General features: G+C 53.5%; 5 protein-coding genes and 1 long non-coding RNA gene across 21 annotated transcripts; 3 read left to right on the top strand and 3 right to left on the bottom strand.

The window, feature by feature from the left end:
• Nucleotides 1–13,984: 13,984 nt before the first annotated feature.
• Nucleotides 13,985–49,464, top strand: PAK6 (p21 (RAC1) activated kinase 6). 3 transcript variants are annotated; one of them, XM_042942436.1, is made up of 10 exons: nt 13,985–14,069; nt 25,148–25,265; nt 37,253–37,461; nt 38,351–39,004; nt 44,516–45,013; nt 45,122–45,255; nt 45,614–45,740; nt 45,854–45,979; nt 46,448–46,582; nt 47,957–49,464. In XM_042942436.1, exons 3-10 carry the CDS (start codon nt 37,258–37,260, stop codon nt 48,122–48,124), a joined length of 2,046 nt encoding a protein of 681 aa, XP_042798370.1. In that variant the 5' UTR covers nt 13,985–14,069; nt 25,148–25,265; nt 37,253–37,257; the 3' UTR covers nt 48,125–49,464. The 3 variants fall into 3 exon arrangements, with proteins under 3 accessions (XP_042798370.1, XP_042798369.1, XP_042798368.1); XM_042942435.1 differs by lacking the exon at nt 13,985–14,069 and adding an exon at nt 24,542–24,577; XM_042942434.1 differs by lacking the exons at nt 13,985–14,069; nt 25,148–25,265 and having other exon boundaries at nt 37,237–37,461.
• A 3,672-nt stretch (nt 49,465–53,136) lies between these two features.
• Nucleotides 53,137–55,078, bottom strand: ANKRD63 (ankyrin repeat domain 63). Its single transcript, XM_042940528.1, has one exon. It carries the CDS (start codon nt 54,755–54,757, stop codon nt 53,609–53,611), a length of 1,149 nt encoding a protein of 382 aa, XP_042796462.1. The 5' UTR covers nt 54,758–55,078; the 3' UTR covers nt 53,137–53,608.
• Nucleotides 55,079–56,048: 970 nt separating this feature from the next.
• PLCB2 (phospholipase C beta 2) lies at nt 56,049–80,761 on the bottom strand. 11 transcript variants are annotated; one of them, XM_042942423.1, is made up of 33 exons: nt 79,022–80,214; nt 75,880–75,957; nt 75,154–75,222; nt 74,393–74,533; nt 74,175–74,254; nt 74,036–74,089; nt 73,854–73,929; nt 71,262–71,362; nt 70,951–71,117; nt 70,715–70,861; nt 70,378–70,535; nt 70,028–70,110; nt 69,679–69,763; nt 68,933–69,095; nt 68,704–68,810; nt 68,478–68,574; nt 67,328–67,412; nt 67,075–67,199; nt 66,375–66,529; nt 65,683–65,847; nt 65,021–65,120; nt 64,391–64,495; nt 64,129–64,223; nt 63,930–64,005; nt 63,643–63,708; nt 63,306–63,528; nt 63,059–63,233; nt 62,847–62,923; nt 62,661–62,756; nt 62,063–62,120; nt 61,298–61,384; nt 60,724–60,952; nt 56,049–56,792 (listed from the first exon to the last, which is right to left on the bottom strand). In XM_042942423.1, exons 1-32 carry the CDS (start codon nt 79,103–79,105, stop codon nt 60,749–60,751), a joined length of 3,582 nt encoding a protein of 1,193 aa, XP_042798357.1. In that variant the 5' UTR covers nt 79,106–80,214; the 3' UTR covers nt 56,049–56,792; nt 60,724–60,748. The 11 variants fall into 11 exon arrangements, with proteins under 11 accessions (XP_042798357.1, XP_042798356.1, XP_042798360.1 ...); XM_042942422.1 differs by lacking the exon at nt 56,049–56,792 and having other exon boundaries at nt 59,238–60,952; XM_042942426.1 differs by lacking the exon at nt 56,049–56,792 and having other exon boundaries at nt 59,238–60,952; nt 63,643–63,684; nt 79,022–80,212.
• Nucleotides 68,742–70,705, top strand: LOC122222195. The gene is made up of 3 exons (XR_006203647.1): nt 68,742–68,827; nt 69,147–69,459; nt 70,627–70,705. It is a non-coding gene; the product is annotated as an uncharacterized LOC122222195 (long non-coding RNA).
• Nucleotides 80,762–92,655: 11,894 nt separating the features above from the next.
• Nucleotides 92,656–95,706, top strand: INAFM2 (InaF motif containing 2). Of its 3 annotated transcripts, none has more exons than XM_042942421.1 (2): nt 92,656–93,789; nt 95,223–95,706. In XM_042942421.1, the coding sequence occupies exon 1, from the start codon at nt 92,881–92,883 to the stop codon at nt 93,337–93,339; it is 459 nt and encodes a 152-aa protein (XP_042798355.1). In that variant the 5' UTR covers nt 92,656–92,880; the 3' UTR covers nt 93,340–93,789; nt 95,223–95,706. The 3 variants fall into 3 exon arrangements, with proteins under 3 accessions (XP_042798355.1, XP_042798354.1, XP_042798353.1); XM_042942420.1 differs by having other exon boundaries at nt 92,656–94,312; XM_042942419.1 differs by having other exon boundaries at nt 94,172–95,704.
• A 5,692-nt stretch (nt 95,707–101,398) lies between these two features.
• Nucleotides 101,399–109,565, bottom strand: CCDC9B (coiled-coil domain containing 9B). 2 transcript variants are annotated; one of them, XM_042942417.1, is made up of 11 exons: nt 109,465–109,565; nt 108,520–108,633; nt 108,141–108,248; nt 107,314–107,466; nt 107,097–107,222; nt 106,253–106,452; nt 105,917–105,975; nt 105,271–105,324; nt 105,071–105,170; nt 104,447–104,489; nt 101,399–104,363 (listed from the first exon to the last, which is right to left on the bottom strand). In XM_042942417.1, the coding sequence occupies exons 1-11, from the start codon at nt 109,474–109,476 to the stop codon at nt 103,824–103,826; spliced, it is 1,509 nt and encodes a 502-aa protein (XP_042798351.1). In that variant the 5' UTR covers nt 109,477–109,565; the 3' UTR covers nt 101,399–103,823. The 2 variants fall into 2 exon arrangements, with proteins under 2 accessions (XP_042798351.1, XP_042798352.1); XM_042942418.1 differs by lacking the exon at nt 109,465–109,565 and having other exon boundaries at nt 108,141–108,306; nt 108,520–108,541.
• Nucleotides 109,566–109,806: the final 241 nt, after the last annotated feature.

The raw sequence follows: 109,806 nt of genomic DNA, 5'->3' as shown, positions 1-109,806 counted from the left end.
GCTTGTTTTCGTCTTTGGAGAAGGAAGCCTGTGTTTTGGCAGAAGCTTCAAATGGTTCTTATTTCTTGTCTTACTAAGGCAGAAGTAGCCTAACAATGGACCTGGTAGGGGAAATAGCTGAAAAGATAGGGTTTTTACTTTTGAAAGAGACCATGGAATGTATAGTGCCTCACCATTCACAAAGGGTGCATCCACTCATCTTCTACCACTGTTAGAGCCCTCATCTTCCAGTGCCAGTTGAGTAAGAAACTTTCCACCCAAGTCAAAGTGCTCTAACTGATGCCAAACCTGAATCTGGAAATAAAAAGGTTTCCTATAGCAGTAGGACTTTAGACTGTTGGTTGAGCTGTTACCTCAAGGTAGATAAGAAAGCCTTCCAGATGGTTCGCGCAAGCCTCTTTGAAATGACTATTGTTGATGTGTTTAAAGGTTTTAAGCAGACACCAAAGAAAGGCTTCTTTTCCATTGCATTGGAAAGGTGGAGTTCTTCCTCCCAACTGCACCAGCTCTTTTTTTTTTTTAGATGACTTTATTAACTTAAGTAGCGATGATCCCATTAAGGAGATTACAATTTTTTTTTAGTTTATATACTCATTTTGAGAAAGAGAGAGAGAGAGAGAGCAAACATGCACATGTGGGAAAGGGGCAGAGAGAGGCGGGGAAAATCTCCAGCAAGCTCCCTGCTGCCAGCACTGAGCTGGACACAGGGCTTGATCTAAGGAACCGTGAAATCATGACCTGAACCAAAATCAAGAGTCAGAGGCTCAACTGACTGAGCCTCCCAGGCACCCCTGTACCAGCCCTTTCTAACATGCCAAAATTTGCTTCCAGTCTGGCTCCTAAAATAGACTTCCCTAGTGAGGAGGATGTATTTTAAAAAATTGTTTTTAAGTTTATTTATTTTGAGAGAGAGCAGGGAAAGGGCAGAGAGAGAGGAAGAGAGAGAATCCCAAGCAGGTTCTGTGCCATCAGCACAGAGACCAAGGTGGGGCTCAATCCCACAAACTCATGAGATCATAACCTGAGCCGAAATCAAGAGTCAGACACTTAACTGACTGAGCCACCCAGGTGCCCCTAAATTTTTTTCTCTTAATATGGTCAACTTTGACCTTAATGAGGTCCTTCATTCCACCAAATTTAATAGGATAAAGGTGACATTTCAAATCAGTATGGGAAAAGGTGGGGTATTCAATAACTAGTGTTGAAACAATGGATTAGAGTTTGAACTCTAATCCTCTCGTGGATTCTGTACCTCCCAGTGCACTGTAGCTTTCCCAGATTTCAGTCTGCACTTACCCTGTCAGCCGTGTGCCCTTGTGCAGTGAAAAAGTTGCACAGCCACGTGCAGTGGTCCTGCCTGTTTCACTGCTTAGCTGCAGAACAATTTTAGATAGATCAAAATGTCAATGTAAGAAAATGAAAATATGAAATACTAGATGGCTTTGTAACCTTTGTCTTTGTGGCATAAAGCTAAGATAAAAGCAAGAAGATTCCTATTTATTACTATAGTGGATAAAAACCTAAATCTAATATGACTACCTATCTCTCGCCTCAAAAAAAAAAAAAAAAAACCCATAAACTGAAACTAGGAAAAATTACTTGCAACATGTATTTGCATCATCTTTCACTTGCATTACCTCAAGGTCTCATAACTGATCTCTATGCTTCCCCACCCACCTCCATTTATAACAGAACACGTATCACAGCCTATGAGACCCTACCAGTTTGAGCCCACTATTCCCTGACCTCTTCCCTGACTCTGCTTTTCCTCACTCACTCCTCTCTAGCCTGTCCACCTCCTTGCTTCTCCCTAAACACTCCAGCTAGTTTATCTCTTTATGGCCTTTTTGCTTACCATTTCTTCTGCCTGTATCTTCACATGGATTATTTCCTTACTTCCCTTTAGGTGTCCTCTCAAATCTCCACCTTACCACAAAGGTCTTCCCTGGCCATTCTATACACACACATCCTTCCACACACACTGCTGCTACTTTCTGTCCCTCTTTGCCCTGCTTTGCTTTCTCCAAAGCATGTATCACAACTCTGCACGCGCGCGTGTGTGTGTGTGTGTGTGTGTGTGTAAATTTTTTTTCTATATCCCGCTACTAGAATTTAACTTTCTTAAGGGCAAGGATTTACTTGTTTCCTGTTTTAACCCCAATGCCTGAATGAATAAAATATGACAAAGCACTACTTAACCCTAATGTACAAAGAAACTCTTTAAAAATTTTTGAAAACCAGTAGAAATAGACAAAGGACATGAACAGTCCACTAAGAAACATTTTAATGGCCAACTTACCTGACATGTTCACCCTTCATTCTGAATTAAGTAAAATGCAAAATAAACCTGAAATTTTTATCATTCACATAGAAAATAGTTGAAAATTGTATTTGTTAGTGTGAGGGGAAGCAGATACTCATTTATATTGTTAGTTGGTACAAATTGTATGTTATTAGAAGGTGATTTGGCAATATTTATTAAATTTAAATACTCCCTCCAGCTGAGAAAATTTTCTAAGAATTTATCTTAAAGAAACATTGGCACAGGTGCTCAAAGATAAAGCACTGTTTATATTGTTGTCTTCCTTGCTTCCAAGGCTCATTAGTCTCGAAAGGATGATCAATATGACAGACCCCAGGAAAATGTGAATCCTGGAACCAATGCAGAGGTGACGTCAGACCATTTTTGTAGACTGTAGGGGTGCCTTGGCTTTGGTGCTGAAAGCCAGTCTTCCAATTTGGCATGAGTCCACAGAGATGGCAGAAACCTGCATTAGGCTTTGAGAGATTAATTCCAGACATTTTCAGCTTAGGTTAAAAAAAAAAAAAGGAAGGGAAAAAGTGATTACCTTTGGGGAGAGTGTACAGGAGTGGAGAGAAGACAGAATGAAGGCTTTTACTTTTCAATTTGTGTGTTTCTAAACATTTTGAATTTTCTGACCATGTACATGTATTAATTACTTTTTTATTTTTGTCTGTTGTCTAAGAAATTATGGGCCATGGTTTTGTCTTTTCCTTCTTCTATTAAAAAATAAAAAACCTGGGGCGCCTGGGTGGCTTGGTCGGTTAAGCATCTGACTTCGGCTCAGGTCATGATCTCACAGACCGTGAGTTCGAGCCCCGCGTCGGGCTCTGTGCTGACAGCTCAGAGCCTGGAGCCTGTTTCAGATTCTGTGTCTCCCTCTCTCTCTGCTCCTCTCCTGTTCATGCTCTGTCTCTCTCTGTCTCAAAAATAAATAAACGTTAAAAAAAAATTTTTTTTAATAAAAAATAAAAATAAAAAACCTAATAAGTGTTAGTTTTTTTTTTTTAATGGGAAATTTGGGAAGTTTATCATCCAAATATCAAAGTGGGATTAATTTGAAATTAAAATGCAAGAGTAAAAATAATTATATATATATATATATATGTATATTTTATTATTATTATTTGAGAGAGCGTACACACACAAGCAGAGGAGAGAGGCAGAGGAAGAGAGAATCTTAAGCACGCTCCATGCTCAGCACAGAGCCTGACGCAGAGCTTGATCTCATGACCCTGGGATCACGACCTGAGCTGAAATCTAGAGTCAGGTGCTCAACCAAAAGAGCCACCCAGGCACCCCTAGAGTGAAAATAATTTTAAATCATTGAAGAGAATCTATCTAAACTTCTATTTTTAGTGTGCTAAAAATTAATATATATTCAAATGTTTTGTAATTTTTCATTAGATATATGATTTCCATGATTACCATCTTCCTTATAATTTCCTATGTCTGTGAACAAGGAATTGCATAAAACTTGACTTTTTTCAAAACAAAATTTATTTTATGATTTTCATATAAACACTTGAGTTTCCACAAACTTGACATTATATGATTAAGAAAGGAACAGTCAGACCATGATGAACTTAGGCTAAACTTCTATAAACATATACCTCTTTTTTTTAATCAAAGAATACCACTACCAATAATCTTGTTCTTTAGATGCTCCTGTGGCAGACTTTCAGCTGCCCAAGATATTGTCACAGAAGTTCAAATTGGCCTCTTCACGGGAAAGGAGTGGTTGCCCAGATTGCTAGTTTTCAAACTCCTTGTGAACAAACAACTATGTGTCTATTAATTTTATATACTCCCAGATATTAGCACATGGTTGCCAACAGTAAGCCGTGAATTAAAATGTTGGAAAAGAGCGGCTATGAATTCAAAAACTAGTTAAACCGGAGCGTTGGTGAAAGGGAATAAAATCTATCATAGGCTCTAGATATGCATGAAATCATAATCTCACTTTCTAGTGTGGCACCTTATGTATGTTTCTATAACCTTCTGTTGTAATTGACAGCTGACCTTACATTGTGATACGCTTCATTGTCCTGTTTACTCCTTTCACAATTAAATGTTATTTTCACAGGTGTATTCATTCCATTGGAATGTGTACTTTATTTCCCACGTGTGTTTAATGCAGCCTCACGTTCATTTGAAACAGTTCTGTGAATCAGCGTATGCTGCAGTTTCAAAGTAGTTTAATCTTACTGGCCTGGTCATGTGTTGCATTTTTATTTAATTGCTTCAGTCCTGCAATTAGCAAAGCGAGGATGACATTTCATAAAAACCAAATACCCATTAAAATCTGTGAACAAAAAGAGGAACATACATTTATTTGTTTGCTTTTGCATTTTTCAAATAAAATTGAAAAAGCTGGTAATGCTAGAATAAAATAATAAAACATTGAAAAGGTGACACATGAAGTTTCAATGAGATTGGCTCATTCAAGGAAATGAGCTAAGGATGAGCGCGTGTGCTCAGTGAGCCGAGGAGTCCCAGCAAATCAAGGGGGTCAGGCGGGCAGAAATAAGAGCTGGGCAGAGTAGATGAAAGTTGACTAGCGGTGCTGGGAGAGACCTTCCACATATCAACTGTACCCCATCACTGAACAGTTAAGGAAGCCACTCCACGTGCTCAGGACTCCCCCAGAAAGTCACATCCAGTATCTTAGCATGTGGGCCAATGGTTGAGGTTCCACCACTAGGTATAGGCCACTAGGGGCCGCCCGGTAGCTCCTACCCGAACGTTCCCCTACCGCATTATATTATTAGCCGCCTTGAACAGGCACATGTGCATGCCTTGCCTTCCTCACTCAGATAAGGTCTTTGGGACAAGATATGTGTCTTTTTTTTTTTTTTTACACTTAGAACCCCCATGCAGTGCTCACGTTATAAGGGGTCAATCGCACAGGCCCGGGGTCTGCTAGTACTTTCTCAGGATCGAGGTGGCTCCCTGCCTATGGTGCCAAATCAAACATTAGCACGGGGATGCTTGGGTGGCTCAGTTGGTTGAGCGTCCAACTTCGGCTCAGGTCATGGTCTCATGGTTCGTGGGTTCAAGCCCCGCATCGGGCTCTGTGCTGACAGCTCAGAGCCTAGAGCCTACTTAGGATTCTGTGTTCCCTTCTCTCTCTGCCCCTCCCCCACTCGTGCTCTGTGTCTCTCTCTCAAAAGTGAATAAAGATTAAAAAAACAAAACAAAAAACACTAGCATGGTGGTTAGAAATGCTGCCTCTAGGGCCGGAATGCCTGTGCTTGAATCCTGGCTGTGTGGCATTGAACAAGTTACTTACCGTTTCTGAGTTAGTATTCTCTGTAAAATGAGGACAGCCTGAGTGTCTACCGAGTATTGCAAATTAAAGTTTCTAGTACCCGTAACTTGTAGATACTTGTATTGATTTAGTTCTTATGTTGCTTGAGCAATCTAAAGTTCTCTGGCATCCTCTCAAGTAGATTGGGATCCCAGCCAGTTGGTTGGAGCTTTACTGTCTTAAAAGTCAATTTATAGTATAGCATATAGCCAAATCTGTAGTAAGATAAAGGTAGGTGAAAGAAGCATGGTGTCTGTAATCTAAAGATAAGGGGAAAGGAGTTGTTCCTGTTGGAGGTGACCTTCCGGGAACCAAATCTTTGTCCTTAAGACAGTCTCAAGATCAGCCAAGTACCAAGCTATCAGGAAGGTCCGCCTGGTCCCCGGTCTTCAGTCCACAAGGTCACTTCAGTCTGCAGGGTCTCCCCCAGCTTATAGCTCTCTGCTGCTTCCGTGCTGTGTTCAAAGCACAGAATCCTTAAAAGGCTACCTCCAGTCAGTTTGCTCTGAGGCATCAGGCAGTGTTGGTGCCCTCGGTGGTGGGAAGCAGGATGCAGATTTCTTTCCCTTAAGCTGCTGACAGATGCCACTCACTCTTCTCTCTGACCAGGGGAAAGAACACCCGGCTTAGGGAGCAGGGCCTACTCATCCCACTTAAGGCCAAGATATTCAGTCTCTTTCTGACGCTCCTCCTGCTACAGTTTAGGCTTTTAGAACGATTTCTATTTTACACTCTGCTACCAGCTTCTGTGCCGATGAGCACCAGATGACCACTTGCTTAATACGAAAAAGAAAAGGGGGAACATAGGGAGCCCTATAAACTCAGTGCAGAAACTAGAAAACCTGGGCTCAAACCCTAGGTCTGCTTGCCAGCTACTTGATCCGGCCAGGTCAACGTGCCATCCAGAAACAGGTGCTGACGGCTCCTACCCAAAGGGCCATTGTGAGAATTAAAACCCAAGATGTGGTTGCTAAAGATGAAAGTTGCTTGGCTCATAGCAAGCAGCAGATTCCTCTGCACCTCCCCAGCAGGAGCCCAGAGCTGCGTGCACAGGAAGCAGCTGGAGCTGCTGTGATCCATTGTGGAGTCTAAGCCACGTTGGAGACTGGAGACTCCTGACATTCTTATTCACTCAGGCCTCCAGCTGCAACCTGCTGACGCCTGTTTTACTCTTTGTTGAAACGTGTTCATTTACTCCTCTAGGGCAGCAAATAATCTCTTGGAATGTGTCAAAGAAGATTAGCCAAGAAATATTTATTAAGCTCTGCCAGTGTTCTGTATTAATGACAGGTACACGAAGGGCATAAAGGGACGGAAGGACGCTTACTACTCCCTTCAGGGAGTTTATAAGTTAGTTACAGAAACGGGATATTACAGGTTAAAAGCCAAGAGATACACGGATAAGTCAAAGGACATCTCCAAGTAAACAACCAAGAGTCAAAGGAGTGGAGAATATGTGTTTTAAGACATTCAGAGGAAGTGAGGGCCAGCCTAGGCTGGGGGGTCCTGGCATGGCAGGGATTGGAGCCAGTTTATATCTGGTAGTTTTCGGCTACAAGTCAGAAAGAAACAATCCAAAATTTCGTAAGGGGTGAGAGTATCTGTTATCTCCCATAACAACAAGCGCTGGAGCTCAGCAATTCATAGAGGACCCAAGTTGCTTTTCCGCCATCTTCAACATGTCGGTTTTTGTCCCCAGGCTGGTCATCTTATGGAACCAGTTAGCTACCACAGTTCCAGGATCAACAACTTGGAGCAGCACAGGGAAACTTTGCCCAAGAACCCTCCCAGCAAACCTCCCTTCTTGTTTCTTAATAAGATTGTCATCTATACGGGGCGTACCTGGGGCCTAAACTAATCCCTAGCAAAAGGAGGGAATTAGGAAGATTGGTTCAAACTAATCAAGATTCACTCCTGGGGCTGGGCCTGGGAAGGGGCCCTTCCCTGAGCCCACAAGTGTAAAAGTGTGCATCCGTATAAATTCAGTTTCTTCCAGCAAGTAAAAAGGGGGATGGATTCAGAGAGGCAAACGATAGTGTCTGCCACGTGGGTGGTGTTGGGAAGAAAAAAGGAAGCATTTGGTAGCAAAATAGCATCCTAGACTCTGGATCAGATTGCCTGAGTTCAAAGCCCTGCCCTGTCACTTAGTGACCTGAGCAAGTAAGTTAAATTCAGGAGGCCTGAGTTTTCTCATCTCTGAAATGGGATGATAGTTCCTACCTAGAGTGTAAACGTTGTGAGGACGGCTACTTGTCTTGTTCCCTGCGTTACCCTCAGTACCTAGCACAGAGCTTTGCACCTAGCAGGTACTCAATAGATCTTGGTTGAAAGGGTTCATGAATTAGAATGTTGTGAGGGTGGAATGAGCTGATACATGGCTAGGAAGGGTTTAGCACGGGGCACAGACAACAGATTGTGCCCAAGAAAATGAGCTTTTGGCCACGTTATAGAGACAATGGGAACCCTCCTCCACACATGTCCTTTTGCTGCTTTGTGTCACCTGGGTGCCAGATTTATCACTAAGCTCTTGCTCATGCAGAAGCTGTGGTGCATCACAAAGGCTCTGCTCCTAGCGGAAGGGGCTAGGATGACAAAGGCCAGTCACATCTTCTGCTGGAGACAGGATAACACGAGTCCCATACTTGGGGCTCTGCAGTTCGTAGCTCTGACCGGTTTCTGAGCTGGCCTTCACATTGTGGTTAACTCCTCCGGGTCAATCCCCTGACCCCGCCCTGGCCGCTGGAACCAGCTCAACTCACTTCTAAGGCCCTGTGGCCAGAGGGGAGGGGGGCCTATTTCACTCCGACAAAGCTTTTCTTTTGGCCTGTGTCTCAAGAGAGGTCCCAGCTGGTTTCTGACAGAGGTGGGCCAGCCCCTCTCATAGAGGCTGCTCCCAGGAAAGGCTCATCCTGTTTCTCCTGAGGGAAACTCCTGCAGGACAACAGCAGAGTCCCTAGCCAGGGTCATTCCTAATCCTTTTGAGATCCTGATCTGTCCTTCCCTCTCTCGTGTCTCCTAGTGGGTTGTGACAGGGCATAATGGCAAGAAGGGAAGACCATACAAAACGGTATCTGCCTTCTGCCCTCTCAGGCCATCTGCTGACCCAGGCCTCTTCTCTGGGTCTGTCTCCCTCTCTTCTTGACTCCCCCGGTTGACCCAGAGACAGGGGCACTGTAGGGACGGAGGTGTGGGGAATGCTAACCCAGTTTCTCAGGGAATCCTCCTAGTCTTCCTTCAGACTGCATTATGGTCCCTTGGCCTCCTCCCTACTCCCCTGCCCATTGGTATCCGGGTAGGTTCTGCAGTCCAGACCGGGCTATTGGAAGGCCTCATCATTCCCTCTTCTCTTTTAGGCAGCATTGGGCCAAGGGTCAGGGTCAGGCAAGGCTGTTAGCCAGCAGCAACAGTAACTCCACCTGGGCTTCTCCCCTTTGCTTTTGTTGAGGAAGAGTTCCTAGAGAAATTCCCTAATCTGCAGGCCAGCAGGCATTCCCACTCCCAGGAGCATGGAGAAAATTCCCCTGCCAGCGATCCGTTACATACCTTGCCCAGCCCCCAGGGCACCTCCTTATCCTGGGTTTCCCCTACGCCCCCGCTCCCACCCACACAGGATGACAGAGGAGCAGGGCCAGAGAAGTGGGCACAAAAGGGACCCAGAGCATTCCTATCTGACAAAGCCCTGAGGCTTCCTTCCCACCGAGGACCCCCAGGATTTGACCTGGTCATCCTCCCCTTTGCTACCAACACCCTGGAGGACGGGCAGGTATCTTGGAAACCTCTGCTTCCCAGGCACCCCACCTGCCATGCAGGACCATTTGGGAAAATCTCTTGCAGGTGGGCCTCTGCCTCTGGTCTGGTTCTCTTGGAGGCCCGAGGCTTAGGGGCCCCTCTAAGGTAGTGCCAGTCCTGGAGTGCAGGATACATACACAGGCCTCCAGTGACAACACTTGCTCATTAACGCAAGCCCTTCCTTTCCGGGTAGGGGCTGGAAGTGGGAAGAATTTGTCCCTCCCTTCCTGGCCCTACAGTAGAGGTGTTGACAAGTATAGGCAGGTGGAGACAGGCCTGCACAGCCATTAGGAAGGTCTTGGTAAACCACCCTGTGTACACACAGCACGAAGGGGAGGCAGGAAGTGTGAGGGAGAACCTAAGTTTCTAGAAAAATTTGCCTGTCAAAAGGAATATTTACCACACACTAGAGCCCTAGGCTTGGTTTCTGAAATGTTTTATCCTTCGGGAAAACCCAGGACGCATTGGTTCATAAAAACGTTAGGACTTCACTGTCACGTGGCCTTTCCGAGCCGCGGTGATTTGCTGAAACCATGCGGTCAGTGGGACACTGTCGATGTAAGCAGTCATCCCAGCTGAAGCTGACGGAACCAGAATAGCGCAGTTGAGGCAAGTTACTTTTGAGGCTGTGAGCATATCTCCACCTTCGAGAACAAAAGAATAAAGTGAAAAACTTTTCTTGAGAAATTATAAGGCTATCGTCTTGGCAGATCCATATCGGCCACAGCTCTCAGGGAGCGGAGATTCAACGGCAGGAACGCCCATGGTGACAGCACCGCCACTGCCTTTGAACCACAGATACGTCACACACTCAGGGCTTGAGCTAGAACAGGCCTGTGTGGGCGGCAAAGGGAACAATCCAGGCCTGTGAGGAGGGAAAGCGGAGTTCCAGTCCTGACTGCCTCTCGTCTCCCCTGCGGCTGTGCTGAGTCACTCAGCCTCTCTGGGCTGCAAGTCTTCGCACCTGTAGAAGTGGGGGCAGGGCTGGTGATTCTAGAGTCCCTTTCAGCTCCACCATTCACCGCGTTCTAAGTAAGGATGGCTGGAGCACAGAGCCTCTTCAGATGTTCGTTCATTCAACAAAGTTAACAGAAGCATTTACCATGTGCCAAGCACCACGCTGGGTTTCCTGCCCCGGAGCAGCTCACGGCCCACTGGGACTAACAGAGAGGTGGCCCTGCCGGGATAAAGAAGGGCACAGGGTGGACCCACTGGCCCAGGAACAACTGGGCATCCGCCCACCTGTGCCCTGCAACAGGCAGTCCAGCTTTGCAGGGTTTCTTCCAATGGCTGGCACGTCCCTCCTTCCCCTTCTACAACCTACGAAAGGAACAGATCTAAGTTTGCAGATAGTCTCGCCAAATTAAGGAGTCATGCAACATGACAGAGTAGAGGAACAGGTCTCAGTTGGTGCAGACCATCAGTTTTCAGAAGCCTATGGACAGGAAGAGTAAAAGAGTCAACGCTCCCTGATTATCACGCTCAGGAATTGGAGATGAATAGAAAAAAACAGCAAAGATGCTGCCTCGAACATCAGCTGGTTTTTGGCCTCTGGCACCCATTCCCCTTTCCTTCAGTAATAGCATCCTAGTTTTCTTCCCCACATCACGTGTGGTAACAGAAGCACCATCCAAGCCCAGCCTCCCTCCCCTCTGCCCGTGACCTAGCCTGCCAACTAGGTACAGAGGTGCTCTAGGTGGAGCGTGCAGTCGGGGCACCCTGTGCCCAGGTTCAGGGGAGTATGGAGACTACAGAGTCAATCCTGATGCCTCAAGCGCTGGCTTCTGCCCTGGACTTGATTCTCCAGGCTTCTCATCAGTGCTGGGTGTTAATTACCTGACAGCCATCAAAGAGTTCCTTTCCCGCTCAGGATGGAGCTGGGGTGGGTTCCGTAGCTGGTAGTTCGAGGACCTGACTAATCGAAATTTTTATGCTTCATGCCATGAGGTCCAATACAGTGTAGTTCAATCAACATGTCTATGTGTTCAGCTTCAGACCTTAGCCCAGGAGGTGACTGGGGGTCATGGTTTTGGAAGCTTAACCCGCCACCATTTGGTGGGTGGATAAGGGTGAACAGCAAAAACACAGTCACGAAGGTGGAGGAAAAGATTTAATGTTTATGAGCAGTCCCTATGCCAGGAGCTCTGTTCATTTAATTCCCACACCCTGTGAGGCAGGTGAAATCATCCCCATTCTATGGATGAGAAAATTGAGTTCAGCTGATTAAATAACACGCCAAAGGTCACTCGGCTGATAAACAGCAGAGCTGGGAGGTGACCTCAGGACTGTGAAAACCCAGAACCTGGGCTTTTAACCAGACACCACATTGCTTCACTATGGAAGATTTATGAAAGAGTTCTCAAAAATAATGTAGGCAGCTTAGTGTCACCTTGGCTGTAAGGGGCCAGCAGTGAGAAGAGCCAAGGAGAGCATCTCCTTCTGACTGTCAGCAACTGGGTGCTCAGAGCAGGAGGTGGCTATGGGAGGGGGGGGGGGGTGGCACCTGCAGCAGGGCAGCCAGACGTGGGGTCTGGGGAAGCGTGTCCAGGTTGATGGCCAAAGCCACGGAGAGGATGGTGTTTCAGCGAGTGTGGTAAGAGAGGAGCAGGGGGCCAAGCCAGGAGGGCTGGGCTCCACCTGGTGTACTCAGAGGTGCTGGCCTGCAGGCACCCAGAGGAGCTCAGGCTGCCTACATGCACACGACCCTGTTCCTCAAGGGTCCAGCTGAGTGGCTGGCTTCGGCCCCTGCCAACCCAGGAGCTGGCGCCCACCCTGCCCATCACCCACCCATTATATGCCACTCTCCCCGCCCTTCACAGCAAAACCAGCTGAGACCCCGAAAGGGGAGTTCGGCCCAGTTGTGGCCAGGTTGGCCAGTTCTGTGGCGTGGGGAGCCTGGGTGGGAGGGTCTGGCTTCTGCGGGGCTGGGGGAGGCTTCCACTGAGGCTGGCAGGCAGCCCTTCCCTTCCCTCCCCCTCAGTAAAGGAAGGCAGGAAAAAACGTGTTTTTATAAATAGCTCCAGCCCCAGCTGATTTGTAAATTCAGTGGGTTTTTTGTGTCAATGACATCACCCTCCTCCCCATAGCAACCCCCGACGATATCAAAATTGCCAAGCAACGTTGGAGCAGCTCAGCGCCCCAAACGAGCAGGTCGCTGCCTGAGGATTTAATGGAGAAATCCCAAAGTGAGCCTGGGTGCGTGGTGGAGGAGGGGCGTGCTGCGGCTGGGAAGGAGGCCGGAGCTCGCCGCCCGTGCAGCCTGCCAGGCAGCCTCAGGCCAGCTGGCGCTCCTCGGCCAAGGCCACGCTCCCTTTGACAGCCCTGTTGTCGACAGCAGATGGGGGAGGGCACTGCTCCCTGGCTGATGTGCCAGGAGCTGGGAGCAGCCATCCAGGTGACTAAGCCGGCCCACTGGCACTGAGTCACCTGCTGGCCCGGAGATTTCTTCCTTCCCTTTTGCATCTGATTATTTTGGGAGCTGGAAACTTGGAGCTGCACCTGAGTCCCGCCCCTTCTAGTTCTCCCCTCTCTACCTTGGGCTGTGAGGAAGATGGGACCTATCAGGAATCTGCTGCCACCCCCCAAGGATATGGAAGATGCTGTGGGGGCCCGAGGTTCCGAGAGAGAGATGCTGGCCGGCAAAGTGCAATAACAGATATGGTGATCAGGCTGCTGTGTCCTCTGGAGGTGTCGGGAGAGAAGGGGAGACTGGTCCGTGCTAACTGGAGTCCTCCTGGGCCGGCTTTGAACTCACCTCTCACAGGATATTGCTGTTCATGAGTGGCTTCTAGGGTCAGAGTGGCATTTGGAGAGCAAGGCTGGATTGGCTTAGGCTGGCCGGGGCAGGTAGGTGGCTCTGTGCTGGGTGTGGCCCCACGTGTGTGTGAGAGCATGTGTGTCATCCCCCTGCTGGGGACAGAGAGCAGGACTTGGCAGCAGTTCATCCTGATGCTGGGCCCACCCAGGCCCCGAGACAGGTGCTGCGGAAAAGGGACACCAAGCGCCTGGCTGTACCCAGGATGAGGAGCACCTCCAGCTCAGACACACCCAGGCCCTATCTGAGTCCGCAGGACAGAGACACGGGAGGACTTCAAGGTAGGGAATGGTCCAGAGGGGTAGCCCAAGGATGGAAGCCAACCTGCCAGGGGGTCAGACAGCACACTGGCTGCCCCCTCTTGGGACAGCCCCGGGTCCTAAGGAGACAGCCTCCTATCAAGGAATTCTGTCACTCGACCACACGGCGCCAGTTAGCACCGATGGGTGTGCTCTGCTGAGCCCATAGGGACCGGCCAGGACATGGCTTCCCTGCGCTCAGGACCCAGCTGGGGGCCACCCGTGGCCCAGGCCAGACCCCCACAGAGCATGCTCCGGTGTGTCAGGCAGAGGGGCGTGGGCCACCTCCCCCCGCCTCCCCCATACAGCTGGCAGCCTCACGGGCACACCGGTGAGTAAGCTGCCAGAGGGAGGAGGCTGTGTGCCCACAGAGGCAGGACGACACCATCCAGGAGCCTTCAGGAGAAGCGGCTAGGCAAGAAAAGCGCTGAGGTTTTCTTCTTCTTTTCCTTTTTCTCTTTTTTTGCCTGAAGGGAGTGCCGCTTCCCGGGCTCCAGACAAGCACCAGCCTGCAGTGAGGAGCTTGAGGCCCAGCGGCCCCGAAGAGCGGCCACGGTAAGGTCCCTGCTGCCGCTGTGGGTTCGGGCTTCCCGGGCGGGGCTGGGGAGCCCAAGTGTCGGGCTGCCCACCACCTGGGACAGGGGCGGCAGCTGCCGGCTGCTAGGATCGGTAGCCCCGCGCCCCAGCGGACCTGCCGCTCCCTTTCCAGACTGATTTTGAAACAGCCCGGCGCAAGCTGATTTCCTATGGCTTCCTGGCCATAGGAAGAGACGCTTGTTTCTGCTGTTTCTGCCTTTACCTCCCCCTCTTGCTGGGCCGAGCTAGTGTGGTGCCACCAGGATGGCCCTCGGGAAGGCCCCTCTCACCCCACCACACCTGGGACACTCTGCTCACCTGTTCGGCCCACAAGTATTTATGGAGTGTCGCTGGGACCCAGCTCCCAGTCACGCCCTTCTGCAGAGCTTGACCTGGCAGAGATGCTGACTCTGAAACTTTGGGGTCAGGTCAGGTTCAGGGGGCTGCCTGGCTGAGCACCATCGCTTCTCACAGGCCTCAGGCTCCCTGCCTCTGCTGCAGGGTTAATGACCTGGTTGGCTCCCGGGGGTCAGGCCCAGTGCGCTTGGGGTTTAAAGTGCTAGGGCCCCACCAAGAAGCAAGGCTAATACCGCATATGCAGCTTCTTCTTTCCCTGGTGTCACGCACCGAGGTTGGAGGGACCTGCTTGCGGTCTTCCCCTAAGCCGGTTCTGGTGGGAACTGATTAGCGCTGCCGGACTCGGCCCCCACAGAAGTGCATCTGGCTCAGAATAAGGCCTTTGGGCCAAGCAAGGGGTCCCCTCTGCAGCCTAGGAGTGGCAAGCCCGGGAACCGTGCTGGCAAGGGTGTCTAGTCAGCAAGGCATTGGAACTTAGGGGCAAAGCTTCTGGAAGCACCTGATTGGGGTGGAAAACTCCGTGCACCCTGATAATGGCCGCAAGGTGGGAGCGTGGGGGCTCCATAGACCTTCCAGTCCCCCAAAGACGGACTGATTCTTGGTGAGCTGACCTCTCTGGGATGTGCCAGGTACAGGGAAGGTGCAGGCAGGTCTGAGGTCTCTAGCCACAGCAAAGCCCACTCAGCACAATTCCCAAGGATGACCAAGAATGCCCTCTGTCCTAGAGGAGCACATGGGACTAGAGTTGGGATGAACCCAGAAGAGTCTCCCATTCCATTAATCCCCATACCTGGCTCCAGTAGGAAGAAAACGGCCCAGCTGAGGGGGTATTGCCTCCTTACAAAAGGTGACTCCAAGCCTAGGGGTCTCGAATGTATGCAGAGCTGAGCAGCAGCCAGTACCCAGAGGCTGTGGAGTGCCAAACAGCAGGCTGGCAGAGTGGCAGCTGGCTGGGCTAGGAGGGAGCAGAGGATAAAGGCAAGGGCGTAGGAAGCAGAAGAGGAAACGGCAGCCTGGGTTTTAGGCTCAGGAAGGGCTCTGGGGGGCTGGCTTTCTTAAACCTGCCCACCTGTATGGGAGGGCGGGGCAGGGAGAAGGTGGAGACTCTGAAGGACTGTGTTCTGTATGCAAACAGTCCCAGAGATGCCTGTAACGCACTGTTTCCTGGGTGCAGAAGGTAGGGGGGACTTGTGGGAAACTGTCTTGTGGCCCGAAGCAGAGCCCTCCCCATAGGATTTTCTCCACACTGTAAGTGGGAAGGCCCAGGATTCGGGAGCAGTTCCCGACGTGGGCAGTACTGCAAACCTCCTAAACAGGCATTCTGCCGCCTGCCCCTCAAAGAGGTAGGCTAGCCAACAGGTTGGAAGGGAGCATGGAAAATGGAAGCTTTAGAAGCAGAAAGAGCTCTCAACTTCCTGACGCCCAGCTGGCCCTGCTGCCCGAGGTGAGCAGACTGACTGGAAGCTGTCTGTCCCCTTCTGAGCTCTGCCTCAGGGCTCTCTCGGGGCTAAGGTGAGATGTGGGGGATGTAAGATAAAGGGGAATTTGTCTTTTCTTGGCCAGATGCGGGCTCCAGGCAACACTTGGTGATGGCGCTTGGCACCTGGTTCTGGCTCACTGGCTTGCAGGCAGGGAACAGGACTGCCTGACTACAAAACGCCACGGGTGGTGGGGACAGGGTGCAGGGAAAAGTGCTGACAAATGAAGGACCAGGCCTTTGCCTTGGGGAGCTTATAGCTCTTCCCCGTGAGTGGAAAGGGCAGCTGAGTCTGGGGGCCACCCCACCAGAAAGCAGCTGAGCTACAGATCAGCCATGATCAGCAACAGGTGGCAGCATCCTCTTGCCCACCCTGGGCCCCAGACTCATTGCTGAAGCTGTCGGCCGTGACCCATCCAGTCCAGAACATTTATAAACTTAGACCGATGCTGGGAGATGGTTCTCAACATAGAGCTTACAAAGATGGACAAAGACAGATTAGCTGAGAAAGTGGAGCAAAAGAAGAAGCCGCTTGAACAGTAACGGGCAGAGGACGCACGCTCAAGGAGAAACACAAGTGCAAGAAGAGGGAGAAGGCTGGAAAGAAATGCGGTGCCACTCCAGTTTTTCCCAAATAGCAAATTGTCTGCCACTGAGTTTCTCTAAGGAATGACTGGAGTCTGTTGTTCAAGGAAACCTGAGTTTCCTTCTCCATCTGAGATCTAGTTTCAGGCCTCGAGGACTTAAAACAGGCTCTAGACAGTGAAGGAACCAAGAGGCCTGGTCCCACTTCTCTCTGCGCCTGAAATTTTGTCACGTGTTGGCCCCGATTCCTTGAAGGACTGTATACTCATGAGCCCCATCTGAAAGCACAAACTCAGAGGGGCTTCATGCAGGGGGCCAGACCAGAGACCCCAGGGGACTTCTTGATCACTCTGGCAAATGACTTAGAAATGCCCAGGCACCATAAGGTTCAGACTCAGAGACTTTTTGCTTTTTCTGCCAAAGTTCTATGGATTTAGGAAAGTTAATCCGGGTTCTTTCACCTGAAAGAAAAAGGTAAAACCAAAGCACAGCATACTTTCATATGCTGGGGGGAAATCAGCATGCAAAAAAGGGTTCCCCCATAACTGCATGGAGCCACATTAGCCCCAGCAAAGGGACACTCATGCTGGCCAGCATTTTCTATAAAACCTCATTGTAACACATCAGTCAGTGCAGAGACCCATGTCTTTACAGAGGGAGGACGATGACCTTTTTTGTACATCTGTGGGTTTTCTGTGGTGACCATCCCTCCTCAGAAGTGCTCCCTCAGTCAGCAAACATTAGCATCTTTCTGCTTGGCTCTGGTTTGCCCGTGTCAAAGCACTCAGGCCCCTGCGCCTCTGGCTAACAGGATGGCGGCTGATGTGTGTTCTCTTGCACACTCAGGCTGCTCAGGATGTGGAGAGGGGGGCCTCTGGGTGCTCAGAGAAGCAGGTCCAGAAAGGTCTGGTCAGCTAGTGAGTTGTTCTGATCTCTGGTACCAGTGCAGCAGGGACCTAGCCCGCTTCACCTCAGGGCAAATAGCTACGAGCCGGTCACCTTTACTCAAGGCCTCCTGCTGTCTGCGTGCATGTCCTAGCTCCTGAAGGCTGCAGCAGCAGCAGCAGCAGCAGCAGCAGCAGCAGCAGCAGAGTTAGAACTGGGAGGACTGGTTCTCTGGTTCAGCTTCCTGGCCTGGAGCCTTCGGCCTCCATTTTCTTTCTTTTAGCTTCAAATGAGGAATTGCACAAGAAGGCACAGAGGGTGGAGGGAGCCAGGGGGCCATTTATTCCACAGCCTCATGTGCTTCCAGAGTGCAGTCTGGGGTCAGGGGGCTGGGGTGCAGAGGAGGAAAGGACTGCTCCCAAAAGGAGATGGCCATCTTAGATTGCTAGAGCACATTCAAGCCAAAAGGAGTCCCTAAGAATGTCTGATCAAGCCCCATAATATTATAGAGGAAGGCAGAGACCCAGAGAAGGAAAGTGGGTCCCGAGATTACATAGCTAACTGATGGCAGAGCCTTGGTTTCAGGCTTTGAGGGTCCCCACTTCCCAGCCCAGGACTCTCTCACTGCCCAGACTGCCTTTCTATCTGCAGTAACATCAAAGGTGACCCTGCAGGCAAGGGCAGACAAAAGCTGCAGAGGCTTGAGGAGACAGCCTGGCCCAAAACACTAGGAGGCCAGAGGGGGCCTGATGCTCCTGTGTGCCTCCTGCCCTAACAGGGGACTGGCCCTGCCACACACACACACACACACACACACACACACACACACACCACCTGGGCTGCCCTGCTCCTGCAGCTTATTCAACAGGCAGCCCCAGCTCAGCCATGCTCACTCATCAGCACCCCCCAAGGAGAGGCTTTGCCCCTCCCCCGCAGCCTCCCCTCCTGGACACTCTACGATAAACAGATCCAGCTAATTCATAAATGGATTGACTCAAGTTCTCCTTGTCCCAGGAAGCATTTTACATTTGAACCATAAGGCTGGCAGTGTCTTAAGCCAAGGAAGAAAGGAATGATGAATGTGTCTAGGAATGAGAGATTCTGGGGCAGAAGTCAGGAAAACACAGGAGACCCTTTACTTCCGGTACTTACTTACTTTTCACCAGCATATCCTATGACCACCATCACAGGTCAGATCCCAGAAGCAAGAGGCCTGTTGCCTGTCATCTGTCACCCTGTTACCAGGCCACAGCTGGACTTCTCTTTTCCACTATAGTGGGTCTTGCTGGAAGGTGGTGTGTCTGGGATCCAGAAAGGTGGAGAAAGTTGGGGTCTCATACCCTGGAGAGGGACAAAGCCAGGACTGGGGGGCAAGAATGCAAGGCCAGGAGCGGGCATGCGTGCAGAGCTCCTGTGGAGGAAAGGATGGGCAGACAGGAGGAGCTGCCCCCACATAGTCCATCATCCCGGCAAAGGCGGTTATGGCAGCCACTAGTGAGGACATGCCAGTGCACACCAGGACCCCGCCATGTAAGTGTTCACATAAAGTTCCCATGGGCCACCATCCCTGTGGTAATCAAGGTGTGGGCCAGAGATTAAGGAAGGAAAGACCCTGAGAAGGGATGGCAGTAGCCGCCTGGGCCCCTCCAGGCCCCTCTAAACACAGTCCAGCCCAGTCAAGCGGCAGTTAGATAGGCCACGCCTTCTAACCCTGACCCAGGGCGGATGCAGAAGGCAGCGTTCTAAGAGCACTGCAGCTGGATGGCCAGTGCTGCCAAGAGGTCACACAGCCCAGAATGTGCGGCCTTTGTGCACTTAGAGTGAAGGTGTTGCACCCAGAGGGTTGTGGATGGGGCTTGAGCAACCAACATCATGTTTCCTCAGACTCTTCCCTTCCTGGGGCTCTGGCCTGTGCTCTTACCCAGTCAGGCACAAGCCTTCTCCTCCCTACCCCCCCCCCCCCCCCCGCCCCTGACTTTCCTGAAAGTCAGGCCCTGGGATCTAGGACATGGGTGCCGGTCATGGCCATGCCCCAGCCTCAGACCAGGGATGACTGCTACAGGTTGAGCGGAGAGAGGAAAGACAATGAAGGGTTTCCATTCAAGCAGCTTCCAGCTGTTAGTTCTGGCAGCAAAAATGCCAGCCGGAGAGCTGAACTGCCAGCAACAGACATTTGGATGGAACTTTGGAGCCCATTAGGAGCAAGGGCTGCAAAGTGATCATAGTGAGAAGATATTAAATGAATTCATCATGTCTCTAAAGTGAGTCCTTGGCATCTAGGTGGCTCTTTCTGTTTCCAGCCCTGCCCAGAGTAGCTCATGCCCCCATGTAACTGGCAAGGCAGCCACAGCCTGCTGTGTCCCTGCTTGAGCCCCTTGAGGTGGGTGGACAGTGGCCTCTGCATCTGGTGGCTTGCTCACATGACCAGGCCCCTTGGGCACTGCCAGGCAAGTTCAGCCTCCAGTGTCAGTTTGCGTTTGGGGTGGACAGGCCTATGTACTCCCATTGGCATAGGAAACCTAGTACAGATGCAGAATCTGAGAGAAAGGCAGGCAGAGAGAGGCTGGAGGCTTCTAGCTGTGGTGGTTTCCCTCTGCTAAGGTTCAGGATGGCACAAGGACACATCTGCCCAGCAGCTGGGCAAACACCTAATTGGGCCCAGACAGTGCTGCCACCTAGGGCTAGGGTTTTCTCTCTTGGATATATAGTAGATAGACCTATTAGGTTGATGTAGTAGCAAGTTCTCCTGGAGGATCCCTGGGATTCAGCCCCTTTGGCACCAAAACTGGGCTCTCGTGCTCCCTGTGGCAGCTGGGTACATACATGGAACGGGGAGGGAAGTGTCCACCTTGCTCCCTTTAGCAGCTACGAGGGCTGTGGGTCAACAACCTTTCGCCCTGACCGGGGATGCAGGTCCTCGGGACTCTGGTTCCCCAATGCTCTGGACCTCATCATTCCATCACCTTCCCAAGACAGACGGACACTGTCTCCCCTGTTCTACACATCAAGAAACCGAGACTGAGGCATGCTGGAAGCCTAGAGAGGCAGAGGACTCCAATCCTGCAAGAATCCATGGTCCCTTCGGAGGGGCCATCTCCCTCTCCAGCCTAGCAGCCCCAAGGGCTCGGCAATGTCAGCTCCCTCCATTCACGCTCCCAGACCCCCCCTAGGGCATTTGCACCTGCCTCCTGGCCCCATCAGCAGAAACACGTGGGCAGTCCCATCAGGTGAGGGGCACTGGCCCAGGCCATCCCACAAGCAGGAAGGGACAGGGGTTGAGCACCCTGGAAGAGACGGAGAGGAAGGGGTCTTTTCCCAAGTGTGCCTCTCTCCTAGGGCTGAGGACTGCAGGGCGAGTGCGCAGCCACCCCTCCTGGAGCCCAGGCTCCAGGAGCTCCTCCAGCCAAGTAGCAAGCAGGCACGCCGGCACCTGCTGCCCCAGCGGTGCTGCACGTGAGCCTAATAGCACCAGGCCTCGTCCAGGTCTGCGAAGGACAGATGGCTTGATGTAAGGACTTCAGGCAGTGTGCTGGTTCATGACTGGAGAAACCTAGCACCTTGCTCCTAGCAGGGGACTCAGTGATAGGGTGAGTGAGGTGAGTGAGGGAAACTGAAGCCCCCTCCGCCCCACACGCCCAGTGCCATGTGGGGGTCCTCATGCTCTGATCAGAAATGGTGCAGGGATATTCCCCACATACGCTCTGTGTCACATGACTGGCCCTTGCTGGGTGGTGGTCAGGGTTGGCACAAGGAGGCAAACGTTCCCCCACCAACTGTTCACTGACACTTGACCCCACATAGTCAAGTCACATCAGACAGTCCTTGGAACTAGGGACCTCTGGGCAGTGCAGATAAGAGAATGGGCTAGGGGCAGATGCAATTGGATTGAAATTTTGGTTCTACGCTCAGTCACTACAAGACCTTGAGCAAGTTCCTTCACCACTCTGAGCCTGTTTCCTTGTGTGTAAAGTGAGAATATAATAGTATAGTACTTCTGTGCTGGGCGGTTGTAAAGACTTGAGTGAGATAGTATGTGGGAATGGCTTAGCATGGGGCTAGCCCAATGGAAGCATTCACTAATTGGCAGGCATTTTATTTCTATTATTAGAGGAGGGCAGATTCACCTAGAGAAACGAGCCCTGGAAGGAATAAGTGAGCTTGTCAGCAATTCTTGATCCCCAGGAAGCTTCTCGAGTCACAGAGCAGAAAGGTGCAGGGGAAGGATAATGTGTTTTTGTTTCTAAACCACAAGTAGATCCGTATCTTTCCTTTCTGGCCCTAACCTGGGCTCTCAGCCCTGGCAGTAGGTGCTCGGATGTTACAACAGGCCCCACAGGCTGAGAGCTAGCTAGCTGGGAAGCACTCGCCCAGCCCAGTGTGCCCACCCCGATGCCCTCTCAGACAGTACTGCTTGGCCAATGCCCCAGAGCTGGCGAGGCTCCAGCAGCATCGCCCAGGGTGAAATGTCAGCTTTCAGTGTCCCTGGCCAGAGCTCCTGCCCCATTTGTAGAATGGCAGCACATGGACAAGCAGAAGGCCTATGTCAGCCACCAGGGCTCTTCAAATAAGGGTGTGCCTGGTCCCTTTCTCTGTGCTCAGCACTGCAACCTGGGAACAGGGCCAGAGGGAGGCACATGGACGCTGGAGGAGACACTGTCCCCCAGAGTGTTCCTGCCACTGCCTGGGCGAGGCTGAGTCAGGCGTGGATCAGAAGAGGATGGGGTGGGGATGGGGGTACTCACATACCAGAATTGACCACTCAGGATCCATTCTGCACATACCAGTTGTCCCAATTTGCAGATGGTCATTGAACCCAGTGCAGCAGACCCACCTGTAGATGTGACTCGAAGTGCAGAAACTTGGGGTTGGGATGGGTCCAAGAGGTCTTGTCCAGTATCCAGGATAGGAACCTTTTCTCTAGCATATCTGACGGATAGTTATCTTGGTTCTTGCATACCTACAGTGATGGGGCATGCATTGCCTCCTATGTCAGTTATATTTGGGAGTCTCCACCCTCCTCCAGCTCCAAACCCCATCTCTGCTCCCAAAGGGCGCCAGGGTTCCCTAGACTCACTCCTAAAGGGTGAGGATGGACTTGACTAGTAGCCTTTCTGCGACACCCACGCTTGGATTCAAACCAAATCAAATACCAGTTCAATTCTGATAATATTCTAATGCCCACACTTTATTGTAGCTCAACAGTTCAAACTGCTTGGGGCTCTGGTTTGGGTATAGAAGTTATTTGTATTAAAAGAAAATTCACGCGCGCATTTGTGAGTCAGGAAAAAATCTTTTAGGGTGTTGATTCTAGGTTCAACAACGCAGCACAGTTCATTCTAGCTTGGTTCACCGTTCATTTCAAATCCCCCACAACCACTTCCCCGAACCCTCCCACCCAGCACACCCTGCTTCCAGTAGCCAGCAGTCAGCCAGTGCTCCTACATTGCTAGGTACTTAATCTGTGGGGAAAGCCATACGTGTGTATCAGCTGCCCCTGCCCTGCCACATGGCCCCATCAGCCTAGGCTCAGCAGGCAGCTTCCTGGAGGGGGCGGGCCGCAGGAGATCAGGGGTTGGCTCATGAGGTCAGGCCTCAGTGTTACCCTGTCAGAGGAAGGAGAAAGAATCCACTTGGGAAAGACACAGAGAGGAGGAGGGAAGACAGAAGGTAAGGAGAGGAGCAGAGTGCATGGAGGAGGGCAGCGGGGGTACCAGCCATTAGCTGCCCAGTTTCTGCACCACTAACCCAGGGCTCACAGGGACAGCATCTCCGCAGGCACCACCATTATGCTTCCTCCCCCCCACCCCCCGGGATGGGGGGCTGTAGTGTAGCCAGACAGAGTGCAGGTGTTTGGGGCTGGCAAATTCCCACTAGCCACCTTAGCTCGATTTGGCAGGAGGCTATAGTAAACCATGCATAAACAATAGAGCCTACGTGTAAATGCTTTATCTATAAATTGCACTGATATATCTAAAGAAATCAGTGAACAAAAATGATTCATGGCAATAGGACCTCGATTAATAACAAAAGTTTGAGGCACCCAACAATGACAATAATCCCAGCACTGTCCTCAGTCCCACTCTGTGACACTGGTAGTCACCCAGCCACTGCTTGGGGGCAGCCATTTAGGGTCTAGATATACCGAATTTCCAAGCCAGAATGCCCTCAGCATTCAGTCAGATACAGCCCTCTCTGGGGGCCCAAGTCTAGAACAGCAAGTCCCTTGTGTAGGGAAGTGACAGGCACACGGCCCCTGCCCCTCACCCACAACAAACATACCCTCTAATTCAAAAGAAGCAGGGTGAAGGGCAAGCAGGAGTGAGCCATTCCCAATGGCCATCATGCTCCTAGGCCAGGGAACTGCTGGGGACTGCTGCTGACAGCCAGGGGAGGCCGGCTCTGTAACCAGGCCCATTCTCTGGGAGGGCAGGGCTCCTGGAAGCTCTCTTTTTCCCAGAGGTCCCCTACCGGGGAATCCTGAGGCCACAGGTTCTCAGAACTGAGCAGGTTCTGACAAGGGAATTGGAATCTATTTAAATCCTGGCTTTCCTGCCTGCTCAAGAGAACTACCCCAAAATAGTCTCAGGGCCTTGTCCAGATGGGACTGACAGGCCAAAATGCCAGATTTTAGGCCTCCAGCTGAGGCTCCCCAGGGTGTGTAGGTGGGTGCACTCAGCCCCCTGCACCTCTGAATATCCGGGAGGAGTCGGCAAGGCGGCCTCCAGATGTGCATCTGCAATGCAAAATAATGAGCTAATTGCACAGCGAGACGCTCAGCGGATAATCCAGGTCAGGCCTCTGCGCGGCCGTCCAGGGGGCCATGGGGCCACCGGCAGGTCGCAGCGGGCGCGACCGAGATCAGGACCCCGAGGCGAAGTACCGGCCGGAGCCGGGGCAGAGCAATTAGAGGAAAAAGCTAGAGAAGGGGGACGCCCCGCGGGCAGACAGGGGCTCCCGGCCGCGGCCCCGGCACCCTTCGCCGACTTTTCCCGGGCTTTGTGTTCGCCTTGTCCTACCTGAGGCCACACCCTGAAATCAAACTCGCGGCCAGGTGAAGCCGGCGCTGCACAAACAAGTAAGTGCGGCCTGTCTTCGTCGTTCTAGGCGCCGAGGTCCCTCCCGCGGAGGGCGGGCCCGGCTCCCGCGGCCGCTTCGAGCTCTCCAGGGACTTCCCGCTCCGCAGGTGGGTGCCCCGGCCACCCCGAGAGGCTGGCGACCCCTCCCCGGGCTGGGGCCGGGACGCGCGGACAGGTCTCCCCGCCCGCACGGCCCCCTTTCCCCGCGCTTTCATTCCCCAAAGTTCAGGGCTGGCCGGCGCCCTGTGCGCGCAGGAGCGGCCGTGGGGAGGGCGCCGCGCGGAGGGGCCCTGAGCGCCAGGACCGAGAGCTGGCGCAGCTGGGAGCGCGACCGACCTCCGCGTGTGCGCCGGCGCTTCCGGCCTGGCTGCCGCGGCTGCTGAGGCGCGGGGCTGGGGGATTCGCGTCCCGGAGGGCACCCCACTCCCGCCCAGGAGGTGGAGCCGGTGACCGCGCCGGCTCGGAGCGCGGTGGGAACAGGGGCCTGACGCGGTGCTGCAACCACTGCCCCTCCTCCCCGTGCTCTGCGTGGGGAGCCCGCCACCTCCCCTTGTACCTGAGATGGTGGCTCGGTCGGGAGGCAGGCCTGGGGCGGTTCCGAATTCTGGCCAGTCGCAACATCCGTGGAGACATGTACTACATATTTCACGATGAATTTCTGATCTGTTTCCACCCAGGCCTCGGACTGCGGGCCAGGGAGGGTCCTCAGTCTTCCCTCTCCTCGGTGCCTGAGAGCTCTGCCCACTGAAGGGTGAGGAGTCAGGAGGAAGAGCAGGGGAGGAAGGCAGCCAGGAGGTGAGTGAGGAACCTTCAGCCCTGGTAGGGTGTCCGGCAGCCTTCTCAAGACCTCCTTGAGAGACAGGCTGGAAGGGTCAGTGGGCAGGCAGGTGTCCCCCCTGGGATGGCCCATTCTTGGTACTGTCAGGCAGGGGCAGTGGCCCTTTCTAGGTGCCATTTCTCAGTCCTTAATGAATGTGCATTGCTACTTACACCAGCCCAGCCCACATGCCCCACCTGCCCCTGACCCAGCCTCTGCTGTCACCTGGTGTGATGCCTGTCTGGGGCAAGTCAGTGTCACCACTGTGAGCTTGGGAAAGAGGCTCCCAAACAGGAAGGGCAGTAGCAGGCCCCATGTCTGTGCTGAGCAGGCCAGGAGGCAGCTCCAGGCAGAGGTCCTGTTTGGCCAATCCCAGCCGCTAGCTCATTCCCCAGATCTCCAACCTGCTAAAATCCATCCAGCTTCTCTCACAATGCGTGAGTGGCACCCTATCTGGGATGTAGACGCTGCTAGGAACACCAAGGGCTAAGACATAAAGAGCTTCCGGGGTGTGGGCTGTGTTTTCTGTGTCTTGCCCTATTCTGGTGTGTTTTTTGGCTCCCCTGACTTGTTTTTCTAGGTAGGGGAAGAGAGGGAGGTCAGGTCTATGTCTGCCCTCGGGTCTTTTGGAACTGAGCAGCATATACTATCATACTGCAAGTTCTCCTCAGGCCATACATAGGACAGTAGCTGAGAACACATTTGGAACCAGAAAGAGCTGGGTTCGAATTCTGGCTTGGCCTTTTATTCCCTAAGCAAGTTGTTTTACTTCTCTCTAAACTTTATATGAAACAGAGCAGTCGTGCCTTCCTCATAAGAAGTTGTGAGAAGCCACAGTGATAAAGAATAAATGTAGACCACCCCCAGCAGTGAGCCACCTCCCAGCCTCCAGTATTACTTTGGAAATGTTAAACTACCTGAACCCTCCCCTCCTGGAGAATTTGGAGAACGGTCTGGTTCTGTGTCAGGAGCTTGTGAAGGGCTTAGAGCAAGCCATGAGAGTAAAGTAAAAGTAGATGGTCCATACAGGGCAGGTAGTGAGGTGGCCTAGGGAAGGGGCCATTTCTGGAAGAGGGTCCAGCTTTGGAGACAGAGATAGCAGTATGTTCTGTACATGTCACAGGTACTCACATGTCCATGGGTGCCCCTGGACACACTGTTGACACAGGGCTGCCTAGGACAGACGGGGCCTCTGCCCTCAGCGGCTGTGTGATCTGGGGCAGGTCATTTGACTTTTCTGGGCACCAAGCATGTTAGAAGAGCTTGGAGTCAGAGACATGGGGTTTGAATACCAGCTCTGCCACTTACCATCTCGGACAGTCTTACTCTCTGAGCCTCAGTTTCTTCACCTGTAAAACAAAGCTCATAATATCTACCCTGTAGGTCATGACCATTAAATGCACTAATAAAAAGCACCTAGAACAGGGTCTGACACGTGCTAGGCACTTTACACCTGCACGTGTGTAGTATATTCCAGAAAGCTTTCTGCCTTCCTCTCCCAGCCACCTTCCATCTTTAAGATGCACCCAGTAAAGCAGGTGTGAGCCATCTCACAGTAATGTGAGTGTAAAATGAAGAGAACAAGACAGAGACATAGAAAGTTAAGGGCTGTAAAACATAAGTCTTTTTGTGTGATTAGGGGCCTTAATCCTGTGACTAGGGGACTCTAGAGGTTCTTCTGGCTAGGCCCCAAGGACTCTGTGATGAGGGCTCAGGCCCCTGCATGTGGAGGCTGCTGAGAAGCTGGAATACTGATAGAGATGCCTGGCCTGCAGCCCTCCCCGGAAGGCCATTCTTCACTCTTCCCTTGGAGATAACCCCATGCCCAGGAAAGCCCAGTGCTGTGGATTCTAAGTACACTGAACATAGGTCAGAGGGCTGCTCTGGCTTGAGCCGCTGCTGGACTGCAACAGAGATGCTGGCCCCCGAGGCGGGCCTGAGTCAATATTGACCTTCCTGGCTGGCCAGCCTGGCTCTTCGGCCTCTCATTCAGTTGGAGTATTGACACAAGAGGTTGAATGAGATTTATTATCATATTCTTTTCAAGAACAGCTCCTGTATCTCTCCCCTGGGGATTCACTGGGACCTGTAGTGTGGGAATGGTGACAAGAGCAGGGAGTCCAGACATTTTGGCTTGTGTGCATAGTGCCCTCTGCCCTGCATTCTCAGCTTCTCTCTGGGTCTGTCCAGTGGGACAGCAAAACCTCAGGGGACTGCTCAGCATCCTGGGGACACTGTGCTTCGAGCAGTGGTGGTTAGGGGCACAGCCTGGGTCTAGGGCCCACCCATCCTGCAGGTGACAGCTGGGCAGAAGTACAAATGGAATTCTTTCCAGCCCCTTCCCCCTAGTGAAACTTCGGGGGGCCAGGAAATGGTGCTGGGATGCCACCTCTCCTGACTCACATTATGTGACGAGGGGCAGATGGCAGGCCCAGACCCCTTCTAGAGGCTGAGGGAGGATAGAGATCAGCTTCATAGAAAGGATGAGCAGCAAGGGGACAGAAGGACAGAGGGCAGGGGCCTCGGGAAGGAGGAAGAGCCCCCATCACCGAATGTATTCAAACAGGGCACAAGAGCAGGTACAGACACCTCCCTGTCAGGAATGCCGAGTGACTGAAAGTTGGCCAGGGATGGAGGGGAGGCCAGACTCCTCGAGAAAGTCCCACAGCACGTGCATCACCATCTCTTCTGTTGCGCAGTGAAGATCAGGGTGGGTAGCCTGATGTGTAGCCACATCTCTTCGGAAAAGCAAGCCACACTGCATGAGACTGAGCATCTTGTTTTATTCACCATGGTCCCTAGAACCCGGAGCAGAGTCAATGCACAGTAAATGAATTTATTGAATCAATGAATGAATAACATAATTTTATATCTAAATGAACTCCAGAAGGTAAGTTTTGAGAAAAATATTCCTGGCCAGTAAGAATCCTTCAGTGAAAGGCTGGCTTCTGTCCATGGTCTTCTCAATCAGGGGGCCAGTGAGGCCTGTCATTCTTCACAGAAAGACGTGTGGGATGACAGTTCCCAAAGAGTGTTATAAAGAGGGCGGACAACCCATTGACAAATCTCTGGGTGGAAGGGCCCAGCCCTGGGGGTGACACGGTCCTTTGAAGGGCAGTCTGTGACTGGATGGTGACAGTAGTGGGGGTACCTTTCTAAGTGCTGTAGAATGCAGGGGGCTTACCTCTATGTCGGCACCATGATTCTACAATAGTTCCTTTCCCAAGGCCTCATGAATGGGCCTGAGAATGACACAGGGTGTTGTGCTCCTGCCTGCAGCAGTGTTCACATCAGGTCGGATAGACACAAGTCTCCCCTTCTTTGCTGCTCTCCTTGGGCAAATGACTTAATCTCCGTAACATGGGTTTCCTCATCTGCATAATGGGTACAGTAATAGTCCTGCCTTATATAAAGGCTTGTGGTAAGGAGATCCTGTCTGTGACATGATCAGCCCTGAGCCTGGTGCTTACAGTCCGCACTCCCTGAGTGATGACTGACTGAGTGGGTATTTACTAAAAATACCTAAAATTGCTCCTTGAGTTGCAGCAGGTACTGTTTCTCTCCTCACCGTACCTGGAGTAGTGAGCTGGCAGAGGTGAATGAGTCCACTCCCTGGTCACCACCAGAAATGCTACAGCCTAAGAAGGAGGAGAGCAGGCCAAGGTCACATGAAGGAACTTAGGAACCCCACGCTCTGGGGCCACGCCCAGCCGGCACTCAGCTCTGATAAGCAGACACTGAGCCTCCCTCAGCGGAAGCCCACGTGTCTCTCCACTCTGGCTCACTAGCACTTGGAGTGGGGCCCAGAGTGCAGCTGCCTTCTCATTTCCCCGTTGCCCATGAAGGGGAATCCCACCAGCCTCATTCCTTTTAAAAAAAAATTTTAATGTTTATTATTTTTGAGGGAGACAGAGAGAGAGAGAGACAGAGCGTGAGCGGGGGAGGGGGAGAAAGAGAGGAGGCACAGAATCCGAGGCAGGCTCCAGGCTCTGAGCTGTCAGCCCAATGCAGGGCTCGAACCCACAAGCCGTGAGATCATGATCTGAGCTGAAGTCGGACACTTAACCGACTAAGCCACCCAGGCGCCTCTCCACCCGCCTTATTCCTAAGAATTTACCAATATCTCAGGACTGACAACACCCAGCCAAATCCTGCCCCCTTCAGAGTCACTGCAAACTCCTTTGGACTCACTTTCTGGAAGCCACCTTCCAAGTCTGCTGCCCATTTTTGTGGATTCCTTCAGTAGGCTACAAGTCCTTCCCTTGAGAGGGATTTGATGTGTGGAAACAGCCAAAACCCACTCAAAGCTGGCTGCAGAAGGTGACTGTGTTGGACACACCCTCACCACTAGCGAAACAGCTCGGTGGGCCTGGCCCTCCCCGCTGGCAGATGGATGTCTTAGAGAAGCAGTTTGTGAGGGTCACCCACCCACTGCAGCTGTCCTGCTTGTCCCCACTGTGGACTCTAGACCAGCCTAGCCACAGTGCCTGGCTCTGGGGGTCCACCACCCAAACCCCTTCTAGTCATGGAACAGTAGCATCAGCCACAAAGCTCTGCCCAGCACTCCTTGAGCCGAGCCTGCAGGTTGCCTAGCTTTAGGCTGAGACCCTGTGCTGGAAAGAATACACTCCTGCTGCTTCTGTAGCTCTTCTCATGTATGCCAGGCCCTGATATACCAGCCATCACCATGAGCTCTTTGGAGCGTTTTACCCACCCCTTGTAGGGCAAAACCAAAACTTGGTTCCAAATGAAGTAAGGGTCAGCCTGCAAGTCAGGACGGCCCTAATCCCCTCTGGCTTCTGACTCACAGATCAGCCCAGGATAAAAAAACCTAGCAATCTTGATGGAGGGAGCTGGCCCTGGCTGCCCCACTTCTCCATACTCCCATGAGTTTACTCGGGCTGCTCGACCCCATGCCTATTCATAGACACCCCCAGGAAAGAGACTAAAACAGCCCAACTCCCTTAGGTCAGGCATGGTGGACAGAGCAGGGGCTTTGGAACCAAATGTAGGTTCAGACCCCAACTCAGTTATTTCCTGATTTTATCCCGTTGGGCAAGTTATGTAGCCTCTCTAGAGTTATGTAGCCTCATCTAGAGTTGTGGGTAATAATGATAATTCCTACCTCCCTCCGGTTGTAGTGAGAATTAAGTGAATTGATCCTTGGAAAGAGCCTAGCACATTTCCTTTCTGGCTCCTGCTCCTCTGACAGAACAGTCATACCATACCTGTCAGTGACGCTGGGCCTGTGGCTCCCTGAACTCTCCCACCAGCTCCACCCTCGGGTTTACTGGGTGTGGCAGCATTTCCTCCAGAAAGCCTCTGCCAGGAACTGACAGGCTTCCCATCTGCCAGAGTCTGGCTGGAGGAAACAGCCTCAGCAGGAGCTGTGCCTGGAGAGCTTCCTTCTCAAACTGGTTTGGGCAGGGTTCTTTGCTCCTGGTGCTGGGCATCCCCCTCTGGTCCAGTCAGGGGCCAGCCAGCCAGCAGGTGATGTCTGCAGACATTCAGAAAAGGAGAGTTCCAGGGGTGCCTGGGTAGCTCAGTTAGTTAAGCATCCAACTCTTAATTTTGGCTCAGGTCATGATCTCACCGTTCATGGGTTTGAGCCCCTCATCAGACTCTGCGCTGACAGTGGGGAACCTGCTTGGGATTCTCTGTCTCCTTTTCTCTCTGCCCCTCCCCAGCTCATGCACGCATGCACTCGCTTGCGTGCTCGCTCTCTCTCTCTCTCTCTCTCTCTCTCTCTTAAAAATAAATAAATAAACGTTTAAAAAAGAAGGAGAAGAAGAGGAAAGTTCAAAGCATTCCTCAATCACAAGGATGGATCCCAGCCTAGAAAAGAACCCTCAGCCTCTCCCTCCCCTGTATGGGGATGAGGTGTCAGACAGGAGGCGCTGGGTCAGCGAAGGCCACCCTGAGCCTGAGCTGGTGCTCTGCTTCTGCCCAGTTGCCCTTCAGAGTGTCAGGTCCAGGGGGTTTCCATTGGGTTAGGCAGGAGGAAAGGCAGGGGCTGGCTCTCAGAGGAAGAATCCTCCTCCTCCCTTGTTCCCCCTCCCTCCTCAGGAGTATCTTCTTTGAGGAAAGCCCCTCTGCTGGGTGAATGGAGTGTGGATGCACAGAGGTGGAGATACTGGGATGGCAACTTTAAAGGCTGGCATGGGCTGATTTACCACTGCGGCCTCATGGTTGAGGCAGCAACCACCTTCCTTCAGCCCCTGGGCCCTTGGTCTTGGGTCAGAAGGTAGGAAACTGGGGTAGTAAATGGAGATCTAGAAATGGCCAGTCGAGGCCCCTGTCTGGGCAGGTGATGTGCTCCAATGACACAGGCCCTGCGGAGAGATGCAGGATGTCTTTGTCTCAGGTGTTTCCACACCCAGTGACCTGGCAACATTGGACACTTGAGTGGATGAGTACGTCTCTTAGAAACTCAGTTCTCATGATCACTCTTTAAACATGTTTTGTTTTCTTTAGAAGGAGATCTCGGAAAGGATCCCCTACTCCTAACCTTTGCCATCAAGAATTAGGCTTTGGACAAAGGAAACCTTGGTAGTTCCGTTTGTCTCTGGGACCCATGGGTGTGAAGGTTTTGGCCCCAGCAGACCAGCGGCTTCAGGAGAGCCCACCAAACTTGGGACCCATGCAGTCACCCACACTGGACCTGGGGCAGGCAATGGCCTGTCTGTGGGTTTCCCCTTCTCCCATCCCCCCATCACCGCCTCCAGCTTATTATTTTACCTTTCACATCTAGATCTGATTCATTTCAGGATATGACATGAATTAATTTTTTTTTCCATATGGATATCTAATTGCTACAGCTACGTTTATTGAAAAGATCATCTGTTCTCTACCATATTGCAATGTCACCTTTGTCATAAATTAAGTGACCTTATATGACTGGATCTATTTCTGGATTCTCTCTTCTGTTCCATTGGGCTATTTGTCAATCCTTGTGCCAGTTCCACACTATATCAATTTTTGTACTATTATAATAAATCCTTGATATATAGTAGGGTAATCCTTCAACCTTGTTCTTCAAGATTATCTTTAGTATTCCTGATTCTTTGTTTCTCTGTACATTGTTGTTGTTTTTTTTAATTGGCTTTTTTTTAGAGTTTATTTCTTTTGAGAGAGAGAGAGCATGAGAAGGAGAGGGGCAGAGAAAGGAGAGAGAATCCCAAGCAGGCTCCACACTGTCAGCACAGAGCCTGACGGCTCGAACTCACAAACCGTGAGATCATGACCTGAGCTGAAATCAAGAGTCGGACTCCCAAATGACTGAGCCACCCAGGTGCCCCAAAGCCTGTTTTTCTCCTTGTGTTTGTTTGTTTGTTTGTTTGTTTGTTTGTTTGTTTTTAGAGAGAGAGAGAGACTGTGTGAGTTGGGGAGGGGGAAAGTGGTAGGGGGAGAGAGAGAGAGACTGTGAGAGAGAGAGAGAGAAAGAGAGAATCTTAAGCAGGCTCCATGCTCAGTACAGAGCTGGACACAGGGCTCAATCCCAGGATGCTGGATCATGACCTGAGTCAAAATCAAGAGTTGGACGCTCAACTGACTAAGCCACCCAGATGCCCCCTTATGTTTCCTTGTACATTTTGTAATCAGTTTGTCAATTTCGACCAAAAGAAATATGTTGGGATGTTGACTGTGATTGAAACAAATTTGTAAGTTAATTCAGAAATAATTGGTATCTTTGTATCAATGAGTCTTCCAATCTGTGAACATTCTTTAATATCTTTAATAATGTTTTATACTTCTCAATGTAGGGACCTTGCACATATTTGATTAGACTTATTCCTAGGTATTTGACATTTTTAATGTAAAATGGTAAATGGTATCTGAGGGATTGTTTCCATGGTAACGCTTCTGATAGCAAATGACAAGGCTTTTTTTTCCCCTCCTGAGGCCATTTCTCCAACTTTTGGACACCAACTGGGTATTCAACAATTCAATTCAATTCTGACACTACCTGGAATCCGCACAGACCCCACAGGCTCAGTCCCACAAACCCCCCCGCCCCTCCCCCCACACACACTGCAGATGCCAGTTGTGAGTCTTGGGCCACAGGTCAGGCTTGACCAACTGGCTATAGTTGAGTGTTCCCATGAGCCCCTTCTCAGGTTCTATAATTTACTAAAATGGCTCATGGAACTCAGGGAGGCACTTTACTTACTATTACTCATTCTTATAAAAGATAAAACCCTTGGGCGCCTGGGTGGCTCAGTCAGTTAGGTATCTGACTTCACCTCAGATCATGATCTCCCTGTCACGTGTTCGAGCCCCATGTCGGGGTCTCTGCTGACAGCTCAGAGCCTGGAGCCTGCTTTGGATTCTGTGTTTCCCCTCTGCCCCTCCCCTGCTTGCACTCTCTCTCTCTCTTAAAAACAAATAAACATTAAAAAAAATTTTTTTTAACTTAAAAAAGATACAACCCAGGCACAGCCAAAGGAAAGAGATACATGGGGCCAGGTATGGGGCAGGACCGAGCTTCTTCCACGCCATCTTGGTGCTTCACCCTCCCAGAACCTTGACAGGTGCGCCAACACGGAAGCTCCCTGCTTCCTGTCATTTAAGGGTTTTTATGGAGGCCTCACTGCACAGGTATGCTTGATCAAATCATTGGCCATTGATGAGTAACTCAATCTCCAGCCCCTCTCCTTCCCCAGAGGTGAGGCAGGGCTGAAAGATTCTTTCCATTTGGGATTCCAAGGGTTTGGGGAGTTGTGTGCCAGGAACAGGAAACTAAAATCAAATATCTATTTCCCATTGTACCCCAGAATCTTTAAAATTTTATTTCCAGGGCACCTGGATAGCTCAGTCAGTTAAGCATCTGACTTGGGCTCACTGTTGGCTCTGCTGTCAGTGCCGAGCCCGCTTCAGATGCTCTGTCCCCCTCTCTCTGTGCCCCTCCCCTGCTTGCACTATCTCTCAAAAATAAACATTAAAAAAAAATTTTTTTTATATGTACATGGAGCTGACCCCATGTACACATTTAAAATTTTATTTTCTATTTGTTTGTTGTTGGTATGAAGAAATACAACTGATTTTTTTATATTGACCTTAAATTCACCTAATTCCAACAGTTTGTATGTAGTCCTTTCTCGATTTTCTATGTAAACAAATCATGTTGTCCCAGATAGTGTTAGTCTCACCACACTTGGGATGAGTCTTAACAGCCTCTCTTTAGGTGGGGGTTTCCCACTAGCTCAGTGATTGGCTTTGATTATTTTATTTTATTTGGACATGATGGCCTGATTACAACAGCCATTTTCTTTCTTTCTTTTTTTAACTGTTTATTTTATTTTTGAGACAAAGAGAGGGGAGGGGCAAACAGAGGTGGGGTGGGGGGACAGAGGATCTGAAGAGGGCTCTGTGCTGACAGCAGTGAGCCTGATGTAGGGCTCAAACTCATGAACTGTGAGATCATGACCTGAGCTGAAGTTGGATGTGTAACCGACTGAGCCACCCAGGTGCCCCTGGCTCTGATTTCTGACTCTCTTCCCCCCTCCTCTAAATCCCGAGTTCAGTTCATTGCTTCCAGCTGCTCCCCACACCCACCACCACAACTCTGGGTCCTAGGACTCTGTGGTGTCCTTTTTCCTCCAGCCTTTCCTGCTGCCCCTGGGAAAAATTTGTTCCCAGGAGGGGACCCAGGAGGGGATACTAGAGCCATTTACTATTTGCTAAAGATGCTGTCCTTGTGCATTCCTACAGAATGCACTCAGGTGGGGCTGCGGAACTGGGGAGAGGGATGTTCTGGGGATAAAAGTATTAGCTGGCTCTTCTTCAGTCCTAGGGTGCATCCCTACATCTGCATTTAAGTTCACATAGTGAGACAGGAAGGTGGAACCATCAGTGAAGCTAATCTAGGGACAAAGGGTCTGTCTGTGAGGCTGTAAGGACAGAACTGTTGAATAAAGACTCTGGGGGCCAAAGGCTGAGGGGCAAGAGGATGTTTTACCAAACCTCAAAGTGTCTATATAATGGAGAGGTGATGAGGTGCCCAGACCCTCAAAATTAGGTGTGGTCCTTTGACCAATGAATCTGTGAAGAAAGATATTGGACATCTTTTCCAGATTTGTATCTGCTCATATCCCAGTATCTGCAGGGCCCTGAGTTCAGAGACAGAGATTCACAGAGAGGTAACATGGCAAAAGAAGTAGCCCCTGTTCACTGGGATGTCTGGTCACTTAAGCCTCCCGAAGCCCCCCCCCCCCCCCCCCCCCCCCCCCCCCGTGAGGCAGCCTTTATTAACCCTGTTTTGTAAACGAAGAGCCCTGGGACACAAATCATTTGGATAGCTTGCTCAAAGCCTCCTCAAATTAGTGGGAGACTCCCTACAATTCACCTGCAACTCAACAGGTCTATTTCATTCCAAAGGCCTTGGTCCTTGGGGGTCCTGCACATGTGGCTTTGTCTAGAGGGAGTATTAGGTAAGCTCCCAACATTAAGATCCCATAAGTTGCTGACACTCCAAGAGGTGTGACATAGATTAACTCACATGTGGTGAGTTCCTCGTGGGAAAGCTGTGGCTATTCAAGCCTCCTTGCCTTTCTGAGTGGGTGCCAGCTGCCTCCCAGATCCGTGACCTCCTCCAGAGCCTGCTAAAGTGACTAGGAAAGTGCTATTTCCGGAACAGGAGCCGAAAGAGAATGCCACGGCTCTGTATCCCAAATCTTTGGGGGGAGGGGTTGTTTGTTTTATATACAAGAACTTATGTTTACTGCTAACAAAAACAAAACCAAACAATACCAAAAAAGAGAGCTAGGGGAAGAGAGAAAATGGTCAGAAGCACAACACCAAATCTCTGGATAGATGAGTGATCCAAGCATTCATTTCAAGAAACAAACATGTCTGTTTCTTGAAACTTAGAAGTGGACTTTCCAGGTGACATTAGAGCCCATTCAGTGTACTTGGCCCCAATAAAGAAAAAATTAAAACAAAAACAACCCCAAAACCCCACATTGAGCTGTTTTGAGCCACTTCAGGTACAAAAGTATTCAAATGAGCCATCCTTCCCAGTCTCCCTGAAGGCAGGCTGGGGTCATCACTATACCCTGGGTTTCCAGGCTCCCCATCTCAAGTCTGAGTGCCCATGTCCCTGGTAGCTGTTGACATTGCTCACAGGGCCTTAGGCAAAGCCCAGATTAGCAAGGAGAAGAATGGAGGTTTGGCTACAAGTGATGTTTTGCACAGAGTCCTGAGACTCAAGGGGAAAGGTCCCCTCAGGACCTTTCTGGAATGAGGGCCAAGCACTTGGTGACCAAGAGGGCCCTTTTGGGGTCCCTGATCCTATGATACGTGGTCCCAGACTGGATAACACGTTGGCTTTTTTATGAATGTTATTTATCACATAAACAGGGATTCTGTGGTTGAACCATCCTGGGACAAACAGGAGTTGAATGTGATCTGAAAGAAAAAACAAAAAACTTTAACGTGCTGTCAGATTCAACTTACTAGTTTTGTTTAGGATTTTCCTTTTTATTCACAGGTGAGATTGGTTCAGCTTTTCTTTTTCTTGTACTATTCTTACCTGGTTTAAGAGTCAAGGTTGTACGTACATGTTTCATAAAATGCATTTACCTGCTTTCTTCCCTCTTTCCCCTCTTTAAATTATTTGACAGTGGAATGATATTTGTAATGGGCTTTGGATCTTAGAAAAACACACCCCCAGAGTCTGCCTGCTCGGCAGGAGACTTGGCACAGACAGGCAGAGAGACAGACACCTCTTTCCCTTGTTTGTAGTCTGTGTTGGCTTATTTCTGGCACTTTTGTTGTTTCTGGGACTGCTTTGCTGGGAGCTGGCCATTTCCCTGAGGAAGTAGGGCTGAGAGGTGAGGGAAGCCCTGGGCTGGGGGAGGGAGCACTGAGAGAGGGGTGGGGGTGGGGGTAGCACCCACTTATGCTTCCCTGGACCAGGCTCCCATGAAGCCCCTCGCTGGAGCTCAGCCTGACCCTACCCACACAGGCACCATGTTCCGAAAGAAAAAGAAGAAACGCCCTGAGATCTCAGCCCCACAGAACTTCCAGCACCGTGTCCACACCTCCTTTGATCCCAAAGAAGGCAAGTTTGTGGGCCTCCCACCACAATGGCAGAACATCCTGGACACACTTCGGCGACCCAAGCCTGTGGTGGACCCTTCTCGAATTACTCGGGTGCAGCTCCAGCCCATGAAGGTAAGGGAGGCGGCGGCAGGGATGGTCCTGCAGAGTCTGGCCTCTCCCAGTCCACAGAAGCCCGTGCCTGGCAAAACCACAAAGGCACCTGGAGGAACCACCTAATTACCAGCTATCGATTAGCTAGCTGTTTGCGTTCTCTGCTAATCAGCCTCACCCTGGGTGAGGATTGAATTTCCAGGGAGGGGGAGCCTGGGGCGTCCCTCTCTGCATGCAGGTTGGTAGGGTTGCCCGATTTAGCAAAGAAAAATACAGGATGCCCAGCAAAATTTGAATTTCAGATAACAAAGAATAATCTTTCAGTATTAAGTGTATCCCAGGCAATATTTGGACCCGCAGCCCCTCTGGGCTGGGGCTCCCAGACCAGGGGGATTTAGTTGTGTGGGTCAAGAAGGGCAAGAGCTTGGTAGGGGCTGGGGTCAGGGGCCCTGCCAGGGTTTGGAGGCCACAAAGCCAGTTAATGTGGAGGAGAGCCCTAGACTGGCCACTGCCTCCTCAAGAAGCTCTGTGTGTCTCCCACAAGGCCACAGATAGAGCTAGAGAATGACAGCAGACCCCAGGCAGGGTCTGGACCCTACCTCTGTGCCCCCTCGGCTCCTGAAGCTCAGATGCCCACACCACTTGGCGTGCTGACTCCCTGTCTGCCCTGCTGGACTGTGAGCCCCATGACAATAGGCCTTCTCCCTGTATTTCTGCCCCCACACAGGCCCAACCTGCTGTGGACCCTGGTGAGTGACTGAAAAATTAAGTAACAGCTAGACGACACAGCAAGCGAGATCCTCAGGTGTTTCTCCCGAAGGCCCCTGGGAAGGCTGTCTGATCTGGTCCAGAACCACCCCTCTCTGCCATGAACTGGCTGCTCACCCACACTCTTTTCCCTCCCCTACAGACAGTGGTGCGGGGCAGCTCGGTGCCCATGGACGGCTACATATCAGGGCTGCTCAACGACATCCAGAAGTTGTCGGTCATCAGCTCCAACACCCTGCGTGGCCGCAGCCCCACCAGCCGGCGGCGGGCACAGTCCCTAGGGCTGCTGGGGGATGAACACTGGGCCGCTGACCCGGACATGTACCTACAGAGCCCCCAGTCTGAGCGCACTGACCCCCATGGCCTCTACCTCAGCTGCAACGGGGGCACACCAGCAGGCCGCAGGCAGATGCCGTGGCCGGAGCCACAGAGCCCAAGAGTCCTACCCAACGGGCTGGCCACCAAGGCACAGTCGCTAGGCCCCACCGAGTTCCAGGGTGCCACACAGCGCTGCCTGCAGTTGGGTGCCTGCCTACAGAGCTCCCCACCCGGCGCCTCACCCCCCGCAGCCACTGGTAGGCGTGGGACCAAGGTTGCCAGACATGGTTCTGAGGAGGCCCGGCCACAGTCCTGCCTGGTGGGCTCGGCGACTGGCAGGCCAGGCGGGGAGGGCAGCCCCAGCCCTAAGACCCAGGAGAGCAGCCTTAAGCGCAGGCTGTTCCGAAGCATGTTCCTGTCTACTCCTGCCACAGCCCCTGCGAGCAGCAGCAAGCCAGGCCCTCCCTCTCAGAGCAAGGTAGGTTGGGATGGGCCCCGTCAGCAGAGCCCAGGAGCCTGGCCTTCCCCACTTACGGGGTCAGGCTAGGGAGGGCACAAGGGAACACAGTGATCAAGAAGCCAGCTCAGCCTCAGCTGAGGATTCTACCCTGAACCAAGTAAGCCCTGGTCGTCCAAACCTTAGCACAGGTGAGTCCGGTTCAGGCTGGCTCATTTTCTGGGGTGGGGTGGGGGCCTCAGAAGGGCCTTTGGTACATCCCAGTTTACATTCTTGCCCTCTGCGGTGTGTCTAGATGGGCCACACTGGCAGGCAAACATCTCTAACCATAAACCCAGACCTTTCCCCGCCCCCAGCACCCAGAGCCAGGTGCTCTGGTGCTGGACAGGGGCAGGGTCTCTGCCTCCCTCTTGTCAGCTTCTTTCCGCCTCCGCCCCCTGCTTGCCCCAGTGCTCTCCTCAGGTCCTGCTGAGGTTCCCTGTCCAGACTGCTTCTCCCTAAGACATCAGGAATGTTCAGGTTTAACCCCTTCTCCAGTGAGAATGCTTTCCTTCCTCCCCTTTTCCTTTAGTGGCCGTTTGAACATTCTCTAATGATTTATTTGGAGTCCATGTGCCCTGTGAAAAGCTAGAGCAATGAGCGTGCATGGGCCGGGGAGCAGCAGGAGAGCTGACTTTTGGCATGTGTGACAGCCTTAAATGCACATGTTTTTCCTGTGAAATAGGAAACAGTGAAGGGAACCCTAATGGTGACATTTCTTGACAGGCAGAGGAGACTGTTCTTGCCCTTAGATGTCCTGTCCGTAGTGACAGCACCAGCCTTTCTCATTAGGCAGAATGACAAGATGTACTCAGAGAGGGTAGGACGAGTCCCAGGTGTCTCGAATGAGTCAGGGAAGGAAACGGTGAGAGGGCCCTCGGGGTTCAGGCCTCTTGCTCCTAAAGGTTTCTGGCATCTCTACCTCCTTCTTGAGGGGCCGGTGGAAATGAGCTCACATTGCAGCACCGAGGGTGGGGAGTCAGACCTAAAAAAGTCAGACCTCCCCTCCCTGGAGGGCTTTCAGAGCAAGCCTGGCTCCTCCCATGTTGGTGGTACATGAGTGTGGTTCCAGCTTGGGGAGTGGCCTGGACCCTTAACCTTTGCAAGTCACTGCCAGCCCAAGGCATCCAGGGAAGGTTCTGGGCTTTGTGTGCTCACTGGAACGAAGGACGTGGGCTGGGCTTCCACATGGGGTGCGGGTTTAGGGGTAGAACAAATGAGATGTGGCTTGATGTATCCATATGAGGAACATGTCTGTGAGCTGAGAGGTCTCTGGAAGGCCATCCCCTGGGAAGACACTTCCTTGAAAACCAAGGTGGGAGCAGGACAGTTCACGCTGCCCAAGAGGTGAGAACTGGTACTTGATCGCTCTCTGGCCTCTCGGGAGTCCTGTGGCAGGGCTTCGGGGGTTTGGGAAAAGGGGGTGTCAGCCCTGGGCTGGGCACTGACATGCATGTTTCTGAGCTCCTGCCAGCACCCCACAGCAGGGATCAGGCTGTCCACCCAGCCTCTGTCGGCCCATCCATCCTACATACTTTACCAAGGATCTCCCATAGGCCACCACTGCTGCATGTGTGGGGCTGTCCCCTGCACCAGAGGCAGGTGGTAGTCATCTGCGGCTTGGAGATGCCACAGTTCCAGATCCAGGGGAGTAGTTTCCTTCCAGGCACCTGGGGCATGTATTTCTAAATAAATATTTTCAAGCCAGGCCTCTAAAAGGCAAGGCTGAGACTTCCTCTGAGCTGCTCTGGGCCATAGCTTCTCAACCCCTTCACTATTGACATTTGGAGCAGATGATCCTTTGCTGTAGGGGCTTTCCTGTGCATCATAGGATATTTAACAGCATCTCTGGCTTCTACCCACTAGATGCTGGTAGCACCTCTCAGACGGGATAACCAAAAATCCCCCCAGACATTGCCAAATGTCCCTTGGGGGATAAAATCAGCCCCAGTTGAGAACCACTGCATCCAGCTTCCTACTCCACCCCTACAGCCCCAGGAACCACCAGACCAAACCAGCAGCCAGCCTTCCGCACCTCAGCACATCCCAGGGGCTGGCTCAGGAAGCTCACAGCAGCTGTCCATGCACTGGTGCCCTAGGAGGTCAAGCCACCAATTGTCACCTCCAGCCGGAAGAGGCTCCAGGAGGGTCTGTGGCTCTAGGGCTTTTGTACCCAGCCCCAGGGAGCTTGGCCTGCAGTCACTCACTTTGGCTAAACAGCAAAAGACCTCAACCCTGAGTGGGGGCTGGAGGCCAAAGAGTTAAGACAGGAACTTGGGGGATTTAGGAGTGGTTCCACTTAGAGGCAGAAAGGCCAAATCAGAAGACCTCGAGAATCAGCAAGCCTTGGTTAAACACCTACTGTGTACCCTGTACTCTGTTAAATTCCAGGTACCTCCCGTAGGACCACAGCATGGGGGTAGGGAGTTATGCTGACCAGCGCTGACATTGGCCTTGCTCCTTACTACCTAGTGACGCTGGGCAAGTTACTTAACCTTTCTGAGCCTGTTTCTTATCTACAAATACAGATAATAATAGTACCCATAGGATAATAAAACAAGCCCCAAGGTTGTGAGAATTAAATTAGAAATGCATTTAAGGGCCTTGTCAGAGTGGTATACCCCCAATAAATGGCTTTATTATTTTTTAAATATTATGACATGGCCTTTGCCTCTGAGGCACTTACAGTACAGCCCCTAAGCCCACGGCTGGAGAGCCTGGCCCTGTCATCATAGCCAGGGAAGGGAAAATGAGGCATCATTGTAACTCTACGCACGACTCTTCTGGTGGCTTCCTGCCCAAGGAGACGTCTCTATCACACCAGGAACTCTAGAGCCCACAACAGTGAATTCCATCTTTTGTCCCCCTTTCTCTTTCTTGGTGTGGCTTAATAGGTTTCCTCTGATTTTTTCTTGTGGTGACATTAAGTAGAAACTCCCTTCTTGTGGAGACAGGCAGCGAGGCCAACAAAGGGACCAGATGCTGCTGAGGTGAAGACTGAGTCCAGGTGGTGGGTCCCCACCAACCCCTATCCCATGTTCCAGGCCACACTGGTGCTGGGCTCTCAGCTGGATCCCTACTGTATCATCCACCCACCTACCCCTGCACCGTTGGTGCCTGAGTTCAGCCAGCACCTGCAGCAGTGTCTCCACAGGGGCCTTAAGAGCGGCGGGGGAGCAAATCCCCTCCTAGGCCCCTCCACAGGGCTTGTCCTTACCACGCCCACTCCCCTCCCACCCCCTCACCCCACCCTCCCACCCCGCCCCGGCCGACTGACAGCACCCACTCAACCACAGAGCAGAGATAGCCTGTGTGGGAGGCCAAGAGGCCAGAAGGTGAAGGGAATCATTTTACAGCCTTCCTTAGAAATCCAGGTAGAGAGAGCAGCTGTAGGTGTTTGTAGGCCCTCCAAACTCTGTCCAGCCCCACCCAGATGCTCAGAGAGCATGTTTTCTGTGAACCATACCTCACAGGCCAGCAGACAGCCTTTCTGCAGGGCCTCAGGGGCTACCTCGTGATTGGTGATCCTGTGATGTAGTGAGCCGTGCAGGCTGAAGTCTTGTGAACCATCTGCTCCTGGGACATGGCCTCACAGACTCAGCAGTGGCCCTGCCCCCTCCACTCCCATCCCAGTCCTCCCACAGTCTCCCTGAGTCCATGGAATCACAGACCCCATTTGTCCAAAGCTGCCCCAAGTGTGTCCCACAGTCCTCCTACATCAGAGCCCAGGGGCCTCATTAAAATGCAGGGTACTGCTCTAGGGAACCTACCGAGGCAGAAATCTGCATTTTATCCAGCTCCCCAGATCACTGTGCATTTATAGAGGAGACCGGGGCTCAGAGAGGGTGAGGTGCCTAAGACTCATCGCTGGTCAGAGCAGTGTAGTAATGAAACCTAGGTCGTGACCCCCCCAGTCCAGAGGTCTCACTGCTCCAACCACACAGAGTGGGGAAAGGTGGGTGCGAGCCAGGTGCTGGCAAAGACGTGGGAAGATCTATTTACTACCCAGATGTGCTCAGTGGGCAGGATGGAGTAGTCACAATGGGTGCTGGGAGGTTCTCCTGGCTCCTTCACCGTGTAGGCTGAACCCAAGCACACTCTGCCACAACTTGGCTCTCTGCCAGCAGGGGCCCTCGCACACATGCTCACCCCTAGGCAAGACCAGGGGCTGAGTGGGGTGGTGTGAGCGCTCCGAAGCCTGGGGAGAGGGTGCTGAAGAGGTTGACAAGGCTCTGCTGAACGTGGTAGGACCGAAGGCCCAGACTCGGGGTCCCTCAGCCCAAGCTGAGGGCCTGAGGAGATTTCCTGGAGGTCAATGGAGCTCTGGGGACCTGGACCAGGACCCACTGGGCACCTAGGCAGCTGCTACATGATGGGTTCTGAGACGTTCCAAGAAGTTCTCTGCAGCTCCTGAAGTGTCCCTCGTTAGGTAACTTTGGCCCTTTCTGGGGTGCCCCTTTTAAAATCATGTAATGCCTGGGAAGAGTCATATTGCACATCACCATCTCCTTGGAGAGAACCCAAGAATGGGACCCTTTCCTGCTGGGCTGCCAGGAGGGCTTAGGACCTGAAAGGCAAGGAACCTCAGAGGCTTCCAGGGCTGGGGCTTGGGCTCACTGAGGCTCAGTCTGCCACTCAATTCCACTTCCCCTCCTGTCCCACCAGAGGCCATAGAGATAGGCCCCTGCCTTCCCTTCCTTGTGGGGGTTATCAGCCAGGAGTTTCATGCTTGGGAGCAGGTAGAGAGGCTGCTCTGTGGAGCCCCTAGGAAACCTCCCCACCCCTGGCCCCAGGGCTTGGGTTTGGCTAGACCTGCCCTCCTGATTCCAGATCTCTAGCCCAGGAAGCATACCTGAGAACACTCAGATGGTAACACGGCTCTATGGTCCTCTGTTAGGGACACACTCTCACAGCATAGACACGCAGACTCCCTGCTGTCTGGCACAAGTGGGGTTATCAGAGCCCGTGCTGTGGCTTCCCTGCCCTGTGCTGGGAGCCAGTCACAGCTGCCCTCCTGTCCACACACCCACCCCACCACCCAGGGCCTCTTCCACCCACATAGCCCCTTGGGTGGCAGCGCCCTGGGAATGAAGAATGCCTCTGACCCAGATTCCCCGCAACAGCCCAGCAGCACAGAAGGAAGTCAGCCTCTGGATGGCCTCCCAGGGGTCTGGCTGTCAATTACCCAGGAAGAAATACCCGGCAGAGGACACCCCAGGGACTCTGCTTTCTTCAGCTTCCCAGGAGTGGCAGAATGGATGTAAAGAGCTGCTGTTGGACTGCTCACCTGGGAATGCTGGGGGCTGGGTTGCCAGGCAGGACCAAGCTTTGGCTTCTGCTCCATTTGAAAATCCTTGCCTGTAGCACCTACCCTATTTGGTCTGACACCCTCTAGACCTGCCCCTGTCCAGAGGTCAACCCCTGCTTCTGGAAAGGTCACAGCAAACGCTCCCACAGTCAAACCCCTTTCTGTTTCTTTTTCCCTCCCTGCAGCCCACCTCCTCTTTTCGACCGCTGCAGAAAGAACCCACCCAAAGCCTGGTGGCCAAGGCCCAGTCCTTGCCCTCAGACCAGCCCATGGGGACCTTCAGCCCTCTGACCACCTCGGATACCAGCAGCCCCCAGAAGTCCCTCCGCATAGCCCAAGCTGCCGGCCCACCCCCAGGCCGGTCTTCCCCCGCGGGCTCCCCACGCACCAGGCAAGCCCAGATCAGCACCAGCAACTTGTACCTGCCCCAGGACCCCACGGTGGCCAAGGGTGCCCTGGCTGGCGAGGACACGGGTGTTGTGACACACGAGCAGTTCAAGGCTGCGCTCAGGATGGTGGTGGACCAGGGTGACCCCCGGATGCTGCTGGACAGCTACGTGAAGATCGGCGAGGGCTCCACGGGCATCGTCTGCCTGGCCCGGGAGAAGCATTCAGGCCGCCAGGTGGCCGTCAAGATGATGGACCTCAGGAAGCAGCAGCGCAGGGAGCTGCTCTTTAATGAGGTGGGAGGAGAGGGCAGGACGTGGCGGGGCGCTCGGGATGGACATCTGGGAGCGGGGGCAGTGGGGACTGTGCCTGGCACTCAGGCACCCCCACCTGTCCCCCCCCAGGTGGTGATCATGCGAGACTACCAGCACCTCAACGTGGTGGAGATGTACAAGAGCTACCTGGTGGGCGAGGAGCTGTGGGTGCTTATGGAGTTCCTGCAGGGCGGCGCCCTCACGGACATCGTCTCCCAAGTCAGGTGGGCAGCTGCAAGGGCTGGGCAGTGGGAGGGCCGGCTGCCCCCCCACTGTCTTGGAAGGAGTATTGTGCAGCCTCAGGCCAAGGACACTGGGGTGCCTGTCACATCATTGTGAGCACCTCCCGTCTGTTGGGGTTAACAGACTCATGGCGTTCAGGAGAGTGGGTTGGGGAACACCAGAATGTCTCCAGCCTAAGTCCAGGCCCATTTCCATCAGGGACCTGGCCTGACTGGACCCCCACACATATTGCCTAGGAGCTGTGGGGCCCGGTACCAGGGGCACCTAATCTGGCAGCCAGCTGCCCTGCAGCCCCGCCAAAGCTAACATTCTCTTCTGCTTGTGGCCTTCCCTGTCCAGGCTGAACGAGGAGCAGATCGCCACTGTGTGTGAGGCCGTGCTGCAGGCCCTGGCTTACCTGCATGCCCAAGGTGTCATCCACCGGGACATCAAGAGTGACTCCATCCTCCTGACCCTGGATGGCAGGGTAGGCCCCTCCCCTCCCTGGTACACCCGCGTCCCACCCCCTGCTTCCATATTCCCAGCTAGGCTCCTGCTCCACCACTCACTCCCGTTTTTTCCCTCTCACCTCAACCGCAGGTGAAACTCTCTGACTTCGGATTCTGTGCTCAGATCAGCAAAGACGTCCCTAAGAGGAAGTCCCTGGTAGGCACCCCTTACTGGATGGCTCCTGAAGTGATCTCCAGGTCTCTGTACGCGACTGAGGTAACTGGTCCTTCCATCCCCCAGTCCTCCCAGAAGCAGCTTGGGAACAAATAGCTCTTGTGGCCCTTGCAAAGACCCGCCCCCACTCCCCAAAATAGCCCTAGTTTTCAGATTCCTACTTAGTCAGTACCCTACCCCACTGCCCATCACACCCTGCCCGCTCTTAGATGGGTCTGCTCTCACTTGTGACTTTGCTTCTCGAAAATGCTCCTACGGCAGCTCAAGGGCAAGGTGGGGTATGGCCGGGCTTCCTCATGTGTGATGGCCATTCTCAGAGAATGGCTGACAGCTATGTCCCTGCAGTCAGTGGGCACTCATGCAGAAAAGAACCGACCACGAGGCAGGTGGCCAGGAAGGAGGCCAGCTCACCGAAGAAAGCTGGGGCCAGCTGCTCCCATCCCCCCGCAGTACACTGCTACTGAAGGGTCAGCTCTGGTCAGTGGAATCAGGGACATTCTCTTCCTGCAGGTGGATATCTGGTCTCTGGGCATCATGGTGATTGAGATGGTGGACGGGGAGCCACCCTACTTCAGCGACTCCCCAGTGCAAGCCATGAAGAGGCTCCGGGACAGCCCCCCACCCAGGCTGAAAAACTCTCACAAGGTCAGTCAGTGCACAGGGTGTGCCCTTGCTGACCCCATTCTTCCTGAGGCTTGGAGGAGCAGAGCCTGGGCTCCCAGGCCCAGCTTCTCCCTTCCACAGAAGCCAGAGGCTCCCAGAAAATGCTCTTCTTTCTCCGCACAAAACCTGCACCTGGGTGTGGAGCCACATCTGTACACAAGCCTCTGTGGTCACTCAGACAAGTTTCTGCCTGCAGGCAAATGACAAGAGCCTGAGAAAATGGAAAGCAAGCCTTCCAGGAATCTAGAGAAGCTAGTTGAGCAGGAACCCCTCTACCCCACCTGGCAGGGGAGCCATACCAAGGCACAGTGTTCCGAGTCTGTCATAGCAAATTGCCTTGTCCTTCATTGGTGCACATCCTGACCACATCTGAACCACAGGTTTTCCCTTAAAGGTGGTGCGTGTGTGTTTAACCCTTTTCTGTCAAATCCACCCAAACTCACAGGCCTTTACCAGTGGACACTCCTTGCTGGTGGGCAGGTCAGTACAGGGCGGCAAAATGGCACTGCCATCTCGTGGCCAGAGCGAGAAATGTCCCAGAGGGGTGAAGCCCAGTCCCTGAATAATAGTTCTGTGGCCCCACCACAGCTGGATGGGAGAACAGACAGGAAGACACCTTCTGAGACAACTGGTCCTTGGAGCCTGCACCACCAGCCCCAAGATTAACATATAGGGGAGATTTCCAATTGACTAATTCCCCAGAGGAGGTAGCCTTCTGTAACAGCCCAAGATTTAGCTTAATCCCAAGATATTGGCACAGAATGAACTAAGATAAGCCCCTGACTTAGACTCTAAGGCTTAGAGCAATAAAGAAATCTTCCTTTTCAGGTCCCACTTTGTTTTTTTCTTTTCTTCCAAACACTTCATCCCTGACCTCTTTCTTATCTTCGCTAAAGACATGGCAAGCACATTTTATCATTAGCCCATTGGGCAGATGAGAAAACTGAGGTCTAGAGAAAATTGCAACTTGCCCAAGATCAGGGATAGACCCAGGACTGGATCACTAATATGAATCCCATGCTTCTCCCGCAGAGCCACAGAACCTGAAGGCTGAGAGCCCTGAGAAGCAGGGTGAGGAATGGGCTATATTTGGAGCCCAGCTTCCCAGGACACCAGGCTTCTTAATTCCACTGCTCAGTAGCACCCCCTAGAGGTGATCTAGCTACTTTTCCTGGACCGATGCCAATTTTCTTTACCTATCCCATGATCCAGAAAGTACTGAGCCTGGGAGCTACTACCAGGAAGTAAGAAACGAGAGAATTCAAGACTTTCAAATGATGGTGAGGCCAGGCAGACAAGTAACCCCGAAGCCACCCCATGCTGTGGCTTCCTCTCACCGATGCCCTGTCTCCACAGGTCTCCCCAGTGCTTCGAGACTTCCTGGAACGGATGCTGGTGCGGGACCCCCAGGAGAGAGCCACGGCTCAGGAGCTCCTGGACCACCCTTTCCTGCTGCAGACAGGGCTGCCCGAGTGCCTGGTGCCCCTGATCCAGCTCTACCGCAAGCAGACCTCCACCTGCTGAGCCCAGGGACACTGGGCAGCCAGCCTGCCGGCGGGGCCTGCCTGCCTCATTCTCTCAGTATTCTCTCCAAAGATCGAATGTGAAACCCCACCCACACCCTTCTGCCCCTCAGCCCACTGGGCCAGGCCGGACCTGCCCCTCGGTCTCTCTCCCTCCCAAGAGAGTCCCCAGTTGCCTTTGGGATGGTGGAGACCCCCTTCTACAGAATGACCCTCTGTTATTTGCACAGGGATATTTCTAAGAAACGTGGAGACCCACACTCCTGGCCACGTGGCCAACACAGCAGAAAAAGCTGCTGCGGTTTTTTAAAGGTAGTTGTACATTAGCATCCCAGGCCACCGAGAGGGCAGACTGCCTGTCTTCGCCAGGATACTTGCTGTTCTCAGCTCCAGCTCTAAACCCTGGGGTCTCAAGAGGGCCACAGGGAAGGTTTCTATTGCCTGAAGCCGTCTTCCTCCTTTACGTCTGACTTCCTGAAGGTACGGTCCAACCTGCACCTGTTTCCCGACCCACCTGCACTGACACCACTCTCCCTGCACAGCCTGCTCCAAACTGTGAACAGCCTGCTCTCTGGCCAGGGGTGGAGGAAGGGCATTTGTCTGGGTAAAAGAGAAAGAATGCGGTTGGTGGTAAACATAATCTCACTTTACAGGATGGAGAGAACATTGTGTGTGTGTGTGTGTGTGTGTGTGTGTGTGTGTGTGTGTGTGTGTGAAGTGGAGGACAGTCACCCTGACAGCCTGGCTCCCTTCAGGTCACTCACAGGTCACCAACTTCAGTAAGGCTTCCCATCCTTTCTGCCACTAAATTCTACCAGAAAGGGACCTGCTTTCTTGGCCTGGCTTCTCACCTCCTAAGTCCCATGTTTCTACCTGAACAGTGAAGAGAGCTGACGCATCCCAGGGGCTTCGCAGATTTCCAGGTTTCTCCTGTACTGTGGAGTCTGAGAGCCAGAGATGGGAATGGTAAAGGAACAAACTTTGTTTTGCCTGTGAGCTTTGTCTCAATAACCAGGTCATCAAGGACCCATTATTTTCAAAAATCTTGGTCTGAGAGAGATGAACCACCCCCTGGGGCTCCATCCTGTCAAGAAAATGGACACCCCCTTTGTGCAAACCATCTGCCCTAGCTGCCTCTTCAGACACCTGTCTCTTTGTCCCCCTTCCCTCCCCACCTTCAGGGATGTTGTGAGTCAGGGAATCCAGGGAAGAACTCCAGGTGTCAGGACCCTATCTAGATAATATTTTTAGATTCCTCTGCTCCCTAGTGGCCTGCTTTGGGCCCCCCCCCCAAAAAAAAAAAAACTTGCAAGGACTTTTTTAAGGGTCAGAGTTTTAAAAACAAAAGCATCTTCCCTAGAAACTTTTGTGAATTGTTTGCACTTGTGCCTGTTTTAAATTAAACTGAGTGTTCAAAACCTCTGGGCTGTTGTCTCTGACAATGGAGCCAGGCTATCTTCAAGCTGGACACTTCAAGCAGCTGTCTGGTGTGCCCCCCTCCCATATGAGCTCCCCAGCGGTCACTCAGTCCACAGAAAACCCAACTCCCTGGTGGCATGTGGGCCCATGAGGGCGGATAAGAAGGGAAACGGGAAGCGAAAGGCCCTTGGGACTGAAAGAACTGAGAAAGGGACAGAGCTGTCCTTCCCACGGGAGAAGAACCCAGCCAGGAAAACCAGGGCCATGCGCTCTGCTTGCTGGTACCACAGGGGCTCTGCGGGCAGCCACTGGAGCTGATGGCCACTTTCTGCACTGGCGTCTCCCTGCTCCCTTTTGCTTCCCACTCCAAGGAAAATCAGAGGCTGCTTTCCTCCAGCTGTCCATAGAAAGTGTCCTGGAACTGCTTCCAGGGAGAAAGCAGTCTGTGTTTCTGTTCTCAGAACTGAGGGGTTGTGGAGCAGCAGTGCAGTGACTGGAAATCAATACACCTTGGTCCTAGTCCTGCAGGTAGGGGAGGTAGATGGCATGATCTTTAAGCTTCTAGCTTTGACACTGATTCCAGCACTTCCTTCCTGAGAGTTCATCCTACCCCCACCCCCAGGGTTCACTGAAACCTCTTACCCAGCATCCAGGAGTCACACAGACTCCTGCTCCTGCTCCCCTCTCCTGCTCCCCACACCAGCCCCACCTGGAGAACTGCCCTGGTCTCAGGGTCCTGGTCCCACCAGCTCAGTTGGAAGCAGTACCTGAGTCCTTCCTTCAGGAGGTGGCCACAGTGCACGGTGGAACAGGCAGGGATGGAGGCTGACAGAAGGCAGAACCTTCACAGGAAGCAAGCACACCCTCTTGTCACTCCATAGGGAGCCCAGAATCAGGAGCAGTTGGCGAGGCAAAGAGAGGCCAGTTCTTGCAACTGAATAATACTGGATTTATTAACTATTCTTCTGAGTTGTAATAGTCCTTCCACCACCCAGTGTCATTCCAAAAGCGTGTGCGGACGTCATTTGGCCTCCCATGCAGCCTAGTTCTGAGTTTGATGTTAGGGTACTGAGCTCCAGTGGCCTGTGTGACTCTTCACAACGATGAAAGCAACAAGGATTGGAAAAGAAAACTGTTTAGAAAGGTCTCTTCTAAAGTGAGCGAGCTAGAGAGGACCCCAGCCTCAATGCCTGGGGGCTGACAATGAGAAGGAAGTGCAGGAGAGCAAAATGTGCTGAGATGTAGAAGTTTTGCACAGAGCTGGGACTAGTAAGTAATCTGCAAGAACAGAAGGTCAGTCACACACAGTTCATTGCAGACAGGAAAGATCTGCTGTGGTCTTTTAGAAACAATGCTTTCAACCACCAAGCCCTTGGCACCTCCGTGGAGAGGAGCCCTCATGATTGTTTACTCAATAAGGAAGGCCCAGGGTGACATTCAACCAGAAAGCCACAGGTCAGCAACATTTGAAAGATGACAGCACCATCAACCTAATGTTCACCCCAGACCTTACAGTGTTTTGAAGAAGTCAAAATACTTGTATTCTTACACCATTAAAAACACCGTGGAAATTAAACACAGTCAGAAAGGGAATAAGTGAACAAGCAGGGATCGGCCGGAGTGGGGGGCGGGGGGGCAAGAGTTTGTGCTTGGGATGTCCAGTTATCCCCCATCCCACCCCAGATCCTCTCCACCTGGCTTTTCAGGTGCTTCTGTATCCTTCACCCACCACCCAGACAGTGGGACTAAGGAGAGGCAGATGTCTGGGGAGAAAGGAATGAGAGGAGGGCAATACACCCCCAAAACGAAAGCAAATCTCATCAGAAGAAAACAATGCAGGTCCCAAGGTTCAGAAATTATAAAGAAGGGGTTGGAAGCCCCTGTTTTTCAGAAGAGAGCAGGAACTCTCTGGACTTGGGAGCCTTAATTTGGAAGATCTTGGGGTCCTTAGTGAAGAAGGGTCTGGGCTTCTGCTACTCCAAATCCGGGTTTTTTGTTTACTGTCCCTCACTCCACTGCTGGGAAATGGCTTCAAGTATCCGGATTTAATATACTACAAGAGTAAGGGGAGTCCATGGATAAATGCACAAGGAGGGAGAAGTACATTGCCGTGATCCCAAGTGAAACCAGAAAAAGTCTGAACCCCGAGCCAGGGCGCCGCGAGGTAGGCGCAGCGCTGCCACCAGGGGGCACCAGAGATCACGTCCAGTGCGGGGTGGGGTGGGGTGGCTGACTTTTGAGGGGCAGAAGGATTGGGAAGGTGTCTGACATCTATACAACGCCCACTCACTACCCCCCCCCCCCCGACCCAACTTCTCAGCAGAGATCATTCTCTCTGGGCAGTCCCCTTAGAGTTATGGTGAGAAACCTTTCGTTCTGCAAAAGGCGTTTTAGATCGACGCCTTGAAAAGCCCCCACCTCAGACGGGTGAGGCGCTGCACGCTCAACCTTCGGGGTTCACAAAAAAAGCCCCCAAGCGCAGCCATCCCGCGGGCTGGGCGCACAGGTACCTGTGCTAGGGTTTCCGCAGGGTCCTAGGGCACGCGTTCACCCGACCTCCTAGAATCCCCCTCTTAGGCCAGCACAAAGAGGAGGCAGGGGAGGGGAGGAGAGGAAGGACCACGCCGGAAAAGGGCTTTTAACCACCTCTCCACGGTTGCCTCTGACTCACTAATCTGCCCAGTAATGAAGCTTTGCCCGGCCTGCGTCCCACGCGCTGGGGCAGAGGCAGGGGTCCTTGGTCTCGACCTCCAGCATCTACCATCCGCCCTGCCCTCCATTAACAGCCCAGCGAGAAGTAGGAGCCCTTTAACAGCCCCCTTCCAGCTCTCGCCAGAGTTTGATGTAATTTAAACCCGGACCTGCGGCTCGTGTGGGCTTCCCGACTCCCTCGCGCCGCCGTTCAACGTGGCAAACACTTCAGTCAATTATCCCCCTCGCAGAGCTTCTATTTAAAGAGACATTGTCAGGTTCTTAAGCCTCGGATCAGACCCGCTGCTTTCTGCTTCATATACAAAGACTCAAAACACGAGTTCTTTGAGGATTGGAAGAAATACAATTAAGCCAAGCCTTCGCAACCGTTCCACCCTGCGGGAGCACCCACATGGCACCCACATGCGGGACGGGGGGAGCTGGGAGGTGGTGGGGGCGGGGAAGTGCCAAGTCCTTTCATTTCAGGCCTCTAACAGTTAGCAGAAGTAAGGCTGGGTCACGAGAGACACGACCTCAAAGATAAAACTCAAATGCCCCCGAGCTGAAGTACAGGCTGGCTCAGGTGCTGGGAGCTGGGCTGGGTAGGGGTTAGTGTGGGGCAATGACCCCCCATCATCAATGAAGTTGAATCCTGGGTCGGCCAGAGGCACAGGGAGCTGGAATCACCCAGGAGCTGTTTCAGAAGACAACCAGCATTCAATACCAAGGCCTCTGCCACCCCCAAATATGCTCTCATTGTCTGGAGGCAGAAGTTTCTCCCCAGAAAAACGTAACCTTCAGACTCCTTCACAATCAGCCCTCCTGTCCAGAAGGGCTCAGAGGCCAGTCTCCTTGCTCTCCTTCTCCAACACTTAAGAGGAAGGGAGACTTAGGTCACGCGAATTACTGTCTTATCACTATGCAGAGGGGGGAGGCTAGGCCTTTGTTCTACAAGTCAACTCTTCTGCTGCCTGGCTACTAGGGTGTGGGAGACTGGCCAGGAGGAAGTGTCCGGGCTGGAGTCCCACAAGACTCAGAACTGAGCCTTAGGGCTCAGAGTAGGGGGTCCATCTTCCTGGCTGGAAGGCTGTAGCATGTGGAACCAGTCTTCTACTCTTCCTCTTCCAGGACAGGAAAGGTAGGCTGTAGGGAAGGCGAGAGACCTAGGCAGGGAATACCAACAAGCACAAAAAAGAAATAAAATAGGGGCTCTTTTCAGAGAGAGGGTTGGTAAAGGTCTTGCCTTGGCAGTGGGGGACAGGTTCTGGATCACAGGCCGGGAAACTGCCAGTTAAATGAAGGACCTGGAAGAGAGAAATCCCAGTGGAGGCGAGACATTAAGAGCAGGGGGTGCAGGGCTCAACCTCGACGCTGTTTACCGCTGAGAGTGCAGCACCATGGCCTCTGTGCCTGCCTGCCAAGGCTGAGGCCCAGGCCCCGAATGGGGCAGAGCGTTGGCCTCTAACTCTGCGCCGCTCTCGGGCCCTGGTGCCTCCCCGACCAGGCTGGGGATGTCTGGAGCTGTGGAGCGTCGGCGCAAACCCAAACGGCCAGAGCCGGGGCCGCCCTCCGGGTGGGGGCTAAGGCCAATGGGGGCTTGCACTAAGGTCGGAGGCACTCCCTCCAGCACCTCCTGCGAACGCCACCTCCCGGTCCCCGAAGACTGGGGCGACTGTGGTCGGGCCATCAGGGCTCCTGCCCGCAGACGAGCCGCCTCCTCCTCGGTTACAGCACCCAGCGCCAGGCTCATGCTCCGGCCCAGCTCGGGCCTGTCGCTGCCCTGTGCTCGGTGCCGGCCAGAGCCCTTGCCCCCTGACCCTGCCTCGCCACCGTGACCGTGGCCGCCGGCCGCTCGCGCAAAGCGCGCCAGGAGAGGCCGAGGTAAGCGGCGAGGACTGGGTCGTCGACGCTCGGGGCTGGGCGCGGGAGCCGGACGGCCAGGGGGGCTGTCGGAGTTGGAGCCCCGGGCCGCGGCGGCGGCGGCTGCGCGGCCCCAGGGCCCGGTGAGGGCTTGCACGCAGGTCCCGTGGCCGCGGGCGGCGGCCAGTTGCAGCGCGGTGAGACCCGCTCGGTTGGTGCGGTCGAGGCGCAGGCCGAGGCGGCGGAAAGAGCGCACCAAGAACTCGAGCACCGCCCCATGGCCGCACGCCGCCGCCCACATCACTGGGCTATTGCCCGCCGAGTCGGCCGCCTCCGGGTCGCCGCTGAACTGCACCAACAGCTGCACGGCGTCCAGGTGGCCGCGCTCGCAAGCCAGGCTGAGTGCCGTGCGGCCGCGCTCGTCCCGCAGGTTCACTGCTGCACCCTGCTCCAGCAGTAGCCGCACGAAGCGCGCGCGCAGCGCGGGGTCCGGCAGGCCCACCGCCACCATGAGCGGCGTGCGGCCCTGCTCTGCGCGGCAGTCGATGATGCTGCGGTCCAGCGCATCCAGCACAAAGCGGGCCAGGTGCACTTTGCCCGCCTGCATGGCCTCCAGGAAGGTGCGCGTACCCGCTCGGGGGCACAGGTCCTTGGGCTTGAGCATGACCCCGGCCGCCGCTCCCAGGCGGCCCAGCAGCTCCGCACGGGGGCGCCCCTGTTCCCGCGCCCCGCCGGGCTCTGGGCCCCGCTGGTGCTCTGGTTTGGCTCCCTCCGCGCGTGGGCGGCTGCAGCCGAGGGTCCTGATGTTCCCAGTCTTTTGCTCCCGCGGCTTCCGCTGCCCCGCCGCTCCTGAGCCGCACGCCTGGCGTCTCGCTGCTCCTTCCCTGAGCTTCCCGCCTGGAAGTGTAGGTTGCTCGCTACTCTGAGCTCCGCTCCTGGCCCGCTACAAGACTACGAGAGCGAAAGCTCGGCCCCTTTCTGTCTGTCCCGCTGTTTTCCGCGTGTCCGGTGCCCCTCCGTCCCTCGTGGCTTGGAGCCGCGCCACTCACCCGCACCCGAGGCAGCCCCCGCTCCCCTGCTGAGACGGTGGCGCCCGCCGAGCGCGCCTGCCTCCAGCCCTGGCGGGGCGCGCCGCTCCTCAAGCTGCTGGCGCCGCTCCTCCGCCTCCTCCCCGCTCGCGGGGGCCGGGCCGCGCCGGGGCGCTTGCTCCTTACTTGGGGGGCTCAGCGGCGCGGGAGCCGCCGCAAGCCTGCACACCTGGCTTTATAGCCTCGGGGGTCTCCATGGCAATGGCTGCCCTGGAAGCGGGCTGAGCCTTCAGGGCAGGAACGCACGCGGCGGGGGAGACCGCCCCTGACCCCCACCCCTTTGTGGGCCACGAAGTCGGGGAGCGGCTCCTCCTCCGCGCTCCCCTGGGGCTGCGGCGGCAGTTGTGGGGCGGGGGTGGCGGCTGCTGCTGGGGGCCACATGCAGCAGGCCAGGCCAATCCCAAAGTCACAGTCGTCTTTCCTCGTCTCCCCGCCCTCCGCCCCCCCCCCCCCCAGAGTCGGTGCTCCTGGCTCCTTAGAAACTTGGGACCTCGGACCCGTCGGGGAAGACGGAGGGCTTCTCGCTGCCCCCAGCGGTCCGGGTGGAAGGAAATGGGACCCCAAGAGGGCAGAACTGGACCATAAGCGAGCTGGGAGTTGGCGGCGAAAGACGAACTGGAAGTAATTGCGGGGCGGGGGAGGGGGTATCTGCGCTGCGCACGGGGTGGGGGGGCGCTCATTCTGGCTGAGAACTGCCACTCGAAGTGTAGCGAATCACGCACTCACACACAATTGTTCTTCCCGCACACGCTCACTCTGAGCGGGGGTGGAGGGGAGAGTGTGCTCTCCAATCTCCGACGTCTCCAACCCCGACCACGCGCCCGATTGCCAGCTCCCGGCGCCTGACAGGCACAGGAGGGAGGAGCCGAGACGCGCGGCCCGAGCCGGAGCCTGGAGTGCTGCAGCCTCGTGAAGAGTTCCCTGGCGCCGCCACCCCGGAAAATGCGAGGGACAAACACGCAAGGCTCCCCTACGGTCCTTGCCTCCCTCCTGAGCACAAAACCACCCCCAGACCACAGGGCTCTGGTTTTGACTACTAGCTGACCCGTTTGAAAGGGAAGAAGAGAGCTCGAGTCAGGGAGGTGTGGAAAAACCACGGCAACCCCACTCGCTCCTGAGATGAAGGGCCGAGGTGCTGAGGCCTTGGTTGAGGGGAGTCTGGGCTCCTCAGAGACGCTGTGGGGTGGGAGTGGGGGGTTTGGCTGAGAGGGTAGGTGTGTGTGTAGGGGGGATGAATAGGGGGAAGAGAATCAGGTACCAGCTTCAGAATTTACTGAGACTTTTCATGAGCCAAGTATTGTGTTCGCAGTTGCGGGGAAACACAGAAGTTCAGTTCTGGGTAGAAGAGACCTTCCCTCCCAAGCAGGGAAGACAAGACCGGGACAAAAAAGTAGAGGCTATCACCAAGGGCTCAATACATAGGTTAAATACAAAACTGAGACAGTGCTCAGAGGAAAAGGTGGAGTTGTGGGGAGGAGAAGGCTCTGGAGGAAGTCTGAAGACAGGACTTCTGAGGTGGTCTTCAAGCCTGTGGGGGATCTGGCTGCTAGGAAATGAGGAAGACATTCCAGACAGGGTTACTGAGGCCAGGCCAGGAAGCAAGAAAAACACCTGTAGGGGACAGTATTGAGGGCTGCTTTACTGAGAACCTTCCTATAGAAGACAGGAAATTAAGGGAATCATAAAGGTGTCCTGAGCCTGGGCAGAGCATTGATAGTATGCTTTGCAGCAGGAGCCGCCTGTGGAAAGGTTCTGGGCAAGGAGAGGATTTGCCCTTCCAGAAAGAAGACAGTGGGCTCAGATGGGTGAGTGGCAAAGTGCACATTGGGCCCTGCACTCCAGGCTTCTTGCCTTTCTCCAGCTCCCAGGCTTCAGGGATGCCCACTGGCATCCTGAGCCCAGCTATGGGGCTGGGACTCCCACACCCCTCTGTTCTGGGCGGTGGCGGTGGTGGTGTGTGTGCATGTGATATATACCTGTACACACTGTCAAGCTCCCACTCCCTTTATCTTCTCTCATTTTTTAATCCCTCTGCTCTGCCCATTTTCTCTCCTGGTGTCACAAAAAGGGCACAGCATTTGACATTGGAGTTAAGTCACAGCTTGAAGGCATTTATTAGCAGTGTGGCTCCAGGCCTGCATTGTCTCATCTGCAAAATGAAGCCGACAATACTAGCCCTGCCTACTTCTGGCAAGATCAAACTAGAGAGTGTCAGGGAAAGAGCTACATGGTTATTCAGAGTGTAGAAAATCCAAACTCGCCCACCCCAGACATGGGGGCCCCTCCTGGGGTGTCGCCTCAGGGTGAGTATAGACTCTCCAACCCCAGTGGGGGTGCAGGAAAGCTCTCCCCCTCCTCAGCAGAAGAAAGGCTTTCCTTCCCTTCATGACTCAATTCCCCTTTTTGCAGCATGAGGGAAATTGCTTTCTTCCCTCCTGTTTCCAGATTCGGGGAAGGAGGTAACCCTGGAATCTGCATGTGGCAGGCCCGCCTGACAAGCCAGGCAGCGACACACCCCAGGTAGAGGAGAGAAGCAGTGGGAACATGGAATGGGTCACTGCTCTGTCCTAAAGAACCATGGACTCCCTCCTCATTGGGGCTTCCGCCTCTGTTCCTGGGATGGATGGAGACAGTTCCAGGGAAGCACAGGAGTCAGAGGTTCCTGTCAGGGCCTCCACCCTGGCTTGGCAGACAGCGCCATGCTGGCCACTCTTTAGAAGGAGCAGCCAGTGCATTTGCCCCATCTGTCATCACCAAGCCAGCCAGGCCTGTGGCGGGTCTCAGGCCCTGGAGCCCTAGCTCTGACTTTTCCGTAGGCTCAGTAGGTTCTGAGCAGAAAAGAAATAGCAAAACTGGCGGGGGGGAAAAAGAGCTGAGACGGTGCTGCAGAGCAGAGGCCCCAACAGCCAGAATTAGAAGCTGTCGCTTAGGGAGCTGAAGGCTGACAAGAGATGGAGCTGAGGCAGGGAGCAGGCAGGCACTCCACACTCTCCTCCCCTCCACCTGCTGAGCCTCTTCCCCCAGGCAGGCCCCAGGCTGGCAAAAGAGCTTCCTCCCAGAGGCGCTAGGCTCAGGTCTGCAGTCTGTCATTCTGTCTGCAGCCAGCGCCCCTCCCAGACCCCTTTCTTTCCCCCTCAAGTGTCACCAGCCCCCTCACCCTGTCATGTTGCACCAGCTCAGCAGGGTTGGGCCAGGTGGCACACGCCTGGGAGATCCAGAGAGCCGGGGAGGGGGTGGGGGGTGTAGGGGGTGGGGTGAGTCAGCAGGGGACTCTAGTATCTGAGTCAGCAATGGGACTGGGAAGGGGCGGGGACCCTTCTCTTCATGTAAAAGGTGAAACTGAGGCATGATGAATGGACGGGGAACCTTGCCCCAGCCCCACAGATACACAGCAGGAATTCACCAGCTCAGGGCCCTGAGGGAAGGCATCAACCTCTCCTCTGCACATCCCCTACAGCCAGAGATTAACTCATCTCCAGGGCCCAAAGACTATGACATTTTCCCAGGGGGGCACCTTGCCCTTTTTCCAGAGGACAGAAAGCAGGGAGGTGGTATCTGGGGCTGGCCCCCAACCTGCTATGCAGAGGCCTCTCCAAGAGGCAGGATTGCATTTCCTTCCCTATTCCTGGGCTTCCCAGCTCCACACTGGGGCCGGGAAACTGCCTGGTCTGGCTGAGAGGCTCGGGGAAGGCAGCTTCTCCTTCCCTTCAGCAGTCTCAGGCAAAAACAGGGGACTGTCCAGTTGACTCTATTTGGCACTGGCTCTGGCTTATGCCCACGTGCCTGGGTCAGTGAGCTCGTCTAGCCTGGATCCTCATCCCTACACGGTTCTACCCCTGGGCTAGCAGGGAGATGGGGCAGTGGAGTGCCCAGCAGGAGAACTAAAGACAGCACACTGCTCTAGGGTACAAGTGTCCCACCCTTGGCTGTATCCAGTGTGTATGCAGGCTGGACGTGTCAATGACAGGCCTTACTGCTGTGAATGAGCAGGACCCCTAGTCTCAACCTGCAACCCGGGAAGGCTGAGATCCCAGAGGTCCAGCACCCAGAGGTATGTAGGGTGGTGGCGGTGGTTCTGTTTATTTTTCGAAGGCACAGGTGCTCAGAGCTAATGGCATTTGTTATAACTCTCTGATAAGAAAACAACCTCTTCCCAGAATCAATCCCCACCTGGCTTCTCCCAGGCCAGTGCCTATTCCCATTTGGGATTTGGGACCATGCCACAGATGCGGCGAACAGCTGCCCACAAGCCCCTGTCGAGAAAGTGTTGGGTTCAACCATAACTACCACGGGGGCCTAAGAATGTGATCACTCTAAGTCTGCCTAAAGGGGCCCAGGTGGCCCGGAGGTTCACAGCTCCCCAAGAGGGTGGGGGGCACCTTTGCAGTAGGCTCTTCTGCTGCAAGCCCTGAGGGTGGAGACAAGGAAAGCCCACATCTGGGGGCGGGTGGAGAAAAGGAGTGACCTCATTTTCCAGTGGTTGTGGCATCAGACCTGCCAGAAGGGGAAGTGAATCCCCTTCGTGCCCAGAGGCAGGGCCATTCCTTTCCACTGGGCTCTGGAAGGGACTTCATCCTGGGGTTCAGCTCCCAAAGGGTTTTTTTATTTTATTCCCCAGGCTGTTTCATTTCAGGAGCATACTACCCCTGCCTCCCATTTCTTAGCTGTAGAGCAGAGACCAGGCTTAGGCAGGAAATATTGGGACAGGGTTCTTTTCAGTAGCAGTAAGAAGGGGAAAAAATAAATAAATTTCATAAAGGCAGGAGAGAAAATGATACTGACCTTGTCAGGCAGCCTGCGTGGGGGTGCATACTAGGAAGTAACCACCCCCCGCCCCCAGGCCTAGAAGAGTGTTCCAAAGGCCTTCCTTGGCCCCTCCCTGCAAGCCAGAGGCCCAGTGTCTCAGAGACCAGACATCTGAGGCAGCTTTTCCATGTCAGCCTCCCGTCCCCCACAGGCAGGAGGCCAGGGAAGGGACCTCAGCCTGGGATCCCGGAAGCAGCTGTCCCCAGGGAGCTTGGAGGTAGTGCCAGGCTCCACATCAGGGAGCTGACAAGGAGGCCAACTCAGGACAGGTCTGAGATGGGGCCTCACAACAGCAGGGTTTGGAGTTTGGTCCTGCTTGAACTAGAGGTGCTAGAGTGGAGGTTCCAGGTGGCCAGACCTAACCCTCCAGGTGAGAACAGTGAGTCCGGAGTGGGGCACCAATGGTTGCTCACTAGGAAAGGTGGAGTGCGGCCAGGACCCCATTTCCTGCCTCCCAGTCCATATTCTTGTGTCCTCAACGAATCTGTGACACTCATTCAGAGGAAGAAGTGAGGGATGAAGAGCAGGAAGTCCGACTGGAGAGGGCCTCTAAACCCAGACAGGCCCCTGCCCTGATGGTACCAGGTTCCTGCCTCCTCCTCCTCCTCCTCCAGCTTAGCTGGAGGAGGGGGTTCCAGAGTCCAAGGGAGCCCCAGCTTCCAACAGCCTTAGAATGCGGGGGCCTTTCCTCCCAGGGGGATGGAGCCACATCCCAGAAAAGAACGAATGTCCTTACAGAATGTCCCAGTGGGATGGGGGCATCAGAGGCGACTCTCCTGGGCATCTGCCTTTGCTGTGAGTGGGTCCTGCTCACACAGCTCCTTGAAGGCCCCAAAGGATCTCTCAGGCTTGTCCTTGGCCTCAGAGGGGAAGCAGTCCCTGAGGCAGGTCCTCACTGACTCCTTCACCTCGGCCTCCAAGCCCTTCATCCTGGCCTCGTACTCTGCCAGTGCCTCCTGCTGGAACTGTGGGGACAGCAAAGACCACCACCTGTCTCAGAAGGGGCCAACCGCCCACTCTCTGGACAGTCAGACAAGGAGATGCCCAGTCTGTTCAGAGCTCCCAGGAGACTGGGGTGGGAGGTGGAGGGTAGTGGAGACCATCAGGGAACCTCTCAGGGAAGGGGGTACCAACCAGGCAAAGAGATGTATAGAACTACCTCCTCTTAAAGGGCCCCAGGACCCCGTGGGAATCGGGGCCTGTGGTCCACCAGTGAAGGCTGAGTTCCCTTCCCCTCACCCCATCCCCTGACTGGCAGCTCCCCGGGGCAGGCCAACTCTGCTGGTGGCCAGTGTAGTGGTCCCTGTCACCTGCTTTTCCATCTCCCGGATCTGCTCCAGGCAAGCTGCCTGCTTCTCTTCCAGCTTCTCCTGGTGCTTCTCCAGGTTCTCTGTCATCTGGGTGGGAGTGAGAGGCAGGGAATCAGGATAGCACAGACAGGCAACCTGGCTTGGAATCCAGCTACAGTCCCAGTTAACCAGCTGTAAGACTGGGGACAAATTTGTTACCCTTCAAACAGTTCTTTCGAATTTGTAAAATGAATAGTGTGTCTTGCTGGATTGTGCAGGAGTGTATGAGACGGTTCAAGTCAAGTACCTGGTTGAGAGCCTGGTATGAGGTCAGGTCTCAGTAAAAGCGAGCTGTGTTAGTGTTGTTAATGGTCCTGGGGGGGGGGGGGGGCGGTTAGGTCCATTCTCAGCAGGGTTTTCCTTCCTTTTCTGACTTCTCGGAGCCTCAGGAAGCCCCCCTCACATCCCATCCTCCCCTGGCCATCTAGCCCCTTAACATTTCCATCCAGGGTGATTGGCCACAGACAGATCCCCTTAGGCTGGTACCCCACCCTCCCACAAAGGCCAGAACCACATAGCCTGGGGACTCCTCTTCCTCTTCATTGCCTCCTCCCATCCCTAGCTGCAGGGCCTGCTCTGGACTGTGCATCTCTTAAAGGCAAAGTAAAGGCCTGGGACCACCCCTTCCCTCCTATGTAGTGTGTATGTGTGTGTGTGTGTGTGTGTGTGTGTGTGTGCGCGCGCGTGCGCATGTGTGTGTGTATGAAGGACACAGCTCTTACACACCTGCTTGATGGTTTGCACCACCTCCTGAATGTGAGAGTTGTTAATCTCTCTCTTCAGCCTGTTGGGGTGATCAGAGTTTCAGAGAGGGCAGGGGGCCCCTAGGAAGAGTTGAATGAGACCAAGTCTCCTCAGGGTGTAGACAAAATGAGAACTCCACCCTAAGAGCAGAACCAGCCAGAGGGGGTAATCATGGGGACCTAAGGAGGACTTGAGGGGCCACTGGGAGCTCCAGGGACTGTCTGAGGAAAGGGCTTCCTCACTGAAGTGCACTGTCCTACAAGGTGTGTGTGGGGGGGGGGGGGGGGGGGGGGAGCTACTGTCCCAAGGTTGCACCTCCCTCTTTGTATGATTGGTTTTCCCTTAAATTCTCCTTTCTGAGAATTTTGATTCTCCTTTCTGATGGCTTCTGTGTTTTGCCTAAGGAGGACACTCTGATCAGAGGTGACAGAAATGGGATTAACTTTCGAAACCCAGGGGACAGGCACATCTCTGGAAAGTAAGTCAGGATCCACTTGTAGACAGGCCCCCTCCCACCTGGAGTGGTCCCTTCTCAGACCGGCCCTGGAGTCTGAGGCCTGGGCCTCCCTCCAGGGCTCACCTTTCTTGAGCCATCTTGTCCGAGGTGACTTTGACCATGGCCTGGATCCGCTCTATCCTCTTGGCCTCCAGCTTTTTCTTCATCTCTTTGGTATCACTGCAGAAAGACAAGCATCAGGAAGATGTTCTGAGGGGCCTGAGCCCTCCTGGGAGATAAGAGTCAGGCATGGGCGGGAGGCAATCATACGTCTCCAAGGTCTCCTTGAGGGTCTTCAATTCCGCAGCCTGCTTCTCTCTGGCCAGCTCCATCATCTTGGCGATTTGCTGCGGGAGGTGCGGGGGGGGGGGGGGGCGGTTGTGCAAGGATGAGCTTGGCTAGAGGAGCCCTTTGCTGTGAGGCGGTGGGGACGGGGTGGTGTTGGTTGGGTTGTGGCTCCCTCCCCTCCCCCGCCCGGGCACCTCGGCCACGTGCTGCTCCTTGCGCTTCAGGATGCACTCGTACCGCTCCTCGCCCTGCTGCAGCAGCTCCAGCTCCAGTCGGTCCTTCAGCTCCTGCGCGCGCGCGTCCGCGCCCTCGGGGCCCTCGCGGCCCTCGCTCGGCGCGGCCCCGGCGGCCTCCTCGCAGAGCGGGGTCCTGTGGAGGCCACGTGTGGGGACAGGCCCTGAGCCCGCCTCGGAGGACAGGGCCCGCCGCCGCCGCCCTTACCTCTTCTTGCGGGAGCCCTTGCTCGCGCCGAGCCTGCGGCCCCCGCAGCCCCCCGGGCCCGGTGGCCCCAGCTCGGCCAGCTGCGCCGCGCCCCTCTGCAGCAGCTCCTCCCAGCGCCGCGCGCCGCGCCGCTCCAGGTCCCGCAGCTCCTTCTCGTGCCGCCGCTGCAGCTTCACGACGCCCTTCAGCTCCCGCAGCTCCTCCGGGCTGGCGGTCCGTGGCTCTGCGGGGGCCGGGGTGAGGTGCGCCGCCTCCCAGATCCCCCCACCCACCCCCCAGGAGTCTAGGACCCTTCCCAGACTCGTTCCCAAGATCACTCGGACTCAGCAGGCCTTACCCGCAGCTTCTTTCACGGCCTCCTCCCTGGCCCTGGCCCCGGCTGCTGCAAGAGCCACAGCGTGGGCTGAGAGGTGCGGGGACGGGGATTAGTTCTGTAGCCTACTCTCCCTGGGGGGTGGGGGGTGGGGTGGCATTATGGGCCCCCTGTAGCGCACTTTCCTGGCGCTGCGACTTCTCACACAGTTGTTCCCATCCCAGGTGAAAGTCTATTTTTGGGGGATGCTGTGGGTACCGCTGGAGAGGTCGAGGCCCTTCGAGTCTGTGGGAGGACCCTGCAGTGCTTACCTGCAGACCCGTTGCTCAGTGGGGCCAGTGCCCCATTGACGTGGCCGGCGACTGGACTCCCGGGTGGGAAGGGTTTCTGTGTAGGGAGAGCAGATTCGGAACATAGCACCAACATCTCTTGGTCTTTCAACCTAGGACTCTGCCTCCTCCCTCATCTTCCCTCCCAGAGGGCAAAGCTCCTGAACCAGGCAGCACAGACCTCAGGCAGAACTCCTATGGCTTCCTTGAGCTTCACAGACTTCTTATCGTGGGCACTGAAGAACTTGATGGGATTGGCAAGAGCCACGGTGAGATCTGGGTGCAGAGGGGCATCACTGGCCTGGTATGGAGATGTACCTGGAAGCCTCCCCCATCCTCACCTACCCCAGGATGCCCTGTCCTGCCCCACTCTGGAGGCTGGCTTGAGGAGGGGGAGGGGGAGTGAGTGGATCCCGGCTCCCAACATACTAAGGGCCTCCTACCTGCCCAAGTGTCAGGTACATAGTCCTTCATCTCCAGGAAGACAAAAAGCGCAGGCATGGTAAGGGCCATGTTGCTCTCGCTGTGCAGGCACAGATGGTGGTAGCCTGTTGGGCATGGCAGGGTGGGCAGTAAGCCATGCTCATTGCTGCCCAGCACTGCACAGGAGCAGCTAGGTACTCAAGACTCCTGGCTTTAGAGTCAGAGAGGCCAGAGCCTGAGTCTGATTCTGTACCTTCCTGGTTGTGTGACCTTGGGCAGATTAGTTTAAATCTCTGAGATTTTCCTCAGCTGTGAAATGGGGTGACTAGGGTCTACCCATGTGGTTATTGTTAGCATTAAGTGAGAACGTGTTATAAGCCCTAACTCATTTTAAGTGCCCAGTAAGTATCAGCTACTTGGGAAATTGCCCCAGTAGTTCCAGAATATTACAGACATTCTGATAGGTGGGCAGAGGCCCCACCTCTGTCAGTTTCCTATTCTTGCCACATTCCTTAGGGCTGATAACTTGAGAGGATTAGGTAAGGTCTCAGGGCCACCTCCCTGAAGCAGCCCCACCCTCTGGACAGGCTCCTAATACGGGCCTTCGTCTCAGACTGGCCGACAACAGCAAAGAAGGACTCCATCCTTACCAGAATTCAGGGCATTAATGGGGATGATGCGGTGTCCAAGAAATCTGTTGCCTTCCTCCATTACAGCCACCCTGAGGGAGGCCAGCTCAGGCATCAAGATCTAAGGAGAGTTCGGGACAGGACAAGCTAGGAGGTGGCCAACCTACCCACCTCCCTAGCTTCAGAAGTCTTAGTGTCAGTGTGAGAACACGGCAGGTGTTACCAGATTTGGCACACTCTAGGCCACACACGTAGGCATCCTCTCAGCTCATGCCATGGCTGGTCCACGCAGGGGAGAAGGGCTGGGTATGCAGCCCAGGGCTCGGGGGTCCTGGTGCAGGCAACCCTTGACAGCCTTGCCAATGAGCATCCAATGGGAGCAGAGCAAAAGACCCTCACCATTCCGTGGCATTCTGTACCCTCGACTGGGAGTTCACATTTCTGCCTCTCATCCTAACATGAACATACACACATACACACACACACACACACACACACACACACGCACGCACGCACCTGCTCACAAATTTCTGTAAACGCGGATTTGGGACTCTTAAAAATCAGGAAGCCATGGGGGGAGGGGAGGGGAGAGGATGAAGGAAGTCCCTTTATTTAGTTCCTCTTTTCTATAAGTAGAGGCCAAGAAGTAGGGACAGACCCCAGCCCCTGCCCTAGGTCCACACCTTCTCAAAGACAAAGGGCTCCTCCTTCCAGACAGGATTGATAGAGTTGGCACTGGGTGACAGCTTGGTGCGATAGCGCCTCTTGGGGTCCCCAGGAAGGCCAAACAGCTCCACTTCGACATAGGTGCGCACACTGCGTTCTGACAGGAACTGGCCAGAGATCACCTAGGGGTGGGGGCCCATGGGAGGCCGGCGTCAGCTCCCCCACCCAGGCCTTTCCCTAGCACCTGGGGCCTCCAGCTCCTGTGGCTAAAGCATCCATTCTTGCATACTGTGAAGAGCCCCATTCAGCTGGGGCTGTGTGGCTCAAGGGTTACAGCTAAGCTCTTGGCGACCAGGTGCTTCCAGCATTCAGGGAAGAAGTGTGGGCCTCCCCACCTCCCTCCTGGGCAAGGAAGGAACAGCGCCCTCCCCCAGGGCCTGGGGCTCCTGTGGACCCACTCTGCCTACTCTTCTCCCCTCCCCCATCCCAGCCTCAGCCCTTCCCCTTGGTTTCCATGGGGACCAAGAGGCAGCTTCCAGTGCTGAGGAGGAGGCAGTTTCCAAGGCAACTTGCTACTGCACGAACTGGCTTGGGCTGAAGTTTTCAGGATATCAGGGGAGGGGGGTTGGGAGGGGAGGAGTAGAGCTCTCTGTGTCTTTCTCCTCAAGTCCCCAGCCCTCCCGGCCACTTGTCCACCTCAGGGCCTTGCCGTAATGGAGAGGGTGGTGGCTACCACCACATCGATGCGGTCCACTGAGAAGGGGTTGAACTGCTTGTCTGGCCGGCGCATGAACTCATGCTTGAGGAGGTAGCCACTCTGCCCATTGAACTCAAACAGCGCCATGTTCTGCTGCATGGGCAGGTCTGGGGGGACAGGGGCACTCAGTGAGGAAGGCCCGGCCCTCGGTCTGCACCCAGTCTCTGTGTCCTACATTTCTCAGCCTCTCCTATCTTGTGAATGGGGTGCTTGGGCTGACTGTGAGAATGAGGGTCTCTCATGACCTAGCCTGTTCCCTTGGGGTGTCTCATCTCTCAGGAAAGCTCCACAACCTGGAGTCAGCAGGAACAAAGCCACGACCAGACCACAGCTCGCTGTGGAAGTTGAGGCCAGCGAAGCAGGTGTTTCGATGGGCCCATTCAGGCAGAGCAGCCAGAACCCACGCCAGCACCCTGGCACCTTCACATACATACCCGTACACGTGCAATCATATAGGCATGAGGTAATGCATTTAGATCCCTGACCGCTCACACACCTGCACGTGCTCCCACAGCCTGAACAAACATCAGGACACTGATGTTCTAAAGACACCGAGCTGTTCTAAAGACCGCCCCCTCCCCACAGGGATGGGGTGAAGGTGGGAGAGGCAGGGGGCAGGGGAAGGTTCTCAGGGGCCTAGGAGTACCCTCACCCATCGTCTGGAAGTTGAGGGCAACCATCTGGCAACCAGCATTCCAGAACATCTGGGGCATGTAGTTGGAGGAGTCCATGCGGGTGCCCTTAGGGTAAATGCGGCTCATCTGGCGCTTGTTGTAGCTGCCTCAGAGTTTAGGAGCCCGGCCGAAGGCTGCCCACACCAGGAGGACCCAACAGCTCCTTCTGAAGCCCTGTCCCCAACCCTGCACCCCCACCAGGGACCCTGGCTATTGAGGCCTCAAGGATACTCCACAAACTGCACCGAGGCCTTGGAGAGCAGGTCATAAGCCTTGAGCTCTGTGAAGGAGGAGATGACATAACTTCGGTTCTTCTCTGTGTCGGAGAGAAAGGGCAGGGGGCCCATGTCAGGCTGTCCTCCTCCCTCCTTCCTCCCCTCCCTTTAGGCTAGCTCCCTCCAGCACAGAGATCCCTTCAACGCAGCATTTCTACTGAGGCCCAAGGGCTTAGGGGGCCAAGCTGATGTGCAGATCCATGTGGGTAACGGTGTGCTGGGGGCAAAGGGTATATGTGGGAGACGTGCACAGGGATGGGGTGTGTGCCACAGTCCTGCAGAGTGAGGGGTGTGTGCCCTGGATGGTACAGGAACATGCTGTGATATGCAGACAGTGAGCATGCAAGTTATATCTGAACATGAGGGCTGGGGGCAGGGGAGGGAGGATATACATCAAGGATCGGACACGCCATGGCTGAGCACAGGTGAGTTTGCAGGGTGCGGGTCCAGGAATGAGGAGTCAATGTTGCAGAGGTACACACTGCACAAGTGTGTGCAGAAAGAGGTGTTTACATGGGGGGCACGCCCAGAGGATGAGGGGAATGCATTATGCCTGTGTCAGGAGAAGTTGAACAGCATAGGTGTGCACAGGAAGGGAAGGGTGCAAGGGGCAGATGTGCACTGTCCCTTGCCTCTGCCTTTGGCCCTTCCTGGGAGTTCTCCTGCCTGGGGTGGGGAGATAGGAGGTGGGGGAGGGGACAGGGCTCCTGGGCTTGGGCCAGCCCGAGGCTCCGTTCATCCCTGAGAGTCACAGCACCTGCAGAAGGCTGCAGGAGCCTCAGGCCAACAGGGCTAAGATGGCCTGTCATAAGTGGCCTGCCTGTCACGGACACACTCCAGAGCATTCTGGTAGGTGCCAAGTTTCTCACTACAGTGCCGGCAAACTGGGAGCCGCTGCCACGTAAACAAGCCCTTTGCCTGACTCCTCTGCTGGCTATTTATAGACAGGGTCCCCAAGTCCAAGGAAGTGGGGGGGGGGGGTCCTTCTTCCTCTTCTCCCTACCCATCAAGCTGCTCTGCTGTCAGGATGCACTTCTTAAGGGCCTTCTCCTGAATCTGGCCTCGTCTCCAGCTTACCACCTTCTTCCCGCTTCATGCTTACTTACGGGCAGAGAACTCAAAGGAGATGAACTTGGTGGGTTGAATGTAATTCACTAGGCTGGACATCTCCTCATAAGCTGTCACCTCCAGGCCCGCTGTGCCCTAGGGAAGAGAGGGGAGGGTGGAGAAGGGGAGGGCAGGTACAGAACCCAGGGAGGTGGCCCCCTGCCCGCACCTGGAGGGCTCCGCAGAGGACACAGCAGAAGGGGCTTGGGGCTGTCCTCTACACACCTCGTCCGACTGCATCTTCTTGATCTCTTCCTCATTCAGGCTTCCCGACTCCTCCTCCTCTTCCACCTCTTCCTCCTCTGGCTCTGTTCCTTCTTCACCAGCCCACGCTGCCACACGCAGCTCCGTGAGCACTGGGGCCTGGGGACCCCATACATCCCCTCCAGGCCCAGCCCCTCTCTCCCCCTCCAGATGCTCCCCCTCCCACACCCCCTCTCCCAGGCCGCCTCACCTGTGCCCTCACCCACAGAGGCACTGGGTGGGCAGTCGCCCTCAGCCTCCCCACCCGGCTCCTTGCTGGGGGATGCTGGGCCAGAAAACTGGTTCTTTTTGTTCTTGATGAGGATCTTGCCTCGGAGATCCTCGGGGCTGGGCAGGGGGATGCCTGGTTTCAGCTGAGGGAGAAGGGAGAGGGGAGAGGGTCAGTACCAACTCCTCCCCTTCAGGGTGCAGTCTCAGCAACTCTGTACCCGACCTGTGCTCCATCTGGCCCGCCTGCTTCTCCAGCCTCTCATCCCATCGTATCCTGTTGTGTGCTGTGCTCCTGCCTGACCCAACGTACGCAGTTCCTCAGACAACACTCTTCTTGCCCAGCTGCTAGAATACTCTTTCCCCACCCTCACCAAAATAATCCAGTTTCCCCCTCAGATTTCAGCTTAGCCATCCCTTCCTCCAGGAAGACTTCCCTGATCCCCAAGTACTTCCATAGCAGCCCCTGGTTGTGACGACCTGGTTACTTGTCTGTCTCCCCACCAAAAGGTAAGTAACCTGAGGGCTGGAACTGTGTCTTTGTCACTAACATAGCCCCAAAGCCCAACACGGTGCCTGACACATGGTAGATGATAAGATTCTGGTCCCACAATCTTCCCAAATAAACCCCAACATCTTCTGGGAACATCTGCCTCCTTAACCTGGCTTTGACCTTGCCCTGGGCCCCCAGCCCCCAGGCCCAGATGCCCCACAGCAAATTCCACTCACTGGGAACTTTTCCAGGGGCTCTGTGAGTAGCATGTCCCCAAACATCGTCCGGCAATACTCAGCCATCTTGGCCTGTTGGCGGGGTCTGCAAGGAGCAGAAGTGGGTAGGTTTCAGCAGCTCTACCCCCTTCTTGTCCATCTTTTTGGGCCCCTGACCTGGGTCATCAGGGGCACAGGAGGTCAGGGAGGCAGAGACACAGACAGGAGAGCCTGGGGTCCCAAGGAACTTATAAAACCCAGGAGAGAGCTGGAGGGCATGGCTAGAGGTGGGGGACAGTTGGGAGAGGGCAGCTACAGGCAGGAGATGGGGACAAGAGAGAGAATGAGGCCGAACAGGTCTGATACGTACGAGTCCACATGGTTTTCAAATGACAGGATGACAGGATAGGGGGAGGTCTTAAAAGCACTTTCTGCAATGGCTTCAATTGCTTCCTGGAGGAGAAGGGGGCCCAGCCGAGAGGAGGTCGGTGCTCCAGGCCTCCCACCCCCAGTGGAACCCATCCCTACTCCCCAGTTTCAGGACACACACAAAACTGGAGGGCCACTGCTGGCCCTGTCTCCTCTGGTCCCCTCTAGTCCCTTCACTGGTCAAGGCCTCCCACCCCCACCCCCCTCCTTTCAACTGCACCCCCAGAGAACTTATGGCCCAGGGCCCTTCCCTAGTGCCACTGCCTCCAGCTTCCACACACTGAGTCTGACCTTGAAATAGATGTCTGTGGTCATGGTAAAGCCGTGGGTGATGATGGGCTCCTCGTCAGGGGGCCTGCCCTTCCAGCAGTCCAGCTCCACGCAGCGACAGCCAGCCAGCAGCACCTGGCGGTACATCTCTGCCGAGGAAAGGCCAGAGAACTGGCCAGCTGCACCAGAGCAAAAGGGAGAGGCGGGGGCTTCACCAGAGGCCGGTCCAGCTCGTCCGAGCCCTCTCCAACACAGTCTGTCCTTTTGCAGCCTGTGGGCGATCCCTGCGAGGGATGGATTCAGGGAACAGGAGCAGCCCCCGTAAAAGGAGAAGTCACAGTGAGGTCACCCTGGTCACCTGTCAGGTAGGTGTTGTGTGAGGAGTTGATGAAGTAATGGTTGAGTGGCTGTGTCATATCTTGGTAGAGTATCAGCTTGTCCTGGGCCAGCACACTGTTCTCCGGCCCACAGAGAAACCACACCATGCCCTCAGGTGACAGCTGGCCTGGGGGGCAAGGGAAAGCTGTCAGGGCTGCAGCCCAGCAGCCAGAGCAGGTCAGGCCCACAGGGATGAGGGGCTCCCTTAGTCCTCACCCCTCTGCACGTTGATTGCACTGGGCTCGTACTTGTCGATGAGGCCCCGCACTTGGTCAGGCCGGGCGGGCGGAAACAGCAAAGAGTTGAGGCGGGAGTCCCTCTGTTTCTGGTTGATGAATTTGGTCAGGTGCTCCTTGGTCATGTAGGGCTTGGCCTTGGCGTGGCTGCAGGCCAGAGAGGTCTATAGCCTCTGGGGCGGGGAGCACGGACCACCGCCTCCTCCAGAGAAGCCACCTAATTCCCAGCATGGCAAGTGGGATTTTAGCCACCACCCCTTCCCCATGCCCAGCCCAGCTAAGGAAGCTCACTAGGAAGTGAAGATCTCATCTATTTCTGGCCGAGGACAGAGGCTCATGAGGAAACTCTTGTAGACGGATTCTGGGAAGTCCTCAGGATTGATGGCATCATTCTGGGGGGATAGTCACCTGATCATTCCTGTCCCACCTTCTCAGTGCTAAGACCCACAAATGAGGCCCAGCCCTGCGCAAGGGGGCCTGTCAGAGGGAGGGCTCAGGGTGGGCCGAGCAGCATCAGGTACACCCCCAAGCACTGGCTTCTCAAGGTGCTGGTTGCTGAGCAGAAAGCATGCTTAGCTGGTTTGCCTTGCCTCTGAACTTGGACACAGGCTAGACCCTTGGCTGGGGCAGGATCAGAACTAGGGATGACCAGAGCAGGGAGGAAACAAGGTTAGCAGCAAGTGATGCTGCTGCCAGAGCAGTGAGCTGTCTTCGTTTGTTTTTTTTTTTTTTTTTAAATGGAGGACAACTTTTCCAAAAGACGCAACTTGAATATAAACAGTGCGCGGAACAGCAGGGCCCCCAGATGCACGAAGCAAAAACCAACCAAACTGAAGTGAGAAATAGACAGTTCAACGATAGTAGAGACACCAAAGAGCCCAAGGAACAATAACAAAAAAGACAAACTGGACTTCACCCTAATTAAAAACTTTTGTGCTTCAAAGCATACCATCGAGAAAGTGAGAAAGTCCACAGAATGGGAGAAAATACTTGCACACCGAATGTCTGGTAAAGGGACAACTCAACCAGCAAAGAGACAAACAACCCAGTGGAAAGACAGGCAGATTTGAATAGACATTTCTTCAAAGAAGATATGCAAATGACCAGTAAACACATGAAAAGATGCTCAGTCTCATTAGTCATTTGGGAAATGCAAATCAAAACCACAATGGGATACCACTTCACTCCCACAGGATGACAACAATTTTAAAAAGACAGACAACAACAAGTGTTGGTGAGGAAACTGTAACCCTCGTACATTGCCGGTACGATCGTAAAATGGTCAGTCGCTTTGGAAAACAATCTGGCAGTTCCTCAAAATGTTAAATAGACAGTTGCCACACGACCCAACTATTCTACCTCTAGGTATAGAGAATTGAAGACATACGTCCAGGCAAAATCACGCACACGAATGTTCACAACAGCATTATTCAAAATAGCCGAAAAGTAGAAACAGCCCAAATGTCATCAACTAACGAACATACATAAGCCACATGTGGTCTGTCCAAACTACGGGATATTACTCAGCAGTAAAAAGGAATGAAGTACTCATGCGTGCTACAACATGGAAGAACCTCGAAATCCTCACGCTAAATGATTGAAGCCTGACATATTGTATCTTCCATTTACGTGAATGTCCAGCTTAGGGATCTTTATAGAAGCAGAAACTGAAAGTAGACTAGTGGTCTCCAGGGATACTGTGCCTTTGCATTTCATCCCAGAAAAACCCAACCCATGTCTTCCAGGATCATACAGGAAGGCCAACATCAGTCATAGTTTGGAGCAGAGGGTCTGAACAAGAGAGCCAGCCCGTATCTCCCTAAGCCTGGGTCTTGGACCCATCAGCTCCAAGCAAAGGTAGGTCAGTGGGTCCTAGCAGGACACAAGGAGAGCTGACAAATAAGGGGGACTTAGCCAAGGTGGGAGCTCAGGAGGCAGGAGAACAGGAGAGGGGATGTGCAGCAAGCAGTACGGGCTGCAGGGCCCTCTGCAGGAGCCCATTTCCACCCTGTCTTTAACCCTATGCTTGCGTTCCTGTGACTGACTACATCAAGGAGTCACTAGCTGTGCCTGGAGGGGGAGTAGTCTTCCAAGGACCCATGTGGACAGGTGATCGATGAGGTCTTTGTTTTATTTATTTATAACATAACAATTTCTTATCAGGAGACAAAACTCCATGGGGTGCAAGCAGTGCCCCCCATGGGCACAGGGGACTGAGATCCACTCCCCTACCCAGGCAGGAACACTGGGCTCAGGCTGCATCTGCCCAGAGGGCTCCGGCTGCATCTGCCCAGAGGGCTCCTTTTTTTGTAATCCATGTAAGGCCCCTCATGGGGTGACCCTGCATACAGCTTGTAATTTTAAATTATTTAGCCAGAAGGGGAAAAATGTTTTCCTGTGTTAAGCTAAAGGCTGTGTCCTGGCAGCTTCAATGCTTGGTCTGTTCCTCTCCCCACACTGCACAACTAACCCCTTCTCCATATTTCAGACCCCTGCAGATTGTCCCCATCCTTGCTGACCTTATCTCCCTCCTCTAGGTGAGAACTTTCACTCTCACCTTTCATTCCAAGGCTAGAATGGGGATGCACCCACCTGCTTGCCCTGAACACAGTCCACCACCCACTGCCCGCACAGCCACCCAGGAGTAGGCAGTGTAGACCAACCTGTTCTGGATCCAGGCACCTCACCCCCACTGCCCTGGTTCTGTCTCTGTGCCTAGTATCAGAAGCCGGTGCTCTAGGGTTAACTGGCTTTTGGGGCTGTTGGCCGGGCTGTGCCATCATCCCTGCCTTCACCACCTCCGACCAGACCTGGCCACACTGGGCCTCTTGTCACAGCCAGCTCAGGTGAGAGGGGGTGGGCTGGGGCAGAAGAACCACTCACCTTGCCTTTGGGGAGGTGGCAGGAGCTGAGGGCAGCTTCCACCCGCTTGCGGTCAGCAGGAAACATCTGGAAAAAACTGAAGGAGCAGAGAAAGGCACCAGGCAAAGACAGGGGTCAGACCTGGAGAGGAAAGGCTTTGAGGAGCTGAGCCGAAGTGTGGGAAGAGATTTGGGGAAACTCACTTCTTCACAGGAATCTTCCCTTCGGGATTGAGCTGCATCTTGAGCTTTACCAGGCTGGTGGGGCAGAAAGCATCTCACTTAGGCCCTGGGGCTGGCACACTTAACCCCACACACCAAGGCCGGGCAGACAGGCACTTACATTTTGTCCAGGAAGGTGCTGCGAGAGGCATTGGCTGTCAGCGGGTGCTTGACCAGAGCCAGTACATCTTCAGCCCAGTTCTGCAGGACCCCAGGGCACCGCAGTCAGACCCCTGACCACACAGGTGCCCTCACCCCCTGCAACCCTGGCCTGTCTCGCAGGAAGCCCAGGCTACCCCAGGTGCCCACCCCAGGCCAGGTGTGCCCCCCACCATGCACCTGGCCCACGTTCTCCTTGTAGGAGACAAAGTTGTGGAAGGTGAGGTCCACCATGTCAGGGCCAGACACCACAGTGAGCGTCTTTAGCAGGAAGTTGTTGTCAGGAAAGTCCATGTTGAAGACATCCCGGAGCTTCTGGCTCTGCAGCAAGCAGCGACACGGGATCAGAAGTATGCCCCCATCCCTGCCCACTGTGGCTCTCCTTGTCCCTCCCCCTCAGCGTTTGAACTATGACCACCCAGGGCGGAGTCCCATCCCCATCTGAGGAGTCATGGGCCTCCGCTCCTTCCCATCCCCGACTCCAGGGGCCGGAGTGGAGATGGAGAGCCCACAGGAGGAGATTAACCTAGCCGCAGGGCCTGGGAGTCCTGTGTATTTTGTTTGCCACTTTTCATTTGAAGATGAATTCTCAGGTCCCAGTCTCATGGAACCCAGCTTCCCACCAATCCCTTCCTCCATTTTTCCTATATAGGCAAACCAGATGGGGAGGGGGTGGGCACAAGCAGTACCACCCAAACAGTCCAGGGTGCTCTAGGGGCAGGAACTGACCACACGACATGTCTGTTTATGGTACCAAAGCTCTGGAAAGCTCAGGAGCAGCCATGTCCCTTCCTCCGCTCTGGGATGAGGCCCTGCTACCCAGTCTGGGAACTCTTCCCCTTGCTCCAGAGATTAGGCTTCCCACACCCACAGGGACTCCTGCATTGACCCCACAGAGCTTGTGGCCATGTTGAGACTGGGATGCCACTGGGCCCACCTACCTTGGGTATCTTGGCAAACTTCCCAAAGCGAGTATCCCTGATGCTGGTGATATCCAGAAACTCTATCTCCTGGAGGGTGTCCCGGTAGGAGCAAAGAAGGGATGAGAACAAAAAGGTCACTCAAGAATGAAGAGCAGAGAGGAGGGAACTTCCAACACCCCTTCACATCTTGACCAATTGCCTTCTGTAGAAGCCAAGACTATCTGGGGTGGCCTGGACCCTACCCTTCCCTTCTCACCAATCAGGTTCTCCCCACTCATAGGAGCCTCCTCCCTTCCTCTGTCCATTCCTTCCCTGGCCATTCAAGTTACTCAGGACATATAGCCTGTGGTCTTGCCCATGCTATCCTGGATTCTCCCCAGGTTCCACTCCCTTCCCTCCATCCAGGTACTGAGACCCTATTTAATCTTTCTGAGCCCCCAGTTTACCCAGAATAACAGGTAGAGAACCCGCCTTCAGTGGCAGTTCTTTTTCCTTTCTCTCTCTTTCTCTCCAAGGGATGCTAAGTCTGGAACATCTTGGCCCAAGGCAGCCGTGGTTGGAGTGACTGCATCCTCCCTCCCAAAGCAAATAGCCTCTGCCCACAGGAGATCCCCCAGAGCCACCCTTCCAGATCTTTTTGTATTCCCTGAGCATTCACACCTCCACCCCTACATTATCAAAAGGTTGCTTTGACTCAACAGATCAGCAGGAGCTCAGGGCCATGGTAGGTAGGGGCTGCTTCACCTTACTCTGATATGTCCAATATAAGTAGTAGCCCTTGGGATCCACGCGGAGGATAACCGGGGAGGCTATTGTCGTTTCCTATAGACAGAAGTGGGGAGGGAAGGAAGGGAGGGAGGGAGGGAGGGAGGGAGGAAGGAAGGAAGGAAGGAAGGAAGGAAGGAAGGAAGGAAGGAAGGAAGGAAAGAAAAACAAAAGACAAAAGGGGTTAGCTGTCTGCTCTGAGACCTCAGGCCAAGCTTCCCTGGCCCAGGCCAGGGGTTTCAGAGCTCACCATCTCCCCTCCACAAACCACTCCCCACCAATCCATCCAACTGTCCCATAGACACCAAGTGCATTCCCACCTTCAAGCCTAAGAACCCAACCCTGCCTGAAATACCTTCAAAGAGCACCCCAAGTCTCTCCTCTTCTGAAAAGCCTTCCCAGAAACATGCTATAATAGTGTGTGTGTTCACACACCTAGAAGCCCATCCAGAAAATCCCCAAGGGCTTATGGATTCCAGGGAAACAAGCCTGTGCTGTAGCATAAGCTAGACCATAAGTTTATGCGCTAGACCATGAGCTTAGTGCATCATGTTTGCTGAAGAGCCAGTGAATGGTTCTAAATTCTTGTTCCACTCACAGAGCACACAGGCTATCTTTCATTTTAATGGTCTTCGTATGCATATAAAACAAGATGATAAAATTGAAGTTTCCAATAAGGCATGGTAGTTGCTGCACACCAAATCACACCAAATGCAGAATTTTCAAAGGCAATGGTCAAAACAAGGTTCTCAGGTCAGGGGTGGTTAGAGTATGGGGAAAAAAAACAATTTGGGAGGGGGATAATTTTAGAGAAAGCTGTGTTGTGAACTCCATTCCCTTCCCTCCCAAAGGGAGGGTTGCGGGGGGGGGGGGGCTGACCCCTCGCTTTAAACCTAGTGAGGGGTTTTAACTGTACTTAGAAAGCTTTGGTCACCCCTGCAGTTGTGGGGCAAAGCAGACTGGGGTCTGACTCCTGCCCAGGAAACCGAGTGTCAGAGGCATTGGGACGCTGGTTGTGCTAGATAAACCCAAACTTCAGAGTCTGTTGGGGCAGTGAACACAAGAGTATGTGCTGAGGTTTAGAGGAGGCCTGTGGGAAAGAGGGACAGAGTCCAAAACCATAGGAAACTGAAAGTGGTAACTGGATTCCAAGGGGCTGAAGAAGTAATTTTGAGCGACCTTCTGAAATAGAGATGGCAGAGGGACCCTTACATAAGGGACCACCAGCTCAGGGAAGGAGGGTCTCCTCACTTTGAGGAGAATCTTCAAAAGTGTCTACTAGAGAAAGAATAAGCCTAACATTCTGCCAGGCTCAGAAAGCATGAGCCAACTGATGATGGCATCTGTTCATGAAGGACTTTGGTCCCCTCTCCCTCATCTCTCCCTGCACCCACGGTCCAGAGGGCTTGGTGGAAGATCAGGGAATCCTGCCTTCGCAGAGCACATGCAGTCCACCTAAAACCATTCCTAGAAGGAGGAGGGCAGAAGATGTCATCCAAAGTAAGATTTGAGTTTTGAGTTATAACTAGTTTCCGAAATAAGATTGGGTGTTATGAGAAGTGACCATAGGATTGTCTGTTCCCCAAGAGTAAATGGAATCTCTTGTGACTGGCTGAGTTTCCTTCCATGGGCAGGAGAAGAGCCTTTCCCACCAAATACACTGTAAAGGGACCGTGGGAGACAAAATTAAGTTGGGAGTTGATTACATCTTTTGCATTGTGCTTATTCAACATGACACGACATACTCAAGTCATAGGCCAGCTGGGCCAAAGGCAGTCTGAGCAGAGCCCTGTCCCACAGGTGCATGTGCCCCGTGACTAGGCTTGGGAGATTCCTGCTCATGGAGGTCAGGCTCCTGGGGTCATGCTGTGCCCTGCCCCAGGGAAGGGAGGGGGGCAACCTGCTACATAGGTACTGGCTTGCAGAGAAGGCCAGCTAGCATGTCCCCCCCCCCCCCCCCCATGGCCCTCTGCCCAGTCAAGTTACACACACTTCCCAGAGGAACCGAGAGAGGCCACTTCACTTTTCATTCTGAGCCACTTCCCCCATTCCACAGTCTCCTGGGACATGTCACCACCATGCCACATCCCCCACACCACTTCTAGAGAAGCAGAAAGCATCTAGCCAGGGCCTCCTACCCATAGTCATGGCAACCAGATTATTCAGCCTAATGTAGAGCCCCAGGCTGCCTTAACTCACAGACCCAGAACCCCTTCATCCCACCTGTAAGAATGAACCAGCCCTAAGGCCCCCCGCCCACACACACCCCTGAGCCTTCCAGTTCCCTTCCTGGGATCAGCCCACAGTGGCTCCAATACTGGACCCACCCAGCAGCCTCACAAAGGACCCCAAATTAGTCTCACTGCCCAAGAGAGTCCCTGGCCTGTCGCCACACATTTTCAGGGGCCAGGAGGACCAGAGTCTGGGAAGCAGGTCCCAGTCTGGGAAGGAACAGACAGCGGAAACAAAGATACAAGGCAAAGCAGTGGTTTCCCCCTTTCCTTGCAGACAGGCGGGTGGCAGGGAGCCCGGCTGAAAACAGCCAGCAGAAGCAGAAGTCAATCAGTTCCTTCCCAGCAGAAGCCTCCAGTTCTCGTTTAGGGTCCCCCGGCCTTGTGTAGCTGCCCCACGGCAGCTATGGGAAGAGTGGGGCTCCCCTGGGCCAGGGCAGGGCCAGATGGGGAGGAGCAAGAGTGCACCCTCTGTGCCAAGAATAGGGGCCTGGCTCACCTCTGCTTCTGCCCCTGCCTCAGCTCTGGGGCACTTTCTTCCCACTAGTACTGAGACCAGGAACAACAAATCCTGCTTGTCTTGGGGGCTTTGGGGAAGGACAGACGCAAACCCAAAGAAACTCCCTCCTGTGACCACCCAGGCAGCCCATCCTCTTCTTACATCCAGACACAGAGCCCTAGCCCCTGCAGTCCAGGGACACACACTCAGGGCCACACACCCTCACCCCCAGGTTTGTTTATCCAGGCCATTGTGTCAGCTGCCTGGCCAAGCCACACAGGCGCCTGGTCCCAGAAGACATAAACCAACCCACCCACCCCAAAAAGGCCCCTGACAACAGGGCTCCCACCACCCCAGTGCCCCAGCAGCCCACGGCCCCTGCCCCACTCACATCGTCCCATTTGATGAAGCGCTCCCCTTGGCTCAGATAAGCCTTCACCTTGGGGGGCAGCAGGACAGGGTTGAGCAGAGACATGCTGCTAAGCGTCCCTCTTTGGAGAGGCTGGACAGGCACCCGTGGGTAGGAAGAGGGAAGGAAGAAAGGCCCGAAGGAGGAGAGTCAGCCGGGCTGGGCTCACATGGCACCCGCCCCGATCGAGCGGGTCCGGAAGTCTGGATACTCTTTTAGCCCACGGGTGGCAGTGGCTGGGGGCAGAGCTGAATGCTTTGGCCAGAGGCCCATCTGTCTTTTAAATCAGTCTCCTCCCCGCTGCTTTCAATGGGGGGCTGTGGTCACTGCTCCTGCCCAGGGAGGTTAGGCTCCCCTCCACAAAACCCCCGCCCTCACCCTGTGCCTCAGCACTTCCTGCTCAGGGCTTCCTTCTATGTGCTGTTCAGGACGGAGGGGCGGGTCTTGAGAACTTGTCATTTTGGAGCTGGGGGCCTCAGTCCCAGGAGTAATCTCTGGTCAGATGCAGGTGAGGAGCTGGAGAAGGAACAATATGGGGACCCCCCGGGGATGCTGTTGCCCAAGCTGGGCCTGAGGGGAGGGTGTAAGTAGCTCCCCAGGGGAAGGGACCTCCACAGAGGTGGGCTCTAAAGCATAGGAGGCTCTTCCCACAGCTGAGGAGGCTGGGACCACCCTGGAGGTGGGTGTTGAGGGTGGGGCTGGGCACAGCTGGGATTTGGTGGTTTGAATAAGCAAAGTTTGCTGCACACCCAGCTCTTCTTTCTCAATGCTTCCTCCCATGAAAATGAGGTACAAGTGAGGCAATCAGGCCCCTCGCCCGCCGCACATACCTCCTCTTGGCCCTCTGGGCCTGGCAGAGGTCTAGAACCCCCACAAACCAAACACTACCCTACACACACACAGCAACCCTTGTCACCGCCTCCACTGCGCTCTCTTGCCCAGCTCTCTCCTCTGCTCTGTGCCCAGGGCCTGGGGTGAGAACACCAGGGGGCAGGAGGCCGCTTGGTGAAGCCTCAGTTCTGGCTGCCTGCTGAGGGTGCATGGACCTAACACTGACTGGGCCCAGGGAGCTCAGTCCCAACCTCCCTCAGCCAGCCCACTTCCTCTTGCCTAACCTACTCCTCTTTATCACCCTTCTTAGCTTAGCTGGGGGAGCAGGGAGCTCTGCCCAGGACTTCCTTCCCCTCTGAGGGCCTGGCTTTCTGCCCCAGGTCCCATGTGAGCCTTTGTTCCGCCCCTTAACAACTGTGGGGCCCTCACCCAGGCCCTAGAACTGCCTCTGCTGGCCAGTCTGGGCCAGGGCAGGAGGATGGGGGCCACTGAGGGCTGGAGCTAAGGGGATTCCCAGCACAAAAATAATCCCCGGAAAAGTGATTCTAAGGCTACTGGAGTGGATCCTGTAACAAGGCCCGACAGCCTGTGGAAGCCGTTCTGGAACTGCCCTGTGCTTCCATGCCCCACTGCCTTCAGGATTCATCCTCTGTCCCCTCCCTCCAAGCCTTCTGTCTGTCATCACCCCTCCCTCCAGCCAGCAGTGGGCCCCCTGTAGGGCCCCTGCAGTTCCCATTCCCTCCCTGGGATCAGGTTCTCTCTTGGTCTGTTTGAATGCATTTTGCAAGGGAAATCCTTGCCCTTTCCCAAAGACCCTACACCTGTCACCTGCAGCCACCTCTCATCCTGCACCCAAGTCCCTCCCTCTTGTCTGCCTGGAAAGACAATCCCCACCTTCTCCCTCAGCCTGGGGAGAGACAAGAGACAGGCTCCTCTCATTTCATGAGATTGGAGGTGCCACAGGAAGGCGGGGATTTCAGTACTCCTTACTCTGATACTTTCAATCTTGGGCTCTGAATCCACAGAGGCTCTAATCCACAGAAGAAAGCCTCACCCATCTTCTCCCGGTGATGGCAGTGCCTGGACCCAGTTCTTGAGACCCCCAATTGTAGCTTCAGCGGGGCCTGTACTCTCCTGCCCTCATCCTACCTAGCGGCCCTCAGAATGCAAGAAGACCAGGCAGCAAGGAGAGCCAGGAAAACCTTCATCAAAGAGGACTTTTTTTTCCTTTAAAAATACATTTAGGTTTCCTGCAATGTGAATTGACAAAGAAAAATACCGTGTAAGTAACGGTAGAGGGGATATGGAGAAAATCAGGGAGGTCACACGAATAACCAGTTTGGGAAATGTGGCTCCTGGGCTGAGCTGAGTAGTAGGCACCCCACGCTGCCTGCCAATCTCACCCCCAGGGCAGAAGGTAGAAGGGCAAGGATGCCCCCTGCTGGGCGCACTGGAAAGCATGTGCCTCCTAGGGAAAGGCTGGGGATCCCGGGAAAGCCGACTCAGGGAAGTCACTGGAGGGTCTGTGTCATGGTGACTCACGGAGACACATTCGCTGGGGAGTTTGGCATGTGTGAGCTTTGGTGGTGAGAAACTACACTCAACAGAATGCCTCCCAAGGAGATGCTGGTACCTAGAACCCAGGAGGCAGGCAGGTGTCGAATTCTCTCGCTCACTTGGCACTTTTGGGTGGGGACCTTGTGCTGTGGTTCTCCAACCTGTTCATCAGCAAAGATTAGTAGTGGAAGTTAAACTCCGATCTTCAGGTTATAGCCAAACAAGAGAGTCAGATGAGATTGGTTTCTTACCTGATGCCATGACTTACCGGATAAAGCAACAAAGTTCAAGAGCCTGGAGATCTATGGTGCATTTTAGGCCAGTGGTTAGCTACTTTGGGAATGAAGATGCCTTGGTCGTTGCATTCTCTGGGGCTATTTCCCAGTCTGTTATAGGGAGCCACACTCAGTCTCCATGAATCCAGCCACTTACCAGCTGGTTTATCTTGTGATACTTAACCTTCCTGTGCCTCCATTTCCTCACCTATAAAACAAGGATCATAATGCCTTCAAAGGTGGTTGTAAGGATTCAATAATATGTATATCCAATACTTAATATAGTGCCTGCACATGAGCTCGATAGTATTGTTATCATTATTTATCATTATTATTTATTGGCAGACACTGGCAGGGGAAATACAATTTCTCATCACTTCCTCTGCAGTATATATGCTGTTCTTTCCAAAACAAGTATCTTCACTGACTTGCTTTTTGGATTGCTCTTTTTTCTTTTTCTCAGCAGTTTGTGTGGGTCAGGGGCTGACCCATCTTCAAAGGGCAGGCAGAGTTAAGGGTGCGCCTGGTTATAGACTTGAAGCGGGCTGTCTGCTATTCAAGCAGGCAGCCTGAACTCATGAAGTCATGGGCATGAGGACTCAAATCGTGGGCAAATGCCAACCTCCTGCCACCTTTAACCACCACAGCCTCCACAGCCGATGAGGCAGGTGTGAGAGTGAGGAGCTGTCTGTCAGTCCAGCTGAATGTCCGGCTGTGGCTCCAGATCCAGCCACCCTCTGCACGCTGAGAGCTAGATGTGGATGGAGGCCCAGATAAGGCTGGGAGGCAGGTGCTGAGGTTCTGATCCCTTGGGGAGGAGAGGAGAGTTTGTTAAGAGTTCTCCGCAGAAGCCCAAGAGGAAGACATTGCCTGTCTTCCCAGGCCAAGCCCTTCTGGAAGCATAGAAAGAACCATCTGGGACTTATAATAAGTCTCATGGGCGTTTCCCTTTGAAGTACCATTTTGGATCAAAGTTACCTGAAGGTATAGCTGAGTGAACACTGGGCCCAGCCTCAAAAACCCAGATTTTAGTCTCAACCAGAGCAAAGGTTTGCTGTGAGATCTTGGCAAGTTACCGGAGCTCCCTGATCCGTTAAACTTTTGATTATTTCTAAGATTCCTTCCAACTCTGAAAAATCTTCTCTTTACAACCAGAAAGGGCAACGTTGTCACTTTTATCTCCTGCCTTTCCTCTGAGAGGTGACAAACCTAGAGGCTAGCACTGTAGACGGCAGGAAAAGATTGGCTCCTACCCCAGCAGGATGTTCTTGGACACAGTATTTATATTCTCTGCCTCTGTTTATCTATCTGTGAAGTGGACCAGTTTTTATAAGTGTGATGGAAGTAAGCTAGATGATGTCCTTCTCTGGGTGGGCATATGGTTCGCTGCACACAAGGAATGCCCTCAGAGCTGATGGGTGGCTCATCCTTGTCCCTGTTCTGGTCCACCTTTTTATCAGGGCCTGGGTAAAGCCACAGTGAACAAGACCGTGGCCTTTGTGAATAGCAGAAAGCCAGTGAAAACAGGGAATCTGTTGGGAGCTACACTCAGGATCCCAAAACATCCTAGCCTGCTCAAGCAACAGCCTCAGCCTCACAAGGTAAAAAGAACAGGGCTTAACTGAGAGATCCGGGCTTGGCTCCAAAGCACCAACTGTACAAGGACAGGGTGGGGAAGTGGCGGCTTAGCGGAAGCATGTGTGAATAAAACTGAGGGTTTTCGCTCACAGCCAAGTCCATAGGAGTCAAATGAAAAGCTGCTAACTAAGCGGACAGACGCTTGGGCTGCTAAATTGAAGTCAAGTATTGAGCCCAGTGATTCTCCATCTTGATATTAATCAGAATTGCCTGGGAAGCTCTAGGAACACTGTGAAACTTGCTGCATCCAGACCCTCTGATTCAGGACCTGGTGTGGGTAGATGAGGGAGGGAAGGAAGGTGAGGAGTTTGGATTTCTGAAGAGTTTTGCCCTTGGTTCCAGTGTCCAGCCAGGGCTTGAGGACCAAAAGAGACTCAGTCCATTCTCATTCTTGGCATGCATGTCAGACCACAGCTGATGTACTCAGGGACCCAGTTTTGGCTGCTTTATCATGGGGGAAACACACAAGCTGGAGAACACTGGTGAGGGGCAACCAGGATGTAGGAAGCACACAACACACAGTGAGGACTGTTAGAGAAAAACGCAGCACAGAAGACACAGGCGGTCCATGAGGTCCACCTTCAAATGGTTAGACTTGTTCTCTGAGGTCCTAAAGGTTAGATCTTAGGTGATAGTCTTAGGTCAGGTTTCTTATGAAACATCATGAGACAGAGATTTGCTTGTAGGAAGTTTATTGGGAGGTGCTCTGAGAAGCAACACCGCACACCTGCAGAAATGAAGGACTAGGGATTGATGGGGGCGGGGAGAGAGAAATTGATCAATGATGCAATCACAACAAGGGACACTCCAACAGGGAGCTTTAGGGTTGAGATAACCCTTCAGAGGCAAGTTGAGATGGCCCCAACTGAGGCAAGAGAGCTCGTCCTTTGAACCCCTACATTGGCCATCTACATTTTCCCTAGGAAGGGCTCATGAAGTCAGGCAAGGCGGCTTCTTTTGGTGGCTTAAGGAAATGCCCAGGAAGAGACTCATTTGTCAGCCATTACCAGCCAACCCTTCTGGCAACTTGGGGATAAGCTTCTCTGTCCCAAAGGTGGGATCTGGGTAGTGCATCATAGCAACCATGGCAATACCTACTTTGCACAGCTCAGACCTATTTGCTCCACATGCTAAGCTCACTCTACCTGGAATAACTCCTCCGGGATTCTGGTGATTGCTTTCCCTGGGAAACTTACAAGAAGGTAAGTGGAATGACCTATAGCCCCTACTACTGCAGCTTGTCTAGGTGACATAAGTGATATTCAGTGTCCCCCACTCCCCAACCATTACCCATTCTAGATTCTCTTTACCTTCAGCTTGTACCTGTATGTGTCCAGTTGGCTTACCTGGTAAAATGACTCAGATCCTCATTCCTAAGCAATATGAGCCCCTAGTCACCATGTCCTTCTCAAACCATGCTGCTAAATTTGTCCACTTATTATCAAAATTGGGCAAGTGTGTACCAAGAGATACTGTAGTGGATGACCTCGGTGCCAAACATATTCTTCCCTGACCCGCTGTAGCAGCAAATCTATCTCCTCCAAAGGACCAGGGTCAGGTCCCTCTGTGAGGATGTGGCTCCTTTTTTTACCTACTGGTCTCTTGGCACAAGTTGTTTGAAGGACAGAAAGCAGTCACACTTAAAGCTTATGGGATTCTTGATTTGTCCCTTGGTAGAAGTGTTCTACCTCTGGGAACCAGATTCTCTAAACCTGGAGAGCCTGGAACTGTAGGAATAGGAACCACAAATTTCCCCCAAAAGGGTCACTGGGAGTGATGATAAGTGGGTTATTCCTACTTTCACCCCTTGTTTTCTAGACCTCTGTATCATAGCCATTGGGAAATAGCACCATATTATAGTTACTGAATAGGGTGCATGCTTCCTTCTGGAGGATGGTGTCCCACCATCTTTAAAATGGGCCTTCAGCTACACCTTTGAAAGGCTGCTCTTTTACTCTATCAGCTCTACTCGCCACTGGGTGGCAAAGTATGTGGTAGGTTCAGAAGATTCCATGATCCTATGTCCACTCTTTTGCCACAAAGTGGGACTCTTGGTCTGATACAATGTTATGTGAGATTCCACGTCAGTAAATCAAATACTCTTTAAGTCCTCAGGGAGTGGTGCTGGTTGAGGCCTCTAACAGGAAAGAGAAATCCATGTTCAGAATATGCTGATTCAAGTAAAGGTTAATCACCAACCTTTCCAGAGAAGGATAGTCAACTTGTTACCGAGCTGTTGGTTGGCCATCAGTTGCTGGCAGGTTGAACATTTGGCAGCAACAATTACTAGATCAGCCTTGGTGAGTGGGAGCCAATTTTGTTGGGTCCACCACTACAACCATAGACAATATGCCATCTATGCCAACATGGCCACTTTATCCATGTGCTCATTGCGCCAACCTGAGTGGTTGATGACAGAGGCTAGCAAACGTTAACTAGCCAAGTCATTCTATCCATTTGGTTATTCAGCGTCTCCTCTGTGGCAGATGCTCTCAGATGGGCATTAACATGCAATATATAGATCTTCACACTTTGTGCTCACTTTCATAGATACACCAACATGCCTCTCCCCAAGACATTGTTTCCAATCTCCCAGTGTTGCTCTTTCTAGGCCTCTAACCAACTAACTGAGCCCATTTGCTACAGCCCATGATCCTATGCAAAATTTTACGTAGGGCCACTCTTCTGGGGAGCCGTGAGGATCCAGGTCCCCAGATATCAATATAATTCGGACACCGCATGACCTTAAAATGTTTGGCCATTTCACTTTCCCCATTGTACAGTTACCCTAGTAAATGTCCATGGGTCCCTTTGGGGAAGGACTAGTGAAATCATTTCTCTACTGCCATAGTATTACAAAGGCCTTCCCCCTAGAGACTTAACCTCTCCTTCAGTCAACAGGTTCTAGATCTGAAAATTGAATCAGGTCTGGAAACTGGACGAGGTATTGTGACTTTTTATTAGAACAACTGCCATCAATCTCCTGGCCTTTAACTCTTGATTTCTTTTCATTGTACAGCTCAGCAATTTTGTATGTGGTCTACAGATCCTTGGAGGTCCTTGAAACCATTTCAGAGACTTCACAAGGTCAAAATATTTGCATTATAATACTAAGATGTTATTTGCCTTTTTAACTGTCTAGACACTTGCACTGATGGTGTAAAAGCAATGGTAAATAAATCTTCTGGCACCTTAATAAACCAAGGCAATGGAAGCAAACTATTCTTGAGACAGTTTGTTCTTTTTTATTATGAAAGAAAGAGAGAAAGAAGAAACAAAGGAGACAAAGAGGATGGAAGGAGGGGAAAAAGGAAGGAAAAAAGAATCAGTTTCACTTAAGAATGTCCTTAATGAAAAAAAAAAAAATACCATCCTATAGGAGAGAGAGAGAGAAAAGAATGTCCTTAATGAAGCAATAAAAATTGCTGAAATTTATTAAATCATGACCCTTAAATACATGTCTTTTAAATATTCTCTGTCATTGGGGCACCGTCTGGCTCAGTCAGTGGAGCATACAACTCTAGATCTTTAGGTTGTGGGTTCAAGCCCTGCGTTGGGTATAGAGATCACTTTAAAAATAGGGATACCTGAGTGGCTCAGTAGTTAAGGATCTAACTTCAGCTCAGGTCATAGTCTCACAGTTTGTGAGTTTGAGCCTTGCATTGGGCTCTGTGCTGACAGCTCAGAGCCTGGAGCCTGCTTCAGATTCTGTGTCTCCCTCTCTCTCTGCCCCTCCCCAGCTCACACTCTGTCTTTCTCTTTCTCTCTCTCTCAAAAGTAAACATTAAAAAATTTTTTTTAATAATTTAAAAATAAAAATAAATATTGTCTGTGATTAAATGTAAAGTACTGTACTGCACACAGAAGTAACGGGTCTCTTGGGCACCTGAGTGGTTCAGTCTGTTAAAGTCTGACTCAGGTTGTGATCTGCTTTGTGAGATCAAGCCCCTGTGTCAGACTCTGAGCTGACAGCACACAGCCTGCTTGGGATTCTTTCTCTCCTTCTCTCTCTGCTCCTCCCCTTCTCTGTCTGCTCCTTCCCCTCTTGCACTCTCTCCCTCTTTCAAAATAAATAAACATTAAAAAAAGAGAAAAAAGAAAAGAAGTAATGTGTCTCTCTTATGAACCACAGTGCAACTGAGTCACCAGCTGAACTAACCCATTTTCTTCATGGAACACCATTTTCACTTGAAAGAATGACTGACAGATAAACTCTGATTATTTAGACTTTGTTATTTGGCAGATGTTTTCTCAAACCCAAACCAAGTAAGCCTGTCACTTTGAGGAAAACAACCAACAGTACTTACTAATGATAAAATTTGAGGTTTTCAGCAAAAATTAGAATTTTAGAAAATTTGTACACACTATCATGAGTTGATAGAGTCCAACGCTTAAACTTTTTCTGATATTAACAAATATAATTTTTACTATTGTATAATGAATTGTATCAATGTTTGAAAGGTCTATACAATCCAATGAAGCAATATTTTCCAAATGACTGAAGCGGGATGTTATAAAACCATGCATGGGAAACAGAGCCATTCATACTGCAGGGTAGATTAATAGACTTTAATATGATCGAGTACAAAAAATTCATTGATATAGTTTCATATTCTAAATTACAACTACCATTTAAGAAAATACTACTTGTTGAGTTTTGGTGTAGTCTCAAATTATGTGAAAAGGCTATTAAAATGCTTCTCTCTTTCCTAACTACATATCTGGGTCAGGCCAGATTTTCTTCATATATTTTAACCAAAACAACATATTGCCAGTAGAAGCAGATATGAGAATCCAGCTGTCCTCTATAAAGCCACACTTAAGAGATTTACAAAAACATATTTAAAAAGCCACTCTTTCACTAACTTTTTCTCTCATACACTGTAGTTATTTTTCATATAAATATACTATTGATGTTAACATATAATGGGCTAATTATTTTTTTAATGTTTATTTTTGAGAAACAGAGAGTAGGGAGGGGCAAAGAGAAAGAGCGACAGAGGATCTAAAGCGGGCTCTGTGCTGACAGCAGAGAGCCCGATTCAGGGCTGGAACTCACCTGTGAGATCATGACCTGAGCTGAAGTCAGATGCTTAGCTTAACCCACTGAGCCACCCAGGCACCCCTGGGCTAATTCTTTTTTTAATGAGTTGATAAATACTTGACGAATTTCTCAGTCTTATTTCTAATATGGCAAATGTCAATAGAAGCAGCCCACATAAACAAAAGCTCTTTGGAGATGCCAGTTTTCAAGACTGTAAAGTGATATTTTGTCCAAACCATTTGAGAACCACTGGTACAGGTACCATTACGGGCTGCCCACCTAGCTTGGCCCAGGGGTGCTATGTTCTATTCATCAGCTGCCTAGCTCTACTGTTGGGACCCTCCACTGCCACTCCTCCTTGCTGCTCACCACAGTAGTTGTGCCAACCTCTGGCTTCTATTGCGTGGTCCTATCATTCCCATCGCTATCAAAGAGCCAATTCTGTAATGGCCTCTTGCTGTCAGCCCTGGCCTACAGAGGACAGCCACACAGCTTCTCCCAGTGCATTCCTCTTTGCTTTGATAGCCAGAGTATCCCCTGGGCCTTCCTGTGGAACTGAAGCAGGTTTCTGGCCTTCCATAGAATACCGACTACATCGGGCTCACTTCTTTGAGCTTTTTGAACGCCTCCTCCATCTTCTGCTATGGCAGTTCTGGCATTTTCTTTTCCCTTAGCCAGCCATTGTCTTTTTCCTATCTCCCAGGATCCATGTCAGGGTCTTAAATCCTATTTTATCCGAGAGTCCTCCCATATCAATAAACTGTCTTTTTTTTTTTTTTAATATTGTTTTATTTTATTTTTTAATTTTTTTTAACATTTATTTTTGAGACAGAGAGAGACAGAACATGAACGGGGGAGGGTCAGAGAGAGAGAGGGAGACACAGAATCTGAAACAGGCTCCAGGCTCTGAGCTGTCAGCACAGAGCCCGACATGGGGCTCGAACTCACGAACCACAAGATCATGACCTGAGCCGAAGTCGGACGCTTAACCGACTGAGCCACCCAGGCGCCCCCTTTTTTTTTTTTAAACTTAGCATTCAGACTTGGCTCCCCACGGATCCAGCCTATACATCCTCTCCTGGTTCATGCCAGTACAAGTTGGCTACTTTTGTAGCTCCTTTGCAGGTGTAGCCCTCTTCCTTTCCTATCAGGCTCCTGAACATCCCTGGCTGGGTTTTGTTGCAGCTTTGCCCTTATGTGTTGGTCTTGGAGGCCAAGAGAGAGAGGCAGTTTCCTTTGACACCTGAGAGCAATTCCCAGAGACAGTGGAAGCTGTGAGCCATCGGTAGCCAACACTCCTGGCAGCTGGAAGAATGAGTGCCTCGGCCCCCATCTGAGGTTACCCTCACTACAGAGACAAATTTAAGCTCTGCCTATGAGGCAGAGTAGTGCAGGGATGAGAACCTAAGACCTTAGAGTCAGAAAGGCTCAGGTTTGAATTCCATCTAGCTATGTGACCTTGGGCAAGTTACTTAACTTTTTTGAGGCTGTTTCTTCATCTCCAACGCGGAGATAAATAGTAACTACCTGATAGGTTGGTATGAGACAAATGAGATGAGGAACCTAAGTGCTTAATATGGTGCCAGCACATACTAAAGCCATGGATGTTGCTACTGTTATAACCGATCAGACCTTTCCAAAGCTGAAAAGGCTGCCTTATGGAACAGACAATAGGTACACCATCATGGAGAGTCTTTTAGCTGTCGCTGGAGAGGACTCCATAGAGATGGTGTGGAGGATTCTCTAGGGTCCATGGGAGTATTCACAAAAGATGACCTTGGGGCCCATTCTGTCTCCAAGCTGCCTTGATTCTCTGATTTCTCTGACTGCTTACCCTTGGTCGGGGAGAGGCACTTAGAGAAGCATATTCACTTTCAGGCCACTAGGGGGCCATTTGGTTGCCTGCAACAGGAATACACTAATGGTTTCTTAATGACTCAGGCACCAGGGAGATCAGGCTCAATTATATCTGAAAGCATTTTGAGTTCCTAGGGTAAAAGACACTATGTAAATCCAGATAATAAATAGGACTTATTGATGACAGGTTAAAGAATCTGGCACTGTTTCGTTTGGAGAAGAATAGGGTGAGAGGAACTGAATGAGGGCTTTGAGTATATGTATTCCTTAGCGTAGAAAAGAGTGACAGGTTATTTTCCTAGCCCACTGGGAAAGAAGCAAGAAGAAAGTTTACTTTGCAACACAAGAAATGCAGAGTGCATCCAAGAAAGAGGATGGAAGGAGGCTTTGGGTTGGCCTTACCTGAATCTTTCCAAATAATTCACCTTAGTACAGTTCATCTGATCAGTTCTGCCACAAAGACCAGAAAGCAGGGAAGAGAAGAGAGGACAACATCCAGAGACAATTCAGAGATTTTTAACTTAACAGGTTACCCTGCAGGGGCGGGGGGGGGGGGGGGGGTGCCTCTGGCCAACCTGGAAGCGGTATAGGGAAGGAGCAGTTGTCTTTTCCCCATCAGCCCACAAAAGGCAATAAACATTCCAAACAGTTGACATCCTTAAAATTTCTCAGAAAGTACAAAGGCAGGCTATTCCTGGAGATAGCATCCAGTTGACCACTGCTAGTGACAGACTCACACCTGGATCTCAGGAATGAGAGAGAGAGAGGCTGGGTTATAGGCCTGTGGTTTAAGCAGCTGATCAACACACTTAGTTCTGGTAGCCACTTGACTTCTGTACAGCTGAGGTAGCAGGGCACCGGTGCTAGGGAGGAGCTTCCTTATAAAGAGGCAGGTGTTGGGAAGGCAAAGGTAGGTCCTGTTGGGGAGGAGAGAAAATGTGTAGGGCAAAGGGGGTCCTGCCCCACAGAGTCAGAAGCCAGCTGTCAGGTTCACACATGCTGGGGAGGGGGAGGTCACCCACAGGACCTCCGCCACCACCACAGTCCTCTGCCCACTCACCAGCACACAGGCACAGTCTCACATACCCATTAAGACACCCAAGCAGTCCGCTCACCCAGCTCTGGGAACACAGGAAGTAGAATTCAAGGAGGAGGGAAACAGAAATTCTGGAAATCCTTACCCAGAGTGGGGGAAACAGAAGGCAAGAGAGGAAGACAGAAGGACGGGGAAGGCACAGGGGAAAGGGGCTACTGAGAGTCGAAGCTTGGCTAGGGGACGTTGGCACCGACCAGACCGTAGGGAGGACAAACCTCACAAGACAACGGGCACGTTGGGGGGGGGGGGGGGCGGCGAGAAGGGGACAACAGCCCAGACTCTGAGGCCCAGAGGGGATCAGAGAGGAGTAAAACTCTGAGAGCCATACTCCACGGGTTCAGTGCAGCCTCTTGAATCCAAATCAAGCCCAAAGCTGGGAATCGGGCACCCCAAAAAGCGGGATCTGGAACCTGTTGCAAACTTCAGGACTAAGGCGATTCTGGAGAGCCCCGCTCAGCACGTGGTTCCCAGAAACTTCGAAAGGTCTCGCAGTCTGACTCCGGGCTCTAAGAGAATAAGAGAGGAAATCGGGAAGATTTCAGCACCGCTCCAAAGCCCAGCCCCGGCCGGGGGTGGGGAGCAGGGAAGGGGCGCGACCAGCTGCGACCACAGTGAGTGTTCAGGGACGCTTAGCTGCCTGTGCAGGACGTGGGCCAGTTCGCTAGGAGTGAAAGGGTTCAGGAAACCCGCCCGGAGGGCACGTGGAGCGGGACGCCGGCCGAGAGCATGAGCATGAGAGTGGTATCACCCCGACTTTGGGGGGTATACTGAGGCCTGGGGGCCGCAGCCTTTATTGCTGTTCCACCTGTCACTTCGGACACTGGGGAGTGAAGGACAGAGGCGCCAGATTTGACAGCTCCATGCTCTGACCACCCCTCCCCGCCCCCTTTCCAGTTCCGCTCCCCGCCCCAAACGGCGCCGTTCCCCTTTTAAAGAAGCGCCCGGGGCTCCCATCTTCTCCGCGCCAGTTCGCGCGGGGCTGCAGCGACGTTGCCCTTTTAAGAACCAGCCTCCTTTAACTCTCTCCTAACGGGGCGTCCCGGAGGGGCTTGCGGCGCCCAACACAAGCCCGCCTCCCCTCGCGGCACTTCCGGACCCCGGCGTCGCCCTTTTAAGAGGCAGCCCCCAGCAGCGCTCCCCCCGCCCCCTGTTGCCGGCGCGCGAGGTGGGGGAGCCGGGCTGGAGCGGAGCGCGCCGTCCGCGCGGCCACTGGAGACCGGGCGGCCGGCGGCCGAGCAGGCGGCGGCGGCGGATGGGGACGCGGAGCCGGGCGGCTGTGGCGGCTGTGGCTGTGGCGGCGGCAGGAAAGCAGCTGACGGGCCGGCGGCGGCGGCGGCGCTGGCGGCAGTGACTGGTCCAGGCCCCGGCGGCGGCTGCAGCGACGCGGTGGAGGGCTGCGGGCGAGCGGCGTGAGGAGCGGCGGAGGAGCGCGGAGCTGCCGAGAGCCGGGGGCGCCGGGCCGCCCCTTGTCCAGTCCTCGCAGGCCGCCAGGCCCCCTCCAGCCGGGGCCGTGGAGCACCGGGGCAAAGGCCGGGGCCCCCCCATGAAGGAGCGCGACGCGGCCCCGGCCGAGCGGGGCAAGCCGGCCACCTACACCGGGGACAAGAAGGCGAAGATGGCGGCCAAGACCAACAAGAAGTGGGTCCGGCTCGCCACCGTGTTTGCCTACGTGCTCTCCGTGTCGCTGGCCGCCATCGTGCTCGCCGTCTACTACAGCCTCATCTGGCAGCCGGTGGGCGCCGGGACCTCGGGGGGAGCCGCCGGCCCGCCCCCCGGCGGCTCCAACGCCACCGGCCCGTCCGGGACTTCGGGGGCGGCGGCCGGGCCCAATGCCACAGGGTCGTCCCGCCGCGAGGCACCGCGCGACGCGCCCCCGCTGCAGGCGGCGCGGCCCATGCCTCCGGAGCCCTCTGCAGACAGTCCCCCGGCCGGGCCGCTGGAGCGGCCGCGGGGACCGGAGGAGGACGAGGAGGAAGCGGCGGCGGCGCCCGGGAGTCGTTGAGCCCCTCCGCGCCAGGGGCGGCCGGGAACCATTCTCCCCTCCCCACGCCCGGAGGCAGGACTTTGCAGCAGGACGGGGCGGGGAGCCCGCGGGAGTGACCCCCACGGGAGTGAACGCCCTCTCTCCCCGCAACGATCGCCACCTCGCCCGGGGAGCCAGGGGCCTGCATCCCGATCTTCAAGCCAAGGGACCACGATTCGCCGGGGGCTCGGGGTTTGGTCTTCCCAGGACCGTGCTGCGCCAGGGCTCTGAGCCATAAAGGGAATGGGGGGAGGGGTGGGGAGATCCCAGCTCCGAACCCTTTTTCGCCGCTAGCTCTTGTGTATCCTACGTGCAGGAGTGACTCGGGCTTTCCCCCAAGACTCAGGGGAAGGAGGGAGCTGTAGGGGCTCTTCTTTAATAAGCTGAAGCTCTCACAAGGAGGAGGGCACCAAAAGTAGTGGAGCTCAGGTACGTCAACCTAGTTGCAGTGGCCACAGATGCATTTAATTTATAGATCCCTGTATATAGTTGTTGACATATGCACTAGAAGCTATAATTACACAGAACTATATGTATCCTCCCACAACCCTGGTTAGCTTCCGACCGATGGGGTCACGCAAGGGCTATTTGCTGGCCCCCAAAGTGCAGCTAACCAGAAGGGCACAAACACTGTTTTTTTTCATCATCCACTCTCTCCCCTTTACCCCCTCCTATTTCAGAAAGATAGGTTTATGGCCCAAAAGAGTATAATCATTCTTAGACTTGAGAGGACAGTGGGAAACCTTAAAAGAAGTAGAAGCAGTTTAGGGAGGGTGGAGAACGAACTAATCCCCTCCTCTTCCCACCCTAGTGCCCCCACGGAAGAGGCTTCCTGTTGCGGCCCTAAGTATCTGGATATGGGCCAGGGAAGAAGGAAGGGAAAGAGCAATGCCTCTGTGCTTCAATCCTTGGCCTTCTCCTCACAGAGTTCTTTTAGGAAGAGCAAGCTTTTGTAAGTAGAGTGGCTCACAAGTGTTTTTATTTTATTTTCTGCTCCTCAAGATCTTGTCTTGTTCCAGTAATCACCCTTGCCTTCTTCCCTCTTTGCTGAGCCTGTGACAATGTAGCCCTGCAATTAGGGCCAAATTTGTTGTGAAACCAGAGCGTTGAGCACGTTTTCTGGTTTTGACTTGTATTATAGAACCAGAAAGGCTAAAAAGTGAGCTTCAAACTCAGGATTGTGCTTTGATAGCCGGTTGATAGACCAGCCGTGGGAAGGTTACATTGGCTTGTCTTTACGTCTCCTGATAAACCTACTTATTTGCAGCCTATACTTTGAGATGAAAAACACCAAGAGAAATGACATCTGTATAGTTCTGGGACAGCAAGAATTCTACATACTCAATTTGGATTCCATTTCCTTCTGCCACTTGCTTTTAGGCAATTGAGTGTGGGTAGTGACAAGATATCAAACCCCTTAGTGTTTCCTTTTTGGGAAATGAGGCACTTTTTAAAAAACAAAAACAAAAACTTATCCACCTGAGTCCTGAAACAGTTGGTCTCTCCAGTTTTTTGGCCTCCACTCTAGTTAGCTCTGATCCAAGTTTACAGGACAACAAGCCTTGCTTTAAGCCATGTTCTGTTGTGGGCAGGATAACAGCAGCTGAGCTGTCATAGTCTGGGAGCAGGCTGGTCGCACCCCCAAGGTGTCTTGGCTGGAGGAGATTTCTGAGCAGCTGATGTGACTTTGGTCATTAGGAAGCCTTTGAGGCCTTTTTAAATTTTCGGTGGGGGGCCTGGGGGTTGGGGAAGAAACATAAAATGCCACTTTATAACTTCAATAATAGCCTGTAATTTATATTTATTGTGTGAATTTTTAGTCCTATATTTTAATAATTTGTAAATTGATCTCTTATTCCAAGAATCCTTTGAACTTGCCGGAGAACACCTGGGAATCCAGTCCCCTGTCCCCATCCCTGCATTCTGGACTGTTTAATCCACTTTGGGATGGATCAAAGAGTCTAGAGAGACCACTCATAGGTCCAGCTGCTGGCCTCCAGACTCTAAAGCCTTCACTGGAATTGGGACATTAGCTCCAGCTCTAGCTGTGAACATGACCAGAGACATTATTTATAATTCAGCCATTTAAGATATACCTGTACTCAAAAAGTCCTGTATATTTTTTAAAAGTTTTATTTTTCAGGTGAACAAAAATACATTCTAAGAACTCTACATAAGCCTGTGTAAGTTGACCATTTCTCTTTCGTACTCCTTGGGGAAGGAGTAGAGTTTGGAAGAAGACATGGTCTGAGATGTGGCGGACAGACGTTGATGAATAGGTGTCAGAGGAAAAAGCAATTGCCCTACTGTACTTTTGTGCCTGATGGCTTCACTGAATTGATTGGTTAAGCGTGGCAGGGATGCATCTTGGGAAGCAGTCATGGGGTCGGATGAACAGTGATACCTAGCTCAGCCACCTTTTACCAACCTTAAAAAGGTTCAAAACAGTTCTGCTCTTAAGAGATTCTGAGCAGATACCTAGCTGAGGATGCTCAAGGACCAGTAAGCCAACATATTAAGAATTATGACAAACACTGAGCTGGCTGAGAGCTGCGGTGAGGATAGGCCACCTGACAGCACCACTGTTCTCACCTTTAAACCACTGGCCCCTAGATAGTTCGAAAAGTGCCAACACTGGGAAAGAGGTGCTGACATACGTGCAGTGGTTGGCCAGAGCTTTGTCCACAGGGGAGCAGGTGAGAGAGCCAAATGGCTCAGAGAAGGTGTAGGTTGCTTCAAAGGTGAGGCTTTTTCACGCCCTAAAGCAAACAATAAAAGACAGGTGGGTGAAAAGCAAAATAAAAGGGATTAGCAATGCTGCAAAATACACGGCACACAGTTGAACTCAGCTCATTATTAGACAATGCTGCCCAGTACAAAGTGGAGTGAGAAGCCGTGTTGGTGGGGCCCCCTGAGGTCTGCACTTCTCCAGAGCTGTTGGGGGTAGCTTCTGTGCTTTTACATCACCTTGTAGTCTGCAGGGAGCATGGAAAAAGTCCGCCCTTCTTTTATTTCCCTCTTCAGCCTACACAATGGCTTTTTGTGAGAGGGCTTGGTAAGGCAGAGCAGAAGGGAAGTGAAAGAGTTTCCAAGGTTCTTCTAGTTGCCCCCCCACCTTTGTGTAGACGGTGACATGTGGCTTTTGCAGTTGCACACAGCTTCACGCATTGGGCACATACAGCGGAGTGTGTGGCAAGAGCCTGCTGGCTGATAAGAAGGACACTGTTCGGCCAGAACAGGACTGGGTTGGTGGGGAGCAGTGGCCGAACAGCTTTATTTTCATAGGTTAGAAATCAGCTGCAAAAGTGCCCGTCAGGAAGGAGAGGTCTGTGCAAAAGGGGGTTACTCTCCTTTAACTGCTTCCACCATTAGGGTAATTTCTAGGTGTTTACTTCTATTAGAAGTTACTGTGCACATTTATGCCCTGGCAGCCTGAGTTTGAAGGAGGAGATAATCCTCTTTTGAAAGTGAAGTTTTGGAGGGCGAAGGATCAGGAGTTTGCTAAGCTGTTCAGACTGAGTTTGTGTTGGAATCGTTTCTTTCCCCCATGATGCTGAGGTGCAGAAAAATGTGTCTCTGAAGTTTTAATCCTAAGAAAGACTTTTCTGCCTAACAGCTCTAGATTTCTGCACAGTATGAGAGCGCAGCTTTGGAAGCTCTTCGGTCTACCTTGTTTTCCAGTTTTCACTAGGGAATTCTAAGATGCTGTGTTCTTCAGTTGAGTATTTATATCCTGTTTTGAAAGGCTGGGTGGAGAGCATCTACTTGTTTCTACATGTTTCTTTAAGGGGAACCAAAAGGTCAGGTCCTGAGCTTTAGGGCTACCACAACTATTTAAAAGGGGTAATAATTGTCCTCCCCTTCCTGTCTGCAGAGAATGGAGGTATTTCTGGAATTGCAATGCAATAACAAAAGGGCCACAGCTGTATACTTTTTCCCTTTTTTTTTTTTTTTGTCTCTCAATGGAGGGCAGGACCACAATAGCTTTGGTCATTTCACTGGACCAGCGCTAAGCCCGGTGCCTGGCACATAGTAGGAAGTGCCTAGAGTTGGTTGATCATCTGGTTGATCACTGCATTAGATAGAATTGGCCCTAGTATCAGTGTGATGTCACTGTCGTAATCCACTTGGATATCCACATCCACAGCCCATAATCTGGTTCGAGGGAGTAGAAGGCTAAAGAGAAGCCCTGCAAATCACAGCTGTACCAGCCATTCTGGCCACAGTTTCTTTACGTCCAAGTTAAAGGACATGGGCTCAGCCTGCCTGTTCTTTCCAGGCACAAGACATACACAGCTGTAGTCCATGTAGCAGTCAACAGACACAACATAGACTATGTGGCCCGTTCGTTGCCCCCTCTGTCCCGACCCTATGGCCTAATGTTGAGCTATAAAAATACCTGCTTTATTGACAGTTTTGGGTCACATCTGTTTTAATTGCTGACCTAGCTTGTGGGTTTCTGCTGCCAGAAAACCTGTGTTATACTCTTTGTTCCCTCCAGTAGCTAGTTTAAAAAATAAAAAAACAAGGACTTTTTTTTTTTTCACCACATGCCCAGGCTCTACCAGGCTCTCCATCCTAAGTGTACAAACAGCCGTGACTCCCAAAGTCATGCACTGTGTCCATGAGCCACCTGGTCAGTGGGGAGCACCTGGGCCAAACCAGTTCCATATAAACATTCTATAAACATTGGCCAAGATACTACTGAGGGACCAGAAAATTCCCACCGAATTCTTGTCCTCAAGAAATTTACAGACATGCCAATAAGAATCTACTCTGGTCACTGCCCTGTTTTCTTAACTTCAATAATCTGCTTTTAAAATAGTTTATCAGTTAACCAGCAGTATGATTTTAACTCCCCGTAGAATATTTTCCACAAATCACTACCATTAATTCAAGAACTATTTATTTAGTGCCTGCAGTGTGCCAAGCGAGCCTCAAAAGTCCCCAAGCCAACGTGTCCAGAGAGGCAATTATGTTGATTACCAAGAAATTCCTTTTAAATATACCTCTCTCAAAAATAAATAAACAAGCAAACAAACCTCTCTCTGCTAACCTCAGTGTTTAGAGTCATGAGTTGAGGTTTCTGCCCAGCTTATGACCTAGAGGCCACCTGCCCCCCCCCCTCCCCCAGCTCTCTACTGGTAGTTGGGGCAGTATTGTGTCATGGCAGTCGGCCTCTGTGCATGGGCAGCTCACAGCATCATGAGGACCTGGTGAGGGGAGGCAGTGTGTTCTTGGAAGGGACCCTGAACTGGAAAATAGGAACCTTGTGGACTCCATAATAGCACTGGTTAGGGCCTTGACCCTGCTTTTTCCTCCTAACCAAATGGGAATTCATGAGAGCAACTGGAGGTAACAGATGTGAGAGGGCTTGGAGATGTTGGGAATAAAAGTGCAGCATAGACATAGGAGGTAATATATTTTCTAGGGAGTGTCTGTCCCCTTGGGCATAAGTGATGCCTGGAAAGAAATGCAAAGGGGCAGGTGATAAACATCATAGCAGGGCCCAGACCATCAGCGTCAGCATCACCCGGGACCTTGTTAGAAATGCCATGTCTTAGGCCCCATCCCAGGCCAACTGGGTGAGAGATTCAGAGGCTAGAGCTCGCCTTTGTGTTTTAACTAGCCTTCCAGGTGATTCTGACTCTAAAATCAAAACCACCGGCCCAGACTTTGCCTCCGATTCTGTAACTTAGGGTTTAGGTGTTTCTGTTTTGACAGATGGCTACAAGGTGACTTTTGACCTTTTTTCTCAGTTGAAGCCAGCTGCCCTGCTGGGAGAAAAGCAAACACTGTATCCCCAGAGTTTGTAAGAAAAAGGGGGAGAGCCTGCTGCATTACTGGTTATCTTTTGAAGGTGCCAGGAGAACTTGCCCTGGAGAACTGGTAAAGGAGGCAGGCCTGAAAGAGTCCTCCCTCCCCCTCCCACTGATGGTGTTTGCCTCACCTCCTGCCCTGGGGCCTGCTGCTCCTGAGTCAGACCTTAAAAGGAGCAGTGGGTGCCACACTTGTTCTTTCTGGTGCCAGGTCTGTGCTATTTCACTTCGTCGGCGTCAAGTGGATGCTTAATGAGGGGCCGTGACGTAGGCAGGCCGACTTGAGAGAAAGCAGCCTCAGTCTGTGCTTCTTGCCGCTCTTCTCCCTGCCTACCCCGCCTCGAGTCCAACCCTCAGTGAGGCCATGGCCCCCCCTGAGTCAGCCCTTCCGAGTCCTCCCCTCAGTGAGGCCGTGGCCCCCCCTGCGTCAGCCCTTCCGCAAAAGCACCGGCAGTCCTCACTCAGAGCTGCTTGCTGGGTCTGTGGACACTGATAAGTGGCTGAAGAGGCAGAGTGAAGTGGTATCTTTAGTTTCTCCTATTCCTTTGACCACACCCCCCTTCCCAACTTAGTCCCCAGAATAAGAAGATATGGCCATGTGGGGATTTTTGCCATTTCCTGTGGGGTTTTTTTTTTGGGGGGGGGGGTGGGGGGATAGGAGGGGTTGTGCCATCTTTTCCTGTTATTCCTGTCCTGAAGCCAGGGTTGGGACTGAAATTGACTGGTGGTCAAACTCTCCAAACTTGTGCCTTGTTAGATAGCTGGCTCTTCCTTGACTGTAAGAAAATACAGTCGTGCTGCTCCTTTGGGGGGGGGGAAAAAACCCTTAACTCCAGGAGATCTGAGCAAACCCCACAAGGGAGTTTGTTTCTGAGGAAAATATTAAGCAAAGACTGTGGCGGGAGTTCATGAGAGTGCCACTGATGGAAACAGAAGAGGGAATGCGCTGACCTGTGGAAGTCGGTGTGCAGAGGTAGGGGCAATGCTTAGGAATCTCGGTGACCCAGCTCGTGAGGCTCTGAACTCCAGTCAGCTCCTCCAGGACAGTAAAGGAAGCTCACAGTCCTGGAAGGCTGGGGAAACTTTACAAACCATCCCTTGTTTCCCTGAAGTGTTCTGATCCTAGTGAAGATGAGACTGGAAGAGAAGGTAAAGGAGAGGATAGGAAACAAAGTAGACAGAGATCAAACCAAATAGCTATCCATTTATTTAACACACAATGACTGAGTGCCAGGCTACTGCTGATAGAGTGCCTGCTGTGGGCCGGGGATATTTTGCATTCTCTTTCATTTTCTTGACAACCCTTCAAGGTAGGTGTTACTGGCCCCATTTTTCAGATAAGAAAACCAAGGCCTTAGAGGTTTAACTTGACCAAGGTTACCCAGCTAGCTGATGACAGACCTAGCCCATGTCTGTTCCTACCCTGCTGCCTCTCCTCAAAAAACATACCTCCCTTGCAATATGGTCTGCTGCTCCCCTCTGCCAAGGTGCCAGGGGCTCAGGATGGAGAGATATTCTGCCCCTTCTGCCCTCCGTGTTATGAGGCCCTAAGTAAAGCTGTCATTGCTCTACTATTCTGCAGGCACCTTCCTTCTCAGTTCCTCCAGCTCTGTGCCTGGGTTCCCAATAGTGCTGTCTCATGAAGAGCTTCCCACCTTTGAGGAAAGTCTTGTCAGCTGGTTGGAGAGGAAAGAGGCATCTAAGAGGAAGTCTCCCAGCCAGGCCTTTAGACAAAGGAGCCAGGAATTGTTGCAGCCAGGCTCCCATGACCCTGAGGTTTATGGAGGGGTGTCTATGCTTCCCTCCTTCTCCACCGCTGGTTCCATCCCAGGGGAGGAGGGTGCTCGCCCCCTTAGCTGCAGCCCTGAAGAAGGCTCCCCCTTTGTTGAGAAAAGCTGTGATACTTTTCTGGCACTACAGTCTTCCTAGAGTGAAGACCGCCTGTGCTGGTCTCTGCACTCTCTAACCCCTAGTGACTCCCATGACATCCTTTCTCCTAATGTCCTTCTAGATGTTACCCTCAGAGAGAGAAACCCTATTTTTCCATAGCCCTTCTGCCCAGCTTTCTTTTCGTTTCTTTCTTTTTTTTTTTAAGTTCATTTATTTCAAGAGAGGGCACATGAGCAGGGTAGGGGCACAGGGAGAGAAAGAGAGAGAAAGAGAATACCAAACAGGCTGTGCTCCAACTTGGGGCTTGATCCCACGAACCGCGAGATCATGACTTGAGCTAAAATCAAGAGTCGGACGCCCACCCGAGCCACCCAGGCGCCCCTTGCCCAGCTTTCTCTACTGCTTAGGTTCTGTTTGTAAGGGCCGAGCCAGATTTCTGCCTGAATTCTACATCCCCATCCCATAGTCAGACATACCTTGACATATACCCTCTAACGAAGGCCTGTCTGTACGGTTGGTACCATGGAGGCAGGGCGGGGGGTGGCCATTGGGAGCAGTTTGTGAATCTTAGAATTCAGATTCTTGATGATGATGGTGATGATAATAATGATTACTGTTATTATTATTTTGAGACATCTGAATTCAAGGGCTCTGCTTGAATCTGCTCTTCCCCACCTCTATCCTTTGGGAGTCATGGGTCAGGCCCAGGCCCCTGCTCCAAATACATATATGTATGACTGGAGAGAAAGAGGAAAACTTCAGTTGGAATCATTCGCCCTTACCTATTCATGTCTCAGAGGGGTCTTCCCACACGCATAAGAATATTCCCAAGCCTTTTCAAAATTCCACACCAACCTCTTCCACCCCCTTCACCTTATCCCATTCCCAACCAGCTAACCAGTCTCCTCACTCCCCGCTACAGGAAGTTGGCACCACCTACTCACTGGCCTCTCTGGCACCTTCCCAGGTGCCTCAGCTGCCCACCCAACTCTGAAGCCAGGAAGCCTGCACCCGGCCAGGGCGGCCCTCGCCGGGTCCCCGACATAGCCAGCAACAAGTCCTTAGAGTCTAGAGTCTGTCTTTGGCCCTAGCTCGCCATATCTCCCAGCCCAAACCCTTCCTACTCAACCCGCGGTCCAGGAAACAGCAGCACAGCTGTCACCTGGAGCCGATTAGAAATGCGCATTGCCAGGCCCCCCACAGACCTACCGAATTAGGACCTGCAATACTCTGCGCCTTAACATGTGAGAAGCACTGCTCTAAACAATCTGATCTGCTGAAAAGACACCCCCTCCTCATGCTTCCTGCAGCCCTCCCTCCCTTCCACAGTGGAGAAACCCTGAGCATGATCTGGACGCTCCCTAGAGAACCCAGAGAGGCTGGTGAGTGAGGCCTGGGACCCTCAGCAGAGAGGAGCAGCCACCACCACAGGGCCAAAGAGGAGGGGAACAGAGGGGGCCACATGGGGAGATCCAGGCAGGAGCTTGGGGGGCAAAAGACACACGTGGTGAGAAAGGAAGGGGCACCTGCCTTTTCGAGCAGAAGTGAGATGGTTCCCTTTGGGCTCCTCCCACCATCCCCAGCTCCTGTCAGGCTCTTGCAGCCAAGAATGGCTCCTGTTGTGCAGCCTGGGGCTGCTGGATGCCTGAGTTTCTCCCTCCCTCTTGCTGGCAAAGTCACCATCGCCCACCGGCTGCACTGCTGGTAGTGGGTGCTCAGGAAATGTTTGTTGAATTGAGAGGAAGCCACAGCTTGTGCGGAGTCTGAATAATTCACCAGCCGTGGGCCTCAGGGGAGGGGCAGGAACAGAGACTAAGTAGGAAAGACAAGTCCTGAAGTTGTACTTCGCCAGAGTCGCTGTTTCTCTGTCCCTTGTCTGAGTCCTTGCTATTGCATGACCTTGGTGCAGGGAGGTGGTGGGGAAGAGGAAGTAGGAGATGGCAGGAAATGGCCCTGGGCTGCAGGGCTGCCCTCTTCCCTCCCCTTGGGGTACACTTGAAGTCTGACCTGGGTAGGGGGGAGGGAGGGTGTCCCTGCTGGTGAGCTTTCCCACCCTACTGTGGGGGGGGGGGCGGGGGGAGACGCTATTCTCTCACCACCCAACTCCACCCCATTTCAGAGAGGAGGCCTTTCCAGGAACCCTCTCTTTTGCAGAGGAGACCTGAGCTCCACTCTCCTGTCCCCAGCTCAGTCCCCACCTGCTGTGCCCTCCCTTTCTGGGCCTCAGCCTCCTCTTCCAGGAAGGCAGGAGGCTGCCAGCTGATGGCTGATGTTCCACTCGTTTGCCATCCTGTGAGTCTGGGGCTGTGAGTCACCTGGGTGCAAGGCAGAGGCATGGGAAAGGGCCCAGGCCTGGGCTGGTCCTGCCAGCTACTGAGGCTGCCTCCACCTCCAAAGCCACAGCTGGAAAGAGAAGCCAGGCCCTGGGGGGTGATAGAGGCCAGGTGAGCCAGGTGCTGAGTGTTTCCAAGCCTCGCTTTCTTGCCAGCCTCAGAGACCAGGTGTGACATAGGAATACACCAGGAGCTTTACCTGCAGGTGAAAACACACCCGTACACAGGGATGTGCACCTGAGATACAAGGAAGGCCAGCTCCTTGCCCTCACGATGTCACCCCACTGGAAAGTTTGCCCAACTGCTCAGCTGGACTGCCACAAGCCACCAGCAACCAGACACCCACCACGCACAAGAGTCCTGACTGCATTCTTCCCTCCTCCTCTGCCCAGCCCGGCCCCTTTGCTCCCAGGGGCTTTGCTCAGCATCTTCCTGCGGGGCCTGGACCTCCTGTCCTGCTTCTCACACCTCCTGCGCCCCTTGCTCTTTGGCCCATTCCCCTGGTGGGCCTGCTTCGTTGTGCCAGGCCCTGCTGGGCCCCAGCCTTGCCAGACCTGTCTTCTCTGGGCTCTAAGGGCCCTGCTCCTCCTTGGGGCTTGGAGCAAGTCTGTACTTCCGGCTCAGCCTGGGGGTCATTCAACCCCGGGAGCTGCTCAGAACCATCTGGCCAGGACACAGGGTTCTCCTGGGCTCCAGGCCTTGGAGGGAGCACACACACGCTCGCCCCAGGCCCAGGGCTACTGGCTCCTCCTAGAGAAAGGTCAAGGGGAACCAAGTCAGTGTTTTGTGGAGAGGCAGGTTCTGGACTGGCTATCGAGACTCCTGACTCCCTTTTTGGCCCCTCTGGGGATACTGAGGCTGGGCTGGTTGCTGGGGCACTTGTGGGTCTGCTCAGCTCCACCTCGCTCTGCTTCTGTGAGTGTTCCTCCTCGCTCCGACTCTTTCTGGTACTTTGGCTTCCCTGAAACAAGAGATTGGCCCTGCTGGCTGGCGAATTCAGAGCTCAGATCCCCAGCCCGTCCCATCCTATTCCCAAACACCCACCTCCTGGCTCTCCAGCTCCTCCTTGCCTTCCTTCGTCTCCCACCTGTAGAAACACGACACATGGCAGGGTCTACTCCTACCCATGCCCTTCACATCAGTTGCTCTGTAGCCAGGGGCCCATGTTCCCAGGGAGCACCTAGACCCCAAGGGTCTCAGAGGAGTGTCAGAGCCAGAACAAGGCTCCAGAATACTTCCCTTCCAACCCGACCTTGTTCCCCAAATCCTGCCATTTCCTCTGAAAGCCAGCCACTTGAGCTCCATCCCAGGTGCCCAGCTGATGTTTATGGCCAGGCCTGGGGCACCCTGAGTTCCATGGAGACTCTGGACGTGTCCCTGCCTGCACCGCCTGGGAAAGGCATGCCTGACTTCCTGGGGGAAGGCAACTGCTGTAATTACTGCGGCCTCCCTGGGCACCAGGCTCTCGCTGCTGCTGCCTTTGCTGCTGGCCTCTTCTGGAACCTCATTAACCTGCCGCCAGGCAGCCGTCAGGCAGGAGGCAGCGGCCCTGAGGCCCGGAGCATGAAGCTGGACCAGTGCTGGTCCTGACCTCCCAGGGGCAAGGGAGATCCAGGAAATTAGGAAGCCCAGGTGATTCCCCTGATTTTGCCCCCTGCCACCTGTTACCTGCGGGCCCTGCCAGTCAGCCTCTCTGTCCCCCGGGCTTTGCTTCGTGTGGCAGACACCACTGAGGATCTGCTGGGTTGCCCACCCCGAGTAGTACCACCTGCAAGAGATGGCCCACGAATCAAGCAGAGAAGAGGGCATGGCAGCCCAGCTCCTTCACCAGTTCATGCAACCCTGCTCCTCCTTTATTCCCAACTCACCTTTACCATCAGGGGACAAGGGTGGGGGCTGTAGCTTTCGGTGGCTCCTGGGACCTAAGTGGGGCAAAGGAAATGGGGAAAGAGTGGGATGATAAAGGATCCAAGGAAGCAACACCATTTTTCCAGGACCAGGAAGCTGTCTGTCTTTCTCCTAGTCCAGTTGTGGGTGTTCTGACTCCCCAAAAGAGCCCCGGTCTGGGGATCGAGAGAGCTGGGTGCCTGTGCTCACTTTGCCATTCCTGGCTAGGTAGCTGGCTGAGCCTCTCCAGCCCCAGCTTCCTCCTATGTGAAGTAAGGGGACCAGCAGTTCTAAGAGCTCTGTCCCTACAACAGGCCAGGGACAGGGAGACTGGAGCTTTCACCCGTGAGGGACCAACTTCAAAAGGATCCCAGTGCAGACTTCCTGTGAGCCTCCTCCCTGGAACTGCTGGGGTCAGAACCCAGGGTAGGAGCTGTGGGTTTGGAGGGAGGGAAGGTGCCCTGCTCTAATAGAAGGGAGAGGAAGGAAGATGTTCTTCCGTGCCTCCTCCTAGCTCCAGAAATAAGTGGCACACCAAGAGACAGAGAAAAGAGGGGAAGCAGGGGGTGGGGGGAGGCTGTGATAAAAGCCAAGGAGGGAAAGGAGGTGAGGTGGGTATTGGCTCACCCCTGGTGCCGCCCGCCCTGGCCGGGCCCTCTTCTCGAGGCTTGCTGGAGTCCTGTAGCCTGTGGAGCCAGAGAGTCAGGCTGCTGTGGGATGGACACAAGCTAGGGCAAGCCTCACACAACCACTGCCTCCCCCAGCTCCAACCCCAGAACAGATGGGGGAAAGATGGGGGACCCGGTGCCCGCCCTGAGCCCAGGGCCCAACCAGAGGGCCCAGGAAGACTCTCAACCACCCTGGAGAGGGTCTCACCAGCCCTCCAAGAAGCACCCACAGTTAATCCTGCCCTAAGCCCCACAAGCATGTCAGTCCAACAAGCTGCCCAGCCCTGCCACCCACGTGGGCTTGGCCTTGTCCAGGTCCCACGGGCGGCGCCAGTCACCCTGCGCGTCTCTGTGCCTGGCCACACGGGCCAGGTCGATCTGTTCCCGCTCCTGCTTCCACTGGGCGTAGTCCCAGCCCACCTCCTGGGGTCCCCCCACTGGTCGGTGGGGAACCGGGCCTGGGACCAGGCCTGGACTCTGGGGCTCCCGAGCACCCTGCAGGGAGAAGACACTCAGCACCATGGGGTAGAAGCAGGAAGGCCTGGGCTTGGAGTGGAAATCTGGATACTACTAACCCCTTCCTCTCCAGGTTTCCACGTCCCCGTCTAAAAATTAAATCCATTCCGTCTCTAACGTGTTGTTTGCCATAGATACGGTTTCCATCCACTTGTTAGCTGTGTCTTTTGGGCAAGTTACTTAACCTCTCTGTGTATCATTTTCTCATCTGTAAAATGGGGATAATAATAGCACCTATCCACGGGGTTATAGGGGAGGGAGGGTATGGACAGGCCCGGAGTGGAGAGGCATCTGGCAGCGGTCAGCAAGAGCCAGTACTAGGGGCTGCTGCCACCTAGAGGTCACACCTGGCACATGGCCAGTCCCCTGCAGCCTCCTGGCCCACCCCAAGGCCCGTCAGAGATCCAGTTAGGGTAAGGGGCTGACCTCTGACTTCTCCTGTCTCTCACTGCAAGGCCCGCCCAACGTGGAGACTGGCCAGAGAAAGGAAGAAGGGGTGGGAATTTTTGCTGATGCTACCTGGGCATGTCCCCATAGATGAGGGACATATGTGACTCAGCTTCTCCGCCTCCCCCAGATGAGCACTGCCACTTTCATGTCCCCATCCTCTCTTGAAGATGTACCTTCCGTGCCGAATCTGAGCTGACGGCCATCTGCATGGAGGGGGTCCGGCCCAAGCCCCCTCCAGGTGACCCTCCTGCCCCCCGGTTCTTTGCTCTGGTGGGCTTCTCACTTACGATCCGCTTGGCCTGGAGGAGGTGAGGATGGGTGGTGTGGCACAGCCAGGTAAGAAGAGGCCGTCGGCCTGGTGCCTGGGCTTCCCCCGCCCACCCTGCTTACCTCAGCTTTGTTCTCCATGGTCACAGCCAGCTCCACCCGGTCCCCCAGGCAGAAAGTACCGGTGTGATACTCCACCTCCTCATCCTCAAGCATCGCACCGGCTGCTTCAGGTCCGAGGGATCTCACCCAGTTACGGCTGACCACCCGCTTCTCCTGAGGAATGGGATGCCATGCCCTCAGGCCACATGGGCAGGGCTGAGCAGAGCTGGGCACTGAGTCCTCTGGGAGGTTCCCCAAGGCTGGCTTCCAGCCCTGGACCTCCCTGGAATGCCCATAGAGGAGCTGATTCTATGGGGCATTCACATGCCAGTGGCATTAGGTTATCCAGGCCCTGGGGCCACCCTGGGGCCCAAGATGCCACAGCAGCCTGTCATCTCTGAGCTGGGAAATCCAAAGCACTCAATGGGGCTTTGTCCCTCCGATACTGCTCCTGGCTTTCGGCCCCACTTCTCTGTCCCTGTAGGGTTTGGGTTTTAGGAGCAGCCTGTGGTTTACAGCACAGGTGCAGGGCTATGGGACTGGGAAAGGGTATGGGGAGGTTTCTATTCGGTGGCCTTTCAGCTGTGGCCCTTTGGGTGCAGGGGGACTGGGTGGGCTGGGCTGCAGAAGGCTGGGAACTGACGGGTGAGCCCCAGAACTGTGAGTGGAGGAAACAGAGGAGCAGGAGCGGTTGTCTTCCCCTGACGCAGGCTGGGCCTCCACCTCCTCGCAGGGCCGGGTCCCCAGGGCCTGGCATGGTGCCCTGTAAACTACAGACCCTCCCTCAGCACTCGCAGAGCAGCTACAGGAGTGAACAACCCACGCTGTCACCCCGGGGTGGGGCTTACGCCGGGAACCTGGCTGATAGTGACAGTGAGGCCATCAGGTCGGAGGAATTCCTGCGCGGTCACAGCCATGCCCCCCTGCTCCGCCTGCCGACGGTCTTCCTGGATCTCCTACGGGAGGGCCCGGGGTCAGCACAGGCCATGGCCCCCCAGACGCACACAGACAGGCCTACACAGAGAGACACCAGTGGGACACCAGGGGGCAGAGGCACGGCATCACGGAGTCCCCAAGGTCCTCGCAGAGTTTCTGAGATGAACCACATGGCCCTAACCCTGGCCCCAGGCCTAGAGCCTACAGGGAGAGACCGCCACGCAGGGGTCTGCAGGACAGACAGGGAGTGCCCACCCAGCTGCCCTTCCCGGCCCATCACAGCCTGCTCACCTGGTACCTGCGGAGTAAGGCCTGGTTCTTCTTTCGAAGGGCCACTATCCTCCGATCCAGCTCTGCATCCTTCTCTTCCTGCCTGCTCAGGGGTGACTCAGCTCCGTGAGGCCCCTGCAGAGGGCAGGGGGCCCAAGCTCCTGACTGCCGGGCCCATCCCTTATCAGGCCGCTAACTTTCACATTGACCTGAGAACCATATTCTTACCACGAATGGAACCCAGCTCTCCGGAGCTAGGCTCACAAGGGGGGATGGCACATGGAAGGTCCCAAGTCCCCACCCTACTAGGCTTGTCTGCCCGGCTCTCTGCCTCCTCAGGGGTTCAGATCAGGGCCTCATACGGGGCCCTCGGCTCTCAGCAGTGGGCTGCCCCTCCCCCGGGCTCTCCAGGGAGCTCCACTGCCGAGAGAGCCTGCCGAGCAGGAATGAGAGTTATAAATGGCTCTGGCAGCGGAACCTGCCGTGACTGGGAAGTTGCCAGGGGATTCAGGAGGTCGAGGAGGGGAGCTGTTTGGCTCCCAGGCCCAGAACCACGGTAAAAAGAGAAGCCCCTGCTCTGTCCTGGGGTCCCAGGCCCCGGGCCCCACTCCCCAGGCTTGCAGCCCAGCCTGTGGGAAAGAGCCACCGTCGCGAGCCCAGCCTTTCCAGGCCTGAGCTTCTTTCCGGCAGTCGGGGCAGGAGAGAGCGAGCTCCATGGGCAGGCCCAGCAGAGGAGCCACCCTAAGCAAACCATGCCTCTGCCCCGAAATCCCCAGGTCTCTCCCTGTGTGGCTGCAGGGTCTCCCTTGTAGCCAAACGCCCCTGCCCAGCCCCCTGCAGGCCTAGGCACAGCCCTGTTCCTCCCAGGCCCAGCTGTCCCCAGCTGCCCCCAGAGTGTGGCTGCCTGGTGTCCCGGCCTCCTCCCAGCCCCCAGAAGCCCCCCGCCAAAGGTGAGGTGCCACTCACAGCCGAGTGCATGGCAACAGTGGGCACTGAGAGAATTCCAGAGCAGCCCCAGGGGAGCCAGAGCCGGAGGGAAGCCGGAGCCGCCGAGCCACCACCGGAGCCGGGCCTCTGCTGGCCTCTCCCTGCCGGCTTCACTGCTCAGCACACGAGATCATGTTGTGATTACAAAAGACTCCTCTGGGCTCACAGCCAGGAATGCTGTCGCCGCCGCCCCCACCCATCCACTCTCAGAGGGCAAGGACCAGGGCACTGGCCCTGCCCAGCACCTCTCTCCCTGCCCCACCCCAGCGTCCCCAGAGACAGGGCAAGAACCTTTTTCTGTCGGGTTGGCCCACGCAGGGG

This window comes from Panthera leo, chromosome B3 (assembly GCF_018350215.1).
Source record: "Panthera leo isolate Ple1 chromosome B3, P.leo_Ple1_pat1.1, whole genome shotgun sequence".
In the NCBI taxonomy this organism is placed as follows: Eukaryota; Metazoa; Chordata; class Mammalia; order Carnivora; family Felidae; genus Panthera; species Panthera leo.
The sequence above is the reverse complement of the archived record's forward strand: the minus strand, read 5'-3'. Positions and strand labels throughout refer to the sequence as shown.

Excerpts from the sequence above, each read along its gene's own strand:
- PAK6 (XM_042942436.1), top strand. The coding sequence starts at position 37,258 with ATGTTCCGAAAGAAAAAGAAGAAACGCCCTGAGATCTCAGCCCCACAG. Across the intron at positions 39,005-44,515 it reads GCCCTCCCTCTCAGAGCAAG|CCCACCTCCTCTTTTCGACC; the intron begins GTAGGTTGGGAT and ends CCCTCCCTGCAG. Across the intron at positions 46,583-47,956 it reads GGCTGAAAAACTCTCACAAG|GTCTCCCCAGTGCTTCGAGA; the intron begins GTCAGTCAGTGC and ends CTGTCTCCACAG.
- ANKRD63 (XM_042940528.1), bottom strand. The coding sequence starts at position 54,757 with ATGCTCAAGCCCAAGGACCTGTGCCCCCGAGCGGGTACGCGCACCTTC.
- PLCB2 (XM_042942423.1), bottom strand. The coding sequence starts at position 79,105 with ATGTCTCTGCTCAACCCTGTCCTGCTGCCCCCCAAGGTGAAGGCTTAT. Across the intron at positions 70,536-70,714 it reads ACACAACACCTACCTGACAG|CTGGCCAGTTCTCTGGCCTT; the intron begins GTGACCAGGGTG and ends GCTCTGGTGCAG. Across the intron at positions 68,811-68,932 it reads CTCTGTGGGTGAGGGCACAG|CGTGGGCTGGTGAAGAAGGA; the intron begins GTGAGGCGGCCT and ends TGCGTGTGGCAG.
- INAFM2 (XM_042942421.1), top strand. The coding sequence starts at position 92,881 with ATGAAGGAGCGCGACGCGGCCCCGGCCGAGCGGGGCAAGCCGGCCACC.
- CCDC9B (XM_042942417.1), bottom strand. Across the intron at positions 106,453-107,096 it reads GCTCAGATTCGGCACGGAAG|GGTGCTCGGGAGCCCCAGAG; the intron begins GTACATCTTCAA and ends TTCTCCCTGCAG. Across the intron at positions 105,976-106,252 it reads CTGGACAAGGCCAAGCCCAC|GCTACAGGACTCCAGCAAGC; the intron begins GTGGGTGGCAGG and ends CTGGCTCCACAG.